Raw genomic sequence first — 144,179 nt, 5'->3', positions numbered from 1 at the left:
GGAGAGTTTCTGCCGAGAGATCTGCTGTGAGTCTGATGGGCTTCCCTTTGTGGGTAACCCGACCTTTCTCTCTGGCTGCCCTTAAGATTTTTTCCTCATTTCAACTTTGGTGAATCTGGCAATTATGTGTCTTGGAGTTGCTCTTCTCGAGGAGTATCTTTGTGGCGTTCTCTGTATTTCCTGGATTTGAATGTTGGCCTGCCCTACTAGGTTGGGGAAGTTCTCCTGGATGATGTCCTGAAGAGTGTTTTCCAACTTGGCTCCATTTTCCCCCTCACTTTCAGGCACCCCAATCAGACGTAGATTTGGTCTTTTTACATAATCCCATACTTCTTGCAGGCTTTGTTCATTTCTTTTTCTTCTTTTTTCTTTTGGTTTCTCTTCTCGCTTCATTTCATTCATTTGATCCTCAATCGCTGATACTCTTTCTTCCAGTTGATCGAGTCGGTTACTGAAGCTTGTGCATTTGTCACGTATTTCTCGTGTCATGGTTTTCATCTCTTTCATTTCGTTTATGACCTTCTCTGCATTAATTAGTCTAGCCGTCAATTCTTCCACTTTTTTTTCAAGATTTTTAGTTTCTTTGCGCTGGGTACGTAATTCCTCCTTTAGCTCTGAGAAATTTGATGGACTGAAGCCTTCTTCTCTCATCTCGTCGAAGTCATTTTCCGTCCAGCTTTGATCCGTTGCTGGCGATGAGCTGCGCTCCTTTGCCGGGGGAGATGTGCTCTTATTTTTTGAATTTCCAGCTTTTCTGCCCTGCTTTTTCCCCATCTTTGTGGTTTTATCTGCCTCTGGTCTTTGATGATGGTGATGTACTGATGGGGTTTTGGTGTAGGTGTCCTTCCTGTTTGATAGTTTTCCTTCTAACAGTCAGGACCCTCAGCTGTAGGTCTGTTGGAGATTGCTTGAGGTCCACTCCAGACCCTGTTTGCCTGGGTATCAGCAGCAGAGGCTGCAGAAGATAGAATATTTCTGAACAGCGAGTGTACCTGTCTGATTCTTGCTTTGGAAGCTTCCTCTCAGGGGTATACTCCACCCTGTGAGGTGTGGGGTGTCAGACTGCCCCTAGTGGGGGATGTCTCCCAGTTAGGCTACTCAGGGGTCAGGGACCCACTTGAGCAGGCAGTCTGTCCGTTCTCAGATCTCAGCCTCCGTGTTGGGAGATCCACTGCTCTCTTCAAAGCTGTCAGACAGAGTCGTTTGCGTCTGCAGAGGCTTCTGCTGCTTTGTTGTTGTTGTTGTTGTTGTTGTATAGCTGTGCCCTGTCCCCAGAGGTGGAGTCTACAGAGACAGGCAGGTTTCCTTGAGCTGCTGTGAGCTCCACCCAGTTGGAGCTTCCCAGCAGCTTTGTTTACCTACTTAAGCCTCAGCAATGGCGGGCGCCCCTCCCCCAGCCTGGCTGCTGCCTTGCTGGTAGATCACAGACTGCTGTGCTAGCAATGAGGGAGGCTCCGTGGGCGTGGGACCCTCCCGGCCAGGTGTGGGATATGATCTCCTGGTGTGCCTGTTTGCTTAAAGCGCAATATTGGGGTGGGAGTTACCCGATTTTCCAGGTGTTGTGTGTCTCAGTTCCCCTGGCTAGGAAAAGGGATTCCCTTCCCCCTTGCGCTTCCCAGGTGAGGCGATGCCTCGCCCTGCTTCAGCACTCGCTGGTCGGGCTGCAGCAGCTGACCAGCACCGATCGTCCGGCACTCCCCAGTGAGATGAACCCAGTACCTCAGTTGAAAATGCAGAAATCACCGGTCTTCTGTGTCGCTGGCGCTGGGAGTTGGAGACTGGAGCTGTTCCTATTCGGCCATCTTGCTCCGCCCCTCTTTCTCCATTCTTACTTTTAAAATCATTTCCTTTCTTCTCACCATGTTTCTGTACCCTCGTCCCTGCCCCCAAACTTTGTCTTTTCTTCTTTTCTCTCAGGTCAGCTGGTGGCTCATGTTTTCACTGCGCCTCCTAATTGGTGTTAGAACCAAAGAATAGCTGATTCCTCCTCTATTTTGACTTACATTAAGTGACATTAAAGTCCCCTGGGGAAAACAAGCTAACTTATTTAAGAGTAGAATATTTTCTTTTATTTGAAGTCAAATATTACAACAATAAATAATCACCTATAGTCACTTTTCTCTCCCATTTCGTTAGGCTGCTTCCCTAAAGGATAAGTGGGGTTTGAGTTACAAACCAAGTTATAGCCGATCAAAAACCATTTCTGCTTCTGGAAGACCACCTCTTAAGCGAATGGAAAGGGCAAGGTAATATATATTTCAGCCATTGAAACAAGCAATAAAATTGTTGACTCTGTTACCAAGGTCAGCTACTTTTTTATGTTCTAATTATAAAATTAAGATAATAAAAATTAATTTTATTAGTAAAATGCAATAATAGTGGATACTATCAAACTCAGAATTTTATTTAAGGAATCTCTCATCACATTTATAACCACAATGTGGGGTATGCTTTTTAGTAATGAAATACGCTATTTAGACAAGTTTCTTTTTTATTTACATAAAACTGTAGTTTAGAAGGATAGACAAGTTTTCTGTGTAAACTTATAGATTATCCAAAGAAATTAAAAAGTGCATACTAGTAGCTACTGCTCTAAATTTGTCAGTTTAGAAAAAGTATAGTCACGCAGACATTTAGCATATGAAAAAATGGAAATTTTACATTTTATTGAAGTGAAATACAGTTTTAATAGTAAATCAGCACTATAAAAAGTAAGAAGTATAAATTCTTTTTATATGATTTAGTTTTAGAAAAATCTTGAATTAACCAAAACATTGAGTCTTTTTTTATGGGATGCTAAAGGTTAAGAGAAAGTCCAATCCTTTGATTAGGTAAATACTTACAAATAAAATGTTATTGCCATTAATCAGACCTTTATAAAGTCCAGGAATATTTTTTTAATGAGAATATTAGTGTTTTATAACTTTGTATTTACTTGCAGTTCTCGAGTAGGAGAAACTGAAGAGCTCCCAGAAATCCGTGTGGATGCAGCATCTCCTGGACCTAGAGTAACTTTTAATATCCAGGATACAGTAAGAGATATATAATTTGTTAGAAATGCACATTGCTAAGTAGTTTTTACAAATTATAAAATTATGGTATTACACTATTTCAAAATACTGATTTCTGACTACAATCAAAGTATGGATTGTGATGATTGAACTGTCTGCGTATTACCAAGTAGTGGGCACTGCCCTCATAACATTATCTGAAAGCCATGAAGCAGGTGTTAGTAGTTTACGTTTTACAATAAAGGCTCCACAACTGCTTTCTCTTAAGTAGAAAGGTTTTTGTTGAATAAATTTTCTTTCCAGTGAGAATCCATATTAAACTACATCTTACACAAATGTAAATGTGGAATATTGATACTCATTTATGTATTTTATTTATAGATAGATAGCAGAAATTAGAGGGAAGATCAGCTTCAAAGTTGTATTCTAATTTCATAGCATATTAAACATTATATTAAAATGTTTATTTTGTTTTTTGTATATTTACTTTTAAGTCATTATTTTTCATGAGTTTTTTTGTTTTTGTTTTTTTTACTTTTCTTATTATTTTAATTAAGTCCAAAAATACAGTATGGGGAAGTACACCACAATCCAGCTGTCCTGGGGAAGGGTATTTTCAGGTACTTACTAAGAACAATATAAATTTTGCTTTAAAACTAATCAACCACACTGAAAATCTGCTTTCAAAATATCTTCCTCTCATTTCAAACTAAACTTAGACCTCAGAAATATTTTACATAATGGTTTAAGACTGTTTGAATTTTTTTTCATCATGTACATCTCATAACCTCTTGCATGCATTTGTCTTAGTTTTTACTTCTGTGTAGTTTAATACTATTAAAAACTAAAAGACTAAATCAGCTAATCAAATCAACCGAATCATAAATAAAAAACTACAATCTGTTATTTCCTAATCCCTAAGTGAAGCAGTTTTTCCTCATATTCAACTACAAAATGAATTTTTTCATAAACAAAGATCAGTTAATTAGTTCAAACAAGAATTAAATTTAATTCATAACAAACATTAATAATTGAGCATTCTTTTGAGTCACTGGTGTAAAAGACCATTTATAAAACTATCCATTTTTTAAATTATTCTTTTGTTCAAAACAATGTAGAAGAATGAATATCTAGATCTTTTTTGTCAAGGTACATTTAAAAATTAGCACTTACCCAAATATATTTTGTTTCCCTTTTGTCACTCTCTTCAAGCTTGAGTCTCAACATGTATCTCATAGTTATACTGAATTTAGTCAAACTGGATTTTTTTAAGAACTGTTTAATTGTAATAGAGTGAGCTTGACAAATATGTTCTTTTTTTATGAAGAAAACTTGGAAAGAAATAATTTACATGAATAGAATGGATTCTGCTAACCAGGTGATTCTCAAAGGGATTAATATTTGAAATGATTCAATTCAAGTCCCATTTTTAATTAGCCATGTACTGCTTGTAAAAAAAGTATATAAAAAATCATAAATTAATAGCTATGAGATTAAATATTAGATTTTTCTAATCATAAATTAGAGAATAGATAATTAAGGAATGGTTAACTATAAAATAAATATGAAACAAAGAAATATTTATTTACTGTCTCTTACCAAAGTTTTAAAAATTGGCTATTCTAACAATCTGATTTGTTAACTCAATAACATGTATACTATATAAAATGAAGAACACGTGGATTTGAAATTGTCAATGTAGGACTTAACTGTGTATCGAATAGCAGCATCCAGTAGTTTTAATAATAAATTGCACATAAATTAGTTTGCACATTAAACTTTATAAAGGCTTATTATTGCTCAAGTAACTCTGTGACTCTGTGAAGTTAGGCATCAAAATTAGGTCATGGGGGTGTTTTGTTTTTGTTTTGTTTTGTTTGACCTATTTAAATGGTCTCCTGGTGAAATCCTGAGTTAGTGACATGGTGTTTATACAAACTATAGTCATCTCTCAATATCTGTGGGGGATTGGTTCTAGGACCCCCATGCATACCAATATCCACAAATACTCGAGTCCCTTTTATAAAATGGTGCAGTATTTGCACATAACCTACGTACATCCTCCCATAAACACTAAATCATCTCTAGATTACTTATAATGCGTAGTACACATTAAATGCTATTATAAATAGTTGTTAAATATTTTGTGTATTATTTTATATTGTACTATTATTTTTATTTTTCCTCCAATATTTTCCATCTACACTGGATTGAATCTGTAGGTGTTTACAGAGAGCCAACTGTGTTTACCTTAAAATACAGCATTCTTCAGTTTGACTGATAGATGTTTTATTACTCAGCTATTTGCACATTTTTCTTTAACTCATGTGGGGCTCATTTTTAAAAGATGTATCCACAAAAAGCATCTACTAGCATGATGAGAAAATAATAAACTTTGTACTGACACTGCATGCTCTTCTATCACTAATTGCTCTTGCCATTCTGATTTACAGTTAATCATGTTTCTTTTGCTTCCACGTTTAACTTCTGCTGTAAAGAATTACAATGTTTACTTATTGATACAGTAATATATGTTTATATAAAGTAAAATCTCATTCTGATTTTTAGTATGTTAGTAGTGTAACTTTCTGTGGTTGGCCCTTTTGCTTCCTTCCTTGGTGTACTATTTCATATGTTCATGAATCTGACCTTTCTTTCATTTCAGAGTGAAGAAATTCAACTCTGAGATGATTTTTAAATGTTTAAATTTATATATTTTTTCTTTTTTTAATTGAAGTATGAATCTGATTCATGTTTTTTGTTTTTACAATCAGTTTCCAGAGGAGACAGAACTGGACCTTTTGTCAGTAACCATTGAAGGTCCATCCCATTACTCATCAAATAGTGAAGGATCATGTTCCGTGTTCAGTTCTCCCAAAACTCCAGGAGGCTTTTCACCAGGCATTCCTTTCCAAACTGAAGAGGGCCGACGGGATGACAGTTTGTCTTCTACCAGTGAAGATTCCGAGAAGGATGAAAAAGATGAAGACCATGAGAGGGAAAGGTTTTATATTTACAGGAAACCCTCGTGAGTAACCTTGTTTTCAGATCCTAATGTAGTATTTCAGAATCTAGAAATGACCACAAAATGTTACATATAACTCAACTTTTACAAAAAATAATTTTTAATGTGCCACACTTGAGTGAGACTTATTAAAAAAAATTTATTTTAATAAAATTTATCACATGGTTTATTGTGATGTAGCTCCATATAGCATTATTTTTTAAATTTAAGTGTTTTTCAAGTCATCTAAGTTTAATCATCTAAAATAAAATGGAAATAAAGATGTGGTTATGAGTAAATTAAAGGAGAGGGCTGTATTCCTGTGGCATTAAAGTAACAGATTGCAGCAAGGACATACGTAATAGTGAAGGCTAGTTAAGAAAAGTAGTAAAGGGAAGTGGTTAGCAATAGATGAAAGACTTAAGCAAATTCTTAGAAGAAAGAAATAAGATGAAATGGTGTTAATGACATAAATGACATATGTGAAACTTTGTTCTGAATATGCCCTCAAGAGGAGCTGCAAGGATCTTTGGAACTGATCTATTTAAACCACCCTCAAGTGAGGTTGTGACAGTAATAGTAAGAGTTTCTAATAATGGTAATATATAATGAGAAATTGCCTTAGCACAAGAGTATAACCGAAAGTTGATCTATAAGAAACTGTCTCTATCTTCAGTCTTCTGTATTTTGAGCTTTAGGGATTCTTTCCTCCCTTTCCTAGACTGAAGCCACTGACTCTTAAATCCCATACATCAGCATATTTGGTTTTATTCCTTCATTTTTCTGGAGTACATTCTCAAATAACTTTCTATGAAAAGTTATTATTGCAGATCTTCATTTTCTTCATGTCTAAAATAGCTTTACTGCTTTTGTGTTTATCATTGCTTTGGGAAAAGAATTCTAGTCTAATATTTATTTCTTCTCCTAAGTAAGAAAAACTGCTGTTATCTTCCAGCATCCATATTCAGCATATGCTGGTTATCTTTTTCAATTCTGTCAATGTGACCTAAGATTTTTTTGATATTTTAGATCTGTTTTCTTCCAGGAAATTTTTAGAATCTTGTCATTATATTTAATTTCATGGTGGTCCAGGTTTGAGTCTTTTCTAACAATTTTTCTAGGTATTTTGGTATTTCTTAAAACAATATAAATTTTGTCATAGGAAATATTACTTTATAGTTGTGTGGATAAATTCTTCCCTTTTTTTTTGTTTTGTCTTAACAGTAATCGGACATTTGCCTTCCTGAACAGATGATCTATATCTCCTTACTTTTTATGTTTTACATTGCCTTTTTGAAAACTATTTTGTCAGTTTTATTGAGATATAATTTATATTAGTGTAACCATATTTTTCAGATATACAATTGGATAAGTTCTTTAAATATTTTATTTTATTTTGGTAAGATCACTTAGCATGAGATCTACCCTCTTAACACCTTTTTAAGTGTGCAATACAATATCGTTATCTTTAGGCACAATCTCTAGAACTTATTAATCTTGCATAACTGAAACTTTATACACGATTGATTAGCAACTGCCAACCTCCCTGCGACCCCCAACCCCTGACAACCACCATTCTATTCTCTACTTCTATGAGTTGGGCAGTTTTAGATACCTCATATAAGTGGACTCCTGCAGTATTTGTCCTTCTGTATCTGGCTTATTTCATGTAGCATAATGTCCTCAAGTTCATACATGTTGTCACATAGTGCAGCATTTCCTTCTTTTTTTTTAAGGCTGATAATATTCCATTGTATGTATGCATCACATTTTTAAATTCATTTGTCTGTCAATGGACATTTTAGGTTGTTTCTACATCTTGGCTATTGTGAAAAATGCTGCAGTGAACATGGGAGTGCTAGTATCTCTTTGAGATCCCGATTTCAATTCTTTTGGATAAATACCCAGAAGTGGGATCTCTGGATCATGTTGTAGTTCTACTGTAATCTGTTGAGTAATCTCCATACTATTTTCCCTAGCAGCTGCACTATTTTGCATTCCTACCAAAATGTCCAAGGATTGTTTTCTCCATGTCCTTGCCAACACTTATTTTTTGTTTTTATTTAAATAATAGTCATCTTAACAGGTATGAAGTCATAATCTCATTGTGGTTTTGATTTGCATTTCCTTGATGACAGTAATATTAAGCATCTTTTCATATACCCGTTGGCTGATTCTTTGCAGAAATGTCTACTTAAGTTCTTAGCCAGCTTTTAAAATTGGATGTTTTTGCTTTCTGAATGCTAGGATTTTCTTACATACTTTGGGAATTACCCCCTTGTCAGATATATGGTTGCAAATATTTTCCCCCATTCCATGCTTTTCACCTACTGATTGTTTCCATTGCTTTTCAGAAGCTCTTTTAGTTTGATGTTGTCCCATTTGTCTGTTTTTACTTTTGTTGTCTGTGCTTTTGGTGTCAGGAAATCATTGCCAAGACCAGTGTTATGAAGCCTTTTCCCTATATTTTCTTCTAAGAGTTTAACAGTTTCAGGTGTTATGTTAAGTCTTTAATCCATTTTGAGTTGATATTTTTGTATGGTATAACGTAAGGGTTCAATTTCATTTTTTTGATGTAGATATCCAGTTTTTCCAGCACCATTTGTTAAAGAGCATATGGCATTACTTTTCTTTCCTTGTTCTGTCTTTAATAAAATCTGGAAAGTAACATTTAAATGTTATAATTTGAGAAAATGAAATATTTTCCAACATACACAGTATAGTTTATATACTGATATTCAGACTCCTTAAAAGTGGTGATTATGTCTGTGTCCTCATCACCTAGCACATAGCCTGGCATATAATAGTTATTCAGTACATAACAGCTGAGTAAAATGGCTCCATTAAACTCACTCAAGTTAATTTATAAAATAGTAAAATTTATTTACAGACTATTGCTCACATAACATGTTTAATAGTTCGTTAAAAAGACTCTTATTTTACTACAATGTAATGATCAGTTGTTCTTTCTGTAGACACACATCTCGTAAAAAAGCAACAGGCTTTGCTGCTGTTCATCAGCTATTTACAGAACGCTGGCCAACAACACCAGTCAATAGAAGTCTTAGTGGCACAGCTACAGAGAGAAATATTGACTTTGAACTTGATATACGGGTTGAAATTGATAGTGGGAAATGTGTACTCCACCCAACCACCCTTCTACAAGAACATGATGATATAAGTTTGAGAAGGTAAGAAATTGATTAAAAAAGATACATGTAACTTTATTAGAAATACTATTCATATATCACTGAATTATAACAAACTTCTCCATCCCAAAGTGCAGATTTGAAGTGTAAATGTAATTATAGTTATAATGGTCAAGTGGTTATTTCTTATACAATTTCTTATAAACAAGTGCATAATATTTTCTGGCAACTAGAAATGGATGTCTGATTTAGAGTCTGGCAAATTTTTTCATTAAAATAGTTATATCTTTGGAATTCTTTTAACATACATGAATTTCTCAGTGTCTGTCCCTGTATTATACATATTTCAGTTTTAAAGAACAACACAGTGCTCAGAAGTATCTTGGTTATTGAGAGTTTTGATGAGTTCATAAAGAAATAAGAAAGACTGGGAGACAGTTACACAGACCTCAGTAGACTGAAATTGTGTTCAGGATATAACTGCAGCTTTATTATTTGTTTACATCACTAACTAAATGATGATATAAACAGGATTAACATATTTTTTCTTTAAATTTTTTCTTTTCTAATCTAAAAATGAACTGTAAAAAAAAATAGTTATAATTGAGTGGATGGGTGGACATGTAGATAAAAAGAATGCTGACCATTATTGAAACTGGGTAGTGGGAACATGGAGGATCATTAATGATACTATTCTGATTACTTTTTATATGTTCAAAAATTTCCATAATAAAATATTTAATTGAGGCTTTTATAAAATAAGAGAAAATAAAAAGGTACTATAAACAGTTAAAATCTCTTACAAATGTAGTAGTGATGATAAAAAGAATGACTATTAGTTTATTTTTTATTGAACCATAACCCAGAATAAACTGCTAATATTTAGCTGTATTTTTACCTTTATAAAGGGCAGTTTCATTTGGTTCAACCTAGTATGTTCAAATGAAAGTCACGACCTTAGGAAAGAATAAAGGTAACTGCCCTGTATAGTTATGGAATATACAACATTTACATCATTCATGCAAGGCATTAACCAGTCTCACTAGAGATACTGATGAACTTTAGTTTTTTTCAACTTCCTAAATAAAGGATTATATTCTATTTACTGTAAAAATAAAAGTTAGCTTTTAAACAAAAAAAGAGATAAATGTGTCATTTTTTAGAATAACGTTTTTCTGTTCACAGGAGTTATGATCGAAGTTCCAGGAGCTTAGATCAAGATTCACCTTCAAAAAAGAAGAAGTTTCAAACTAATTATGCTTCTACCACCCATTTAATGACCGGCAAGAAAGTGCCATCATCTCTACAGACAAAGCCTAGTGACTTAGAAACAACAGTATTTTACATTCCTGGAGTTGATGTAAAGGTAAAAACCTAATTGCCTAGGGTAAGGGATTAGACTATTGGTAGCAATGTTTATTTTCTATCATATATGTTCATCTTTTTCTCATTATATTAAAATGAGACTTAGTAACTTTTTTGTCTAATATGGCCATATTCTGGACAGAAGAACATCAAAACTGCAGGTTCCCACTAATTTATATAGCATTTTCCATGGACGTTTGATGGAAAGAAGTTCAGTTTTTTAATAAATTGATATTCATAACAAACTTGCTAAACCTCACCTAGTACAACTTCATTAAACAATTTTTTATATTCTAGAATTATAGAATCATAGACTATTCAATTTGAAAGGACATTAAAGATTATCTGAAATGACCTTTTTATTTTAAAAAATGAATAAAAGCAAAGAAACTTGCCAGGATCACAAAGCTAACTTTTAAAAGTTAAAAGTCTTCTGACTTCCAGTGTTCTTTTCTACATTTTTCTATATTTCTTGATTTTCCTCATCTTCATAATTTTAATTTTAAAAGTTTATTTATTTCAATACAGTTGCATTACAATTCCAAGACGCTAAAGACTGAATCACCTAATGCCTCCAGGGGATCTTCCTTGCCAAGAACACTCTCCAAAGAGTCCAAGCTGTATGGTATGAAAGATAGTGCAACATCTCCTCCTTCTCCTCCTTTACCTTGCACTGTCCAGAGCAAGACTAACACCTTACTTCCTCCCCAGCCCCCACCTATTCCCGCAGGTATTTAAGGAGTATATAGTCTATTTTTTTTGTCATTTTTAAAATTTTTAGTTATTACCTACTTGCTCTTTTGAGACTTTCCAATGCACATGTTTAAGAAAAAAGGACATACACTTGTCAATAATGACTATACAGACTTCATATATGGAAGTGTGGGCCAACCATTTTCACCTGTTTTTGAAATTGACATTACTTTAGAATATGTTATAAAATAAACAATATACCAAATAGTTTACTTACTTAAATTTTTAGGTCTGTACATATAAAAAGAGTAGTTTTATATAGCTCAAATTTGGGAGCTTATGATCAGATGGAAATATCAAATGTGACAGTACATTGGGCTTAAACATTTATTACTTCTCTGTTGTATAACACATTACCCAGAATTTATGACTTATAACCTCAACTACAGGTTCTGTTGATCAGAAACGTAGGCACAGTTTGGCTCAGTGGATCTAACTCATGGTCTTTTACAAGATTGTAGTCATGACATTGGCTAGGGCTAGAGTCATCTGAATACCTGATTGGGGCTGAAAAATCTGCCTCCATCATGTCTCAATCATGTGACTGGCTAATTGGTACTTCAGTTCCTCTCATGTGGGCTTCTCTAATGGGCTTCTTGAGTGTTCTCCAAAAGAGACCTGTGTGATGAGTAAAACCTTGTGATAGAAGATCAGTATGGAAGTAAACTACACAAGGGTATGAATACCAGGAGGCAAGGATCATTGAACGTCATCTTGGAATCTGGCTACCATAGCACATGAATGATACCATACATACATGGCAGGATTTCCAAAAAATATCAGACTACACAAGAATTATTTGAAAAAGTTTCATTTGGGAGACAAAACCTGATATATAAACCTTTTAAAATGGTAATTATGCTGAGAATGCCTAATACCACTTTTCAGTTAACAAGGCACATCTGTGTCCATTAAGTGCATGGCAGATATTAACGCCTTTTACAAATGAGGAAAGTTAAGGCTCATAAAAGTTGGATGTCTTTCCTAGATTTGAACAACTAATAAATGTTAAGAGTTGGAAACCTTAGCCAAAGCTAGCTAAGTCTTAGATGTTTTACTCATTCTCCTGAAGCAGATATATTTAGTTAGGTAAAAGGAAAGAGAAATGGCATCCCATATAGGGAAGCATTATAAATATGTACAAGCTAAGCCTAGGAAAGCCTGAGAACAGTGACATTTTTCTTCACTTGCCACTAAATATTGTTAAAGTTCTCTATATCTTCTTAAATGGACAAAATGACTAATGCTAATGAGAGACTAAGCAAAATATAAAGCTGAAAAACTGGACCAAAACTTGTGATGTAGAGCAAGTAGGGATAACCACCTTATTATATGTCATTAATTGCCTCTGTATTCTAACATTAACATATCATTCCTATCAACCTGCTACTTTTATTATTTTCTTGTAAGGCCTTAAATGTGAGGTACTTCACCTGATTAAACTTTAATATAATTCAAATTTCTGTTTAATTGGAACTTTTTATAAAATCCATTAAATGGAATTTCTAAATGTTCTAGCCAAAGGAAAAGGAAGTGGAGGAGTAAAAACAGCCAAGTTATATGCCTGGGTAGCACTTCAGTCATTGCCAGAAGAAATGGTTATCAGTCCCTGCCTATTAGACTTTCTGGAAAAAGCTCTGGAAACTATCCCAATTACACCAATTGAAAGGAATTATACAGGTAAGCATCCTTCTTATATACCTCCCCATCACATATATTTTGGGATCTTATTATATAGAAGGTTTTCTTAATGCTATTATACATTATTACATAATATATGCAATTATAAATATTAAAGAATTATAAACTGTAAAAGAACTTGAGAGATCATCTAATTGTCATTTACAAATGAAGAAACTAAGTCCTGGTAAGGTTACAGAACTTTCCCATGGCCCCAGCTAGTTAATGACAAAATTTTAACATTTAGGTTCTGCATCCTTAGTGTGTCCCTTGGACTGGAATCTCTTTGAGGGCAAGGATGTAATCACTAGTTTCTCTGTACAGTGTTTGGTATAGCAGCAGGAAAATTTGAGTTTGGGGGAATGAGCAAGAGGTGTGAAAAGGGAAAAATGTATAGAATGAAGGGCTTCAGAAGCAAATGTTTCTGGGTGTTCATACCTCTCATCTCACTTTTATAAACAATAAGGATCTTTTAATAAATAGTTTGCCTTTGATCTAATAATAAAACTTAACCAGATATTTTAAACAGCTGTCAGCTCACAAGATGAAGATATGGGACATTTTGAAATACCAGATCCTATGGAAGAATCAACAACGTCACTAGTGTCATCTTCGACATCTGCTTACTCTTCCTTCCCTGTAGATGTTGTGGTTTATGTACGAGTTCAGGTGACATACTTCATTTCTTTCTTTTTGTTTTAAAGAGGAATGTTTTTCTTAAGTTTATTTGAACACTTCAACATTGTTACTGTTTAAAAGTTTTCTTAACCTCAGGTTCATGAATGTTTAGTATGTTTATGATGGCTTGGAGGTTGCTTGAGTATCTGTGAAGTATGTGTGAAATGTTATGTATATACGGATGCTCAAGTTATGATGCTGTTAAGTTCTGATTAACCCATCACAAACTGAATAGCATAAGTCAGTAATACATTTAATACACTTAACTTACTGAACATCATAGCTTAAACTAGCTTACCTTAAATGTGCTCAGAACACATTACTCTTCAGATGGGTAAAGTCATCTAACACAAAGCCTTTTTTATAATACAGTCTTGAATATCTCATGTAATTTATTGAATATTTACTGAAAGTGAAATGCAGAATGGTTGTGTGGGTCCTCAAAATACAGGTTCTACTGAATGTGTATCACTTTTGCCCATCATAAAGTAGAAAAATCCTAAATTGGAGATCATCTATATTCACTTTTCTACCAAGAAGTTTCATAGATCTTTGGGTTTTCAAAAATTAAAACTCATACTTCTGTGGCAAAAATAAAAATATTTAAGTTAAAACCCTTTTTAAAGCATTTTATGCCTTTATTTTGGCACCTTAATTTCTTGCCATTATAGTTCTTTTTGGGCAGATACAAAGTGTAATTGAGATGTAAAGTCACAATAGTACTTTTGTTAAAAATTTTGCTAAGCGTTACCTAGTTTTTATTTAGTATTTTATTCTAAAATGCTGTCCTACCAATAGGCCTTTGAGAGTATATATTAGCATATATACTATACCAAATATATTAGTATATATTATATATATTAGCATATATACTATACCAAATATAGTATATATTTAATTAAATCTGTTTATCAAGGATGATTTAAAACTACTTGTATCAAAACTTCAGGGTTTAGTTGATCCTCAATTAAAATCTAATAATCAATCTTAAGAGTAAAGGAAACACTAATGGTCATCTGTTCCAACTATCTTCTATAACGTTAATGTGGCCAAAGAGCTTCAGTCTTACATTGTAGAATTTTTAGCTAGCTTTTTTAAAGGCTTGATGAAAACAGAATGAATGAGGGCTTGAGGGTTATAAAACCTTTGGGCTGGGTGCAGTGGCTCACACCTGTAATCACAGCACTTTGGGAGGCTGAGGTGGGTAGATCACTTGAGCCCAGGAGTTGGAGACCAGCCTGGGCAACATATGGAGACCCCATCTCTACCAGGAAAAAAAAAAAAAAAAAAAAAAAATTAGCCAGGTGTGATGGTGTGCATCTGTGGTCCTAGCTACTTGGGAGGCTGAGATGGGAAAATTGCTTGAGACTGGTAGGTTCAAAGGCTGCCATGAGCCATAATTGTACCACTGCAGTCCAGCCTGGGCAATAGAGTGAGACCCTGTCTCTAAAAAAACAAAAACCAACCTTTGTTATTATGAACAAGTTTAATATGAGCATAAATATTTTTAAGGTTCTGAACTATAACCAACCTTTGTTATTATGAACAAGTTTAATATGAGCATAAATATTTTTAAGGTTCTGAACTATCTAAATATCTAAATACAGTCCCTCCATATACTTAGGAGATTGGCTCTAACACTACCCCTGCCCCCCACTATGTATACCAAAATCCACACATACTCAAGTCCCGCAGTCAGCCCTGAGGAATTACTAAAAAAGAAAAGAGACAGCCCTCTGTATATGCGGGTTTTTCATCCCAAATACTGTATTTTCAATCCATGTTTGGCTGAAAAAAAATCCATATGTTAATTGGACCAGTACAATTCAAACCTGTGGTGTTCAAGGGTCAACCGTCTTATTGTTCTGAGATGGCTCCTCAAATATTTAGGTGTTTTAAAATGATAGCATTTTGTTTATACATTTTGATTTTTATATCATGCTTCTGTTTAAAAAAGCTAGGACAATAAACACAAAATCTTAAGTATCAAATGAGTAAACATGATTAATATATGTAGACAGAAATGGAAATTAAATGTAACTTTTGAAATCCAAGGTGAAATTTCTTAACTTTCCTGTAGATGTTGTGGTTTATGTATGAGTTCAGGTGATATACTTCATTTCTTTCTGTTAAAAAAAAAGTTTCTTAAGTATTGAACATTTCAATATTATTTCCATTTAAAACTTTTCATTTATCGAGTTCCTAGAAAGCTTTTTCTTTCTGTTATTTTTAGCCCTCACAGATAAAATTTAGCTGTTTACCAGTATCAAGAGTAGAATGCATGTTAAAGCTGCCATCCCTGGATTTGGTGTTTTCTTCAAACCGAGGAGAACTGGAGACTTTAGGGACTACATATCCTGCAGAGACTTTATCCCCTGGAGGTAATGCTGCTCAGAGTGGAACAAAGACTTCTGCTAGCAAAACTGGAATACCAGGTATAGATAATGTCCTTTTATTCCTCTAGTATAAAACCAAATACTATTTTTAAATGAATATTTTAATAGTAATTAATACATATTTTTAAATATACTTGGAAAAGGGGAAATCTGCGGATTATTTATAGAAAGAAATCTATAGTAGACCAATGTTTTGAGTATATTTCATGTGTTACTTGAACTTGAGTACCCTTTGGTTTCTATTTTTAGCTGAATGGCAATTAGATAGTATTTTGAATTTGGTTTGAATGTACATACTACAAGTGCTATGACATAACTACTATATAATAATTCACACGTTCAAGTACTTTTGAATATCTTTTATCTTAAGCTATACTTGACATTCAGGAGTAATCAGTATTATAAATGGAAAATAAGAAACATAGTGTTACCTTACAGGGATTTTTTTTATCACACTGAGTGAAAACTGTATCAAGTAGCAGTAGCATATGTATTTTTAAAGGGCAAATTTGGTTATCTAACTCAAATATGTGTTTCATAAAGGTTTTGTTTTTAAAATATAATTGATTTCCTGAGATGATAGGCATTCCTCACTATGTTAAACTGGGTGCCATTTCTGCCCTAAAAATGAAACAGAGATCACACATGCAAATGGTAAAGATTTTATTGAATACCTCTGAAAAAAAGAGACTAGACTGAATGAAAACTGATAAGACTGGAATATAGTTAAAATAGTGGTTCTTAACCAGGAGCTATCTTGTTGGCAATATTAGGAGACAATTTTGATAGTCATAACTGAGGGTTTACAGCTGGCAGCTAGAAGGGAAGCCAGAGATGTCACTAAACATTCTATAGTATATATGACAACCCCCTCCACTCCCAAAGAATTATCTGGTTGAAAATGTCAATAATGGCAAGGCTGAGAAGGCTTGCATTAAGAGTGAAAAAAATAAAATCCCAAATTCCATTTTTGAGAGGCATGAAGACTGTGGAGGGCGAATTACCTTTCTGATTTGTAAGGAAATACAGCTTAGGTTTTGAGTCCTACTTGAGAGTCATCTTAGATTCAAATCTTTATTCTAATAATCTCATCAAGCATCAGTTGGAAAAATTATTACAAACTGGCTTGTGAGAAAGCATCCCAAAATTCCTCTTTGAAAAATTGAAATTATATCTTGAACACAGTATTTACTTGTACTAGTGGGGAAATTGTTATAGGAAATCATTTCTTTTGCTGTGTGAATCTTTGAAAGTTTTCACAAAATTGGAAAACAAAAAGGTTGATATCTTAGAAATAAAGATTTTGCTAATGTGGTCACCCATTATCTAGTACTTAGCTCCAAAATATTGCTGTTGGAGTTGTGTTGTCAACAAAATATTGTAAGTGGTAGTGTTGGTCTTTGAAAAACATTTTCTGATTATAAAATTTACACTCACTATTCATTATAGAAAATGAAAAGTACTAAAGATGAAATGAAAATGAGAATATCCCTTTATCCTAGATAACCAGTGTTATCTCTGATAACACTACAACATTTCTATAGTGATACAGTCTTTTTCCAAGGCAACAATTGAAATATGGCCTCTTCTATGTAACTTTTTAAACTTTAAAATATCATAGGTATTTTCCTAAATTATTAAATATTCATCTCTAAAAGTAATGGCTGTAAGATATTCCATCAGTTTGATCATATACTTGAGATTCCATGGACTATTTTGCTTTCAAAATAATACTAAAGTCAACATCTTTATATGTAAATATTTTTAAACAAAGATATATTCTTAGGAGAAATTCTTAAAAGTGGAATTTCTAGGTTAGGAAGTATGAACATTTTGAAAGTGTTTGATACATTCGCTTTCTGGTAAGACTGTAACATTTCTACACTCTCACCACAGTGTGTATGGACACCAGTTCACTGTATTCTTTCCAACACTGCTTTAAATTTAATTTTAATCATTGTCAATGTGATGGATTAAAATTAGATTTTATTAATCTGTACTCTATTACTTCATTAGCTATTTCTTGGGAGTGGTAAATATATGCCCATGCCCATTTCTCTTTTGGAATGTCAATCTTTTTCTTAATGACAAACTGTCCTAATGTCATAAATTATTAGCACTTAAATTATTATAGCAGTATATATGCACCATGCTAGGAATAGGTAGTGAAAGGAATATGAAATGAGAAACTTTTTATGCCCAAATTTTATTATTCCTTAGAAAACAACAGAAATGAATAGCACCCCTCATTTTATCATTATAAAATATTCAAGGAATGATGATGAGAATATATAGGTTGCGACAATATCCATTCTTTCAAAGGATCTTTGTGGTCTGGGTCAGTGCTAGGGCGTAGTAATAGTGAACTTAGCTAATAGACGTGGTTCATACTTACTAATGTGGAACCTAAACTGAATTTGGAGAAACAAATAATAGCCCAGCAGACAAGCTTATTTTAAATGGAAACATGAGGTGAGTATGAGTTAGCCAAGCAGAGAATTGGGGGAACGGACACTCCTGGGAGAGAATACAAAATCCACAAAGAAGAAACAGTTTGGCAACTCTGAATAACAAAAAGGAAAAAAAAAAAGCCATTGTTAAGTGTGGAGACTGGCATAAGAAGGGTTTAGAGAGATAGGAAAGAGTCAACTCATGTGGGAAAGCCACTGAAAGGTTAAGCAAGGGAGTGGATATGATTCACATACATACTTTTAGAATACCAGTCCAGCTGCAGTGCGGCAGTTGATTGGAGTAGGACGAGGCAAGGAGAACTGTTTCTGTAGTCCAGGCAGAGTTAATAATTGCTTAAGCTACAATGGCAGCAGTGAGCTGGAAGGAAACGGACAGACTTTATATGCCTGAGATATAGAAATGATGATAAACTGCATGACAGACAGTCAGGAGTAGGAAAGATGACAGATAACTCCCAGGTTTTGGTTGAGCTATCTTCTTTTTATTTATTTATTTATTTTTTTTGAGATGGAGTCTCGCTCTGTTGCCCAGGCTGGAGTGTAGTGGTGCCATCTCGACTCACTGAAGCCTCCACCTCCTGGGTTCAAAGAATTCTCCTGCCTCAGCCTCCTGAGTAGCTGGGATTACAGGCGCATGCCACCACGCCCGGCTAGTTTTTATATTTTTAGTAGAGATGGAGTTTCACCATATTGGTCAGGCTAGTCTCAAGCTCCTGATCTCATAATCTGCCTGCTTCAGCCTCCCAAAGTGCTGGGATTACAGGCATTAGCCACTGCGCCCAGCCTGGTTGAGCTATTTTCATGAAGTATTCATTTACTGGAGATGGGGCCCACTGGAAGAAAAGCAAATTCAAGGAAAAAGATCAAGAGTACAGTTCGGTTTAAATGCCTGTGAGCCATTCTAATAGGAGGTCAAGTAGGCAGTTGTAATATATAAATCCAAAGGAGGTCTGGTCTGGACATACATTTTGGAATCACCAGCAAAATCATTTAATAATCTATTCAAATGGTCTTTTTTAATGTTTTTGGAATTTACCTGTCCATCCCTAGTAAATGTTACCAACAAGGACACTTGGCTCTCCACACGAGATCTTTTTACTTTCTGCATTTGCATACCTTGCCCTGTTTCCACTGCATCTACTGCAATGTGGACTCCAAGTATATGATATAGATTTTTTACAGTATGTTCTCCTCCCCTTTTGCTTAAGCCCCAGCTATTTTGGGCCTCTTCCATTGCCTGCTTCTAGGAGTCAAGGAGAAAACAGGAAACCATGCAGTAGGCCAAACATATATATAAAAATAATTGTTTTAAGGATGAACACAGTATTCAACCCTGGTGTAAATTAATTGGAAAATACATCTAAGTCTTTATTTCAGTTTTAAGGATTTAAATCTATTGATCTGTTAAATCTATTGATATGTTTGAGTGTCTCCATTTTACTCTGAAGTCATGTTTGGTTCTTAAGAACATATTATTGACTGGCGTTTTTTTCTTGTGGCTTATATTTTCAATTTCCTGTGCTCACTGTAGGTTCATCAGGACTAGGCAGCCCTCTTGGCCGAAGTCGACATAGTAGTAGTCAGTCAGACCTGACCAGTTCCAGCAGTAGTTCATCTGGCTTGAGCTTCACTGCATGCATGTCTGACTTTTCCCTTTATGTATTTCATCCATATGGAGCAGGGAAACAAAAAACTGCTGTTTCTGGCCTTACACCTGGATCAGGAGGATTAGGTATACTTTGCATGTTCATGTCTTTTTCAGATTTACAGCATGTTTTCAAACTTCTAAGCTTTATTTTCATAAATCATAAGGGACATACCCAAGATCATTTTTATATTTTTCCTCTTTGATAATACCTATCTCATATTTACATAATAAGTATACATATACAATAAGTAATTCAGGTGAATTAATTATACAAGAATTTTAAAATTCAGAATATTTTCTAAGTGATATACACAGCACAGTAATCTCTGGATATCAGAGATTACTTATGTCACTGAAATGTTTAAATGTCTTAGCAAATCACTGTCCATTTACATAACAAATTGTATAGAAAGTAAAATTTTAAAGTGCATGGGTCACATTTGTTAATTTAAAAAGAGACTATAATTTAAGTCAGCCATTTAGTGAAATCAAATTTCATTGTCATTTTGAAGTGCAGATGAACCACTGCAAATGCATAAAAGCTTATTAGTAACTAACTCTTGACTTGTATTTAAATAAATGATGAAAACATATATTCCATGTCAATTCTAGTTGCTATTATTGGAGAAGGGCTGTAAAAATCACCAATTATGTTTATGGGTTTGAACCTCTTAAATTGTTGTTAGGAAAGCTAATGCTCATTAGATCACTCTGCTTAAATTTTTACTTCAAGTGATTTTAATTCATGGCATATTACAGTGTATTAGATAATTTTCACTTAACTAGACAACTGTGTGTACATATGTATACATAGATGTGGGGGTTGTGTTTGTTTGTTTTAAAGGGAATGTGGATGAGGAGCCCACTTCAGTCACTGGTCGAAAAGATTCACTCAGTATAAACCTTGAGTTTGTAAAAGTGAGTTTGTCACGGATCAGGCGTTCAGGAGGTGCCTCATTTTTTGAAAGTCAGTCTGTAAACAAGTCTACAAGCAAAATGGACACTACATTAATAAATATATCTGGTACTCAATTTTATAGTTTTTAAATTAAAATATTGTTTTCCAAAATTAAATAATGGCCTCTGTTTTAGTAGTGTTTAAATATTAAGTCACTTAATGTTAAGCTTTCAGTGATAAGTTGATATAAAGGAGAGGAATGCCCAGCCTATGGTACTGTCTCAATCCAAGTAATCAGTGTTAGGAATATAATTTCTAGATAAATAGACATATCACCCAAGGGCCAAATATGCCCAATTACATCAGTAAAAGTTGCTTCTTTTCTTCAGTTTTTATCCACCATGAATTGGTACAGTTTCTTTTTGTTTTTCTAATTATAAATGCTTAAAACACTAAAATGGGATGAGTGATGTTTAAAAATGTTTACTTGACGTCAGAAGACCTTGAATTGTGTGCATATATATTGCTGGTTTTATAAACAGCTATATAACTATGGGCAAATCATTCATTTCCTTTACATTGTGATTTGAATATTTAAAAATTAAATGCAAACAGACATTCTGAAGAATCCAGAATACTGAGTAAAAGCTCTCATAATTATGAATCAAATAAATACAGTATGTTCACTTAACCCAATATTCTGCAAATATATATTAAGCCTGTGTTTTAGGGTAAACTTTCACCTGAGATTGCTAGGTGATTGAGGGGAACAGGCATGAATAAGACAAGGTCTTATGTGTAGACAAATGAATGAGTCCAGGATAATGAATGCTATAATGGAGCTTTATATAAAGAGGAGGAAACAATTCTGTCTTGTATGAGAAATCAGAAAAGGCTTCACATTTTGAAAAATGAGTAGAAATATTCTTGGAGGTAGCAACATGGTATTCAATGGCACAGAAGCATCAAAATGTATGCTTCTGGATCATATACTTTGATTTGCTGTGGCTAAAGCATAGGGTATTAGTGAACATATAATTGGTTGTACAAAGTAGATGGAGCCAGAAAGAGAGAGGCTAGAGGCAAAGCTGATAAAATAGGACCTGATTGTGTAAGGACTCATATCATATGCCAAGCTAAAGAATTGGGTTCTGATTATTTCGGCATAAGCAGAATTGTTGTGTTAAAAGCCATTAGAGAAGCCATTACAGGTTAAGAAATGGGGTGATGCTTCAGAATGGTGTTTTAGAAAGAGAGTTGATGGTAGCCTGAAAGATAGGAAAGAAAAGATGCTTGAGGAGGCTGCTGAAATAGACCATGCAATAGCAGATGAGAGCATGAACTGTGGCAGTAAAAAAAGGAGAAAAGGGAATGAGGAGTGGGTTGAAGAGAGAGAGAGAAGAGAATCCATAAGCTTGAGTACACATTGTATTAGGGGCAATAAAGGAGACAAGAATGCCTCAAACTTTTGGCTTAGATGGCTGAAGGAGCAGTGAAACCATTAATTTAGAAAATAAAGAAGGAAATGTCTATAGGACATTTAGGTGGAAGGTTCTGGTAGACAATTGACTTAGGGGCTATGGCTATGTAGGTATGGGCTCAGACAAAAACAGAAGTTTTAGCTGTGGGAGTCATTGGCATGTAAACCCTATAGAAACTATGGTAGAAGAATAGAAGAGCACATACAACAGGAGTAGAAGAATGCTCCAGAGCAGAACTCTGGAAGAAGGCCATCAAAATGTTTTTTGTCTAAAGTCACTGCTATTAGTCTGATAAGAAAATAGTAGTCCCTGCCACACAGCTATTTGGTTTACAATTCCTTTTGAGAAAATTTGTATATCAGCTCATCCTGATTATTCATTTTCCATAATAGAAAAGACTGTTGTATTAAAATTGAAAGCTGGCTATCAGACTGATCTTTAGAACTTCTCTGAGGAGTTCATGATAAAGTGATAATAGAATTCCAATTTGCCATCACCTCAAAAAAGGGAAATGGTACTAACAATGTGAGAATGTGCTGTTTTTGTAAGTTGTGCAAGAACACGTCACTTATCATAATATGTAACTTAAGTATAATTCAGGTTTATAATAACCCTGTCTTATACCTAGCATGTGAAAACATTAAAGGTTTTAGAAATCTGTACTAACAAATGTTATTTATGTATCAGCTGTTTGTGATATAGGGTCTGCCTCGTTTAAATATGATATGCGCCGACTCAGTGAAATTCTGGCATTTCCAAGAGCATGGTATAGAAGAAGTATTGCAAGACGTCTATTCCTTGGAGACCAAACTATAAATTTGCCAAGTAAGCTTGTTATGTAATTTTAATTTTGGTTACAGTAGCAGCAAGACCTACAATTGATAACACAAACGTGATCTTACTTGGTAGGGTGTATCATGTGACGCATTCAGTCATTCAAGAAATGTCCATTGGGCCCCTCTAGTATGCCAACCACAAGGGATATATTAGCACTGAGGATATATCAGAGGACCAAACAGACAAAAAGTCTTGTCTTCTTTGAGATTACGTTCTAGCTGACTTTTTATTCTATAACTCTCCTAACAAATTAGTAAATTTGTAAGTACATTTATTCTATAATGATTACTTTGTAATCCTTTTAAATATCCAAGTTAATCATGGTTAATTAAGCATGGGAAACAGAAGATGCTGGGGACATGTTACTATCTTGCCTGCATTTGTCTGCTGGATTTAGATATTGTTGTAGGTAATGAAATCAAGAGATTCTTGGAAATGAAAAGTAGAGTCAGTTACATACTGAGGTAAATATGAGAAACCCTAAGTCTGAGTGTATTCCCTCACCTGTAAACTGGGACCAGAGCTCCTGTTTTGCTCTTTTCATGGAGTTTAAACAAAATACTGGAATGTTCTTTGCAACCTGTAAATTGCTGCACAGCTGCTAAATAGAGAACTAGAAGGAATATGTAATGTGATTAGAAATGATGGATGGGTGAATTATTTTATAACATAGGGATTTTACCCTGTTACTTTGGATTTTTTGTTTTGTTCGTTTTCTACTAGCATCTGGCCCAGGGACACCAGATTCCATTGAAGGTGTAAGCCAGCACCTTTCCCCTGAATCATCAAGAAAAGCTTACTGCAAGACCTGGGAGCAGCCAAGTCAGTCAGCCTCCTTCACCCACATGCCTCAGTCACCTAATGTGTTCAATGAGCATATGACAAACAGTACCATGTCACCAGGGACAGTAGGACAGAGCCTAAAATCCCCAGCTTCCATAAGATCAAGAAGTGTATCTGATTCTTCAGTTCCTCGAAGAGGTAACACTGCTCTTTTTGTTATCAGTAGCCCTACAGTGTTCTCAGGATAAATTCTTAGTTACTCTCAGATTTCAGCCCTAACTATAGGAAAATATACTCTTGAGGTTTTTATGACATGTCAAAAAAAAAATCCCCAAACACAGTAAAAACAACAAAACAAACATTTCAAAGGATTGCCATCAAGACAGCTAGATGGCCAGTACGTTTGCAAATAGATAAGGGGAGAGTAATTAGCATATTGTTTGTGTGCTCCATATGGGTTTGGCCTTGGGCTTGTACTTGTGCCTGACTGTATAAAAATGAATGATGTAGTTCTTGTCAAAAGATTAAAATATAATGAGCAAATGCAGGATTCAAGATACATACTAAGTCCATAAGAACACAAAACAGGCACCCCAACCGGCGTCTGCATTTCAGAGTGGTTTCTGCCTTTGAGTCCTGTATTTGGCACCTTAAGATTTTCTTCTTTGTTAAACAAAATCCTAGGGTGATGCATGATCTGTGCTGCTATATCCCATGCACACCAAAATTTCCTCATATAAAATGGGGGCCATACATAATTTTATGAGCTTTCAAGAGGTAAAGCTGCCAGCACTTATAAACATTTAGTAAATGGTAACTATTATTTTAGAGGCAATATAACTATTAAACATTAGATTCTAATACAAGAATATTATATTTTTACTTTATGGATTATAGTGATAAAAATAGTTTTTGCTTTGTGACTAGCTTGGCATTTATGTGAATGAACATGTATTTGATTTTTCTATTTTTAGATTCACTTTCAAAAACATCAACTCCTTTTAACAAATCAAACAAAGCAGCAAGCCAACAAGGGACCCCATGGGAAACACTTGTCGTGTTTGCTATCAACTTGAAGCAATTAAACGTTCAAATGAATATGAGTAATGTAATGGGAAATACAACGTAAGCTATTCAGATACAAAGGAAATGTATTTAATCATTTTTGTAATTTTTCTTCTATTGTAGTAAAGATATTCAGAAGCTTTTTTGAATGCTAAATATTTGAAAAAGATAGTAAACGATATAAAATGTTTTATCCTGAAAACGGCTTAATTCTAAGGATACTGCAATATAAAACAGCATGAAATATATGTTCTATAAAAAGGGAATCAATTATAAAGAGAACAGGGTAATTTTCTAGCGAGGAGTAAAGCTTCATTATCAATGTTAATATTCAGATATTTACCACATAGTTTTTATAAAAAGTATGTTGTTTCATTGTCAAACTTGACCTATTGAATAAACTGATTTAACTGCTTTTTAATTTAAATCCTGTTTTAATTCATGACACTGGAAACTATGTATCTAATAACCTTTTTTTCATTTTTTAGTTGGACAACTAGTGGTTTGAAGAGCCAGGGCCGTCTGTCAGTAGGAAGTAATCGTGATCGAGAGATTAGCATGTCTGTTGGTCTGGGAAGATCACAATTAGATTCTAAAGGAGGAGTAGTTGGAGGGACCATAGATGTCAATGCTTTGGAGATGGTTGGTATGTTGGAATTTTACAACTGATCTAACATAGCCTTAAGTTAGTTAGTTAGATAGATAGATAGATAGATAGATAGATAGATAGATAGATAGATAGATAGATATCAAAACGCTTTTGGAAATTGACTCTTACGAGTTTTTCCTGTGGACATGTCTGTGAAAATTATTGTTTCTATTTTAGCTCATATTTCTGAACATCCAAATCAGCAACCCAGTCACAAAATTCAGATTACTATGGGTTCTACTGAAGCTCGTGTTGATTACATGGGCTCAAGTATCCTCATGGGCATCTTCAGTAATGCTGATCTTAAGCTTCAGGATGAATGGAAAGTAAACTTGTATAATACATTGGATTCAAGCATAACTGATAAAAGGTATTTATTAAGGATTGCTTTTTGGACAATTTACATGACTGTTCTCAACATATTGTCTATCATCTGGTGAGAAAATAGCAATTTTTCTTATAAAACTCTTATTTATTATGCAATTAATACAAATTAAAAAGCTGGGTGGGGCAAGAAAATATTTCCTGTACTTTTTGAGCATCTTCTGTAAGACATATGACAAAGATTCTGTTTTATGCTCTAGTGAGATTTTCGTCCATGGAGATTTGAAGTGGGATATTTTCCAAGTAATGATATCAAGATCAACCACACCAGATCTGATAAAAATAGGAATGAAACTCCAGGAATTTTTCACACAACAATTTGATACCAGCAAACGAGCTCTGTCTACCTGGGGACCAGTTCCTTATCTTCCGCCAAAGACAATGACTAGCAACCTAGAAAAGAGTTCACAAGAACAATGTAAGAATTAGAATTAAGCTTTTATATATGCTTTATCTTTCACTAACTATGGTACATTCTTAATTTAAAATAATAATCTGTATGCCCTACTTAGAAAATAGCCCACAGGCTCTTTATCCCACTCAGTTAGCAAAGGGCCAGATTTTCTACCTGCCAATGGAATTAGAGGCCATTATTTAGGAAGACATCATTTGTTATCTCTTCCCTTTGCTGCAGTGCATCTGCATCCATACTCACTCCACACTCTTGAATACTGTTTATGACAATATCATGTTTTAGTTTAGAATGTCTATGGAGTCAGAATATCTCAATTTGGATTTACTAGGTGAGTGGTATTAAGCAGATCATTATTTTCACTTAGTAATTCAATTGGCAAATATTTATTAAGCTACAACCATGTGCTTAGGCACTATTCTAGGCACAGGAGATCTAGTGATGGACAGAATCACTACCCTCATGAAGCATAGATTCTAATGGGAGAGAGAGACCCTAACAAATTTACTAACTAAATATGTAAGATAATTTCAGTTAGAGAGAAGTGCTAATAAGCAAAAGAACAAAACAGGGGAAGAATATAGAGAATGATTAAATGTGAGGACAGCTATTTTAGAAAGTGTGATCATTTAGGCCTTTTCTGAAGTGACATTTTAGTGGAAATGTGAATGAAAGAACAAGGCTAAGATGTGGGGGAAGAGAGTTTCAGGCATAGGGGGATACTGAGTCCAAAGTTCCCCTAGTAGGAACAAACTTGGCTTGAGGATCATTAAGGTTGCCACTGTGGCTGGAACAGAAATGAGCAAGTACGAAAATGCTGGATATGAATTCACAGAGGTATACCCCAGATAAGATTTTTAATATGATGGTTAGCTAGCAGAGAGTTTTAAACATATCTGATATCTGATTTACCTTTTTAAAAAATACTCCCTTTTAAAGCTCACTCTGGCTACTGTGTGAAGAACAGACTATAGGCAGTTAAGAATGGAAGGAAACCACTGCAATAGTTACCATTACCATTGTTACATACATATTTACATCATTATTGTAAGGAAGCCATTGCAAGAGTCCAGGCAAGAAATGATGGCTTTCACTAGGATGACAGAGGTGTAAGTGGTGAGAAGCAGTCAGAATGAGGATAGCTTTTTAATAACTTTATTATCACAGAAGTAATATGTGTACATTGAAAAGAAACTAGAATACACAAGAGAAGCAAAAAATAAAACAATCATGTTCCACTCTGACATCACTGTGAACACCTTAGAGCATATACCTCCAGATATTTTTCTATGTATCTGTATATATGTGTACATTTTAAGAAAATATCAAAATTCATACCATTTTGTATGTCAACAATCTCCAACTTTCCATTTTGCTAATTATCTCCTTTAGCTTTCAAAACACATTGATTTCCATGATTGATCTAAAAATGTCCTCTATAATGGTTTTGTCCAAACCAGTTTATTCAATCCAAGATCACAGGTTAAATGTGGTTATGTTCCTTTGCCTTCTTTTAATTTAGCACAGTTCATTTTTTATATGAATTGACTTGCTGAGGAGATGTAGCTAACTGTCCTAAAGAATGCTCTACCTTCTAAATCTTTTTCAGTTACTTCCTGTGTTGTCATTTATGTTTTTCCTCTAGTCCATGTATTTCCTTTACACTAGAATTTATATTAGGCATATAAAAATTGAGGGATGTTCTGCAAAATGCCTGGATTCTTCAAAACAACTCCTCGTCACAAAAAAAACAAACATAAAGGCTTAGGAATTGTTCAAAGGAAAACATAATAGCTGAATGCAATTCATGATCTTTGGTTGGATTATGGGTGAGAGGTATGGAAAACAGCCAAAAGGAACATTATTGGAAAAAATGGAAAATATACCTTGTATGTTTGATTAGTGCTTCTCAAACTTTAACATGCATCTGAAACCCCTGGAGATGTTACTGAAATATAGATTTTGATATAGTAGGCACAGGTGGACTTAAGAGTTAGCATTTCTCACAAACTCCCAGGTGATGCTGATTCTGCTGGCCCTCTGACCTTGCTTTGAGTAGCAAAGGAATATAAGAGTTTAAAAGCAGTACTTAAAATAAGGGGGTATGCATTTGATTTCTAGGTCTTCCAGTTACTGGTTCACTTAACTTCTTTGTTCTTCTGCTTCTTCACTTGAAATCAGTCAAGATGAAATATCTAGTTTACACAGTTATAATAAGAAATTACATAAAATTTCATGCAAGTACTTTGTGACACATTAATCATTACAGACATATTAGGTTTTGTGTTTTTTTTCTTTCCTTTTTTTTTTTGGAGACAGGTTCTCACTCTGTCACCCAGTCTGGAGTGCAGTGGCATGATCTCAGCTCACTGCAACCTCGATCTCCTGGGTTCAAGCAATTCTCCTGCCTCAGCCTCCCAAGTAGCTGGGACTACAGGCGTGCACCACTGCACCCAGCTAATTTTGGTATTTTTAGTAGAGACAGGGTTTCACCATGTTGGTCAGGCTGGTCTTGAACTCCTGAGCTCAAGTGAACCACCTGCTACGGTTTCCAAAAGTGCTGGGATTACAGGCGTGAGCCACTGCACCCAGCCTCAGATATATTAGTTTAAATTATTTTTAGCAAGTTACTGCTTTCCTTAGCTATATTCATCCTCATGCAGCGTCTTTTCCTAGAATGTCTCTTTATTAGCTATTTACTTAAGGTTAAACAGGCACTGGACACTGTTTTCATCCCTTACCTGAGACTGTAGAAAGTAGCCACTTGCTGCCTCACTCTACCCTATTCAAGGGTACTCATTAGGCACTTCAGGTTATGTGTTTTGTGGTTTTCTTGCAGTGCTTGATGCAGCACATCATCGACACTGGCCTGGAGTATTGAAGGTGGTATCAGGATGCCACATATCCTTATTTCAGATTCCATTACCAGAAGATGGAATGCAATTTGGAGGATCAATGAGCTTACATGGAAATCATATGACACTGGCATGTTTTCATGGTCCAAATTTCCGTTCAAAATCTTGGGCCCTTTTTCATTTAGAAGAACCAAATATTGCTTTTTGGACTGAAGCTCAGAAAATCTGGGAAGATGGTAAACTGACGCATTTCTAGCTTTTACTTTCTCCTATCTTATGACTATAAATGACAATTATATTTCTGAAGTCCATCTCTGATTGTTCTCATGTATCTGACATGTTAAGGAGTTCACTGCCAGTGAGTCAATATTTATAATCTCTGGAACATGTTAATTTCTGAACTTGCCATCTTACTCCATGTTTCTTAGGCAATTAAAGTTTCTGCTGCTGTGGCTAAACATAGTCATGGTAATAGTTACTGTAATCTTATAAAAACATGAAGTGAAGGCAACATCGTGGTAGTGTGGAAATTATTTGCCAGTCAAGACTGTCTTATAAAATATATAGGCAAGGCTGTGCTTTTATCTCTACAGTGATAAACCCATTTCCTTTGAGCTTTACTTTTCCACTTGGTGGTTTCTACATTATGAGGGGAAAAATTGTTTGATGCTCTTCATCTAACTAGGGACAAATCCAGTTACCACTAATAGAAGAATTATTTGGTTTTAATCCTCATTTATTCTTCGTTTTTATAGCCTTCCTATATATGACAACTGAATTTATAGCTCTGAGGCCACAGTTATCATCTTGAATCTAAATATGGTTTATTACTTTAAAAAGTATTTTTATTTTGTTCTAGGCTCCAGTGATCATTCTACATATATTGTACAAACACTAGATTTTCATCTGGGTCATAATACTATGGTTACCAAACCATGTGGTGCTTTGGAAAGTCCTATGGCAACAATAACCAAGATAACAAGGCGTCGCCATGAAAATCCACCCCATGGAGTAGCAAGTGTGAAAGAATGGTTCAATTATGTTACAGCCACAAGGAATGAAGGTTAAAATTTTGAGTCTTTAGAGAGATTTATTTTGTTTTTTCCATTTTGGCTTCTGTTGACTGTGTTTAGAATTTAAATGGAGACGGTGTTTTCATTTCCTTAAACAATTTTCATTTTAATCTTGCTGGCTGACACAAGTAATAATTATTTAATACCACCCTGGTAATGCGGCATCTCATGGACTCAAATTATTTTAGATGTAATTGAAAACATTCTAAATAAAATTGGCTTTGAAATTAAGTTTATTACATTGAGAAATATTTTAGAAAATATTTAGGAAATGATTCTGGAAAAATATTTTCCTAGTAATGCTAAAAAATGGAGGTTTGGGGAGGTTGTTAAACAACTAAATAGTGGAATACCACAAACTTAAAGTTCAGATAGCTAGAACAGAATGAAACCAAATATTATGATTCTATCAAGCTGTAAGTTTAAAAGAAAGTGCTTTTGATAGTTGTTGTTGGTTTTTTTTTTTTTTTTTTTTTTTTTTTTTTCATTTGATTAGCTACAACAGTCTTGTGATAGTGTGGTCATGATAACTTATTTTGTGGTGCTTTTGGGATTTGGGTTTATAGTATTGCTTTTACCAATTATCTCTGTATTGGAAAGCTGACTAGAGTGAGACACCGGTGATGAGACTTTTCAGTGTGTTACATAAAAATGACCTTTTTTCTTTTTATTTGAGACGGAGTCTTGCTCTGTTGCCCAGGCTGGATCTTGGCTCACTGCAACCTCCATCTCCCAGGTTCAAGCGATTCTCCTGCCTCAGCCTCCTGAGTAGCTGGGATTACAGGTGTGTGCCACCCCACCTGGCTAATTTTTGTAGTTTTAGTAGAGACAGGGTTTCACCATGTTGGTCAGGCTGGTCTCAAACTCCTGACCTCGTGATACACCTGCCTCGGCCTCCCAAAGTGCTGGGATTACAGGCATGAGCCACCATGCCCAGCTAAAAATGACCTTTTTTCAAAACGGAAAAGATGATGATTAGGCCCCATGAGAACAGTTACCATGGAATAGGCCATCTCACAGATTGAATAGAGACTGTTAAAAATGTTCCTAGAACAAAGGAGAATAAGAAAGTGAATCAGAAGATTATGCCTGTATTGACTATTTTACCTTCCAAACAGGGATTTGGGGGAAGGGAGATCTTTATGGCTGGAGTGTTCTAAAGCATCTATTAGCATAATGAACTGCTGTCTGAAGAAAAATAATTATAATTCTAAGATCTATAAAAGATCTTTATAAAACTAAGATCTATAGTTTAATCATAGCACATATGTTGGGGAAAATCAGTACTTCTACCTGATTTCAAGACCAGGATCCTATTTAATCTCAAATTCTGTAAGAGTGAAGTGTTCAATCTATGGAGCCTTTTGGGATTAGTGAAATTCCAACTTCAGACATGAATTCAGTTAAGAATAATACTCATTTTAAAATTCCAGAAACCAAAGCTAGAATGTATTCGGTTTATACAAATCCCATTATAAAGCTTTGGTCTTGACAACCGTAAGATACTGATATTGATATACTACATATATCTATATACATATATATGTGTGTATATATACATATATATCTATGTATATATCTGTATACATATATATGTAGTGTATCTATATCTCTATATATAATGTGATTCTTTCCAACTTTTGAAATAATAGTTCTGTATATTATAGTGGCCTATGATTTTAATTTGACTCTCTATCATTATGCATGTAGAGCTAAATCTACTTCGTAATGTTGATGCTAACAACACTGAGAATAGCACTACTGTGAAGAATTCTAGTTTGTTGAGTGGATTCAGAGGAGGTTCTAGCTACAACCATGAAACAGAGACTATCTTTGCATTACCAAGGATGCAGCTTGACTTTAAATCCATTCATGTTCAAGAACCACAGGAGCCTTCATTACAGGGTATGTAGAAAAACAATTGAAAGTTAATAAGTATACATATGTAACAAACCTGCACGTTATGCACATGTACCCTACAACTTACAGTATAATAATAATAAATAAATTTAAAAAAAAAAATAAAAAAAATAAAAAGAGGATATTAGTTAAACAAATTATGATAATACCAGCATTAAAATAATATCATAGAAGAATATTTAATGACATGCTTCGTAATACTAAATGAAATAAGCAAGTTACAGAACAGTATAATCTACTTTTTGTGCATATAAAAAATTACTATAAGGACATAAACCCATACGTTATTATTGCTGATTATCTCTAAGTGTCAAAATTATGGAAGAAGCTTTTCTTTCTTGTTTTGTAGTTTTTCTAATCTATATTGTTTAAATTACCTGTACTATTCATGTGATTGCAAAGGAAACAGTAAAATGTATATATTTAAAAAAAAAAAAAAAAAAAAAAAAAAAAAGAAAATTCCAAAGGCACTTCAAACTACTGCTTTCTTCCCATGGATTTTTTAAAATATTAATATCTAATGAAATTGATTTTCTAGGCAAAGCTGATTTATTTTCTTATCAGCTATATGACCTCTGGAAAATTATTTAATGAACTTATACTTCTCTCTCAGTAAAATGAAGAATAATTGGACTTCATTTATAGGACTATTATGAGGAATAAATGGCATATATAGGTTGAGCACCCCAATCCAAAAATCTGAAATGCCCTAAAATCCAAAATATTTTGAACACTGACATGACACTCACAGGAAATGCTCATTGGAGGATTTCAGATTTCTGGATTGGAATTCTAAAACCAGTAAGTATAATGCAAATATTCCAGAATCCAAAATTTGAAAGGCATCTGATCCCAAGCATAATTGGATAAGGGATACTCAATCTGTACTAGGAAAGTACTTAACAAACTATCATCATCCTATGAATCACATACAGATATTACTCATTTCTTTACAGTTGCATTTCATGTGGATGCATTTATGCAGACCTATGTAAATCCTTATTAATGGGAAGAAGATGACTCATTTTATTAAATCTTTTACCATATTATTGCAGATGCCAACCTGAAGCCAAAAGTAGAATGTAGTGTGGTGACAGAGTTCACTGACCACATTTGTGTGACTATGGATGCTGAGCTCATCATGTTTCTTCATGATTTAGTGTCAGCTTATCTTAAAGAAAAAGAAAAAGGTGGGTGGAATACTCTTTCTTTCAGGCTGCAGGAATGGCAGCTGTCAGTGCCATTTACATGAATTGTTACGGTCTAATGAGAAAATGAGTGGAATATATCTCCTTCTGTGAGTTGAAGATATCAGTAAATAGCGTTAGTAACACTATCACAGACTTTCTGAGTACTTGCTATATATACAGCGCCAATGGTGTTTTATACTTTACAAAGTGTTTCTGTATACATTATCTTATGTACATTTTCAGTTAGACCTTATAGGAGATTCTTGAAAAATAGGAAAATGTGAGGAAATACTGCAAATCAAAGTGAAATGACTAAAGAAACAACTACATAATAAAGAAGTATGAGTTATTTACCTAATTGTGAAAACTGAATTAAGCTGATAAATGTTTGGAATGCAGAAAACCTTTTCTTTTTAATACATAAATTATTTAAATCTCAGTGGTGGTATTTGGGTTCATGAGCTTGCTAATACTGGTTTACACACTGGTAACTTAATGTTTACCCATGAAGAAATGTATGGTGACTGGGGGCAGTGGCTCATGTCTGTAATACCAGCACTTTGAGATGCCGAGGAGGATGGATTGCTTGAGCCCAGGGCTTTGAGACCAGCCTAGGCAACAAAATGAGACCCCATTTTTACAAAAAACACAAAAATTAGCCAGGTGTGGTGGCATACACCTGTAGTCCCCAGCTACTTGGGAGGCTGTGAGGTGGGAGGACCAATTGATCCTGGGAGTTCAAGGCTACAGTGAGCTGTGAGCCATAATCGTACCACCACACTCCAGCCTGAGTGACAGAGTAAGATCCTGTCTCAAAAAAAAAAAAAGTATGACAACCGTAATATATGGAATTAGCTAATATATTATAGTACTCTGTAACTGTTGAAAAGAATGAGGTAGTTTGAAATGTAATGATTTGGAATGCTTACAAAATATATAGTCATTTATTCATTCAATAAATATTTATTGCACCGTTATAAATATACAATGGTAAAATCACAGATGTGCTTCCTGATAAATAGCTTGGAATAAATGTAATTTGTTCAAGTCACACTGTAATACTGTTTCATTTTCTTCATGAGGAAAAAATATAGAATTTGTCCTGAAGATATTTTAAAAATAAAAATTATCAAACGACCATGTTGAAAGAGTACAAAGGTAGCATAGCATACATTGAAATGCTGTTTTATTAATATTCAATCAAGATGTGCCCAAAATTCAGTGAGAGAGTAAAATCAATAATGATGGCTGGTAGAAATCCATATGACCTCAGTAGAAACTTCAAGTAAAATGACAGAAATGACTGTATAATAGGCAATCTTATATATAAGTAGATAAAATCTTCACATACAGCCCCAACAGATACCAGTCACTGGTAATCCTTTCGTTTTTGTGCCTTAATATTTAAACTTAATGTAGAAAAAAATAGATTCAAGATAAACCTGTGAAGTTCAGAATTATTTTCTAGTCTACCTATATTTGAAAACCTGACAAATTTGTTTCTCTTGGGTATGATGTGAAACATTTGTCATTTTATGAAATAGTGTGTTGATCTTGGTCTGCCACAAACGATGTGTATTTCTAAAAAACAACAACAAAAAGACTGTTTTAATATAAACTGTTATAAAACATTTCAATGGGAAAAGGGGGTGGATTTTACAATAACAAAATATATCTGTGAGGATTTCAATTATAAATAAAGTTATTACAAACAACAAGCAATTCGTTTTGGCCAAATACTCAAAACATACTTGAGAAAATTCTTAACAGCATGTCAGACTATACCAGAATCAACATATTTAGAGAACATCAAAATAAACTGCAGCACTGTAACCAGCACCAGTAATAAAGACCCAGCAACTGAGCAGGCCTCAACTGAACAGGGCATCTGTGTTCTTATGTAGTGGGTTACTACAGCTTCATTTTGAGGCTTATTCCCAATCAAGTTATAACCAGAGCTACATAACATGTATTACCTAATCAATCAATTATTTTACATCCAGTTTGTGTACTGAAACTAATGCCCTAAGAGGAAAGCTGTATTCATTAAATAAGATCATATGAAAGTATTAATGGCAAAAACTGCAATTACTTTTGCACCACTCTAATACCTATGTCTCAGATTCCACTTTATATTTAATTATTATAGCCAATTAAAAGACTTGTCTTAAGGTGAAAAGCTTGCTTACATAAAAACCTCTTTAGTACCACTGTTCAAATATATATACATCTAGCCATTAACATGCAAAAACCATTAATTACACAGCTTAAATTAATGCATGGTATGGTGTATGAATTCTATCTCAAAGCTGTTAAAAAAAAAAAAAAACTGCCTACAGCCATTCTTTAGGAAACCTGCAGCTATCAATTTCAGTGCCATAGGCTTGCTATCAAGTCAATGATCTCAGCATTTTTTAATCATTAATGTTGACACTGTTTATCTCCAAGAAATATCAATAATCGGTACTTATGGCTTATTTTAAACTATTTTTTTTTAAGAAATGCAATTAAATGAGGCTTTGGCCAGGTCACAGATAAAATGAGAAATGAAACCAATTCTGATGTTCTAATTCTTATGGTGATTTAAGATAAATGTATAATACTAATCTAAATTTTCCTTATAGCCATCTTTCCACCTCGGATTTTATCTACTCGACCAGGACAGAAAAGTCCAATTATTATACATGATGACAATTCCTCTGATAAAGATAGAGAAGATAGCATCACTTACACTACTGTGGACTGGAGAGATTTTATGTGCAATACATGGCATCTAGAACCTACTCTTAGGTAAGTAATGAGTATATACATTTTACCCATATGCTAAGGGATTAGGATTACTACGAGAAAAGTTATGAATAATGTAAGTTACATATGATTATCAAAAAATGTATTCAGAAGTTAGTCTCCTGTAATGTCTATAGCTTCTGTGTGCTGTCTTTGCTGCTGCTTTCTGCTTTTGTGTTTCTAGGTAAGGTGAATGAAGTACAAACGCTGAGAATAGCTCAGCACTGATGAGTTGTCCAGTGGGTGACATTCTGTCAGTCACTAAAATATGAGAATAATTATCCTTCCACTCTTGCCATTAGTTTTTCACCTTCTCACCAAGATGTTATTTTCAGGGTTTGAGGTAGCTACTGTAAACTGTTTTGTTACTTAGTACGACAAGATGCAGTAGAAGTCATATTTAATTGTTAAGGAACTATTTTAATTTCTCGCTGGATATATGTTATAACACTGTAATAAAACCTGTAGGGTCACAGTGCCCCTCTGTTTGCATACTAAGCATTATAAAACCATGCCTAAAATCTCAAATTTAACACTATCAGATTAAGGCTCCCTTATTGAGTCATGGTCACCTTCCTGTTTTTTTTTCCTTTCATCTCATCTGCTTTGCTGTAACTGTCTGAATCCTGAAATAACAGTATTAAAAAAAATCCATTACATCCCAGCACAACATTCCGCAAAATGATATAGATTTTATTTAGATAAGGTTTTTATTCAGACATATTTATGTCACAAAATAATTCCAAAATAAAATCTCCATTATGCAGTGAGGACTCTTGTATAGGCAGAAAGTAGTGACTTTGTGTGTTAATAAATAATTGGTTGTAACTAAATAAGCAAAACACTTTGGTACTAATAGTGCATATACCCATGAGAAATATTAACTGTTAAAATACTGCAGAGGTCCTAATGCAGAAAACTGTTTGTAAAATCTGTTTTGTATTTGCAAATCTAAATAATAATATATTTAAATTGAATACAAAATGAATTGTTTCAAGTGAGCATAAAAATAGTTACTATATTCCTTTTTTTAGCAAACTATCAAGAGTAACTAGTTAAGTAATGTGGTGTAGTGGTAGCATGGTTTAAGAGCTCTGGCTGTAAGCCCAGCTCTTTTGCATAGTAGCTGACTGAGCTAGGCCAAAAGACCTGACCCCTCTGTTCTCTCTGCCTCAGTTGACTCACGAAAAATTTGGAAAATGGTATTACCCACCTTGTAGGATCATTACACTGGTTAAATGAGTTAATTATTGCAAAATGCTTATAACTATTTGAGTTTGAGGAGATAAATGCCTAATCACCCCCAACCCCCACCCTGAGTTCAGAACCAGTTGAAATAGTGGGAGAGATTAATATGGATAAAGCTGATAACAAAAAATGTGGTTTAGATATATGGCAACAATAGCTTTCTACAAAGTTCGGGTTTGGTCCTACCTGCAGGGCATCGATGCAGAACTTCAGGGAAGGGCGGGATAGGGAGTTGCAGGAGTTGTACAATCAGCAGTTCCATGTATGTACTCAGCCACAGACAACACAGAATATACTCTAGGGCTAATCTGTTTAGCGGCTTGCTCCTGAAAAATCTGTGGCATGAAGGAACAGACTAAAATGAAGGGCTCCCAACAGGGAGGAGGGTACTGAACTGTTACTTCCTCTGTTAACTCTGCCTATTGGATAAATCATCCATACAGGGGCAGAAGGTGGCCAGGAGTGTTTCAGTAATAGCTGTTTCTCCACGTATAAGGAAATAGCAAGAATAGGGAAAAAATGGTTCTCCCTTCAAATATGTTTAGCACATAGCATTCAGTAAATTTTAGCCTTTTTTTCCCATTATGCCACATGCTTATGAAATCTACTAAAATTAACCAGATGTCTTTTTATATGTTTAAGATAACTGTATAACAGGCCTAAAGTAAATTATTGAGGATGAAATATAGTAAACACTACTGCTGTGTTTAGGTTGTCAAAGATAATCATAGATATATTATTTTTTGAATACTATTATTATGGTGAATCCAGGAATTATGGGCTCAATTATACAAATGTACCTACTGAAAATATTTTGTCTTGAGTATATTACAGAGGCTTAGTGATGTTCTTTTCCTACCATTAGAACCATGCTCTAGGGCATTATTATACTCCTTAATAATAACTGTAATTTTTATTTTAGGTTAATTTCTTGGACTGGAAGAAAGATTGATCCAGTAGGTGTTGATTATATTCTTCAAAAATTGGGCTTTCATCATGCTAGGACTACTATTCCTAAATGGCTTCAAAGAGGAGTCATGGATCCACTGGACAAGGTTCTGTCAGTTCTTATCAAAAAGCTCGGTACTGCACTACAGGATGAAAAGGAAAAGAAAGGCAAAGACAAAGAAGAACACTAAAAAGTAATTTGATCTTTGAACAAATTATGATTGTGTCTGTTAAGTTTTATTACACTGGAGTGTTTTTTAGTATAATAATTTTAAATATAACTTTAAAATAATTCTAAATTTGTGGCTATTATAATTAAAAGTTTGTAAGTTAACCAGTTTATTCTAGTCTCATCATTCTGTGTACAGTAAAGTATTGCATGATAATGTAAATTTTGTGAAAAACTAGATTAAAATATATAAATCTTGTTATGGTTTATAATTATATAATGTGCAATACAATTCCTGCATCTTTAAAATGTTTGCAGAATAACTGTGAATTTTTTTGTAACTGGCCATAACTTTTAGAAAAAAATCTTGTTGCTAATGTGATTTTGGGGAGGTCATTAATTCCTTTTTCTTTTTTTTAATGTAGACTTGTATAAATACCTGTCTGTATATAGCTTGAGTAATTGTGATATGATTGTATACCACTAAAATATTGTTAACTATTGTAATAAAGTCACCATAATGGTTTAAGTCTGTAGTCGTTTTTGAATTTTTTTCTCCTTTTTATAATTAATAGATGCCCATCCCGTGTCACAGCTGATCAGATGCTTTCATAGAAGATAATTTATACCTATATTAGAATCGGGCCATAGGTTCTACCTCTGTGGATTCAATCAACTGTAGATCGAAAATATTCAGGAAAAAAAAAATTCCACCCAAATTCCAAAAAGCAAAACTTGTATTTACGAAGTACTACATTAAGTCCACATGAATGATGTGTAGGCATTGTATTAGGTATTGCAAATAATCTACAGATGATTTAAAGAGTATCCAGGAGAATGTACGTAGGTTATATTCAAATACTACACAATTTTATATGAGGAACTTCAGCATCTACAGATGTTCTGGAACCAATCCCCCATGAACACGGAAAGATGACCATGTTTATAAAAAATTAGCTCAGGAAGGATGCAATTAGGGACAGGCACACAAGAGGTATATTAATAATACCTAAGAGAAATATTAGGTATTGTTCTTCCTTAAGCTAATGGTAAATTCACAGCAAGTAATTTTTGTTATACTATATTCCTTACACGTTTGTATTTTTTGTGTGTATGAAGTTATATATAATGTATGTTATATATTACATATATATGTATTATGTACACACGTTAAGTATAAAAAAAATTAAAATAGCAAGATCTAAAATAATATTCAAAGGTAGCTATAATTACCTCAGGCTCAAAATCTAGCGAAGTCAGTATGGCCAGTTTAAAGATTGGGTAAACAGTAGAATTGAAGAGCTAAAGTTACAAAACACCTAAAGCAAGAGCTTTCATTTAGGTAGGTAACACAGTTTTATCTCTAACAGATTAAACAACCAAAAGCTCCAGAAGAGCTGAGGTACTTAGCCAAGGGTACAGATCTAGTAAATGTTAGTAGGGGAATTAAGACTTGCTGTCTAATGTCACACAGCAACTTAGTCACACAACCAAAACCCTAGTGTTAACATTCCTAATTTTGTATTCTTTCTGCTAGGCCATTGTAGCTGTCATCTGTCTGATCTCTGAATCCCACCCCCATATCTCTTAATTGGTGCCTATAAAATAACAAGTATAAACTTACCCTATTTCTGGCACTAACTGTGATAATGTTATAAAAAGCAAAAGGACAAATTAAATCTGTAACTACTTAAAATCTCTATGACTCTGTTGGACAAAGCTATGAGAAAACTAGCACATCTGTGCACTACTGATGAGAAACTAAATTGGTACAACTCCCATGAAGGACAATTAAGTAACAGCTATCAAAATAACAGGCATATAATTTTTACTGGACATACATACAGTACTTCTGTGTGTGAAATAATTATACAAGCATGTATATTTGCAGTATTCTGCAATAGTGCAGTATTGTGGGAGTATGTTGCAGTAATGTTGCAGTATTCTTTGTAATAAATGGTTGGAAACAATTCAAATGTTCATCAGTGTAAGACAGGTTAATTAAAAGTGACATCCATTCAGTAGCGTAGTATGCAACCATGAAAAAGGGAAAAAAGATGATCTTTAAGATTTATTCCTAAATAAAAAAGCGTGGTCAGCCACTTAGATTACAATGTTTCCAAGTGATCTATTATACTTATTTTTTGAGTATCACGTACCTTGTTCTATTCCAGTACATCACATGGTGCATCCAGATAACTTGTAAAATTTCAATAACATGTAAAAAAAAATGTATATAAAGGATTTTGCTTTCCTATCTGTAAACGTACTTTTAGGCTTACCAGAGATCTGTTATTTGCAAACTGTCTATAGTGAAGAACCCTTTTTTAAAAAAAGTTGAACATGATATAAATCAATAATCTTGTAAAATATAGTGACAATTATTCAAAATGAAAAAAATTAAAATACACAAAATAAAGCTCAAATTTTTAATTATTAGGTTTGATTTATTAGATTCAAATATTCCATCAATTGCTATAAGAATTTCTAGGGGATTTCTGGCAACGTGGCCCAATAGAAACAGCTCCAGTCTATGGCTCCCAGCGAGACTGATGCAGAAGAGGGTGATTTCTGCATTTCCAACTGAGGTACCTGGTTCATCTCATTGGGAATGGCTGGACAGTAGGTGCAGCCCACAGAGGGCAAGCTGAAGCAGGGCGGGGCATTGCCTCATCCAGGAAGCACAAGGGGTGAGGGGATTTCCCATTCCTAGCCTAGGGAAGCCGTGAGTGACCATACTTGGAGGTAACCTACACTCCTGCCCAAATACTGCACTTTGCCCACAGTCTTTGCAACTGGCAGACCAGGAAATTCCCTCTGGTGCCTGGCTCAGTGAGTCCCATGCCCACTGAGGCCAACAAGCTAAGATCCATTGGCTTGAAATTCTCGCTGCTAGCATAGTAGTCTGAGATCGACCTGAGATGCTAGAGCTTGGTTGGGGGAGGGGCGTCCACTATTGCTGAGGCTTGAGTAGGCAGTTTTATGCTCACAGTGTAAACAAAGCCTCCAGGAAGTTTGAACTGGGTGGAGCTAACCGCAGCTCAGCAAGGCCGACTGCCTCTCTAGATTCCACCTCTGTGGGCAGGGCATCTCTGAACAAAAGGCAGCAGCCCCAGTCAGGGACTTATAGATAAATCACCCATCTTCCTGGGACAGAGCACTCAGGGGAAGTGTACGTTATATTCAGTTGTGGGCACAGCTTCAACAGATTTAAACGACCCTGCCTGACAGCTCTGAAGAGAGTAGTGGTTCTCCCAGCACAGTGTTTGAGCTCTGATAACGGACAGACTGCCTCCTCGAGTGGGTCCCTGACCCCCATGTAGCCTGACTGGGAGACACCTCCCAGTCGGGGCTGACAGACACCTCATACAGGAGAGTTCCGGCTGGCATCTGGCGAGTGCCCCTCTGGGACGAACGTTCCAGAGGAAGGAACAGGCAGCAATATTTGCTGTTCTGCAGCCTCTGCTGGTGACACACAAGCAAACAGGATCTGGGTGGACCTCCAACAGACCTGCAGCTGAGAGGCCTGTTAGAAGGAAAACAAACAAAAATGACATCCACACCAAAACCCCATCCACAGGTCAACAACATCAAAGACAAAAGGTAGATAAAATCACAAAGATGGGGAGAAACCAGCACAGAAAGGCTGAAAATTCCAAAAACCAGAATGCCTCTTCTCCTCCAAAGGATCACAACTCCTTGCCAGCAAGGGAACAAAACTGGAGAGGGAATGAGTTTGACAAGTTGACAGAAGTAGGCTTCAGAAGGTGGGTTAATACCAAACTCCTCCGAGCTAAAGGAGTGTGTTCTAACCCAATGCAAGGAAGCTAAGAACCTTGAAAAAAGTTAGATGAATTGCTAACTAGAATAAACAGTGTAGAGAAAACATAAACGACCTGATGGAGCTGAAAAACACAGCATGAGAACTTTGTGAAGCACACAGAAGCTTCAATAGCTGAATGGGTCAAGTGGAAGAAAGAGTATCAATGACTGAAGATCAAATTAATGAAATAAACGGAGAAGACAAGATTAGAGAAAAAAGAGTGAAAAGAAATGAACAAAGCCTGCAAGAAATATGGGACTATGTGAAAAGACCAAATCTACGTTTGATTGGTATACCTGAAAGTGATGGGGAGAATGAAACCAAGTTGGAAAACACTCTGCAGGAAATTATCCAGGAGAACTTCCCCAACCTAACAGGGCAGGCCAGCATTCAGTTTCAGTAAATACAGAGAACACCACAAAGATACTCCTCAAGAAGAGCAACCCCAAGACACATAATCATCAGATTCATCAAGGTTGAAATGAAGGAAAAACTGTTAAGGGCAGCCAGAGAGAAAGATTGGGTTACCCACAAAGGGAAGCCCATCAGACTAACAGTGGATTTCTCAGCAGAAACCCTACAAGCCAGAAGAGAGTGGGGGCCAATATTCAACAAAGAAAAGAATTTACAACCCAGAATTTCATATCCAGCCAAACTAAGCTTTATAAGTGAGGGAGAAATAAAATCCTTTACAGACAAGAAAATGCTGAGAAATTTTGTCACCAACAGGCTTGCCTTACAAGCGTTCCTGAAGGAAGCACTAAACATGGAAAGGAACAACCAGTACCAGTCACTGCAAAAACATACCAAATTATAAAGGCCATCAACACTATAAAGAAACTGCATCAACTAACGGGCAAACTAACCAGCTAGCATCATAATGACAGGATCAAATTCACACATAACAATATTAACTTTAAATGTAAATGGGCTAAATGTACCAATTAAAAGACACAGACTGGCAAATTGGATAAAGAGTCAAGACCCACTGATGTGCTGTATTCAGGAGACCCATCTAATGTGCAAAGACACACATAGGCTCAAAATAAAGGGATGGAGAAACATCTACCAAGCAAATGGAAAACAAAAAAAAGCAGGGGTTGCAATCCTAGTCTCTGATAAAACAGACTTTAAACCAACAAAGATCAAAAAAGACAAAGAAAGGCACTACATAATGGTAAAGGGAGCAATGCAACAAGAAGAGCTAACTATCCAAAATATATACGCACCCAATACCGGAGGAGCACCCAGATTCATAAAGCAAGTTCTTAGAGACCTCCAAAGAGATTTAGATTCCCACACAATAATGGTGGGAGACTTTAACACACCACTGTCAATATTAGACAGATCAATGAGACAGAAGATTAACAAGGATATCCAGAACTTGAATTCAGCTCTGGACCAAGCCGACCTAATAGACATCTATAGAACTCTCCACCCCAAATCAACAGAATATACATTCTTCTCAGCACCACATCATACTTATTCTAAAACTGACCACATAATTGGAAGTAAAACATTCCTCAGCAGATGTAAAAGAGCAGAAATCACAATAAACTGTCTCTAAGACCACAGTGCAATCAAATTAGAACTCAGGATTAAGAAGCCCACTCAGAGGGGGCGGAGCAAGATGGCCGAATAGGAACAGCTCCAGTCTCCAACTCCCAGCGCGAGTGACACAGAAGACCGGTGATTTCTGCATTTACAACTGAGGTACTGGGTTCATCTCACTAGGGAGTGCCAGACAATCGGTGCTGGTCAGCTGCTGCAGCCCGACCAGCGAGAGCTGAAGCAGGGCAAGGCATCGCCTCACCTGGGAAGCGCAAGGGGAAAGGGAATCCCTTTTCCTAGCCTGGGGAACTGAGACACACAACACCTGGAAAATCGGGTAACTCCCACCCCAATACTGTGCTTTAAGCAAACAGGCACACCAGGAGATTATATCCCACACCTGGCCGGGAGGGTCCCATGCCCACGGAGCCTCCCTCATTGCTAGCACAGCAGTCTGCGATATCGCGGCAAGGCAGCAGCCAGGCTGGGGGAGCGGCGCCCGCCATTGCTGAGGCTTAAGTAGGTAAACAAAGCTGCTGGGAAGCTCGAACTGGGTGGAGCTCACAGCAGCTCAAGGAAACCTGCCTGTCTCTGTAGACCATCTCTGGGGACAGGGCACAGTGAACAACAAAAGCAGCAGAAACCTCTGGAGACGCAAACGACTCTGTCTGACAGCTCTGAAGAGTGCAGTGGATCTCCCAACATGGAGGTTGAGATCTGAGAAGGGACAGACTGCCTGCTCAAGTGGGTCCCTGACCCCTGAGTAGCCTAACTGGGAGACATCTCCCACTAGGGGCAGTCTGACACCCCACACCTCATAGGGTGGAGTACACCCCTGAGAGGAAGCCTCCAAAGCAAGAATCAGACAGGTACACTCGCTGTTCAGCAATATTCTATCTTCTGCAGCCTCTGCTGCTGATACCCAGGCAAACAGGGTCTGGAGTGGACCTCAAGCAATCTCCAACAGACCTACAGCTGAGGGTCCTGACTGTTAGAAGGAAAACTATCAAACAGGAAGGACACCTACACCAAAACCCCATCAGTACGTCACCATCATCATCAAAGACCAGCGGCAGAGATGGGGAAAAAGATGGGGAAAAAGCAGGGCAGAAAAGCTAGAAATTCAAAAAATAAGAGCACATCTCCCCCGGCAAAGGAGCGCAGCTCATCGCCAGCAACGGATCACAGCTGGACGGAGATTGACTTTGATGAGATGAGAGAAGAAGCCTTCAGTCCATCAAACTTCTCAGAGCTAAAGGAGGAATTACGTACCCAGCGCAAAGAAACTAAAAATCTTGAAAAAAAAGTGGAAGAATTGATGGCTAGAGTAATTAATGCAGAGAAGGTCATAAACGAAATAAAAGAGATGAAAACCATGACACGAGAAATACCTGACAAATGCACAAGCTTCAGTAACCGACTCGATCAACTGGAAGAAAGAGTATCAGCGATTGAGGATCAAATGAACGAAATGAAGCGAGAAGAGAAACCAAAAGAAGAAAGAAGAAAAAGAAATGAACAAAGCCTGCAAGAAGTATGGGATTATGTAAAAAGACCAAATCTACGTCTGATTGGGGTGCCTGAAAGTGAGGGGGAAAATGGAGCCAAGTTGGAAAACACTCTTCAGGACATCATCCAGGAGAACTTCCCCAACCTAGTAGGGCAGGCCAACATTCAAATCCAGGAAATACAGAGAACGCCACAAAGATACTCCTCGAGAAGAGCAACTCCAAGACACATAATTGCCAGATTCACCAAAGTTGAAATGAGGAAAAAATCTTAAGGGCAGCCAGAGAGAAAGGTCGGGTTACCCACAAAGGGAAGCCCATCAGACTCACAGCAGATCTCTCGGCAGAAACTCTACAAGCCAGAAGAGAGTGGGGGCCAATATTCAACATTCTTAAAGAAAAGAATTTTAAACCCAGAATTTCATATCCAGCCAAACTAAGTTTCATAAGTGAAGGAGAAATAAAATCCTTTACAGATAAGCAAATGCTTAGAGATTTTGTCACCACTAGGCCTGCCTTACAAGAGACCCTGAAGGAAGTACTAAACATGGAAAGGAACAACCGGTACCAGCCATCTCAAAAACATGCCAAAATGTAAAGACCATCGAGGCTAGGAAGAAACTATATCAACTAATGAGCAAAATAACCAGTTAATATCATAATGGCAGGATCAAGTTCACACATAACAATCTTAACCTTAAATGTAAATGGACTAAATGCTCCAATTAAGAGACACAGACTGGCAAACTGGATAAAGAGTCAAGACCCATCAGTCTGCTGTATTCAGGAGACCCATCTCACACGCAGAGACATACATAGGCTCAAAATAAAGGGATGGAGGAAGATTTACCAAGCAAATGGAGAACAAAAAAAAGCGGGGGTTGCAATACTAGTCTCTGATAAAACAGACTTTAAACCATCAAAAATCAAAAGAGACAAAGAAGGCCATTACATAATGGTAAAGGGATCAATTCAACAGGAAGAGCTAACTATCCTAAATATATATGCACCCAATACAGGAGCACCCAGATTCATAAAGCAAGTCCTTAGAGACTTACAAAGAGACTTAGACTCCCATACAATAATAATGGGAGACTTCAACACTCCACTGTCAACATTAGACAGATCAACGAGACAGAAAGTTAACAAGGATATCCAGGAATTGAACTCATCTCTGCAGCAAGCAGACCTAATAGACATCTATAGAACTCTCCACCCCAAATCAACAGAATATACATTCTTCTCAGCACCACATCGTACTTACTCCAAAATTGACCATATAATTGGAAGTAAAGCACTCCTCAGCAAATGTACAAGAACAGAAATTATAACAAACTGTCTCTCAGACCACAGTGCAATCAAACTAGAACTCAGGACTAAGAAACTCAATCAAAACCGCTCAACTACATGGAAACTGAACAACCTGCTCCTGAATGACTACTGGGTACATAACGAAATGAAGGCAGAAATAAAGATGTTCTTTGAAACCAATGAGAACAAAGATACAACATACCAGAATCTCTGGGACACATTTAAAGCAGTGTGTAGAGGGAAATTTATAGCACTAAATGCCCACAAGAGAAAGCAGGAAAGATCTAAAATTGACACTCTAACATCGCAATTAAAAGAACTAGAGAAGCAAGAGCAAACACATTCCAAAGCTAGCAGAAGGCAAGAAATAACTAAGATCAGAGCAGAACTGAAGGAGATAGAGACACAAAAAACCCTCCAAAAAATCAATGAATCCAGGAGTTGGTTTTTTGAAAAGATCAACAAAATTGACAGACCACTAGCAAGACTAATAAAGAAGAAAAGAGAGAAGAATCAAATCGATGCAATTAAAAATGATAAAGGGGATATCACCACCGACCCCACAGAAATACAAACTACCATCAGAGAATACTATAAACACCTCTACGCAAATAAACTGGAAAACCTAGAAGAAATGGATAATTTCCTGGACACTTACACTCTTCCAAGACTAAACCAGGAAGAAGTTGAATCCCTGAATAGACCAATAGTAGGCTCTGAAATTGAGGCAATAATTAATAGCCTACCAACCAAAAAAAGTCCAGGACCAGATGGATTCACAGCTGAATTCTACCAGAGGTATAAGGAGGAGTTGGTACCATTCCTTCTGAAACTATTCCAATCAATAGAAAAAGAGGGAATCCTCCCTAACTCATTTTATGAGGCCAACATCATCCTGATACCAAAGCCTGGCAGAGACACAACAAAAAAAGAGAATTTTAGACCAATATCCCTGATGAACATCGATGCAAAAATCCTCAATAAAATACTGGCAAACCGGATTCAACAACACATCAAAAAGCTTATCCACCATGATCAAGTGGGCTTCATCCCTGGGATGCAAGGCTGGTTCAACATTCGCAAATCAATAAACATAATCCAGCATATAAACAGAACCAAAGACAAGAACCACATGATTATCTCAATAGACGCAGAAAAGGCTTTTGACAAATTCAACAGCCCTTCATGCTAAAAACGCTCAATAAATTTGGTATTGATGGAACGTACCTCAAAATAATAAGAGCTATTTATGACAAACCCACAGCCAATATCATACTGAATGGCCAAAAACTGGAAAAATTCCCTTTGAAAACTGGCACAAGACAGGGATGCCCTCTCTCACCACTCCTATTCAACATAGTGTTGGAAGTTCTGGCTAGGGCAATCAGGCAAGAGAAAGAAATCAAGGGTATTCAGTTAGGAAAAGAAGAAGTCAAATTGTCCCTCTTTGCAGATGACATGATTGTATATTTAGAAAATCCCATTGTCTCAGCCCAAAATCTCCTTAAGCTGATAAGCAACTTCAGCAAAGTCTCAGGATACAAAATAAACGTGCAAAAATCACAAGCATTCGTATACACCAGTAACAGACAAACAGAGAGCCAAATCATGAATGAACTTCCATTCACAATTGCTTCAAAGAGAATAAAATACTTAGGAATCCAACTTACAAGGGATGTAAAGGACCTCTTCAAGGAGAACTACAAACCACTGCTCAGTGAAATCAAAGAGGACACAAACAAATGGAAGAACATACCATGCTCATGGATAGGAAGAATCAATATCGTGAAAATGGCCATACTGCCCAAGGTAATTTATAGATTCAATGCCATCCCCATCAAGCTACCAATGAGTTTCTTCACAGAATTGGAAAAAACTGCTTTAAAGTTCATATGGAACCAAAAAAGAGCCCGCATCTCCAAGACAATCCTAAGTCAAAAGAACAAAGCTGGAGGCATCACGCTACCTGACTTCAAACTATACTACAAGGCTACAGTAACCAAAACAGCATGGTACTGGTACCAAAACAGAGATATAGACCAATGGAACAGAACAGAGTCCTCAGAAATAATACCACACATCTACAGCCATCTGATCTTTGACAAACCTGAGAGAAACAAGAAATGGGGAAAGGATTCCCTATTTAATAAATGGTGCTGGGAAAATTGGCTAGCCATAAGTAGAAAGCTGAAACTGGATCCTTTCCTTACTCCTTATATGAAAATTAATTCAAGATGGATTAGAGACTTAAATGTTAGACCTAATACCATAAAAACCCTAGAGGAAAACCTAGGTAGTACCATTCAGGACATAGGCATGGGCAAAGACTTCATGTCTAAAACACCAAAAGCAATGGCAACAAAAGCCAAAATTGACAAATGGGATCTCATTAAACTAAAGAGCTTCTGCACAGCAAAAGAAACTACCATCAGAGTGAACAGGCAACCTACAGAATGGGAGAAAATTTTTGCAATCTACTCATCTGACAAAGGGCTAATATCCAGAACCTACAAAGAACTCAAACAAATTTACAAGAAAAAAACAAACAGCCCCATCAAAAAGTGGGCAAAGGATATGAACAGACATTTCTCAAAAGAAGACATTCATACAGCCAACAGACACATGAAAAAATGCTCATCATCACTGGCCATCAGAGAAATGAAAATCAAAACCACAATGAGATACCATCTCACACCAGTTAGAATGGCGATCATTAAAAAGTCAGGAAACAACAGGTGCTGGAGAGGATGTGGAGAAATAGGAACACTTTTACACTGTTGGTGGGATTGTAAACTAGTTCAACCATTATGGAAAACAGTATGGTGATTCCTCAAGGATCTAGAACTAGATGTACCATGTGACCCAGCCATCCCATTACTGGGTATATACCCAAAGGATTATAAATCATGCTGCTATAAAGACACATGCATACCTATGTTTATTGCGGCACTATTCACAATAGCAAAGACTTGGAATCAACCCAAATGTCCATCAGTGACAGACTGGATTAAGAAAATGTGGCACATATACACCATGGAATACTATGCAGCCATAAAAAAGGATGAGTTTGTGTCCTTTGTAGGGACATGGATGCAGCTGGAAACCATCATTCTTAGCAAACTATCACAAGAACAGAAAACCAAACACCGCATGTTCTCACTCATAGGTGGGAACTGAACAATGAGATCACTTGGACTCGGGAAGGGGAACATCACACACCGGGGCCTATCATGGGGAGGGGGGAGGAGGGAGGGGGGAGGGATTGCATTGGGAGTTATATCTGATGTAAATGACAAGTTGATGGGTGCTGATGAGTTGATGGGTGCAGCACAGCAACATGGCACAAGTATAAATATGTAACAAACCTGCACGTTATGCACATGTACCCTAGAACTTAAAGTATAATAATAATAAAATAAATAAATAAATAAATAAATAAATTAAAAAAAAAAAAAAAGAAGCCCACTCAAAACCACACAACTACATGGAAACTGAACAACCTGGTCCTGAATGCCTACTGGGTAAATAACGAACTGAAGGCAGAAATAAAGATGTCTTTGAAACCAGTGAGAACTAAGACACAACATACAAGTATCTCTGGGACACATTTAAAGCACTGTGTAGAGGGAAATTTATAGCACTAAATGCCCACAAGAGAAAGCAGGCAAGATAAAAAATCGACACCCTAACATCACAATTGAAAGAACTAGAGAAGCAAGAGCAAACAAATTCAAAAGCTAGCAGAAGACAAGAAATAACTAAGATCAGAGCAGAACTGAAGGAGATAGAGACATAAAAAGCCCTTCAAAAAATCATTGAATCCAGGAGCTGGTTTTTTGAAAAGATCAACAAAATAGATAGATCACTAGCCAGACTAATAAAGAAGAAAAGAGAGAAGAATCAAATAGATGCAATAAAAAAAAATGATAAAGGGGATATCACCACTGATCCCACAGAAATACAAACTACCATTAGAAAATACTATAAACACCTCTATGCAAATAAACTAGAAAATCTAGAAGAAACAGATAAATTCCTGGACACATACACCCTCCCAAGATTAAACCAGGAAGAATTTGAATCTCTGAATAGACCAATAACAGGTTCTGAAATTGAGGCAATAATTAATAGCCTATCAACAAGTCCAGGACCAGAAGGATTCACAGCCGACTTCTACCAGAAGTAAAAACAGGAGTTGGTACCATTCTTTCTGAAACTATTCCAATGAATAGAAAAAAGAAGGAATCCTCCCTAACTCATTTTTTGAGGCCAGCATCATCCTGATAGCAAAACCAGGAAGAGACAAAACAAAAAAGGAAAATTTTAGGCCAATATCCCTGATGAACATCGCTATGAAAATACTCAATAAAATACTCGCAAACCAAATACAGCAGCACATCAAAAAGCTTATGCACCATGATCAAGTCAACTTCATCCTGGGATGCAACACTGGTTCAACATATGCAAATCAATAAATGTAATCCATCGCATACACAGAACCAATGACAAAAATCACATGATTATCTCAATATATGCAGAAAAGGCCTTTGACAAAATTCAACAGCTCTTCATGCTAAAAAAAAAACCTCTCAATAAACTAGGTATTGATGGAACATATCTCAAAATAATAAGAGCTATTTATGACAAACCCACAGTCAATATCATACTGAATGGGCAAAAACTGGAAGCATTCCCTTTAAAAACTGGCACAAGACAAGATGCCCTCTCTCACCACTCCTGTTCAACACAGTATTGGAAGTTCTGGCCAGGGAAATCAGGCAAGTGAAAGAAATATTAGGAAAAAAGGAAGTCAAATTGTCTCTATTTGCAGATGACATGATTGTATATTTAGAAAACCCCACCATCTCAGCCCAAAATCTCCTTAAGCTGATAAGCAACTTCAGCAAAGTCTCAGGATACAAAATCAATGTGCAAAAATCACAAGCATTCCTATACACCAATAACAGACAAGCAGAGAGCCAAATCATAAGTGAACTCCCATTCACAATTGCTACAAAGTAAACAAAATACCTAGGAATCCAACTTACAAAGGATGTGAAGGACATCTTCAGGCAGAACCACAAACCACTGCTCAAGGAAATAAAATGAGGACACAAACAAATGGAAGAACATTCCATACTCTTGGATAGGAAGAATCAATATTGTGAAAATGGCCATACCGCCCAAAGTAATTTAGAGGTTCAATGTTATCCCCATCAAGCTACCACTGACTTTCTTCACAGAATTGGAAAATACTACTTCAAATTTCATACAGAACCAAAAAAGAGCCCGCATAGCCAAGACAATCCTAAGCAAAAGGAACAAAGCTGTAGGCATCACGTTACCTGACTTCAAACTATACTACAAGGTTACAGTAACCAAAACAGCATGGTACTGGTACCAAAACTGATATATAGAACAAAGGAACAGAACAGAGGCCTCAGAAATAACACCATACATCTACAGCCATCTGATCTTTGACAAACCTGACAAAAACAAGAAATGGGGAAAGGATTCCCTACTTAAAAAATGGTGCTGGGAAAACTGGCTAGCCATATGCAGATAGCTGAAGCTGGACCCCTTCCTTACACCTTATATAAAATTAACTCAAGATGGATTAAAGACTTAAATGTAAAACCCAAAACCATAAAAACCCTAGATGAAAACCTAGGCAATACCATTCAGGACATAAGCATGAACAAAGACTTCATGACTAAAACACCAAAAGCAGTGGCAACAAAAGCCAAAATGGACAAATTGAATCTAATTAAACTAAAGAGCTTCTGTACAGCAAAAGAAACTATCAGCAGAGTGAACAGGCAACATACAGAATGGGAGAAAATTCTTGCAATCTATCCATCTGACAAAGGGCTAACATCCAGAACCTACAAAGAACTTAAACAAATTTACAAGAAAAAAACCCCATCAAAAAGTGGGCAAAGGATATGAATAGGCACTTCTCAAAAGAAGACATTTATGCCGCCAACGAACTTATGAAAAAATGCTCAACATCACTGGTCATTAGAGAAATGTAAATCAAAACCACAATGAGATACCATCTTATGCCAGTTAGAATGGTGATAATTAAAAAGACAAGAAACAACAGATGCTGGAAAGCATGTGGAGAAATAGGACTGTTTTTACACTGTCAGTGGGAGTGAAATTAGTTCAACCATTGTGGAAGACAGTGTGGTGACTCCTCAAGGAACTAGAACTAGAAATACCATTTGACCCAGCAATCCCATTACTGGGTATATACCCAAAGGATTATAAATCATTCTACTATAAAGACACATGCACACGTATATTTATTGTGGCACTGTTCACAATAGCAAAGTCTTGGAACCAACCTAAATGCCCATCAATGACAGACTGGATAAAGAAAATGTGGCACATATACACCATGGAATACTATGCAGCCATAAAAAAGGATGAGTTCATGTCCTTTGCAGGGATATGGATGAAACTGGAAACCACAATTTTCAGCAAAGTAACACAAGAAGAGACAACCAAACACTAAGTGTTCTAACTCATAAGTAGGAGTTGAAGAATGAGAACACATGGACACAGGGAGGGGAACATCACACAACGGGGCCTGTCGGGAGTGGGGGTGTTGGGGGAGGGACAGCATTAGGAGAAATAACTAAAGTAAAATAAAAATAAAGAATTTCTAAACACGTACTCTCAATTTCCGTAGTTGTCACAGAACAGTAACAATTTATGGGGTATCCTCAGTCCATGCACTATACTTTAAGTAGAATTGCTTTGGCATGTTCTCCATTTTCACTACAGAGTGATATCTTTTAAATTTTAATAGGAAACCTTATTATCTGTGTAGACTGGCAAATTTCTATGCCAATTAATAGTGCCATACATAAAATGCTTGTGTATTCTGCACACAGAGCTAGATACCCACTAGCACATATTCTGTGTTACTAGCACATATTCTAAAATCTGTGTCACTAGCACATATTCTAAAATCAGTCAAGGCAGACCTCTATTTTTTTCTCATTTGGGACCTCAGGCATAGAGTATATTTAGCCAAAATTGTCTGATAGATGGCTACATGAGCACTAAGCTATACTCAGTACACTCTGGTTTTGTGAGTTCTGTCTGCTTCACATGTTTAGGTCAAAGAGTCATGCAACTCAAAGTCAGAAAAGGTTTGCACTCAAATTCAAACAACTTGTTCAGTCAATGATACGTAATAAACCCTTAGGAAAACGCTCATAGAACTATCAGACGTTGGGAAGCATTTCTGGAGTAAAGTACTGTTAAAGAACCTAAAAGAGAAAATGCTTCCAGTTGTAACAGCAAAAAGACCTGCGTTGTTAGGTGTATACCTAGTGGTCTACATGAGGAGAGTGGTGATAAGTGGTAATAACAACAAAGTTGGGCTCTCAGAATGAATACAGCTTGACTGGTCAGATTACCAAGTCATGCACCAAGTGAAATGGTACAGGATAGACAAAAGTTGCTAAATCAATCCTCCCTGATAAGCACCTTCACCCCCCTTCCCCCCCCCCCCCCCCCCACCACCCATCTCATGTTTCCATTTAGAGGGATTTCCACCAAAATAACATTGTAATTTTTCTCCTAATCCCTTACTCACTTTCCCCAAAAGTGACTTAATCTAGTTATCTGGGACAAGAAAATGAGCTCCGCCTCTTCCACTTCTTACCTTTTGAAACAAGCCTCCTTAAGAGGAGGATGCCTGCAAGGAGGATACAACTCTGATTTCCCTTCTTGTAATGGTGTAAGGAGCAACAGGATTTCTCTAGCTGGCAATGAAAATTATCTATTTAGAAAGCATCAGCAATCCCATTTGGCTACACATCTGAGCCATATCTTCCAATTTAGATTCTTTAAGCAATAAAGCTGTTTTTGTTTGTTTGTTTGTTTGTTTTGCATCCATCATCTCTGATAACCTTAGTCTCTCAGTTAGTTTCAACCTATGGAGAAGAAGCAGGTGCTATTTATTGACCCCTTAAGCATCAAATATGACTTTTCTTTACTAATACTGGTTCCTGTTAATAGTTTTATTCTTTGTTTAACAGAATGAAAACTTACCTACCTTACAGTGAAAGAAAGCTGATGCCCATGGGTTTTACTAGTTTTATCATTATCCAGACGCAGCTGGACTTACAGAGTGAGTAATAGCCTACTGAAGATTCAGCGGTTCCTCAAACTGGGAAACATATAGCTCAGATCTTGCCCTATAGGATGTAGATGTTCTAAACTAGTGATCAATATCTCATATCGTTTTCCCCATAAACAGAAAAGATGGGTCCAGTAACTGTGGGTCGAAAAAAAATACCACCTCTCACTATTATACCTAATTAACTCCTTCAAAATGTATGCTTTCTGTCCAATTATGGAACACAACAAACATTACATTAAATCAGAATCCGAGGTTGCCACCTAGTAATTCGAGTTTACAGGTGTCAACTAATTAAACTGTTAAAAAGGTGGCTACAGTGACAGGTTTTAATCATCGGAGGAGATGATTTAATCATCGGAGGAGGGTTAGTGCTGTAAGACATAGGCATGCAGGTCTGTGGATGCCTCAAAGGTGATCCCTGAAGAAATCTCTTTGTGTTCCTAAATTAGTGGCTGAGTATGTATGGCAATCATATGCATGTCCAGTAATGTTCAGAGCTCTCAAAAACAAAGAGAGTATGCTGGAAGATAATCTCCACGGGTTCATCACATTTCTGTCTTGCAAGTGACACACCATCTGCTCTTTGTTCAGAAATTTTTTTGAGGCTATTTGCATAGTGAACAATCTTAGAAAACAGAGATAGTATCTCCTCCCAGAGCAAAGGAAGATTTCCCTACATCCTTGGAAGATACAGTGTCTCTCTCTGTATTGTAAAAGATTAGGGTTCCCTAAGTACACAGTTCTCCTGTAATGCAATCCACTGTGTGTGTGGCATTCATCTGGAATCACACGTTTTCTCCATGTAATTTGGTAACAAGGGGAACCATACAAACATGTGGATGGGTTTCACTAGTTGTATCATTACCCAGATACAGCTGGACTTACAGAAAGGTGTAATAGCCTACTGAAGATTCAGTGGTTCCCCAAACTGGGAAATATATAGCTCAGATCCTGCCCTACTACATCCTGTATATAGCTCAGATCCTGTAGTAGGATGTAGTAGGGCAGGATCTGAGCTATATCTTGGACTATAGATTCCTCGTCTCTGACACAGGAGTCTCATGTCTTCTGCCAGCAATCATGAAACTAAGGCAAACTTTAAAGCTTTTAAATAGAGTAAAATCTCCAACCTTCACAATTATTGATAGATTATTTCACTAGATAAGATGCTTTAATCATCTGAGACACTGAGGGCAAACTAGTATGAAACGGGTAGTGCAGGAAGTAAATCATAAATTCTAACCTCAGAAATTAGTGTTCTACCATTTATTCAAATTTTCTTCAACTTCAGTCATAGAAGTTTTATTTGTTAAATTCTGTGACAAACACTTAGCAATTACCTTTAAAAGTTAAGCAGTACTTATTCATATGTGAAAGAAAATACTAAGCATTTACTGAGTAACAGGTACTGCTACACTGTTTATAACTATCAGTATATTCCTCCCAGTGATGTTCTGAAGCGGGTAATATTGTGCTCATTCTGCAGATGAAGAAATTGAGGCTAAGAGAGCCAGGCAATTTGAGCAACTTTAATTTTTTTCAATCCTTTGGCAGTGGCCTTCTCAGTCAGGCATTCCTTAAGTATCCTATCTAAAATGTAAGCCCTCTTCCCTAAATATTATATATACCCCTGCTCTGCTTTATCATTTCTTTTTTAGCACTTTTCACTAACATACTGCATAATTTTACTTATGTTTTGCATTGTCTGCATCTCACTAGGTTGTAAGTTCCATGAAGGAAAGGATTTTTTTTCCATTTTGTTCACTGTTGTATCCCTAGTGTCTAGAACATTGGCACATGGTAGATAATGCATTTGTGGATAAATTAGTGAATGAATAAATGAATATCTAAGCCTGAATTAAAACACTACACTAATTCTAAAAATCCAATTACTTAACTACTATCTAACATTGCCTCTCAAATATATTTCTATCTGTGCCCACTTCTTTCTCAGATATAATTATTTTTAATAAATGTGATATAGCATATAAACAGAATTAAGGACAAAAAACATATGGTCATCTCAATAGATGCAGAAAAAGCATTTGATAAAATTCAGCATCGTTCATGCTAAACAAACTAGGCACTGAAGGAAAATACCTTGAAATAATACAGGATATAATATGAAAAATCCATAGTCAACATCATGCTGAATGGAGAAAAGTTGAAAGCATTCCCCCTAAGAACTGGAGTAAGACAAAGACGCCCATTCTCCCCACTCCTATTTAACATAGTACTTGAAGTCCTAGCCAGAGTAATCAGGCAAGAGAAAGAAAGAAAGGGCATCCATACTGGAAAACTGGAAGTCAAATAATCCCTGTTCACTGATGATATGATTTTATATCTAGAAAATACTAAAGATTCCACCAAAAATTCTCTTAGATTTGATGAATTAATTCAGTAAAGATCCAGGATACAAAATCAATGTACAAATATCAGTAGCATTTTTATACACCAATAATTATCACATTATACCAATAATTATCAGGGACCAAATCAAGAAAGCATTCCTATTTACAATAGCTAAGAAAACAATAAAATGCTCAAGAATATATTTAACCAAGGAGGTGAAAGGCCTCTACAAGCAAAACCACAAAACACTGTTGAAAGAAATTGTAGACGACCCAAACAAATGGAAAAACATCTCATGCTCACGGATCGGAAGAATTAATATCACAATGACCAATTGCCCAAAGCAATCTACAGATTCAACACAATCCCTAACAAAATACCAAAGTCATTCTTAACAGAATCAGAAAAAAACAAAAATCCTAAATTCATACGGAACCAAAAAGGCCCAAAGAGCCAAAACAATCTTAAGCAAAAAGAACAAAGTTGGAGATATAGCATTGCCTGACTTCAAATTATACTACAAGGCTATAGTAACCAAAACAGCATGATGCTGGCATAAAAACATATACACAGATCAATGGAACAGAATACAGAACCTAGAAATAAAGCCATGTATATATGAACAACTGATCTCTGACAAAGTTGAAAAGAATATATACTGTGAAAAGATATACTGTTTTCAGTAAATGGTTCTGGGAAAACTGGATTGTCATATGCATAGGAATGAAGTTGGAGCCCTATCTCTCACCATACACAAACTCATAAAGATTTAAAATGTAAGACCTCAAACTATAAAAATAATGCTAGAAGAAAAGCTAGGGGAAACTCTTCTGAACATTGGTCTAGGTGAAGAATTCATAACTAAGACCACACAAGCCAAGACAATAAGAATAAAAATGGGACATAACTAGGCTGAGCATGGTGGCTCATGCCCGTAATTCCAATACTTTGGGAGGCCAAAGTGGAAGGATCGCTTGAGCTCAGGAGTTTGAGACCAGCCTGGGCAACGTGGTGAAACCCCATCTCTACAAAAACATACAAAAATTAGCCAGGTATGATTGTGTGTGCCTATCGGCCCAGCTACTCAAGAGGCTGAGGTGGGAGGATTGCTTAAACCCAGGAGGTAGAGGTTGCAGTGAGCCAAGATTGCATCACTGTACTCCAGCCTGGGTGACAGAGTGAGACCCTGTCTCAAAAAAAAAAAAAAAAAAAAAAGACGTAAAAAATCTTCTGTACAGCCAAAAGAAATAACCAACAGAGTGAACAACCTGCAGAACGGAAGAAAATATCTGCAAACTATCCATCTGACAGGAGAGTAATAGCCATAATTTACAAGGAACTCAATTCAACAACAACAAAAAGCCTACAAATAACCCCGTTAAAAAAAACAGGCAAAAGACATGAATAGACATTAAAAAAAAAAAAAAAAAACTATAAAATGGCCAATGAGCATATGAAAAAAATGCTCAATATCACTAATCATCAGGGAAATGCAAATTAAAACCACAATGAGGCTGGGTACTTTGGCTCATCCAGCCGAGGCGGGCGGATTACCTGAGGTCAGGAGTCCGAGACCATCCTTGCCAACACGGTGAAACCTCATCTCTACTAAGAATACAAAAAATTAGCTGGGTGTGATGGCACACACCTATAATCCCAGCTACTCAGGAAGCTGAGGCATAAGAATCACTTTAACTGGGAGGTAGATGTTGTGGTGAGCCAAGATCATGCCACTGGACTCCAGAGTAAGACTCTGTCTCAAAAACAAACAAACAAACAAACAAACAAACAACAACAACAAAAACACCACACAGTGAGATACCATCTTTACACCAGTTACAATGGCTCTTTATTACAAAGACAGTAACAAATGTTGGCAAGGATTCAGAGAAGAGAACACCGTTTCACTGCTAGTGGGAATGTAAATTAGTACAAGCTCTATGGAAAACAGTGTGGAAATTTCTCAAAGAACTAAAAATAGAACTATCATTCGATCCAGGAATCCTACTACTGGGTAGTAGAGGATTTCTTTTCCTCTTTCCAAAGGAAAAGAAATTATTATGCCAAAAAGGTATCACATCACTATTCACAATAGCAAAGATATGGAATCAACCTAAGCACCCAACAATGGATAATTGGATAAAGAAAATGTGGTATATATACACAATGGAACACTACTCAGCCATAAAAATGAATGGAATCCTATTCTGCAGCAATATGGATGGAATTGGAGGCCATTATTTTAAGTGAAACAACTCAGAAACACGAAGACAAATACTGCATCTTCTCACTTATAAGCAGGAGCTAAATAATGTATACATATGGACATAGAGTGTGGAATGGATAGACAATGGAGACTCAAGGGTAGGGGACTGGGGAGAATGATATTTCCCAATTGCTTAAAGGATACAATGTACGTTATTTGGGTGATGGATACACTGAAAGCCCTAACTACATCACTGTGCAATATATCCATGTAACAATATTACACTTGTCTTCTAAGAGTAAAATGGGGAACATTTACTGGATGGTTAAGAGGGGCAAGAGTGGGAAGCAGGAAGACCTGTTTGTAAGCTATCACAGAAATCCCAGGAAAAGGTAACAGCTGTTTCGACTAGGATGGCAGCAGTGGAAGTAGTAAGAAGTGTTTTCATTCCGCAATGTTGTGGAGACAGCCAACAGAACTAACATATAACGGGAGTTGGGGGAAAGAAAAGAGTCAAGGATAATTCTTGGGCATGGTCAGATAACTTATATTAATTAGATTAGAAATTAGGAAGCCCATCCATTCCTCAAGCCAAAGCAGCCCCAAACCGAGGTGTATGTATTGCTTAGCAGAGTAAAGCTGCACTTCATCCCCACTCACTCCCTTGGCTTGGTGTTCTCGTTCACAACCTTATACTTTGGCCTTGCTTCTGAGGTTCTAGCTTTAGCAACTGAGTTAATGAGCAACTGAGTATCATGTACTGAGATGAACAATTCACTATTATGCCCAATTGCCCACTTCCTTGCCAAATCTTAAGAGTCACATCATAAAAAGATGAGAGTAATATAGTTCAGCAGTTGCCAAAACATCCTGCAACTCATTGGGCCATTTGATGCCAAGTTAAATTTATAACAGTATTCAGAAATATGTGAAAGGAAGTATCTAAAATCTGGTATGTTTTCATGTATCCAACAGACAATCAATCATTTGTTAATAGATAATATATGGTATCAAATCTGAGACAGTTTACTAAAACCAATGCAGAAACAACATTCAGTGTGGTCTTGAAATATGAAACATATTTAAATTACACTGAAACATCTTAAACACTAAACCACTAAACATGTCATTTTACAACATAACTCATTAGGAATTGTTATGCAAATTATGTGGATTATCTGCCCCATAGCCTAAATTGGGTAAACCTCAACCAAAATTATCAGGTTATGACTGTATGAAAATTTTAATATTTTAAAAATAAGAACCAAAACATCATACATATCTCTCCAGTCTTCACATGCTAAACTGAACACGCTGTGGCTGAAACAAAATGGAATAGGCCAATACGTATTTAATAAACCTGACAGGGCTCAGCCAGAATGTATGAGCTGATAAACATTTTGGCCCAATCAAAGGGCTGGCCATTTTCTAAGCATGTTATTTATTCTTTATTTTACTGTAAGCTCCAAGATCAGGGCTGTGTTTTAACCTGCCTTGTGATATGGTTTGACTCTGTGTCCCCACCCAAATCTCATGTTGAATTATAATCCCGAATGTCAGGGGAGAGTCCTGGTGGAAGGTCACTGGATCATGGGGGCAGATTTCTCCCTTGCTGTTCTTGTAATAATGAGTGAGTTTTCACGAGATGTGGGTTTTTTTTCAAGTGTGTAGCACTTCCCCCTTCTCTGTCTCTCCTGACACCACGTAAAGACAGACGTGCTTGCTTCCCCTTCAACATTCTCCCATGAGTGTAACTTGCTTTGGCTAGAGTAAGGAAAAGAGAGTTTAGAGGAGAGAGCAGAGGGATGGGAGCAAATAGTGAAACAGGAAACCAGTTAGGAGGCTCCTGAGTAATCAACTCAAGAGAAGATAGTTGTTTACATTAGAGTTGTAACACTTAGGTTAGTAAGGTCAGATTTTAATATTATAAAGTATAATATCAAAGATTATGAAAGATTTTTCTAAAGGAGTTTCTAACACCAAAGATTCATTCTTATTCCTACGCCAAACAACATTTTATAATGCACTTAATTTTATTATCATATATTGACTTTTCTGTTGTATTTCTTTTTTTTTTTTATTTTCGAGACAGCATCTTGCTCTGTTGCCCAGGCTGGAGTACAGCGGCATGATCTCGGCTCACTACAACCTCCACCTCCCGGGTTCAAGCAATTCTTCTGCCTCAGCCTCCTGAGTGGCGGGGATTACAGAAGCATGATACCATGCCCAGCTAATTTTTGTATTTTTAGTAGAGATGGGGTTTCACCATACTGGCCAGGCTGGTCTTGAACTCCTGACCTCAAGTGATCCACCTGCCTCGGCCTCCCAAAGTACTAGGATTACAAGTGTGAGCCACTGCACCCGGCCTTCTGTCATATTCTTGATGTGATTTGCATTATTAGTGTCATCAATGTTATGGGTTACTTAATTACAGCTACCATATGTGTATATCTCTAGCATCTAGCAAAGCAGCATGGGCAATAATCCCTACTTAAAATGTTTGGTGATGTTGAACATGTTTTATCTTCTACAAATCTTTTAGGAGTTCCCTTGCACCATAAGGGCTTATCTCCAAAGGCTCACCACCATTCTACACATTTGCTTTGATGAAAGAGTTTGGTTTTGATGGTAGACCTGAATTTGAATACCTGCTCCAATATATGCTGAGCAAGACTTTGAAAATAAATAGTTAAAATATACTTCACAAAGCAGATGTATAGTTTCCATAAAGTAATAGCTAAAAAAAAAAAAAAAAAAATGGTAGTTCCCTTTCCTCATCCTATCTTGCAGCAGTGCCAGAATTAGGGTGAAGAGATTAGGGTGTTATATCATTCTTTGTAAATGTGTCCATTGAGAATATTGTAGGGATTTGAGATCCAACATCATTCATTTAAAAACCTATGGACAAAAGACCTAAAGTTTCAGCTTGGAATTAGGACAAGTGCAGGGTTAAATGATATCTTCATTTGAAATTTTGACTTATTGTTAATCAAACTTTTGGCAATAATTTTGACTTTTTAAAATACTGCAATAAAGTATTTGTCTAAATTACTAAGTTTTTTGATGCACCGTTCAAGTTTGAGCATGAAGTGAATGTCTCAGTCCTCCACCCCAGTAAGTGACTCTGACTTAAAGGGTGATGCCAGCAGGAATGTATTCCTATAGAACAAACAGCCCAGTGGATGAAATAGGGTCAGAAAAAGTGAGTAATGTCCTACCTTTCTCCCAATCTAATTAAAAACTGGTCTTCAAACATGTCCCTCATTTTCTAATTTTGAAAAACTATTCATAACATTTTACATATTTTAAAGTTAACGTATTTTTTCCAGCATAAGTTTAATTAGTTGCAAAGGATGCAATTTCTGGCATACTGGAAGTATTGACAATTAAGTACATCTTGATTTATCTTCATTTTAATGTATCCAGTTGAATCTAAGTATCCTAGAGATGTGAAGCACACCATCACTCATTTAAAGACACATGAACAACTTGAAAATGTAGAGACAGTAAAAGCACTGTACTTACCCTTAGAACAATTTTAAAAGCTGGACAAACTGTAACATTTTTTCTTGAACCCATCAGTAAACAAGGGTCATAGTACAAAAAACTAACTTGAAATCTGGAGAGAGATAGGCATAGGAACACCTGGGCCAGATGTTCAGCTGTTGCCCTTCCGTCTGCAGATTAAGGTTTTTATTCCTTGGAAGACATAAAGGACATGGGTGCTCACAGGGTAGATAAAGATGAATCCAGAGAAAACTTTCTCCCATGGCACTGGCTGAACAGGGAAGAACACCTAGCAATGAAATTCTGCCCAGACCCTTGTGAGAAAGCAAAAATGATACAATCACTTTGGAAAAGTTTGGAAGTTTATAAAGTTAAACATACACTTATCATATGACCCAGCAATCCCATTTCTAGGTATTTGCCCAAATGAATTGAAAATTTATGTACACAAATGTTTATAGCAGTTGTATTCATAATTGCCTCAAAACCGAAACAACCAAGATATCTTTCAACGGATGAACATATAAACAGTGGTACAATGGAATATTATTCTGCAATAAAAAGGAAGAAGCTATTGATTCATCCAACAACGTGGATGAATCTTAAATGTGTTTTTCTAAGTGAAAGAAGCCAGATTCAAAATGTTACATATTTTATTATGCAATTTATATGGCATTATGGAAAAGGAAAAACTATAGGAACAGAAAACAGATCAATGGTTACCAGGAGTTAGGAGAGAGAAGAAGGGTCAACTACAAAGTGAACACACAAGGGAAATTTGGGGGTGATGAAACTGTTCTGTACACAGTACTGTAGTGGTGGATACATGACCGTGTATTTGTCAAAACCCATAGAACTGTAAACAAATAACCAACCTGAGTAACTCTGGGAAACTGTTTTGACTAGATAATGTAAGATTAAAGAAAAAAATGAAAGAAATAGCCTGGTCAATAAAGTTAAAGAAATAAAAATGAAATAAATAAATGCTAAACTCTTCTTGGTGGCAAATTTGTTTCTCACAAATGTAAAAGTTAACCAATATGCATCTACTATACACTGAAAAATAAAATACATTTTAGATATTGCCAGATTTCTCATTATCAGAGAAAGAAATCACAAATAAAGGGAAGCAGGAATGACTGCCCGGGTGTCAGATTACAGTCAAAGGTGTAAGTATACATTTGTTTTTATATATAAATATAGATATGTCTGTATACAGGAGTTAGTACATATAAATATATTTCCTAGCTTTGTCTGTCCTCTGTGCAGGCATAGAAGCAATGACACCCCAGCAGCAATAAGCACTCCTAATGCTCAGAGCTTAGTTTCTAAATACCATTCTTCTGTAAAAGTAACCACAGCTTTTTGTTAGATATAGGGCAGGAAAAACACCTTAAAAAAAAAAAAAAAGGTGAAGACATGTCAAGAGGACACAAGAGCCAACCTGAAAGAGTTCCCAATGACCAAAGCTGGAATAATTTGAACAACAAAATCAATAATGGTAGTGCCAATCCCAGTGGCTCATGCCTGTAATCCCAGCACTTTGGGGGGCCCAGACGTGTGGACTGCTTGAGTCCAGGAGTTTGTGACCAGCCTGGGTGATATGGAGAAGGCCTGTCTCTAAAAAAAAAAAAAAAAAAAAAAAAAAAAAAAAAAAAAAAATTAGCTGGGTGTGGTTACACATGCCTGTAGTCCCAGCTACTCAGGAGGCTGAGGTGAAAGGATCACCTGAGCCCAAGAGATGGAGGCTGCAGTAAGCCACGATCACACTACTGCACTCCAGCCTGGGTGACAAAGCAAGACCTTGTCTCAAAAAAAAAAAAAAAAATTACAACGAAATTTAAAAAAATACGTAGTATTGGATTATATTCAAATGACAGAATAAATACCTATGCCTCCATACTGATATAATCAAATAAATGAATAAATATAACGGAAAGGGGCAAGGCTTTCTTACAGAATTCCAAATAATAAATGTAGAAAGAATGAGGGATATTGAAAAGAATCATTAGAACACCGTAGTAATAACTGCTTTGGGTAAGACTACAAAGATGAATGCTAAAATTAGTGGGTGAAACTCTAGGGTGAAACAGTGCATATACATAACCTTAAAATATTACCACCCTCAAATATTTATTAATATGTGGTTTGAATAAATGTCCACAAATTCTGTGATACTCGTCTAAGAGGTGAACCTTCTAACAAACAGAGACTAGAAAAGGAAAAACAGAAATTGTGCAGTGGAGAAAACTGGCAGACACAACCTTAACCAAGTCAGCAAAGTTAACATCACCAGTTATACTCATTATGTTACTCCCTAATATGCCCTGAGAAGTGAACTTCATCTATGTAGTATTCTTCCCAAATACCATAACTCTGTAGTCATGAGAAAATACCTGACAGACCCAAATTGAGGGCGATTCTAGAAAACACCTGACCAGCACTCTTCAAAATTATCTAGGTCATGAAAAATAAAGAAGAACTGAAAATCTATCACAGACCATGGGATACTTAGGAGATATGACCAATAAATGCATTATGACAACCTGAATCCTGGAACAGAAAATGGACATTGGTTGAAAAACTGGTGAAATCCAAATAAAGTGTTGTATAGTCAGTAGTGCTGTACTAATGTTAATTTATTAGTTTCCATCAATGTGCCACAGTTACATGAGACAAAGTAGCAAACATCTGCCTCTGGCCAGCCAGAGTCCACACTTGCTGTGACGAAGCCATGTTTGCTCACTCTGCTTGTGAGCGTAACTTCACAACCCCCTGACTCAGAGACTGAGTGCAGCCAGAAGGAATGCCCTGGAGATCATAAGCAGGATAGTGAACAGGTTCCCATGTCTCTTGCCTGAATCACTGCATTTCTAGAAAAGAAGTTCAAAGATCCTAGCCTTTGTCTTTTCCTGTACATGAGATAATGTCTGACAGGAATAATTATTATGACTCTGTAATCTATAACGAATGTACTCCTCTCCCACCCAAACTTTGATGAGATGTTGCTCTACTGTAACTTCTGAGCACATGCTGAACATCCACATCACCTGAAATATAAGCTATGGGCTGAAACACTGCTTTGGTGCAGTGAAACAGAAACCCTCTGAAAGACTCTCCTGGGTTGCAATCCTAAGACTCTGAATGAAACTAACTTTAATTCTTTAAAAGCCTGATTTGTTTTTAGTTGACAGTTATATAAGATAATATTAGGGGAAAGTGGCTGGAAGGAATGGAAAGATTGTACTATCTTTGCAATTCCTTTGTAAATCTAAAATTACTTCAAAATAAAACATAATTTATATATTTTCATATGCAGTAGGGAAATTCTGTACCTCATTCCTTTCACTCCTTGAGCTTTTATTTCCATTCCATGCCTCCTCTCAAATTTGATCCTAATGTACTTAGAAGTTGTATTATCATCCTTTTACATCTTGACATTTGAATTTTTTAATTTCCTGTAACCAGAAGTCTCTAAACGTTAATTTTAAAGTTCCAGATTGAGTTATCATTGGGATCATTAATGGGCACTTGATCGAAGCAACATAATCAACACACATTTTAATAACCACTAAAGAAAAATACTTTTATTGAAAATGCACTGCTTGGCCGGGCGCGGTGGCTCAAGCCTGTAATCCCAGCACTTTGGGAGGCCGAGATGGGTGGATCACGAGGTCAGGAGATCGAGACCATCCTGGCTAACATGGTGAAACCCCGTCTCTACTAAAAAATACAAAAAACTAGCTGGGCGAGGTAGCCCGCGCCTGTAGTCCCAACTACTCGGGAGGCTGAGGCAGGAGAATGGCGTAAACCCGGGAGGTGGAGCTTGCAGTGAGCTGAGATCCGGCCACTGCACTCCAGCCCGGGCAACAGAGCGAGACTCCGTCTCAAAAAAAAAAAAAAGAAAATGCACTGCTTAACGAGGGGGATGGGACTATTTTTTCCAATAAGCCCAACTACTTCCGGATGCATATTACGTCTACTTGTTCTTTTTTCCTTTTTTTTTTTTCTTTTTTAAAGAGATGGCAGTCTCATTAATGTTGCCCAGGCTGGACTTGAACTCCTGGGCTCAATTGGTCCTTCTGCCTCAGCCTCTCTAGTATCTGGGACCACCGGTGCCCACCACCATGCCTGGCTTCCTTCTTTTTTAAAAAAAGAGATTTACATTTGATTTAATTACTGAGAAAACTTATCCCTATAAAAAGGCAGATAGGCACTGAAATTTTGTTATAACAAAGTTACTCAATTCTTTGGATTACTTTTTGTTTACATGCTGAAATCTCTTGGGTGACTTGGTATTCTTATTTTCCACGAACGACCACCTAACACCTCGAGTAGGGCCTCCTTCAACCTTTAGGAGAGCAAAGAATTGAAAACATCCACACTGCATTTGTCATCCGGATAGCAGAGCCATTTGCTCTCAAAGACCCCATCTGTTTTCATGATTGTTCGCTCACTGGCCAAGCTTCGGGACGTGTGAGGTAGTTTTTCTGTAAACAGGAAGGCCACCATGGAGGTCAAGCTTCCCCATGGGCACCTTCTCAGATTGCAATTGGGGATGAAATGAGGGGTTTTCTTGAAACCCTCACGCAGGTACCCCTTGGGCAGCCTTCAACTGCTCGGGGGAAGGAGGCCCCAGGCACAGACAACTGCAGTATAAACAATCATCCCTACAGTGCTCTGTCAGGGCTACTGCGGGGCACGGGATGGTAGGGAGGAGGCCGAACTGCGCGATTTTACCTGGCTTCTCCAGAAGGGGAAGGCGGCCAGTTGGACCTGGTCCTTGTGTTCGGAGAACAGAGTCGACGTCACGCAAGCCTCGAACGCGTGCGAAGGTCGGCGTCTCTTCCCTGGGTGACGCAGGACGCGGAGGGCAGCGGCAAGACGCTGGCGCAAGCGCGGCCCAGGAGCGCCGGCCTCCAAGACGGTTAGTGATTGGACGAAGCAGGGCGCGGGGGCGCAGGCCCGGGTCCTGCAGGGGCACCGCGAGGGCTCTTTTGAAAGATGCGGCCCTGACCCTGTGGAGCTCGCGCGGAGCGGCCTGAAGCGAGAAGTTGAGGCTGGGAGGTGGGAGCAACGGCGGCGGTAGCCGCCTGCGAGCCCCCGGCCTGAGGCGCAGCAGCAGCTTCCCGTCTGCCCACATAGAGGGCAGGAAGGACAACTTTGGTGGGTAGAGGTTGGTCTGGGACTAAGGAGGCCACCGACGAGCTGATTTTTTTTTTTTTTCTTTTCTTCTTTTTTCCTGACCTTGCTGATATCTTCCCTAACTCCCGAGTAGTTTTAAGGTATTTTACACGGACCTCTCTATGTTCCTTCTTTCCTCCTTTGTAGCAGAGGTTTAGGGAAGGGATTCAGGAGAGAAGAGGTCCGTGTCTATGAAAACTCAAAAAGCAGTCCTGAGATCAGTTCAAGAGGGATTTGACTCTAGTCATCCGAATATGTGCCAAGGCCATTGATGGAAATAACGGGGGGGTGTGGTTTGAAGAAAACATTTTCAGTTTATATAGTGTTTTGTCTTGTTTTCTGCCAATTTTATCGTGACGTCTAGGTGAGAAAATGGCTACCAACAATCATTGGTTTCAGAGTTCGCAGGTCCCCAGCTTTGCCCAGATGCTGAAAAAGAACCTGCCAGTTCAACCAGCGACACAGACGGTAACTACACCCACAGGATGTTCCTCAGAAAGTTACAGCCTGTCCAAGATGGCATCCAAGGTTACGCAAGTAACGGGTACGACTTTTTTCATTTGTAACAATGAATCAGTTCTTTAAGATTCTGGGATGGCCAGTAAGTTCTGTCGAGCCTCTGGTTTAAAGGTTTCCTGGTTGTATAGACATTTACCCATGGCCCTGTTCCACCTGGAGCTGGCATCTGACTCAACACTTGGAGGAGGCCTGTAGAGCTCTTTACCTGTGCCGCTCGTTTAACCATCTGTTACCACCTTGACTGTTCACCCCGCTTCAAGTGTGGCTTGCCTTTCTGAGGTGAGGCGTAAGGGAAGACACTGGACTTACACTGTTCTGTATTCCACATAGCACTTACTGTAGTATTAGGTATAAAGCAGGGGCAAACATACTTTAAAATTCGATTGAATCCAGTGAGAAAAATAGTGGATGGGAGCCAGAAGCCACGTTTTAGTCCCAGATCTGTGTCTTTCTGTATTCTAGGCCTTAGTGACATTATCTGTAAAAATGGCTTGGTTTCTGAAGGACCCTGACGTCAGTAAAATTCCATGACCCTTGATACCACTTAACAATACATGTCGATGTTGCTTTTTTGCAAAATAGTCTTAGTACTCGATAGATGCATTAACATGTGCTTGTCATGTGTGCCAAAACTGTTTAATAGAAACTTAAGAAAAACGTATGACGAAGTGTATCTGGGATAACCTTCCATTTCAGGGAGGATTTAGTGCTTTTGCTCATTTTTTTAAAAACCAAATTGACAAGTATAACATTTGTTTTTAGGTAATTTTCCGGAACCATTGCTTTCCAAAAATCTTTCATCTATTTCAAATCCTGTGCTTCCTCCAAAAAAAATACCTAAGGAATTTATAATGAAATACAAACGTGGAGAGATAAATCCTGTGTCAGCCTTGCACCAGTTTGCACAAATGCAACGAGTTCAGCTTGACCTTAAGGAAACTGTGACAACAGGCAAGTGTAAAATTGTATTTGTCTTAAAAACCAAAACCAAAAGTATAGCACAGTAATGGTGCTAAATTTAGTTCTTTCATCTAATACTGGGGTTAGGTAACTGATTGTATGTTTTCACAAGAATACTTAAATGTTTGTGTTCACACGTTTTTAGCCATTGCTGCCTCTACAAATAACTCACATATACCAAAGTTTTATAATCATTGAACTGTAATATTTTTATGTGTGGCTAGCTGAATGGAAATTAGTCTCATGGACTATTTTGGGGTGTAATTACTTCTTGTATCATAAACATGCTTTTGTAAAGATGTTAAATATTTGGACTATGATTATTTAATGAGAAGGATTCTGTGAGGATGATGCCTAAGAAAAGTTAAGGTCAAATTTGGCTTCTGAAACTCAAGCATTCGATTACATGATTAGTACTTTGTCTGCAGACTAGTCTGTTACAGTTTTCTCAATTCTCCATTAAACTCCCCAATCAGAATAATCTGTAACCATGCTGTGTTTGTGAAAGGCTACAGGAGTACAGATAAGGAAAATGTAGAAAGTAGTTTCTGATCTCTTCACATTATAGCCAATGATTAGGAAGATTTTAGGAAAGTGGAGGAATAAGTGCTCTTAAGAGGCCTTGACAGCTTAAAATTTTAAATTTTAAAAACTCTGTGTATACGTATGTGTATGTGTTTGTACACACACATGAGTAGTTAGATTTTTTCTTTAATTTTCCTGGTGCTAACTTGCCAGTATGGATGTCAAAGCTAACATCTTTGCTAAATAATTTTAACATGTCAAGATTTTAGTAAAGATAGTCACAGCGACATCAAGTTTCAGTCTGTTGTTTTGGATGAAATACCCATAAACTAACAGGTGACAGAAATAATATCTTAACATAGATGGTGGTGGTAATGTAGGAGGTGGACTTAATTTCCATGTAACTAGTTAGCTTTCCTCCAGTAATCTCAGACTGCTCTTGGAAAATGTAAGCTATTGGTCATTGTAAGAAAAAATAAATGATCAGCACAAATCTTCACTGCTCTGAGAAAAAACTACTAAAAAACATGACCTGTTGGTTAATGGTGTACATTTTATGCTCAAAGTATAGTTCTATAATCCAGTGGGTTTGGTAGTGAAACCACAGTGTCAGAATTTTTAAATAGCTCTACATGTGATTTAAATTTACACTAAAGTTTGAGAACCCGAGGTATAAACAGGCTAAAGCTTAAAGGCCCCGCATTCTGACACAGGAGACTTACTAATAAATTTTAGGTGAAATATCTTTTTTTCTTTAGATAGAGGCTCTCACTCTGTTTTCCAGGCTGGAGTGCAATGGTGATCCTCCCACCCCAGCCTCCCAAATAGCTAAGACTGCTGCAGGTATCCACCACCAGGCCTGGCTAATTTTCAAAATGTTCTGTAGAGAAGGTGTCTCACTATATTGCCTAGGCTGACCTCGAACTCCTGGCATCAAGAGATCCTCCAACCTCAGCCTCCCAAAGTGATGGGATTATGGGTGTGAGCCAGTGCACCCAGCCAAGATGTGTGATATACATAAGAATCATCTGGGCCACTTGTTAATTATACAAAATGCTCTCTGATTTAGTAAACCTGGATTGGAACCCAGGTGATCAGGAAGGAAGGCACTTGGGAAACTGAAGTCTGAGATGTTATAGGGAAAGCAGTTTACCCAGAAGCAGTCAGGAGTTGCTTGTAAAACGTTGATGTACATATTAAAGAGTTAATGTAACATACTTGTGAGTATGTGAGGAAATAAGATAGTGGGGTTTATGTGTGGCAGCATTGTATGTAGCCATCCGTAACCAAAGAATGGACAGTCAGATTCCTAAAGGCCTGCTAAAGTCTAAATAATAACAAGCAAAACTTCAAACAGAGGAACCTTTGACCTGTAAATAACACGAGACAAGACAATACCATTTCATTTTTCATCCAAATATAAAAGCTAGGTAAAGAAATTGTGATGACTGGACATTCTGTTTAATTCTTTAGTTTATCATTATGTTTTGGTTTTCTCTTCCTCTCTCTCCCCCTCCCCGCCTCCCCTCCCACTCCCCAACCTCTACAGCTGTAATGGGTTGAGTTGCTTCTCATAATGCCCTGATAGGTACACAGGGTTTCTTCAAAGGGATCTCTTATATTCTGGAGCTTGAAAGTGTATTAGGGCAATCCAAGGGGTAGGAGAATTTCAGCTTTCTTTGTATTAAAGTTTTAAAGACATTTGTATTTAAGTTTTAAAGACGTGAGATGTTACCTGAAATCTCCACATTTTATCTCTCACTGGCCGTTTGACAGGTAGTGGAGTGTTTACCATTGCCAGGAATTATACTAGACACTCCACATGTGATCAGTACTCTATTACTGGCCCTATTACTCATACTGAATCTGGAGCCAGCCTAGCTGCTTAAATCCTCAGAGTTAGTTCAGACACCCATTAGGCTTTAGCTTTAACCCCTATTGGTCCTACAAAAAGACTTGTAAAGTTGATGTTTAGAAGGTAGTTTTTGAGAATTTTTGTACTGGAATGTTTTCCCATGTAGAGACATTGTTTGCAAGAATACAGTAAAAATTATTGTAGCATTCATTCTGAGTTCTTTTTCAAGGTAATGTTATGGGACCGTATTTTGCCTTTTGTGCTGTGGTGGATGGTATTCAGTACAAGACTGGACTGGGACAGAATAAAAAGGAGTCTAGATCCAATGCAGCAAAATTAGCTCTTGATGAGCTTCTACAACTGGATGAACCTGAACCACGAATTTTGGAAACATCAGGTAAATACTCTTGATTATAAAGTATTTATAAAAGGTATAATTTTTCAAAAGGAATCACCTGAAAGATTTATGTTAATGAGAGTTACTTGGCAACTACAAGACAGACGTTGCAGGATTTGAATAATTTATTTCAGTTGCTGTCCACTGATGTATTTAATAGTAGTTAAAATGCTCTTGCATATTTCAGCACTGGCAGGTATAATCATGTTGCTAAACTGTCTGGTAACTTGTCAGATTGTTAATGGGTTTGAGTCCTAAAATATAGTTTTCTTTGTGATTTGTTAGATTCTTATTATGAATGTAATATTGTACATTTAATACTTAGAGATTTTAAATGCAGCATTTGTGAAGTTTGTGTTAAATTCAGTAAATGGTAGAATTACTTGAGAAAATGACCTAAGGTAGCATAGCAAATAGATTGTGTGTAAACTCCAGAATTAGATTGCTTAGGTTGGAATATTGACCCTATGCTTTCAAGTTGTTTGCCCTCTAAATCTGTTTCATTTGGAGAGGGGGGACAGTGATAGTTGCTACCTTCTATGGTTATCACTAGGATTGAACAGTGCATGCAAAGTCCTTAACCAGTGCATACTGAAGAATACACAATCAAATTACAAAATATTTAAAATACTTTGTTGAACTCAAGTTAAAACATACCTATAGAATTTCCTAAGCATCCAATTGAATTATCAGAAAATATATTGATGATTAGTTTTTCATACCTTTTCCTTAATAGCTTTCAAAATGTTTATGTACGACTAGCAAATGTTTGGCCCAGTGGTCTGCAAACTTTAGTTTCTAAACATTTATTTTTTTTCCTCCGTAAAAATTAAGGTAGCATTTAACCATGTCTACTGCCACTACTTTGAAAATTAAGGCAGCTTTTACCTATCTCTGCTGTCGGCACTTCTGTATTCATTATTGTTTTCTCCAAAAAGTGCCAATAGTGCCTTAATGACAACGAAAAGTTCTTTAACAATATATTCTATCTTGGGCTAGAGCCTGAAAAAATAATAAGGTCATCTTTTTCCCTATAGTGAGCTACAGTTTCTGTTATAGGAAGTCAGGGACCCCGAACGGAGGGACTGGCTGAAGCCATGGTGGAAGAACATAAATTGTGAAGATTTCATGGATATGTATTAGTTCCCCAAATTAATAGTTTTATAATTTCTTACGCCTGTCTTTACTGCAGTCTCTGAACATAAATTGTTAAGATTTCATGGACACTTATCACTTCCCCAATCAATACTCTCGTGATTTCCTATGCCTGTCTTTAATCTCTTAATCCCGTCATCTTTGTAAGCTGAGAATGAATGTCGCCTCAGGACCCTGTGATAATTCCGTTAACTGCACAAATTGTTTGTGTAGCATGTGTATTTGAACAGTATGAAATCTGGGCACCTTAAGAACAGGATAACAGCAATTTTCAGGGAACGAGGGAGATAACCTTAAAGTCTAGCTGCCTGTGGGCTAGGCGGAACAGAGCCATATTTCTCTTCTTTCAAAAGCAAATAGGAGAAATATTGCTGAATTCTTTTTCTCAGCAAGGAACATCCCTGAGAAAGAGAATGCATTCCCAAGGGAAGGTCTCTAAAATGCCTGCTTTAGGAACGTCTGTGTTTTACGATTGTAGATAAGGGATGAAATAAGCCCCAGTCTCATGTAGTGCTCCCAGGCTTATCAGGACGAGGAAATTCCTGCCTAATACATTTTGGTCAGAGCGGTTGTCTGCTCTCAAGCCCTGTCTCCTAATAAGATGTTATCAATGATAATATGTGCCCAAAGCTTTATTAGCAATTTTAATGTTGCCCTAGTCCTGTGATCTCGCCCTGCCTCCATTTGCCTTGTGATATTTTATTACCTTGTGAAGCATGTGATCTCTGTGACCACACCCTATTTGTACACTCCCTCCCCTTTTGAAAATCACTAATAAAACCTTGCTGGTTTTGTGCCTTGGGGGACATCACAGAACCTGCTGACATGTGATGTCTTCCCCTGGGGCACCCAGCTTTAAAATTTCTCCTTTTGTACTCTTTACCTTTATTTCTGAGACCAGCCAACACTTAGGGAAATAGAAAAGAACTTACGTGAAATAATGTTGAATTATCGGGGGCTGGTTTTCCCCCCGATAAGTTTCTTCTTTAATTTGTCTACTCTAGACAACTGAGTTTAAAACATCTATTTGTCTTATGAAAGGATGTAGAAGATAAGAGTTCAGTATTCATTTCTTTGCTTTTCTCTATTGACAGTTTTTCTGGTCTTCTCCTTATTCACAACATAAAACTTTTAAAACTTTAGTTTTTTTCAAAATTTTGAGCTCATCACTGTTTTAAAATTATTTTTCATGTATGTCTTCATTAATATTTTGCACATGGTTTTTTTATGTAGTGTTTTTTGTTTTGTTTTGTTTGAGACAGAGTCTCACTCTGTCACCCAGGCTGGAGTGCAGTGGTGCCATCTCTGCTCACTGCAACCTCCGCCTCCCAGATTCAAGTGATTCTCATGCCTCAACCTCCCTAGTAGCTGGGATTATAGGTGCCTGCCACCACACCCAGCTAATTTTTGTATTTTTAGTAGAGACAGGTTTCACCATGTTGGCCAGGCTGGTTTGAACTCCTAATGATCCTCCCACCTCAGCCTCCCAAAGTGCTAGGATTATAGGCATGAGCCACTGTGCCTGACCTGATATAGTTTTTTTTTTTTTTTTGAATTAAAAAAGGATACATGGGCAGAACATACCAGTTTGTTGTACATAGATATACATGTGCCATGGTGGTTTGCTTTACCTATTAACCCATCCTCTGTTCCCTCCCCTAACTCTCACCCCCTAAAAGGCTCTGGTGTGTGTTGTTCCCCTCTCTCTGTCCATGTGTTCTCAATGTTTAACTCCCACTTATGAGTGAGAACTACAGTATTTGGTTTTCTGTTCCTGTGTTAGTTTGCTGAGGTTGATGGCTTCTGGCTTCATCCATGTCCCTGCAGAGGACATGATCTCATTCCTTTTTATGGCCACATAGTATTCTATGTACCACATTTTCTTTATCCAGTCTATCGTTGATGGCCATTTGGGTTGGTTCCATGTCTTTGCTATTGTAAATAGTGCTGCACTAAACATACATGTGCATGTGTCTTTATAGTAGAATGATTTATATTCCTTTGGGTATATACCCAGTAATGGTATTGCTGGGTCAAATGGTATTTCTGGTTCTGATCCTTGAAGAATCACCATACTGTCCTCCACAGTGGTTAAACTAATTTACATTCCCACCAACAATATAAAAGCATTCCTATTTCTTCACAGCCTCACCAGCATCTATTGTTTCCTGACTTTTTAGTAGTAGCCATTCTGACTGGCATGAGTTGGTATCTCATTGTGGTTTTGATTTGCATTTTTCTGATGATCAGTGATGTTGGTCTTGCTTTTTTTCATATGTTTTTTGGCCACTTAAATTCTTCTTTTGAGAAGTGTCTGTTCATATCTGTTGCCCACCTTTTGATGGGATTGTTTTTTCTTGTAAATATGTTTAAGTTCCTTGTAAATTCTGGATATTAGACCTTTGTCAGATGTGTAGATTGCAAAAATTTTCTCCCGATTTGTAGGTTGCCTGTTTACTCTGGTCATAGTTTCTTTTGCTGTGCAGTTGCTCTTCCATTTGATTAGATCACATTTGTCAATTTTGGCTTTTGTTGCAATTGATTTTGGCATTTTTATCATGAAGTCTTTGCCCATGCCTGTGTCCTGAATGGTATTGCCTAGGTTTTCTTCTAGGGTTTTTATGGTTTTGGGCTTTACATTTAAGTCTTTAATTCATCTTGAGTTAATTTTTGTATAACATGTAAGGAAAGGGTAGAGTTTCGGTTTTCTGCATATGACCAGCCAGTTTTCCCAGCACCATTTACTGAATAGGAGATCCTTTCCCCTTTGCTTGTTTTTGTCCAGTTTGTCGTAGATCAGATGGTTGTAGATGTGTGGAGTTATTTCTGAGGTATCTGTTCTGCTCCAATGGTCTATATATCCATTTTAGTACCAGTACCATGCTGTTTTGGTTACTGTAGCCTTGTAGTATAGTTTGAAGTCAGGTAGCATGGTGCCTCCAGCTTTGTTCTTTTTGCTTAGGATTGTCTTGGCTATATGGGGTCTTCTTTGATTTCATATGAAATTTGAAATAGTTTTCTAATTCTGTGAAGAATGTCAGTGGTAGTTTAGGAAAGTAGCATTGAATCTATAAATTACTTTGGGCAGTATGACCATTTTCACAATATTGATTCTTCTACCCATGAGGATGGAATGTTTTTCCATTTGTTTGTGTGCCTTCTTATTTCCCTGAGGAGTGGTTTGTAGTTCTTCTTGAAGAGGTCCTTCACATTCCTTGTTAGCTGTATTCCTAGGTATTTTATTCTCTTTGTAGTGATTGTGAATGGGAGTTTATTCATGCTTTGGCTTTCTGCTTGCTTACTGTTGGTGTAAAGGAATGCTTGTGATTTTTGCACATTGATTTTGTATCCTGAGACTTTGCTGAAGTTACTTCTCAGTTCAGGAAGTTTTGGAGCTGAAAAGATGGGGTTTTCTAAATACAAAATCATGTCTACAAGCAGAGACAACTTGACTTCCTCTCTTCCTATTTGAATACCTTTTCTTTCTTTCTCTTCCCTGATTGCCCTGGCCAGAACTTCCAAAACTATGTTGAATAGGAGTAGTGAGAGAAGGCATCCTTGTCTTGTGCTAGTTTTCAAAGGGAATGTTTCCAGCTTTTGCCCATTCAATATATTGGCTTTGGTTTGTAATAAATAGCTCTTATTATTTTGAGCCATGTTCCATCAATACCTTGTATATTGAGAGTTTTTAACATGAACGGATGTTGAATTTTATCAAAGGCCTTTTCTGCATTTATTAAGATAGTCATGTGGTTTTTGTCTTTGGTTCTGTTTATATGATGGATTACATTTATTGATTTGTGTATGTTGAACCAGCCTTGCATTCCAGGGATGAAGCCAACTTGATTGTGGTGAATAAGTTTTTTGATGTGCTGCTGGATTTCATTTGCCAGTATTTTATTGCAGATTTTTCCATTGATGTTCATTAGGTGTATTGGCCTGAAGTTTTCCTTTTTTGTTGTGTCTCTTCCTGGGTTTAGTATCAGGATGATGCTGGCTTCATAAAATGAGTTAGGGAGGAGTCCTTCCTTTTCCATTATTTGGAATAGTTTCAGAAGGAATGGTGCCAGCTCCTCTTTGTATTTCTGGTAGAATTCAGCTGTGAATCCATCTGGTCCTCAACTTTTTTTTGGTTGGTAGGCTATTAATTACTGCCTCAATTTCAGAACTTGTTAGTGGTCTATTCAGGGATTTGACTTCTTCCTCGTTTAGTCTTAGGAGGGTGTATGCATCCAGGAATTTATCCATTTCTTCCAGATTTTCTAGTTTATTTTTGTAGAGGTGTTTGTAGCATTCTCTGATGATAGTTTGTATTTCTGTGGGGTCAGTGGTGATATCCCCTTTATCATTTTTTATTGTATCTGTTTGATTCTTCTCCCTTCTTCTTTATTAGTCTAGCTAGCAGTCTATTTTGTTAATTTGTTAAAAAAAAAAAAAAAAAAAAAAAAACCAGTTCCTGTATTCGATTTTTTTGGATGGCTTCTCATGTCTCTGTCTCCTTCAGTTCTGCTCTGATCTTAGTTATTTCTTTAGTTTTTGGATTAGTTTACTCTTGCCTCCCAAGCTCTTTTAATTGATGTTTGGCTATCAATATCAGATCTTTCTAGCTTTCTGATGTGGGCATTTAGTGCTATAAATTTCCCTCTTAACACTACTTTAGCTGTGTCCCAGAGATTCTGGTACATTGTCTCTTTGTTCTCATTGGTTTCAAAGAACTTCTTGATTTCTGCCTTAATTTCATTATTTACCCAGGAATCATTCAGAAACAGGTTGTTCAATTTCCAATAAATCATGTGGTCTTGAGTGAGTTTCTTAACCCTGAGTTCTAATTTTATTGTACTGTGGTCTGACAGTCTGTTTGTTAGGATTTCAGTTCTTTTGCATTTGCTGAGGAGTGTTTTACTTCCAATTATGTGGTTGATTTTAGAATTAAGTGCCATGTGGCACTGAGAAGAATGTATATTCTGTTGATTTGGGGTGGAGAATTCTGTAGATATCTGCCAGGTCCACTTGATCCAGAGCTGAGTTCAAATCCTCAATATGCTTGTTAATTTTCTGTCTCATTGATCTGTCTAATACTGAGAGTATGGTGTTCAAGTCTCCCACTATTATTGTGTGGGACTCTAAGTCTCTTTGTAGGTTTCTAAGAATTTGTTTTATGAATCTGGGTGCTCCTATATTAGGTGCATATATATTTAGAATAGCTCTTCTTGTTGAATTGTTCCCTTTACCATTATGTAATGCCCTCCTTTGTCTTTTTTGATCTTTGTTGGTTTAAAGTCTGTTTTGTCAGAGACTAGGATTGCAACCTCTGCTTTTTTCGCTTTCCATTTACTTGGTAGATTTTTCCTCCATCCCTTTATTTTGAGCCTGTTTGTGTCTTTGCACATAAGATGGATCTCCTGAATACAGCACACCAATGAGTCTTGACTCCTTACCCAGTTTGCCAGTCTGTGTGCTTTAATTGGGGCATTTAGCCCATTTACATTTAAGGTTAGTGTTGTTACATGTGAATTTGATCCTGTCATCATGATGCTATTTGGCTATTTTGCACACTACTTGATGCACTAGTTTATTCATAGTGTCATTGGTCTTTATATTTTGGTGTGTTTTTGCAGTGGCTGGTTCCAGTTTTTCATTTCCGTATTTAGTGCTTCTTTCAGGAGTTCTTGCAGGGCACATCTGGTGGTAATGAAATCCCTCAGCATTTGCTTCTCTGGAAAGGATTTTATTTCTTCTTCACTGATGAAGCTTAGTTTGGCTGGATATGAAATTCTGGGTTGATAATTCTTTTCTTTAAGAATGTTGAACGTTGGCCCTCAATCTCTTCTGGCTTGTAGAGTTTCTGCTGAGAGGTCCACTGTTAGTCTGATGAGTTTCCCTTTGTAGGTGACCTGGCCTTTCTCTCTGGCTGCCCTTAACAGGTTTTCCTTCATTTCAGCCTTGGAGAATCTGATGATTATGTGTCTTGGGGTTGATCTTCTTGTGGAGTATCTTAATGGTGTTCTCTGTATTTCCTGAATTTGCATGTTGTCCTGTCTTGTTAGGTTGTGGAAGTTCTCCTGGATACCATCCTGAAGTGTGTTTTCCAGCTTGTTTCCATTCTCCCTGTCTCCTTCTGGTACTCCAATCAATCACAGGTTCGGTCTTTTTATGAAGTCCCATATTTATTAGAGTCTTTGTTCATTCCTTTTCTTTTCTTTTTTTTTTTTTTTTTTTTTGGTCTATTCTTGTTTGCACGTCTTATTTCAGTGAGGTGGTCTTCAAATTCTGATACCCTTTTTTCTGCTTGGTCGATTCAGCTGTTGATACTTGTATATGCTTCACAAAGTTCTCAGGCTGTGTTTTTCAGCTCCATCAGGTAGTTTATCTGAACTGGTTATTCTAGTTAGCAATTCCTCTATCCTTTTATAAAGGTTCTTAGCTTGCTTCTTTGCATTGGGTTAGAACATGCTCCTTTTAGCTCAGCGTAGTTTTTTATTACCCATCTTCTGAATCATACTTCTGTCAGTTTGTCCATCTGATCCTCCATTCAGTTATGTGCCCTTGATGGAGAGACATTGTGATCATTTGTAGGAAAAGAGGCACTCTGGCCTTTTGGATTTTCAGTGTTTTTTCATTGATTCTTTATCATCTTCATGAGATTGTCTAGTTTCAGTCTTTGAGCCTGCTGACCCTTGGATAGGGTTTTGGGGGAGCTTTTTTGTTCTTGTTGATGCTGTTGTTGCTTTCTGCTTGTTAGTTTTTCTTTCAGTAGTCAGGTCCCTCTTCTATAAGGCTGCTGCAGTTTGCTGGGGGTTCACTTCAGGCCCTATTCATCTGATTCTCTCCCGTGCCTGGAGATGTCACTCAGGGAGGCTGGAGAACAGCAAAGATGGGTGCCTGCTCCTCCCTCTGGGGCCTCTGACTTTGAGTGGCACCAACCTGATGCCGGTAGGATCACTCCTGTATAATGTGCGTGACAACCCCTATTTGAATGTCTCACCCAGTTGAGTGGCACGGGGAGCAGGACTTGCTTAACAGAGCACTTTGTCCTTTGTTGGAGAGGGTGTGCTTCGCTGGGGAGAAACCCACTTCTCTGTGCTGCCCGGATTCCTCAGAACTACCAGGAGGAGAGGCTAAGTCTGCTGGTCCACAGAGATTGCCGCCACCCTTCCCACTTAGGGGCTCAGGCCCAGGGAGATCCAAATTCTGTCCGTGAGCCTCTAGCTGCAGTTATTGGAGATCCTGCAGGGAAACCCCCCACCCAATGAGGAAGGATGGGTCAGGTTTAGGCCTGAAGACGTCCTCCGGCCACAGACTGCCACAGCCAGTATGTTGGGCTGTGGGGGCAAGTCTTGGTACTTGTTTCTTTTGTTTGTTTTTTGTTTTGAGACAGTCTCTCTGTCACTCATACTGGAGGGCAATGGCACAGTCTCAGCTCACTGCAACCTCCGTCTTCCAGGTTCAAGTGATTCTCGTACTTCAGCTTCCTGAGTAGCTGGGATTGCAGATGCACGCCACCATGCCCAGCTAATCTTTGTATTTTGAGTAAAGATGGGGTTTCGCCATGTTGCCTAGGCTGGTCTCAAACTCTCGGCCTTAAGTGATCTGCCCAACTAAGCCTCCCAAAGTGCTGGGATTACAAGCGTGAGCCAACGTGCCTGGCCTTGTACTTGGTGTTTTAAAACGCAAAACATCTTGTACAGTCTTTCTTTCTTTGTTGAAATTATTTATGCCTAATAAACAGGATTTAGTATCTTTAATTTTCATTCCATGGAATTAAATCTATCTTTCTCTGAGTTTTAAAGTTCTGCTTATCTAAAATCCAGAATTTCAACAACTCTATTACTGCTGGGTTTATAACCAAAAGAAAATAAATTATTCTATCAAAAAGACACGTGCACTCTTATGTTCATCTCTACACTATTCACAACAACAAAGACATTGAATCAACCCAGGTGCCCATCAGTGGTAGATTGGATAAAGAAAGTGTGGTATATATACAACTGTGGACTACTATGCAGCCATTAAAAAAAATAAAGTCATGTCCTTTGCAGCAACATGGATGGAACTGGAGGCCATAATCCTAAGCAAATGAACGCAGGAACAGAAAACTAAATACCTCAAGTTCTCACTTGTTAATGTTAGGAGCTATGCATTAAGCATATGTAGCCATAAATATTGGAACAGTAGACACTGTGGACTACTAAAGTGTGGGGGGAGGTGGGGGTAAAAGAAAAACTACCTTTGGATACTATGCTTACAATCAGGGTGATGGAATCCATATTCCAAACCTCAGCATCATGCAGTATTCCCAGTTAACAAACCTACACATGTACCTCTTCTATCTAAAAAGTTGAAAATTTTTGAAAACAAAAAATATTTTTGCTTTATAAATAATGTTACTGTATGGTATGGGGGATGTAGTGCTCTAAATAAATAAAACTGGAATTTCTTATCAGATTAAAAAAAAAAAGTCCAGAGTGTATGTATCTAAGCCATACTTAGTATTTTTTTCTTTTACTGGTATGAGCTCTAAGGTGACATTGTCATCTTTGTTCATTTCTGTCTTCCTCAAAATTAATTCCAACGAAGCAGTTCTGTTTGCTTTCTTCGACTTTATGAATGATTCTTAAGAGAAACTGACTATTTTAATTGATACCTTGGCTTCTGGAGCTTCTTCCTTAAGTTTTCCTGATTATTATTATTATTATTATTATTTTGTCCGCAGGTTTAGTGGTTTTTAAACTTTTTTCTGTACTCCCTAACTTTGGAGACTAAGTTGAAAAGCAGTTGTAAAGAGTAGGACTAAAAGCATTGAAAACTGTGAATGTAGCATTCCCTTAGAAAAATGTCCTGGTAAAATAGTGTTATTTATAAAATGATATACTTTACTCATTAATTTTTAATAGAACATTAATTTAAAATGTTTTTCAGAGTATTGTAAATAGAAAGTTGTTTACATGTATCTAAACTAGGACTTCATTTTAGCAGCTTTTCAGGATGTTTCATCTATTACAAAGCAAGCAATATTGTAGTATGAGATTAGGAAACTCAGAAATTTGTTTGCATAAACAATTTCAAAATAGGAAAGACATTTATCAGGGCTGAGCTAATGAGTATTTGATGGCCCAGAGTTGGCAAAAATACAGAAAAAAATAATTTTTGGATTGCTGTTTTATTACAGAACAAAAAAGAAATACCAGCTCTTTGGAATGTTGAAGTTTCATGTTTCCTTATGTTTTTGTTTTGTTTACAGGTCCTCCTCCTTTCCCTGCAGAACCTGTTGTTTTACCTGAACCAGCATATGTTTCAAAAGTACATTATGGTAGGAAAGTTTTTGTGATGTTCTTCTTTAGAAGAGTAGCCCAATTAAAAATAGTAACAACATAATTAAAATAAGCATAGGTGTGAAAATGTACATTAACACTTTATCATCCAAACCTTTCACACTTCTACAGAAAGGAGAATTTTTTCCTATACTATGCTAAAAATGAAAGAAATAAGGAATGGAGAGGAAAGGCTGAAGAAAAGGTTTTTGTTTTTTTTTTTTTTCCTATAAGGAGATGTTTTATCAATTTCATACATCTTTTTTAGAATTCTTTGTTTTGGTGGGCTTGTCATAAATGAAAACCAATAGCTTTCTGGTACTTGGAGGTCATTTGAAACATTCATTTCAAATAATTTGTTTATTTAGTTTTAATGGCCATTATTTGTCACTCAAGCCTGAGAAAGCTGCAGCTTCAATTGAAGTTACTAGTTGTGTGACATAGTGTGGCCTAGTTGTGTGACCTGTTACTTCTCTGTGTACCTTTTTTACTCATCTGTAAAATAGTTATTACAGTAATTATCTCATAGGGTTATTATGAGGATTAAATGAATTCATAAATGTAAAATTCTTACATCAGTGCCTAGCACACCATAGATGCTCACTAAATAGTAACTAATATTATTTTATTATAACAATCACATTTCACATTGTATGATAGTTATTATATACTTTGCCTGTTAGATTATGAATATCCTGAAAGCTAAACAATTATTCTTAATTTTTACATTTACTACCTAGTGAGCACACTTCAGACTTTAACGAGTATTTGTAAGAGGAAAAAGAAAAGGAACCTTTATTTTCCATTTTCCTCACCTGCAGGCTAGGATTTGAAAAGTTCTATGCCTATTCAGCATTCACTGTCTTTCTAAGACAGAGTAAAAGGCCTTGCACATTTATGTGCTTGCTTGAAAGAAAAGGACCAGACCAGGGAAAATAGGCCCTTTCAAAAGACAAAATCCACCAATAGTTAGATGTAGTGTCTGGCCTAACAGTTGTAAGAATTGATGAAGTGAGGGCAATGAGGGATCAGTCCTACAGCAGTGATCTCCTAATATGGGAAGAGGCTCTTGTCTTTCCTTTCAACTTCTGTGGACATTTTTAGTGAATAAGAGGATAGAATCCTAAGTTAAGGATGGCAAATAATATAGATTGCTATTACTTCAGGAAAACAGTGATAATCTGTGAGAAAGAATATGTAGTTTTTAAAAATACCAGGTTTGGTAGGCTCACGTCAGGAGACATATATTTGTCAGAAAAGGGAAAGCAAATTCTTTAAATTTATGGGTAAAAACAAGTTTTGAATGTTATAACTTTTGAAGAAGAACGATTTGAGACCCACAAACTATTGGGCCAGTTACAGAGGTAGTCAGTATTTCCCAGCCTGTCTGGTTTGCTATATGTATATACATTTGTGTGTGTGTGTGTGTGTATGTGTTTATTTTTTTATTTGAGATGGAGTTTTGCTCTTGTCACCCAGGCTGGAGTGCGGTGGCACAATCTCAGCTCACTGCAACCTCTGCCTCCCAGTTTCAAGCAATTCTCCTGCCTCAGGCTCCCAAGTAGCTGGAATTACAGACACCCACCACCAAACCCTGTCTCTACCTCTATTTTTAGTAGAGACAGGGTTTCACCATGTGGACCAGTCCCGACCTCAAGCGATCTGCCTACCTCAGCCTCCCAAAGTACTGAGATTACAGGCGTAAGCCACCACGTCCAGCCTACTTTGCTAACTGGACCATATCTTCATTAAAAATAATGAGGCCAGGCATGGTGGCTCATGCCTATAATCCCAGCACTTTGTGAGGCCAAGGTGAGTGGATCATGAGGTTGGGAGTTCAAGACCAGCCTGGCCAATATGGTGAAACCCTGTCTCTACTAAAAATACAAAAATTAGCCAGGCGTGGTGGTGCATGCCTGTAGACCCAACTACTCGGGAGGCTGAGGCGGAAGAATCGCTTGAACCCGGGAGTCAGAGGTTGCAGTGAGCCAAAATTACGCTATTGCACTCCAGTCTGGGTGACAGAGCGAGACTCCATCTAAAAAAAAGAAAAATCCATAGATAACTTTTGATGTATATTCTTGGTTATAAACTGTTCTATGGTAATCCTAGGTTACTTAGAACTATCTTCCTCCTCTTTCAAAATTTTCTAGCTTTTTTAGTGAGAACATGGAACTGTATTAAGAATCTAAATGCTGGCCGGGCGCGGTGGCTCCAGCCTGTAATCCCAGCACTTTGGGAGGCCGAGACGGGCAGATCATGAGGTCAGGAGATCGAGACCATCTTGGCTAACATAGTGAAACCCCGTCTCTACTAAAAAATACAAAAAACTAGCCGGGCGAGGTGGTGGGCGCCTGTAGTCCCAGCTACTCGGGAGGCTGAGGCAGGAGAATGGCGCAAACCCGGGAGGCGGAGCTTGCAGTGAGCTGAGATCCGGCCACTGCACTCCAGCCCGGGCGACAGCGCGAGACTCCGTCTCAAAAAAAAAAAAAAAAAAAGAATCTAAATGCTTAGTGGTTTGTAGTGGTTCTCAATGGGACAAATAATAAGAGAATGTATTTTGGTTGTCACAATGATTAGGGCATTCAGTGGGGTGCTGGTCATCTTGCAAAGTGTGTGGCACATACCTGTACAACAAAGAATTGTCTTGTGTCCAGTATGACTTTTGAATATATCATCAGACAAACTCTACAGATATAAATCAGTAGTCTGCTGGTATATAATACTGACATATCTTTTTATAAGTTATCCAAAAAGCTCAATAACTCATATTTTTTTAGAATTGAAAACTTTGAAATCTCAGTCATGACCTAAATTATAAATTTGCTTACAGATATCTATAAATTATTAAATAATTTGATTATAAGGTTATGATAAGAATAATAAGACAGCTCTGGGAGGAGGACAATGTTCTTGAAATTTATGTTTTGATTTTTTTCTAGAAGGGAGAAATATTCAGTATGCAAAGATTTCACAGATCGTTAAAGAAACATTTAATCAACTAATTTCTAATCATTCAGAATACCTGAAATATAGCAGTTCATTGGCTGCTTTTATAATTGAAAGAGGTAAGTCCAAATATTTGGGAAAAAGTAATATTGTAATAATCTAATAGTAATATTTTAGTTAACTGTCTTTGCCCCTGTACACAATGGTGTTGCATTGATCTGAAGTGACTTTTTCTGGTAAGTGTGGGTCATTAAACACAAAGCTTCTCCAGAGCAGAAATAAAGCACACTGACCAGGACCCAACAGAGAACTGCAAAATGGTAAAAGTCCTAACATTTTAAACCTTAGCCCTGCTGGCACCACTACCCTCCTGAAATCTAGTCCTCAGTAACATTAAGAATAGCATCTTTTCTTCTTTTTCAAGTAAGAAAAGATTGATATATGGAATCTTATTCTTGTGGACATGTAAAGTTGTGATTCTAACTATGTTTTTATCTTTTGTTAACCCTTTAATGTTCTGAGTTCATCATTAATTGAAACCATTTGAGTCTTACATTCATCTCTGAATTAGATATTATAAATTACATAGAAACAATTTGAGATTTGATTCCTATTCTTAAGGAGTTGTTATGATCTAAGTAGGCACGGTAGATAAATATACTAGTTGAAAGTCTAAGATGATAAAAGTTAAAACTTGTTTTCCATAATGCAAAAAGTGTGTAAGAATTCTTAGAAAAGAAATGATAGAGTTTAAAATCTTTTGGAATAGGCATGACTTAAGCTGTAACTTTAAGGGTTGATAAAATTTGGATAAATAGAAGAAAGGAAGACATTTTTGCATAGAGAAAGGAATGAGGGAAGCAGCAGTGAGAAAACTGCAGGAAAATGAGGTAAATTTATTGCTAGTACAGATTAGTCTATGTACAGGAGTAATACAAAATGCAATTAGATTGATAAAATAGTGCCAGATTATGGAGTGGTTTAAAAACAGGTCAAAAGTTAAATTTAACAAGATCAATTAAAGCTGTAATTTCAAACAGTGATAGACTGTGGACTGTAATTGTTGGGAGCATTAATCAGACTCAGTTCCGCTATTTAAATTACTTTGGGCAAATTATATACTTAACATCTCTATGCTTTAATTTTTTCTTATTTCTTAAAAGTAGAGATAATAGAAACAATAACAATCCAACTTCATGGAGTTGTTAGGATTAGATATAATAATGTCACTACAGTATTTAGCATAGTACTTGGCATTTAGTAAAAGTCTAATTTCATTTGTAATGGTTAAGATAAATGAGTATTTAAACAATAATTGACAAATAATTTTTTTAAAGATTTCTGGGGTTAAACCTGAATTATAGAATCACAATTTATGTGGTTGTGATGGAGTGCCTACATTAGAGTTGAGATGGACATAAATGGGAAGGGAAAAATACAGTTTTAAAAAAAATTGATAAGGTAAAAGTGGACAATAAATGATAGATGAAGTGACATGAATAAAAAGTAATACCAACATTTAAAGTTGACATAGGATAATCATATTTCCTCATCCATAGGGAATCTAGAAGCTAGTATGAAGCTGATTGGAGAAGAGCATGGATAAGAATAATAAATGTAGTTTTAGATAATATGAGTATGAATATAAGCAGGGAAAGCCTGAGTGAAATCAGATGAACATTCATGGAGTCACTCACACAATCAGTACATATTTAAGATGTATTATTAGAAACTGCCTCATCAGTTTTAAAAAAATTTCAGTAGTTTTGGGGGAATGGGTGGCGTTTGGTTACAGAGATAAGTTCTTTAGTGGCGATTTCTGAGTTTTGATGCACCCATGACCCAAGCAGTCTATGCTGTACCCAATGTTATCCCTCATCCCCTCTACTACCCTTCCCCCGGGGCCCCAGAGTCCATTATATCATTCTTATGCCTTCATGTCTTCCTGGCTTAGCTCCCACTTGTAAGTGAGAACATACAATGTTTGATTTTTCCATTCCTCATTACTTCCCTTGGAATAATGGTCTCCAACTCTGTCCAGGCTGAGTACTATTCCAGGGTGTGTGTGTGTGTGTGTGTGTGTGTGTGTGTGTGTGTATGCCACAATTTCTTTATTCACTCATTATTGATGGGCATTTGGGCTGGTTCCATATTTTTGCAATTGCAAATTGTGCTGCTATAAACATGTGTATGCAGGTGTCTTTTTCATATAGTGACTTTTTTTCTTCTGGGTAGATACCCAGTAGTGGGATTGCGGGATTAAATGATAATTCTACCTTTAGTTCTTTAAGGAATCTCTTTACTGTTTTCCATAGAAATTGTACTAGTTTACATTCCTACCAACATTGTAAAAGTATTCCTTTTATACCACATACACATCAACATCCATTATTATTTTAATTTTTAAATTATAGCCAGTCTTGCAGGAGTAAGGTGGCATTGCATTGTGGTTTTGATTTGCATTTCCTAAATAATTAGTGATGTTGAGCCCTTTTTCATATAATTTTTGGCCATTTTATATCTTCTTTTGAGAATTGTCTATTCGTGTCCTTAGCCCATTTTTTTTTGATGGGATTATTTGTTTTTTTCTTGCTGATTTGAGTTCCTTGTAGACTCTGGATATTAGTCCTTTGTCAGATGCATAGTTTGCAAAGATTTTCTCCCACTCTGTGTGTTGTCTGATTACTCTGCTGATTATTTCTTTTGCTGTGCAGAAGTGTTTTAGTTTAAGCCTCATCTATTTATCTTTGTTTTTGTTGCATTTACTTTTGGGTTCTTGGTCATGAACTCTTTGCCTAAGCCAAAATGTAGAAGAGTTTTTCCAATGTTATCTTCTAGAATTTTTATGGCTTAATGTCTTAGATTTAAGTCTTTGATCCATCTTGATTTGATTTTTGTATGAGGTGAGAGATGAGGGACCCAGTTTTATTGTTCTACATATGGCTTGCCAATTATCCCAGAGTCATTTGTTGAATAGGGTGTCCTCTCCCCACTTTATGTATTTGTTTGCTGTATCAAAGTTCAGTTGACTGTAAGTATTTTGTTGTATTTCTGGGTTCTCTATTCTGTTCCATTATTCTGAGTGCCTAGTTGTATATCAATACCAATACCATGTTGTTTTGGTAACTGTAGCTTTGTAGTATATAGTTTGAAGTTTGGTAATGTGATGCCTCCAGATTTGTTATTTTTGATTAGTCTTACTTAGGCTATGCAGGTTGTTTTTTGGTTCTATGTGAATTTTAGGATTTTTTCTAGTTCTGTGAAGAACAATCATGGTATTTCGATGGGAATTGCTTTGAATCTGTAGATTGCTTCTGGCAGTATGGTGATTTTCACAATATTGATTCTACCCATCCTTCAGCATGGGATGTGTTTCCATTTGTTTCTGTCATCTGATTTCTTTCAGCAGTGTATTGTGGTTTCCCTTGAGATCTTTCACTTCCTTGGTTAGGTATATTCCTATTTTTTTTTTTTTTTTTTTTTTCTGGCTGTTGTAAAGGGGGTTTAGTTCTTGATTTGATTCTCAGCTTGGTCACTGTTGGTGCATAGCAGAGATACTGATTTTTGTACATTGATTTTGTATCCTGAAACTTTATTGAATTCATTTATCAGCTCTGGGAGGTTTTTGGATGAGTCTTTAGGGTTTTCTAGGTATATGATCATATCATCAGTGAACAGTGACAGTTTGACTCCCTCTTTACTGATTTGGATGTTCTTTATTTCTGTCTCTTGTCAGGTCGCTCTGGCTAGGACTTCCAGTACTATGTTGAATAGAAATGATGAGAGTGGGCATCCTTGTCTTGTTCCAGTTCTTTCTCGGGGGAATACTTTGAACATTTCCCTGTTCAGTAATGCTGACTGTGTGTTAGTCATAGATGGCTTTTATTACCTTAAGTTATGTCCCTCCTATGCCAATTTTACTGAGGGTTTTAATCTTAAAGGGATGCTGGATTTTGTCAAATGCTTTTTCTGTATCTATTGAGATGATCACATAATTTTTGTTTTTAATTCTGTTTATGTGGTGTATCACATTTATTGACTTGCATATGTTAAACCATCCCTACGTCCCTGGTATGAAACCCACTTGATTATGGTGTGTAATCTTTTTATGCTCTTGGATTCAGTTAGCTAGTATTTTTGTTGAGGATTTTTGCTTCTATGTTCATCAGGGATATTGGTCTTTAGTTTTTCTTTTATTTAATGTCTTTTGCTGGTTTTGGTATTAGGGTGATACTGGCTTCATAGAATGTTTTAGGGAGCATTCCCTCTTTCTCCATTTTTGGAATAGTTTCAGTAAGATTGGTAGCAATTCTTCTTTGAATGTCTGATAGAATTCAGCTGTGAATCTGTCCAGTTGTTAACTTTTTTGTTGGCATTTTTAAAATTATGGTTTCACTCTTACTGCTTTTTATTGGTTTGTTCAGAGTTTCTATTTCTTCCTCACTTAATCTAGGAGGGTGTCTGTTTTCAGGAATTTATCCATCTCTTCCAGGTTCTCTAGTTTGTGCATGTGAAGGTGTTCATAGTAACGTTGAATGATCTTTTGTATTTTGGTGTCATCACCTATAATATCTCCTGTCTCGTTTCTGATTGAGCTTATTTGGATCTTCTCTCTTCTTTTCTTGGTTAATCTCACTACTGGTCTATCAATTTTGTGTGTCTTTTCAAAGAACCAGCTTTTCGTTTCATTTATCTTTTGTTTTTGGTGTTTTTTGTTTCAGTTTTATCTGTTTCTGCCCTGATCTTTATTATATCTTTTCTTCTGCTGGGTTTGGATTTGTTCTTGTTTTTCTAGTTCCTTGAGGTGTCACTTTAGATTAGTCTGTTTGTGCCCTTTCAGACTTTTTTATAGGCATTTAATGCTGTGAACTTCCCTCTTAGCACCACTTTTGCTGTATCCCAGAGGTTTTGATTGATTGTGTCACAATTATTGTTTAGTTCAAATAATTTTTTAATTTCCATGTTGATTTCATTGTTGATACAAAGATCATTCAAGAGCAGATTATTTAATTTCCATATATTTGTATAGTTTTGAGGGTTTGTTTTGGAGTTAATTTCCAAATTTATTCCACTGTAGTCTGAGAGAGTACTTGATATAATTTCAGTTTTCTTAAATTTACTGAGACTTGTGACCTCTCATATGGTCTATCTGGTAGAATATTCCATGTGCTAATGAATAGAATGTATATTCTGGAGTTGTTGGGTAGAATGTTCTGTAAATATCTGCTAAGTTCATTTGTTGTAGGGTATAGTTTAAGTTCATTGTTTCTTTGTTGACTTTCTATCTTGATGACCAGTGTAGTGTTGTTAGTGGAGTATTAAAGTTCCCCACTATTATTGTGTTGCCATCTATCTTTTTTCTTAAGTAGTAGTAATTATTTTATAAATTTGTGAGCTCCAATATTAAGTGCATATATATTTAGGATTATGATGTTTTCCTGTTGGACTAATCCTTTTATCATCATATGATGTCCCTCTATGTCTTTTTTAACTGCTACTGCTTTAAAGTTTGTTTTGTCTGGTATAAGAATAGCTACTCCTGCTTGCTTTTGGTTTCCATTTCGTGGAGTGTCTTTTTCCACCCCTTTACCTTATGTGAGTCGTTATGTGTTAGGTGAGCCTCTTGAAGACAGCAGAAACTTGGTTGGTAAGTTCTTATCCATTCTGCAATTCTGTATTTTTTAAGTAGAACATTTAGGCAATTTACATACAATATTAGTCTTGAGATATGGAGTACTGTTCTATTAATCATGCTAGTTGTTGCCTGAATACTTTGGGTGGTTTTTTAAAAATTGTATTATGGTTTTATAGTCCCTGTGAAATTTATGCTTTTAGTAGGTTCTATTTTGGTGTATTTTGATAATTTTGTTTCAAGATCCATAATTCCTTTTAGCATTTATTTAATACTGGCTTTGTAGTGGTGAATTCTCTTAGCATTTGTTTGTCTGAAAAAGACTTTATCTTTCCTTCATTCATGAAACTCAGTTTTGCTGGATGCAATATTCTTGGCTGATAATTATTGTTTACAGAGTCTAAAGATAAGACCCCAATCCCTTCTGACTTGTAGGGTTTCTGCTGAGAAATCTGTTAATCTGATAGATTTTCCTTTATAGGTTACCTGATGCTTTTTTCTCATAGCTCTTAAGATTCTTTGCTTCATCTTGACTTTAGATAGCCTGATGACTTTGTGCCTGGGTGGTGATCTTTTTGTGATGAATTTCCCAGGTGTTCTTTGAGCTGCTTATATTTGGATGTCTACATCTCTAGCAAGGCCAGTGAAGTTTTCCTCAATTTTTCCCTCAAATACGTTTTCCAAACTTTTAGATTTCTCTTGTTCCTCAAGAACACCATAGTTATTATGTTTGGTCATTTAACATAATCCCCAATTTCTTGGAGGCTTTGTTCATTTTTTTAAGTTCTGTTTTCTTTGTCTTTGTCAGATTGGGCTAATTCAAAAGCCTTGTCTTTGAGCTCTGAAGTTATTTCTTCTACTTGTTCTAGTCTTGCTAAAACTTTCCAGTGCATTTTGTATTTCTCTAAGTGTGTCTTTTCCAGAAGTTGTGATTTTATTTTCGTTATAATAGCTTTTTCTCTGGAGACTTTTTCATCCATACCCTATATATATATTTTTAATTTCTTTAAGTTGGTTTTCACATTTTTCTGGCACCTCTTTGAGGAGCTTAATAATCAAGCTTCTGAATTCTTTATCTGGCAGTTCAGTGATTTATTCTTGGTTTGGATGCATTGCTGGAGAGCTAATGTGATCTTTTGGGGATGTTATAGAATCTTGTTTTATCATATTACCAGATTTACTTCTCTGGTTCCTTCTCATTTGGGGAGACTGTTTCAGTGGAAATATCTGGAACTCAAGGCCTGCTCTTCACATTCTTTTTTTCCATTGGGTGAGCCCTTAATGTGGTGCTCTTCCCTTCCCCTAAGGATGAGTCTTCCTGAGAACCAGACTGCAGTGATTGTTATTGCCCTTCTGGGTGTAGCCACCCAGCCGGGTTATCAGGCTCCGGACTGGTACTGGAGAATGTCTGCAAAGAGTCCTGTGATGTGATCCATCTTCAGATCTCCCAGCCATGAATACCAGAACCTGCTCTAGTGGAGGTGGCAGGGTAGTGAAGTGGACTCTGTGGGAATCCTTGGTTATAGTTTTGTTTAGTGTGCTGGTTTTCTCAAATGCTGGCTATGCTAGCAGTGAAGTTGTCACATGGACAGACTCAGGACCTCTGGTTAGCCAGCACATTGCAGGAGGTGAAATTAGCTGTTGTTTTCTCCTTCTTTGGAGCAGGGTGGTTCTGTTATGAGTTGCTGTAATGACTTGAGTTGGTTGGCCTCCAGCCAGGAGGTGGCACTTTCAAGGGAGCACCAGCTGTCATCAGAGAACGGGGGGCGGGGGGGGGGGGTGGGGATAAGCTTGCCCTACCTTAGCCAGGATAAGTATTCAGGTTTCTCTGGCAACTGATGGGGCTGTAGAGCTCCCAAGAGTGCCTTTTGTCTTCGGCTACCAGGGCAGGTAGAGGAAAACCATCAGGTAGGAGCAGGGTTAGGCGGGTCTGAGCTCAGACTCTCCTTGTGCTGTGGCCACTGTGGGAGATGGCAGGATGGTTCTCAGGCCAATGGAGTTATGTTTTAGGGGGATTATGGCTGCCTCTACTGTGTCATACATGTCACCAGGGTAGTTGGGGAAAGCTAACAGTGACAGGCCTCACCCAGCCCCCACACAGCCAACAAGGCCAGTCTCACTCCTGCAGTGTCCCACCAACAGAGCTCAGTTTATATTCAGGCAGCAGCAGGCAGGGCTGAGATCTGGCCCGAGGCTATAATCCTCCCCACTGAGAAAGCAAGCAGGGCTTTCAGGCCTGCAGCCTGTCATAGGATATGGCTTCTGCACTCCTATCTGCACTTCCCATTCGCCCCCGTGGATTTTGCTCAGGAAAATTTGCACTCAGTCAAAATTATTACAAACTTCAGCTAGAAGCTTCCTTTAACCTGTGGCCCCTTCCCAGTCCCACTGGCTGCCTTATCCAAGGACCCCTATGAGATAAAGCCAGGGATGACTTCAATGGGCTGGGGACTGGGATCTCCTACAGGGCTCTTCGTGCTGTTTGTCTTCTATTTTGCTTGGCTCCCTAAATATATTTCATCTCTAGGTAAAGTTAAATCCTTCACCTGTGATCTGGATTTTTATGTTCCCCAATGTGTGTTCAGAGGTAGACTTTTCCCCACCTCACACTTTGGGAACTCACAGTTTTTCAGCTGTCTCACAGAGTTTGCAATGGCAAGCTACTTCTTTCAAAGGGTCTGTGAATTCCTTTGGTTTTCCTGATATGTTCCTGCAGTGGTTCTTGGAGCAAAAGTTCATTATATGAGTCTCCACACACTATTCCGTTCGTCCAAGTGGAAGCTGCATGTTAGTCCTGTGTCCTATCTGCCATTTTCCCCCATCAAAAATCACCTTATTATTTTTAATTGGGTCTATAAGAAGGTATCAAATCTAAATGTCCTTCCCTCCAGTGCCACCAAATCTATATACTTTCCTGCACTTGTATCCATCTTCTCTACTGTGACAGTAGAGGAAGCATCACCACTCCTATAGGCTAATTCTTCTACTTGAATTCTGATTCCATTCCTTCTCACATCTTGATAAATTCCTTCTTTTGGTTAACTCTTCTTTTACTGGCAATAACAAACTTGGGTATCGCCCTGAAGCATTGCAAGTTGAGTTACAGAGCTGAGAAAGAAGCTGAGTTATTTGCTACATTATTACCCTTTACAACTCAGAGCTTATATCACCATTCTGGAACTTATACTGACACTATATAATTCTATTTAAGGGAAGGTTTACAGACCTGGTTATTGAGTCAGATTCAGCATTCATAGCGTGACATCCCTATCCTAGGAATGAAAGTAGAGTCTGTGCCCAGGTGTCCCTGAATAATATATCTTTGCTTTCATCTCTTCAGTATTCTGGAAAGCCTGGCTTCCCAAATTTCCATCCTAAAAATAAAACAAACCCTCCTTTAAACCCATGACACCTTTCTACTTAATCCAGTCATTATTTATTTGACTTTGTAGCCAGACTTCATCAAGAAGCTCCTGACAGCCACCGTGTCTACTTTTTGCTTCAACTTAGTTTTTTCTTTTTCTCCACTACTTCTTGGAAATTAGCCTTGCCAAGGTACCCACTGCCTGCATGTTGCACAATCCAGTGGATTTTGTTACCTATTCACTTGACTTTCCAGAAACATGTAACACCGTTTACCACTCTTTGTTTTTTCTACCACAATACCCTCCTGGTCTACCTGGTCTCCACCCTACCACCCACAATATTGACAATAAATTTCAAATATACAATGCATTACTATTAACTGTAGTCTCCATGCTCTACATTAGGTCTCCAGAAGTTATTAGTTTTACAACTCCACGTTTGTACCCTTTGATCAATGTCTCTCCTTTTCCCCTTCTTTCTAACCACTAGTAACCACCGTTCTCCTTTGTTTTTATGAGTTCAACCTTTTTAGATTCCACATATGAGTGAGATTATGCAGTGTTTTGTCTTTCTGTGTCTGGCTTACTTCACTTAACATAATGTCTTCCAGATTCATTCATATTGTTGAAAATGGCAGAATTTTCTTCTTTTTTGGGGGGGCTGAAAAACATTCTATTATATATATGTCATAGTTTCTTTATCTGTTCCTTTATTGAGACATTTAGGTTCTTTCTGTATCTTGGCTGCTGTGAATAATGCTACAGTGAACATGGGAGTGTAGATACCTCTTCAGATCTTAATTTCACTTCCTTTGGATATATACACAGAAGTGGGGTTGCTGGATTATATGGCAAGTTGTATTTTTATTTTGTTGAGGAATCTCCATAGTTTTCCACAATGCCTATAAAAATGTACATTTCTGCCAACAACGTATAAGGGTTTTTATCTACATCCTCGTGAAAACTTACATTTTGACTTTTTTATAATAGACCTCCTAACGGGTGAGAATATCTCATTGTGATTTTGACTTGCACTTCTCTGGTGATTAGTAATGTTGAGCACCTTTTCATATACCTCTTTGTATGTCTTCTGTCAAATAAAATGTCTGTTCAGGTTCTGTTCCCATTTTTAAATCAAGTGACTTGCTTTTTACTATTGAGTTGTGGGAGTTATATATATACTTTGGCTATTAACCCCTTATTGGAGATATGCTTTGTAAATATTTTCTTCTGATCCGTAAGTTGTCTTTTTATTTTGTCAATTATTTTGTTTGCTTTGTAGGAAGGAAATGTAATCCAGGTTGGTTTTTACTTCAGTAGCTTCCCCATAGCTCTTTGGTAAAAATCCATAAACTTCTCAGCATAGTGTACTATATAACACCTCTTTCTCCAACTTCATCTTACACCATTCCCTTCACCCTACTTATTAGATTAGCTATACTTCTCTCTTTGCCCAGGAGAGAAATAGTCTTCTGTCTTTGCCCAGGGTGGTGTGCATGTGTTATTTCTTTTGACTAGAATACCCTTTGTCTCGCTGGTGCTGAAGCTTAAATTTCAGCTCGTTAGGGAAGAATTCTGCAACTAGTCTGCATAAAATAAGCTTTTCTCTCATTATCTTCACATAAGCCTCATAATTGTTTCCCTCAAAGCACTTATCACACTTTGGGGTTTGTTTAGTGTTTTTTCTGTCTCTTCTGCTGTAAGCCTAATGGAGGTATGTCTTGCTCAACATTTTATTCCTAACATCTACTTTAGTGCCCGGTACTTGGTAACACCTCAGCAATTGTTGCTGAATTATTAGGTTGGTGCCAAAAAAAAAAAAAAAGAACTGCAATTACTTTTGCACCAGCCTAATAGTAAAAATCCATTAGGTAGTTGTGAATGTAGAATTGAACTTTGTTTGAAAAACGAAAACTCAAGATTTTCTGAAGTAAGAGAAAGAATGAGGAGGATATTCAAAGGGGAATATGGGGGGAAAAGGAGTGATCTAGTCACTGGGCAATGGAAAGGCCTAATTAGAATGTGAGAGGAAAAAAGACTGCCAATTTGAATTGTGTATTTTTGGAGCATAGAATTTCCAGAAGATTTCAAGCAGGGCACAGCAAAATGTGAATGGAACAAAGCTACTGGAAAAAGCATAGGGTTTTTTTTTGTTTGTTTGTTTTTAAGAAAGCAGCTTCAGTAGAACAAAGAAAGAAACTAATTTGTTTTATAGGGTTTGAGTGGATTAAGAAAAATTAGAGGCATTAAATATAGATAAATTAGAGGCATTAAATACAGATAATTTAAGACAGAAGCAGAATGGCAAATGAAGTGTCTTAGAAGATCAAATACATCTAGATGTAGAAGAGATAGAAAGCCATATTTGAAAGCCAAGGACATTTGGTAATTCTGTTGATTGTGGTAAAAGTTTAGATGAAGTATTATAAAACATCTACCTTTTTCATTGAGATACTACTTTTTAATTTTGCTTCTTAGAAGACTCTAAGACTCTTATTTTAAATTGTGGAATTATTTTTTCATCTTTTCAGTTAATATATTCTACTAAATTAAAAATGGTGAGATAGAGGTAAGAGTTGAACGTAGAGAAGAGAGAGGTTAAATTAACCTTCTACTGTCTGCCTTTTTCTTTCAGCTGGACAGCATGAGGTTGTAGCTATAGGCACAGGTGAATATAATTACAGCCAGGACATTAAGCCAAATGGAAGAGTATTACATGACACTCATGCTGTTGTTACAGCAAGAAGGTCTCTTCTTAGGTAAGATAATACATGTATTAATGTTATTAAATATGAATGCCCTCAGCCCAAAGTAACTTCATATAAATGCCTTCATATACAAATAGAATTTTATTGATCATAGAGCCAAGGATGTCACATATTCTTATCTAAGTCATCAGAATAATTCCATGTCATCTTTGGAACATTTATCATAGTAACTCCAATGTCTACCCTGTGGATTTTAGTGGCTTCTATTATTAAGACCTGAACTCAGTTTTTATTGTTTTGTTTTGTTTTGAAATGGAGTTTTGCTTTTGTTGCCCAGGCTGGAGTGCAGTGGCACAGTCTCTGCTTACTGCAATCTCTGGCTCCCAGGTCCAAGCTATTCTACTGTCTCAACTTCCCAAGTAGCTGGGATCACAGGCATGCGCCAACATGCCTGGCTAATTTTTTGTGTTTTAATAGAGACAGTTTCACCAGGTTGGTCAGGCTGGTCTCAAACTCATGATCTTAGGTGACCACCTGCCTTGGCCTCCCGAAGTACTGGGATTACAGGCGTGAGCCACCGCACCTGGCCAAACTCAGTTTTAAGAATCCTGCAGTCAACTAGGCACAGTAGCTCTCACCTGTAATGCCAACACGTTGGGAAGCTAAGTTGGGAGGATTGCTGGAGTACAGGAGTTCGAGACCAGCCTGGGTAACATTGTGGGACCTAGCCTCTACAAAAGTAAAATTAGCCAGGTATGGTGGCACGCAACTGTAGTCCCAGCTACTTTGGAGGATGAGGTGGGAGGATTGCTTAAGCCCAGAAGATCGAGGTTGCAGTGAGCCAAGACTGCTCCACTGCACTCCAGCATGGGCAATAGACTAATACCTTGTCTCAAAAAAAAAAAAAAAAAATCCTACAATATATTTTTTTGAAAGATAAAAATAACACTTTTTTATGACTAAAGTTGCTGAAAAGTATAGCTTTTGATCCACACTCAGTAGGTTTGGTCTTATTTCACCCCTGAATAGCCATACTTATCCAAGGACAGCACCAGAAACCAACAGGTTTTCATTCATGAGGATTATGCAAAGTTTACCATAAAGCAGAGTATAGATAAGGGATTCTTGAGGCTGGCGTATCTTGAAGAGAGAGAGAGAAAAGGGCTTAGGTGAGCATGCCTAGTTTCTTTTTCCAGACTCAGTCACTCTGTTCTTTACAAGAGGAATGAATAGCAAGTGGGAAAGAAAGGAATTTGCAAGTCACTTCATATGAAAACATATAACATGGGAAATGAGTGCTATTTCTCATAATATCCACCAGCTTTTGGTTATTTTTTGTTTTTAATTCCTCTTTATTCCTACTAAATTAGGAATTCTTTTTTAAATTTTATAATTTCTTGTTTTTAATTTTTGTGGGTATATAGTGTATATGTTTATAGTGTGCATAAGCTATTTTGATACAGTGCACAATAATCACTTTAGGGTAAATGGAGTATGTATCAACTCAAGCATTTGTCTTGTGTTACAAAGATTTCAATTATACTCGTTTAGTTATTTTAAAATGTACAATTATTGACTATTGTCATCCTGTTGTGCCATGAAATACTAGATCTTATTCATTTTAGTTCTTTAAACCATTAAAATGACTTTTTATTTAACTTATGGATGTTTTGGGCGTTTTTTTGTGTTTTTTGTTTCTTTGTTTCTTTGTTTTTGAGACGGAGTCTCGCACTGTTGCCCAGGCTGGAGTGCAGTGGTGCTATCTCCACTTACTGCAACCTCTGCCTCCCAGGTTCAAGCAATTCTCCTGCCTCAGCCTCTCAAGTAGCTGGGATTACAGGCACCTGCCACCACGCCCGGCTATTTTTTTGTATTTTTAGTAGAGACGAGGTTTCACTATGTTGGCCAGGCTGGTCTTGATCCACCCCCCTAGGCCTCCCAAAATGCTGGGATTACAGGGGTGAGCCACTGCACCCAGCCTCTTATGGATGTGTTCAAAGACACTCACGTGAGAACAGGATAGCAAATTCTCATTCACCTTCAACAGTTATTAGCATTCTGCTGTCCTTGTTAAATCTCTGCATTCTCACTTTTTGTGTTGGTGTTTTCTTCAGTAGAGTATTTTAAAATAAATGTAGATACGTGTACCTGAAAAAATATAAAAATATAAATTTGTATCTCTAGTAATGAGGAATCCTATAATCCTAAAAGTTATTCAGCAAGACTATGAGGGTAATGCGTCTCATTGCCCTCCACCCCCCGTCAGTGCTTATGGAATTATTTGACCTCTTTAAAAGCTACCTCTTTTGTGTTATTCCTACTTATTCCTGTGCTTGGCATTTTTACATACTGTTGCTTAATTTTTACTGTATATTTTTGATGATGGGATTCAAGGGAGTATATCTTGATTATTGTGAATATATAATAGTTATGCATATTTATAAGGTAAATGTGATATTTTGATACAACCGTTAAATGTGTAATGATCAAGTCAGGGTAATTGGGATATCCCTCTCCTCAATCATTTTTCATTTCTTTGTGTTTGGAGCATTCCAGTTCCACTCATTTAGTTATTTTGAAACATGCAATAAATTATCGGTAACTATATCTGCTTCATTTCTTAATACAACTTATGGTGTTCATTGTATTGTTCCTATGCTCTTGTATTTTTTCTTTAAAACTATTAAGGAGCAGGGACCACAATTTTTGTCATTTTTGTAGTAATTTGTTTGGGTAGGGAAGGGGAAATAGAAGTAAGGCAAAAAGTTGGCACTTCATCTGGGAGACTGGGAGCAGAACTGTCTGAGGAAGAAGGGAGAAATCAGTAGAGAAATGAGTCTTTTGCAGAAGATGATAGTTGGAAGACTAATGTGAAACAGAAGTGGAGTAGTCGAGAAAGAATGGTGTTTTAGGTTAGGTTACAGGGCAGACTGGGCTCCAGTTAAGAACTTTCAAGAACCTTAATTTTTCATTAAATAAAGCTAAGATTAATTTAGGAGTTCTTACCTGTGTCAAAACTTTTGACACGCAGGACATTGCTTGTGACACATATGGACACGATGCTCATTGAGATCCATCTTTTATAAAATTCATTACTTGACAAAATTATAACATTTATTTTAGGTACTTTTACAGACAACTTCTGCTCTTCTACAGCAAAAATCCTGCTATGATGGAAAAATCAATATTTTGTACAGAACCAACTTCTAATCTACTCACTCTTAAGCAGAATATCAACATTTGCCTTTACATGAACCAGTTGCCTAAAGGATCAGCCCAGATTAAGTCACAGTTGTAAGTATTATAGAAGTTGTTTTTAAAAGCAAGTAGGATGGCCATGCCACACATCTGACTTTCTACAGCAAATAGAACATGTAAATTCTAATTACCCATATTTTCTCTTCAGCTTTGAGTTGTTATTTGTGGCCTGCAGGAGACCCCAAATCCTTTTCCCCTCAATCTAATCTATTACTTCTACAGGTTGAGCTTCCCAAATCCAAAAGTCTGAGATTCAAAATGCTCCAAAATCAGAAACTTTTTGAGCACTGACATAACGCTCAAAGGAAATTCTCATTGGAGCATTTCATATTTCAGATTTTTGAATTTCTGTTCAACTGGTATGTATAAAGCAAATATTCCAGTGTGAAGAAACCAAAATCTGAAACACTTCTAGTTCCAAGCATTTTAGATAAGCAACACTCAACCTGTACCTAAAAGTTGCATGTACTTCACCACTTTTTTTGCTATGCTAGTAAAAAATATCTTCTGCTCCTTTCTACTTTGAAGACCTCATAAACTTTAGGAAGTGTGGATTTGTGCACTACTCACATACAAATACGAGAGTTAAGAAAAACTTTAACCTATGGCCAAAATATTATTGCTTTGATGAATGAATATCAGGTAGCATAACATTTAAACAGTACAAACAAGAACAAAGAAGACGGTAAAAGTCACCTTAAGTCTGACCATCTAATGGTAAGTAACCATGGGTAATATTTTAAAAAATATCCCTCTAGTAACACCTTTGAAAATGAGGTCAGGGTTCTCTAGAAAGAAACTTAAAGAAAAATAATTTTGCATTTTTAATGAAGATGACAAAGAAAAATAGTTTTCCTTTTTTTCATTCTTTCATTTTGTAGTTTTAAAAAAATTTCATACAGAGGAAGGAACTAATTCACAAACTATGATAGGGATAAAAATTAGTGTTTCTTTGAATTTTAAGGGACATAAAATGGTAATAATATGAAAAATATCTCTATTGGAGGCTCTAAATGTGGTTCATCTCTGTTTTATATTACTATTGTGGAATGAAGGCACTCCATTCCTGCCTTGCTTTCTTGCATCTGTTTCTGTTACTGGAATTAAATGTACACTGGGAAGTTAAACATGTTAGAGAACAGTTCTTAGGTACAGGTAGATTTTGTTCTGTCACCTTTGTTTTTTAAAGGAAGAAACTTTCTTTTCTTTCTCTAGACGTCTTAATCCACATTCTATATCTGCATTTGAAGCCAATGAAGAACTCTGTCTCCACGTGGCTGTTGAAGGCAAAATTTATCTGACTGTTTACTGTCCTAAAGATGGTGTTAATAGAATAAGCAGTATGTCCTCAAGTGACAAATTGACCAGATGGGAAGTGCTTGGTGTACAGGGAGCATTGCTGAGTCATTTTATACAGCCAGTTTACATCAGCAGTATACTAGTTGGTGAGTGAGATTTCATAACCTCCTGGGCCTCTCGCTCACTAAGCAAATCCTCTGTACTTATCAGTATAAAATTAGTTTTTGCATATATGAAACTTTAAGGTCAAAACACATATCTGCTGTTTTGTAGAGCTATTGGTTTCATGATAAATTATCAGGGAGAATGAATGAATCTCAAAGGTGGGAGGCAGAGATTGTGGAATAAAGATACCGTTTAAGTTGTAGTGACCATCCAGCTGGATAAGGAAATTCCAGAGAGAGCGCCTTCTGGTGCTTTGGGAAAGATCAGTGACACAGGGAGATGAGGGAAAGATCAGAGAAAAACCTTGGCTGTGAAGCTTATTTCTGAGGCCTTTCAATTTTCGAAGCACTCAGCATGCTGAAGTTTCATATTTTGAGGAGTTTTCTGTACCCCAACATTATTTTAAAGCGTTATTTTACTTTTCAAAAAGTTTGCAGAAACAAATTTTATGCTGTGGATATTCTGTAGATACTCATTTTGTCATTTTATGGTGGTGGAATTTTTAAATTTAAAACATGGGATCTAGGCTTGCATTAAAAGGGCATTTACTATATTTAAATAGAAAATTATCCAGAGTAATCTGGAAAAAAATTCTCTTTCTTGACTATTAAGAAATAGCTAGATTTGTATTCATTCTCAAGCTTTTTACAATATATCTTGCAAATTTGGTAACCCCTATTACAATAAATTTTTCTGCCTAAGTACTTCAAAAATGTTTGTCCAGAAGTTATTTCCATCCAGAGGTCCTTTTCATGTACTAATTTGATTTGTATAATTGAAGTGTAGAGAATCCTTCCTAGTGAAGAAATCCATTTTAAATACAGTTTGTGGACTTTTAAGAAGCAGCTGATAACCTTAGGGAATCTCTTATTCAGTCCTTTCCTTTTTTCTTTTCTTTTTCTGATCACATTCACAATGTTAATAAAATACTTGCCTAAAGTCTGTCAGTTTGCTTAGTGGTAGAGCCTGAATTCCACCCCAGTTTTCATAACTTTTCATGCTGCTGCTTTTGATAGATTTTGGATATATATATATATATGAATTATTGTCAGGTCAGGTCTTCTATAGTGTTTGATTAGATTTAACCTTTGACTTTAACGTTGGAGTTTCATGTTATTTCAGATCCTTTTGAATGAATCAAATCAAAATTTTTCAATTATATTGCATACTTTTAGAGATTTATTTTCTAGGAACAAGATTGAGCCTCAAGATATATTAAAATCATACCTCAGATATAGTAAATTATTAGTGCACACATATATGAAAGGAAAAGTAAAATTTATAATAAAATATTTGTAAACTTTTTTTCTATTATATTAGGTTTTATACTTCCCATTAAAGCATCTAGGTAAACAATTTGATGTTTAAAGCATTTCATGAGGAGTTTGACTTACAGGTGTTTTTTTTTCTTCCTTTTTCCAAATGTCTTTTTTTTTTTTTTTTTTTTTGGTACGTCACTGTCATTATTTCATTGCAGAGTGTAATAAATACATTAGGCTTTTTAAAAATCCTTATTATCTACTGTTCATTGTAGATACATTAAATATTTCTCACACCTTATATTTTCCAACTTTTATTCTGTGCCCAAGTGTATTTTTTATTTGATTAGTTTTCTTTTGTCACTCTTCATTTGTCTTGATCATTTGTCACTCTTGATAAACACTTAAGGAAGTGTTTAGAAAAAGGATGCCAAAAGCAGTACGTGTCCTTTTTACATCATTTTCTAGTGCCCAGATAGTCATAATGCAGCCCTAGTAACCATCTCAACAATTTTAATGATAAGGACACAAAACTTCATTTGTGAAATATGTCCAGTGGTTTACAAAGATTCTGTTGCAAGAACTTCTGACCTTCTGAGAAAGAAAGAGATATGCTTTAGAATAACTGTTTTTTAAATAAGAATGACTGCTTCCTAACTTCCGTTTTAAGTTTGATGCAGCTTACTGTTTTTTAGTTGTAACGTTGCATCTTTTTGAGATTTCTCCTTCAATAATTATTATGACTGAGAATTCAAAGCTTTTGGTATTGGCACAATTTTAACCAGAAATGGTCATTCTTTAAATTATTTTGTGTTGTGAAATTGAAGCATTGTGGTATTGGAGAAGTTAAAATTTGTGGCCCTTAGATGTTTGAAAATGACTCCCTTTCACCAATTGTTTCTCATCCAGATTTGTCAACTGCACTTGCAAGAAATCAGGATATAATGCAGTCGACAAATCTGGACGTACCAGATTTCTTTCAGAGTCAGTACAAAAGTACCAGTTTCTGAGCAGCTGTGGCTCTTTGCTAATGCTCCATAGAGGGACTTTTCATTATTTTCTGTATCAGAGTCTTTTTTAAAATGGAAAATCTGTTATTACCTTGTTCTGGTTCTAGTTAAGAATATGGAGTAGATGCTAAGAGAATAGAACTAGGAAAGGGAAGGTTGAAAGATAAAGGATAGAGAAATGGGCTTTGGATGATTTCCAATCATTTCATTTATTTTTAAATTTTGGAATGGTCTTTTAATATTAAACTTGAGTGTTTTCTTTTTGCTTTCTAGGTGATGGGAATTGCAGTGATACCAGAGGCTTAGAAATCGCTATAAAGCAACGTGTTGATGATGCACTCACTTCAAAACTTCCAATGTTTTACTTAGTCAACAGACCTCATATTAGTTTAGTACCCTCTGCATATCCACTTCAGATGAACTTGGAATACAAATTTCTGAGTCTGAATTGGGCACAAGGAGATGTTTCTTTGGAGATTGTGGATGGCCTGAGTGGGAAGATCACTGAAAGGTTAAAATTACTAATTTCTTTAAACCATATATTACTTAAGCAAAAGAAGACATTTATTGCAGTTTTTATTCTAACTCTTTTGGATACCATTTATTGAAGTCTGAACAATAATTATTATCATTAGTCGAGTGTGACTATGTTGCAGGTGTTGTACTAATTTTAAAAATTTTAATATTTTAATTTTTTTTTCTGATGAGAAGACAGACGTGGAGAAGTTATATAGCTTACTGAAATACATACTAAATGGCAGAGTCACCATTCAAACCCAAAGAATCTGGCACCATAACCTATGTTTCTCCAACTGTAATTTAATACCTTTAGTATTAGAATGATGTAAATTTTTTAGAAATTCAATTTCTTCTACTGAATCTGACTTTGAATATGGGGCTCAGGAATTTTATATATATATATTTTTGAGACGGAGTCTCGCTCTGTCGCACAGGCTGGAGTGCAGTGGCCAGATCTCAGCTCACTGCAAGCTCCGCCTCCCGGGTTCCCGCCATTTTCCTGCCTCAGCCTCCCGAGTAGCTGGGACCACAGGCACCGCCACCTCGCCCGGCTAATTTTTTGTGTTTTTAGTAGAGACAGGGTTTCGCCATGTTAGCCAGGATGGTCTCGATCTCCTGACCTTGTGATCCGCCCGTCTTGGCCTCCCAAAGTGCTGGGATTACAGGCTTGAGCCACCGCGCCCGGCCAGGAATTATATTTTTTATATACTCTTCCAAATATTACTTAGGTACTCTTACGTGTAAGAACTATGGTGCTGTGTTATACTGTCTTCTTATAATAACCCTGTAGGTTGAGTGATTTTATTTATTTATTTATTTATTTATTTATTTATTTATTTATTTATTCTTTACAGTTTCTGAGACAAAAGCTAGATTAAATATCTTGCCTAAGGTTACCCAAGTAGTTAATGACACAGCTTGGATTCTGACCCAGACATTTTATTTTCAAAGCCCTTGTTCTTAACTATGATGCTCTGTGCCTTCTAGACATTTCTTCATAATGTCTCTGCCATTGATTATTCAGTAAAACTCTTCTTTTAGTGTGAACATACATTTGTAATGAGGCAGTGAATAATGTTAAAAATTTAAATGCTTAAAATTGCTTTCTTTGTGAAGGACAAATTTAAGTGAAGACCACATACAAGTGTTTCTTAGCAGTCAAGAAGGCTCATACTTGTAATCCTAGCAGTTTGGGAGGCTGAGGCAGGAGCATGGCTTGAAACCAAGAGTTCAAGACCAATCTGGGAAACATAGTGAGACACCCAGTCTTTTATATAAAAAATAAAAAGTATTAACCAGGAGTTCCAGCTACTTAGGAGGCTGAGACAGGAGGATCACTTGAACCTAGGAGTTTGAGGCTGCAGTGAGCTATGACTACATCACTGCACTCCAGCCTGGGCAACAGAGCGAGACCCTATCCCAAAAAGGAAAAAGAAAAAAGGAAAAAAAAAAACAGACAAACCCATAAACATTTCTTAGTAGGAACTCAGTTAAGCATAATACTGATGTTTTAACTAGGATGAATTACACTTTTATCAAATGACTTAGGCCAGCATAAACAAGTGCTTTACTATTAATAACAGACTCAACTAAACATACAAACAGGTCTTCTATGAAAGACATTAAAAAATTACTTACTGAAAACATAAAATAATGGCATAACAAAGATGAAACTGTGTAAAATGAGCTTAACATTTTTTACGGCCAAATACTTGCCAAGTAATTACAAATGAAAGCAGAGGCCGGGTGCAGTGGCTCACGCCTATAACCCCAAGACTTTGGGAGGCCAAGGCGGGCAGATCACCTGAGGTCAGGAGTTTGAGACCAGCCTGACCAATATGGCAAAACTCCATCTCTACTAAAAATACAAAAGATTAGCTGGGCATGGTGGCAGGTGCCTGTAATCCCAGCTATTTGGGAGGCTGAGACAGGGAGAATCACTTGAAACCAGGAGGCAGAGGTTTCAGTGAGCTGAGATCGCACCATTGCACTCCAGCCTGAGCAACAAAGCGAGACTCCATCTTAAAAAAAAAAAAAAAATGCCAGAATGTGTAGTCTAAATATTAGACAAGGTATAATTCAGTCTGAAAGCATTACAGTAAGACCAAAAAAAAAATAAATAAAACCTTAGCAATATAAACAGTATAATTCATACGGAGGACAGAAGAATGTTTAGCCGAAAGTGACATAGCCACATTCACAAAGCAGAAATTATAGAAGACAAGGAAAGGAAACATAGAAACACACTACTAGTAGAGACAACAATTCACCTCTTTCAGTTCATGTTAGATCAGGTGGACAAAACAGTAAACAAGTAAACAAGAATATAGCCATTTTAAATAACAGTAAGGTAGATTTCATTACTTTAAACTCTGCATCTTAAAAATAGAAAATGTACCTAGTCCTCAAGAAACTATAGAGCACTAACAAAAAGCTTGTTTGTGTGTTAAACCACAAAGAAAATAACAAATTCCGAAAAGTAGAAGCAATGTAGACATATTCTCTGATTATGATGAGATAAAACTGTGAATAACAAACTCGGAATACTAGGAACTGCTTTTACTGGAAAAATTCTGACTCCTAGCTCAAAGGGGAAATATAAACTGAGATTGCAGAATATTTAGAAAATAGGGATATTGAAAATATTACACATCAGAATTTGTAGGTTATACAGTTTAAACAAAGCTGAATAGAAAAGTCAGAGCCTTAAATGCATATAACAATAAGTGATAGAAATAATTTAGAAATATAAAGAAAAGAGCTTTAAAAAAACAGAAAAAAGGCAAAATTACTTATAAAAAGCTGATAAGAAAAATCACCAATCTCATATAAAAACAAGAAGATCATAAGCTATTTTGGGTAACCACACAAATATATTTTAAAACCTGAATGAAATGGGCAAATTTCTAGGAAAACATTACTTGCAAAACTTATATATAGAAGGAGGAAAAATATAAATGTTATTTTCATGAGAAAGTTACCAAGAAGGCACCTTAACTGTTCCTCAAAGTACCATTCTGAGGTAGTTCAGAGGTTTTTTTTCTAAACCTTTAAAAAGCAGATAATTCCAGTGCTATCCAAAAAGATGGAAAGCATCCAAATACTTTTATGAAACAAGTATATGATTGACACTTAAATCTGATTTTTAAAAATTGCTAATCAAAGCCACAATGAGATACTGTCTCACACTAATCAGAATGGCTATTATCAAAAAGTCAAAAAACAGATGCTGGTGAGGTTGTGGAGACAAAGGAACACATATACACTGTTGGTGGAAGTGTAAATTAGTTCAACTGTTGTGGAAAACAGTGTGGCAATTCCTCAGAGACCTAAGGATGGAAATACCATTTGACCTAGCAATCCCATTACTGGGTATATACCCAAAGGAATATAAATCATTCTGGTATAAAGACACATGCATGCGTATGCTCATTGCAGCGCTATTCACAGTAGCAAAGACATGGAATAATTCCAAATGTCCATCAATGATAGACTGAATATAGAAAATGTGGTACATATACATCATGGAATACTATGCAGACATAAAAGAGAATGAGCAAATGTCCTCTGTGGGGCCATGGATGGAGCTGGAGGCCACTATCCTTAGCAAACGAACACAGGAACAGAATACCAAATCCCGCGTGTTCTATTATAAGTAGGAGCTAGACGAGAACACATGGACACATAGAGGGGAACAACACACACTGAGGCCTTTCAGATGGTGGAGAGTGGGAGGAGGGAGACGGTCAGGAAAAATAACTAATGCGTACTATGCTTAATATCTGGGTGACTGTACAACAAACCCCTATGACACACATTTATCTATATAAAAAAACCTGCACATGTATCCCTGAACTTAAAAGTTTACAAAAAAAAATTGTTGCTCCTCCTCTCTACCACACAAAATTGCAGACCAAACTCATTTATATCCAAGAAAAACTGCTATATAAAAGATCAGGGAGCAGAATTTAGCAGCACATTGCAATAATATATTTTATACAGTAACACCAATTGGCATTTTTTCTAGGAATTCAAAGATAGTAACATAATAGAAATAACACTAGACTAGAAACTCTTATTAATATGTTATATTAATTAATCTAGGGAAAATACCAGATGTTTATCTCTATAAATTCTAAGAAAGTGTATAAATAATTTAGCTCTTCAACTATTCTAGATGAAGATACTCAATAAAAAGGAATAGCTAGGTAGTGTCTTTTTACAGGATAAAGTATATCTTTATTAGTCCAAAAATATTATCATGATTGATAAAATGTCAGAAGCATTCCCACTAACATTCAGAGTAAGGCATTATCTACTGTTACTGCTGTTACTCAACATTTTGCTGGAGGCATTAATACATTTGGACAAGGGAAATGAGAGAGAAAATATTGGAAAGAAGGAGTTATGTAACAATTATCACTCTTTGAAGATGGTATTTATATCCAAAAATCAAGAAATTATCAAAACCACTGCAACAAAAGTATCATGGTGGGAAATTAATATGTAGAAATCAAATGGATTTTGTACACATGAGTGTATGTTAGCTGTTGCTATGTATAAACCACCTCAAAACTTAGTTATTTAAAACAACTATTTATTATTACTACTTGGAAGTTCTTGAGTCAGCTGAATGGTTTTTCTGGATTTTCTTGGGCTCTCCCACACATCTGGGGTCAACTGTTGGTCAACTAAAGGTCAGGTGAGCTGATCTTACCTTGTGTTCACTTACCCTCTAATAGGCTAGTCCTAGCAGGGTCACATGGGAGAGGCAGCAGTGCCAAGAAAATAAGAACCAAGGCATCTCCAGGCCTAGCTTCAGAATTATCACACTATCTATTCTGTTTGCTGAAACAAATCACAAGACTAGTAAAATTCAAGGGAAGCAAAAATCAGCCATGGCTATTGATGTGAGGATCTGAAAAGTCACATTGCAAATAACTGGAAACTAGGAGGAATGAAGGATTTTGACTGTTTTTGTTATCTATCCTAAGAACAACTAATGAGAAGATACAATGAAGGGGAAAAGTTACAGTAGCAAAAAGGTTCATAATCTGTGGACCCACTTTCATTAGAAACCCAAATTACACGTCTACATGCACATAATATACACACACACAAAGGGTTGTGAAATAGGTTATGTGTATATGTTACGCTTTTATTGAGCCAAAACTTCTTGCAGTGAAATACAAAATAGATTGTACGATTTCATTAATTTTGGTATATTCATATACCTATGTAACCATCATTTTAGTCAAAATGCAGAAAGTATTTCGATGCCCACTTCCAGTCAATCCCTTATAGAACCACTGTTTAATCTGTATCATCATAGATTAATTTTGTTTCATACAATAGAAATGTTCCAAGGTCTATCTTCTGCATTAATTTTTGATACAATACTAAATAATTTAAAACGTAATGTAAGAAATTTACTTCAGAAAGTAAATATTAAGAATGCCTCTTATGTAAAACACAGTTCACTATGTATATTGCAAATAATCAAGAAATATTTTGTAGATACATGTTGATTTTAATCCGTACAATTGCCGACATAAATTACTGAAAAAGAAATTTAAAAAAATTTTATTTCTCTCTGCTTAGTTCCCCATTTAAAAGTGGTATGTCAATGGCAAGTCGGCTTTGTAAGGCTGCAATGTTAAGTCGGTTTAACCTGCTTGCCAAAGAAGCTAAAAAAGAATTACTTGAAGCTGGTACATATCATGCAGCCAAGGTAAGTCCTTAAAGGAATAAAGTTATCATAGGAATAAAATTTAAGACATTAATGTGGTCATTTTAAAATGAATCTCCTTAACAAAAGTTTATTGAATACTTCCTGAATATAAGATATTACCATGTAACGGTAAAACTGGTTTTTAAATGAACATGTCAGAAATTAGATATGTAAATAAGTATTGCCATTTAAAGTAGCCATTTTAGTATGGTATATACTTATTCTGACAGTGTAAGTTACATAGCACTCAAAACCTGCTATGTCATACCAGAGAAACAAAATGTTAATAAAATTTATTCTGCATTTGGTATTAATTGTATTAACTATAGAATGTTAAGTATTCTAAAATAACACATTTTTAAGATATATGAATTTTTCTATTTTAAAGTTGTGAAAAAACTTTAATTTCAGCATCTGATTTGAATCTGATTTAGTAGGCAATGTACACAGCCTTTTTCTCTCTTCCAAAATATTTTTTACATAAACATAATGTAAGTTTAAGTCAAAAATTTGAAAAAGTTTTAAAAATACAGAAAAAAATATTATTGATACTTGTAATCCCACTTACTATTCGAAGTTAATACTCAGTCTTTTAATGTGAGCATGTTATTTCAGTTCCTTCTCATATATACGTATTTGTATATGTGTCTGTTTAAAAATAAGACCATATTGGGTATGGTATGTTTTAATCTACTTTTTCTTTCTATGTGATAATGACATGAACATCTCTCTCTCTTTTTTTTTTTTTTTTTTGTTATGGAGTCTCACTCTGTTGTCCAGGCTAGAGTACAATGGCACAATCTTGGCTCACTGCAACCTCTGCCTCCCAGGTTCAAGCAATTCTCCCGCCTCAGCCTCCTGAGTAGCTGAGATTACAGGTGCACACCACCATGCCGGGCTAATTTTTGTACTTTCAGTAGAGATGGGGTTTTGCCATGTTGGCCAGGCTGGTCTCGAACTCCTCACCTCAGGTGATCCACCTGCCTCGGCCTCCCAAAGTTCTGGGATTACAGGCTTGAGCCACCATGCCTGGCCAACATGAACATAATTCCAGGTTACCATTATTAAATATTAAATGTAAATTGCTTTGCTATCCTAATGCCAATAATGAGATAGCATTATATGAAAGTCATTTAATTTTACCAACCTAATGCTCAACCTGTATAGTCACAGCCTGTAAGGCAGTTACATTAATTACAGGTGTGTGTATATATAATCACACATTTTTAAGTATAAAAGCTTATCTAGACTGTTTCTGGTTTTGTGGCATAAAAAAGTTGTAAATTGCTATAAAAACAAGTAGAAAACCAGACAAAATTGTGAAACACAACCTTTCACAACTCTGGACATTGACAGAAGACAGAAAAAACATTCAAAGGTGTGTATTCCTCACAAACTGTTATTATTAGCTGACATGGTGGCCCACAGCTCTAGTCCTAGCTATTTGGGAGGCAGAGGTAGGAGGATCACTTGAGCCCAAGAGTTCAAGGCTGCTGTGAGCTATAATCACACCACTGCACTTCAGCCTGGGGGACAAAGCAAGACCCTATCTCTCTTTAAAAAGAAAAAAAAAAGAAAGAAAAAGAAAAAAGAAAAACTGCTATTTTTTTTTTTTTTTTTTTTTTTTTAGCAAGAATTACAGGAGTATGTGGCCTTCTTGCCCAGGGCTCTTGTCATTCATTTTCTCATTCTTTTCTCATTCTCATTTTCTTCCTTTCTGCTGGTTTGAATGGCAAGAACTGTAATTTTTTGACCCAGTGAGGCTGCCACCAAAAGCAGAAGCTTTGCTTTCAGAGGAGGTATACTTGATTTGGGAGAGGGGAATGAAAGTTTGCAGTTTTGTTGGCTTAAATGCCAAACTTGGTAGGAAATAAATGGGGAAAACTGGTAACTTTGCTGGCCCAAGGTTGCCATCCTGGTTGGAGGCAAGTGGTAGGCTAACTAGTAAGTTAACAAGGAGATCTGGAAAATGAGAGAGCCCTGAAAGGGCTGAGGTAGATTCTTCATATTTCCCTGGCTGACTGAAAAACTATGCTCATGTGCAGGGAATACCCAAGAGAGCCCATCAAAGAGTACAAGCCAAGGGATACTTGATAGCTGACTGTAACATTCAGTACATTCCCTTCCACATACAAGTTGATCAGAAGATGGCAGAAGTTTTACAAAGGCTTAATGCATTGATTTCTTATTAGCAACAGTGGAGGCCAACCCAAAATAGCCAAAAAAAAAAAAAAAAATTGAAAAAGAAAAAGTTGAAAGATACATAGTTCTTAATTTCTTTTTTTTTTTTTCTTTTTTTTTTTTTTTTGAGACGGAGTCTCACTCTGTCGCCCAGGCTGGAGTACAGTGGCCGGATCTCAGCTCACTGCAAGCTCCGCCTCCCGGGTTTATGCCATTCTCCTGCCTCAGCCTCCCGAGTAGCTAGGACTACAGGCGCCTGCCACCTTGCCCGGCTAGTTTTTTGTATTTTTTAGTAGAGACGGGGTTTCACCGTGTCAGCCAGGATGGTCTTGATCTCCTGACCTCATGATCCGCCCGTCTCGGCCTCCCAAAGTGCTGGGATTACAGGCTTGAGCCACCGCACCCGGCCCATAGTTCTTAATTTCAAAACTTTCTATGAAACTACAGTAATCAAGACAGTGTGGTACTGGCATATAGACAATGAAATATAAGTGAGAGCCCAGATACAATAAGATATTATGTCAAGTGAAAGAATGCGTAGGCCCCATATCTTGTGGTTTGATTTATATTAAATGTCTATTATAGACAAATTCATAGAGACAGAAATTAGTGGTTTTCAGGCGCTAGAGGAGGAAGAATCAGGAGTGACTGCTAATAGATACAAAGTTCTTTCTGGGTTGATGGAGAAGTTCTAAAATTAATGGTGATGGCTGCACAAATTAGTGAATACATTGAAAGCTGAATTGTACACTTTAAAAGGGTAAATTTTGTGACTTGTGAATTATATCTTAACAAAGTTGTTATAAAAGAAACAGTGGAGGCCCAAAGGGCAGTATAATGGCAGGTTCAGGGTGCTGAAGGAAAACTCCTGATAACCAAGAATTCTGTATCCAGGAAAATAATCCTTCAGAAATACAAGCAAAATAAGAGCATTCACAGGTTAAACTAATGTTAAGAAAATGTGTTGTTAGCAGTACTTCCCTAAATGGAATTCCAAAGAAAGTCCTTGAGGCTTGGAAAAAATTGTACCAGATGATAGCAAATCCACAGGAAGGAATAGTAAATGCTGAAAATGATAATTGTGTGGATAAACATGAGACCTATGAGTATGTATATGTGCATGTCTATATATTTGCTCTTATTTTCTTTTTAAAAAGTTGTTTAAAACAACACTGTGTTGTTGAGTTTATAACATAGATTCAATATATATGACAATATAACAAAGAATTTGGTAAGAAATGGCTCTATATTGAAATAAAGTTGCTGTTTTACCATAAGCCAGTATGAATCTGAAATCAAATATATAAGGTAAAGAGGTATATTGTAATTCCTAATGTAACCATGAAGAAAATAAATGAAAAATTATTGATAAAATACCAACAGAAGGATTAAAATAGTTCAGTAAAACATTTTTCTTAAACTATAGGACAGTAAGGTAAAAGCAGAGAAATTGTAAAAAGACATAAGATGTGAGAAATAAATAGTAAAATGGCAGATATAAATTCACCATATCAATAATTACAATAAAGTAGACTAATTGCTCCAGTCAAATGACAGATTGTCAGACTGGGTTTAAAAAAAGCCTGGTTCAAATATATGCTGTCTGCAACAGACAGATTTTAAATTCAGTCTCAAATAAATTGCAAGTTATAAGGATGAAAGAAGACCTATCATATAAATAATAAGACAGCTGGAATATTTATATTAATATTAAATATACATGAAGAGGAGAAATATTGCTGGAGACAAAGAGCAACATCTTACAGTGGTAAAAAGGTCAATACATTAGAAAGATATGTGTACGTTGGTGTAACGACAAAGCCCTAAAATATACAAGCAAAATCTGACAGAGTTGTGAAGTAAAATAGACAATTCAGCAACTGTAGTTGGTTTTAATTCTCCTTTGTCAGTAATTGGTAGAACAACTCCACAGAAAATCGGTAAAAATATAGGATAAACACTACCAACTAATCAAAACTCACTGACCTGTAGAAAACACTCTATACAATAGTAGAATATATGTTCTTTCCAAGCCCACATGGAGCATTCTTCAGCATAGGGTCATAAAGCAAGTCTCAGTAATCTTAAAAGGATTAAAATCATGCCAAGTATGTTCTAACCACTATGGAATTAAATTAGAAATCAAGAACAGAATGAAATATAAGAAACTTCTATATATTTGGAAGTTAACTTGCCTCCGAATAACTCATGGTTCAAGGAAAATATTGTTAGGAAAACTAAGAAATATCTTGAACTAAGTGAAAGTGAAATGTTATATATTAAAATTTATGGAATACAGGTGGCCATTTGTAGCCATAAGTTATGCATCCTCAGATTCAGCCAACTATGGATCGAAAATATTTGGGGTAGGGAGGAAGGAAAAGTTTAAAAAAAAATACAAAAATAAAAATAATACAAATAAAATACAGTAGAACAACTATTTACATTGAATTTATATTGTATTAGATATTATAAATAATCTAGGGATGATTTAATGAATATGAGAGAACGTCCCTAGGTTATATGCAAATACCGTGCCATTTTATATAAGGGACTTGAGCATCTGCAGATTTTGATATTTCTAGAGGGTCCTGGAACCAATTCCCCATGGACACCAAGGAATGACTATATAAATAAGTACTTAGACATGTATAGCTTTAAATGCTTATATTAGAAAAGAATCTTAAAATCAGTTATTTGAGCTTCCAGCTCAAGAAGCCAGAATAAGAAGAGCAAATCAGAACCAAAGTAAGTAGAAGGAAGGAAATAATAAAATGTGATGAATCAGAATAGAAATCAGTGAAATTGAAAATAGAAAAAAAAATAGGAAAAAATCTAAATCTGGTTCATTAAAAAATTAAACTTGGTAATCCTTTAGCTAGATTAACCAAGAAAAAATAACAGGTAACAGACATTATCAAAATTTGGAATTTAAAAAAAAATGGCCATCACTACAGACCTTAAGAAGCTTAAAATTATTATAAGGGATTATGAACAACTGTTTGTCAACAAACAAGTTAGATGAAATGGACATATTCCTAGAAAGACACAACTCATAAAAACTGACTCAAAAATAGAATATCCAAATAAAACTTAAGAGATCGAATTACCAATTAAATTATTTTCCTAAAGAAAATCTCAGACATGTGTATGACTTCACTGGTGAATTCTGTCAAACATATAAGCAAACTATAATACAAATCCTACAAAAGCTCTTTCAGAAAATGGAGGAGAAAATGCTTCTCTACTCATTTTACAAGTCCAGTGTTACCCTGATACCAAAAGTGGGCCAGAAAACATTACAAGAAATGAAAACTACAAACCAGTCTCTCTCATGAAAATAAATGTGAAAATCCTTAGCAAGATATTGACAAACCAAATCCAGCAATATACAAAAAGGATTATACTCCACAACCAAGAAGGTTTATACCAGTAATGCAAGGTTGATTTGAGATCGCAAAATTACTTTATGTAACACACCATATGAATAAATTCAAGTTTAAAATTTGTATAATCTCAAAAGACATACAAAATGCATTTGACAAAGTCCAGCACCCATTCACAATAAAAACACTGAACAAACAAGGAATAGAAGTGAACTTCCTCACGTTCATAAAGGGCATCAATGAAGAGCCTACCATTGACATTCTGCTTAATAGTTAAAAGACTGAGTAACTCCTTTCCCTACTCAAGATTGGGGAAGAAGGCGAGAATGTGTGCTCTCAGCACGTATTCAGCACTGTTCTGTAGGTCCTAGCCAGTGTAGCAAGGCAAGAAAAAGAGGTAAAAAGGTACCTATACTGTAAAGGATGAAGAAATTTTTTTTTTCCTAAATTGTATCTTGTAGGTAAAATATTGTTTGGCAACTACCAAAAACAAACAACTGGATCATATGTGACTTTAGCAAGGTCACAAGATATAAGAGCAATGTAGAAAAATAAATTGTTTCTATACAAGGAATGAATGCTCAAAAAATTGAGAAAGCAGCTTCATCCACAGTAGCACCAAATGTGTACTTTTGTGTGTGTGTGTGTTCGTGTGTAAACACAGAGGAATAAATTTAAAAGAAATGCAAGACCTGTACACTGGAAATGATGAAACATAGATGAGAGAAATTGAAGGAGACCTAAGTAAATGGAGAGATGTACCATCATAATGCACTGGAAAACAGTATTGTTAGGATGTCACTTCTCTCCAAATTAATTTATAGCTTCAAAGCAAAATTAAAGTTCCAGCAGGCTTTTGTGTAGAAATTGACAAGCTGATTGTGAAATTGATATGGAAATCCAAAGGCCTTTTTTTAATTTTTTTGAGGCAGAGTCTTGCTCTGTCACCCAGGCTGGAGTGTGACAGCATGATCTTGGCTCACTGCAACCTCCGCCTTCCGGGTTCAAGTGATTCTCCTGCCTCCCGAGTAGCTGGCATTACAGGTGCCCGCCACCACGCCAAGCTAATTTTTTGTATTTTTAGTAGAGATGGGGTTTCACCATGTTGGCCAGGCTGGTCTCGAACTTCTGACCCCAAGTACTGTACCCACCAAAGTGCTGGGATTACAGGCATGAGCCACCGTGCCCAGCGCAATCCAAAGGACATTTAAGAGCCAAAAGAATTTTGAAAAAGAACCAAGTTAGAAAACTTACAATAAGGCTATAGTAATTAAGACAATGTATTGATATAATAATAGACATATAGATCAGTGGAACAGAAATAAACCTATACACATATGATCAATTGTTTTTGTACAAAAGTGCCAATTCTATGGGAGAATCATTTTTCAACAAATAATGCTAAAATGGTGGGATATATGTGGGTAAAACCAAAAATTAACTTAGATCTTTATGTCAATCATACACAAAAATTAACTCAAAGTGGACTTTAGATCTAACTCTTAAGAGCTAAAACTATAAAACTTTCAAATAAAATATGAGAAAATATTTACATTATTAAATATAAATTAGAAAATATTTACATTGTTAGGGAAAGATTTCTTAGATATGATACCAAAAGTATAACCCATAAAAGAAGAAAATTGATCATTTGACTCCAAAATAGAATACTTGCTTTTCAAAATTCATCGTTAAGAAAATGAAAATACAAACTACAGACTATGAGAAAATGCCACTTTGGAAAACGGTTTGGCATTTTCTTAAGATGGTAAATGTGTAATCAGCAATTCCACTGGTATTTACGTGCATGTTTATAACAGCATTATTCAGAAAAGCCAAAAACTGGAAGCAATTCAAATGTTAATCAGCTGGTGCATACATAAACAAAATGTGTTATATCCCTGCAATGAAATATTATACCCCTACAATGGAATATTGGTCAGCAATAAAAAAGAACAAGCTACTGATACATGAAACAAACTAAATGAACTGGAAAACTTTATGCTAACTGAAAGAAGCCTGACACAACGGGATCCTTATTGTGTTAATTTATATGAATTTTTTAGAAAAAGGAAAACTCTAGAGACAGCAAGTAGATTCGTGTTTGTCTGGGTTTAGGGCTGGTCCTGGCACCAGGACTGCAGGTGAGTACAGTGGAACTTTTTAGAGGTGAGAGATTTGTTTCACAACTGGACTCTGCTGATATTTACATACCTCTATGAATTCATTAAAAAACACCAAACAATATACTTAACAATGAATTAATTTCATGGTATGTAAATTATATCTCAGTAAAACCAGCTTGTTAAAAATTCATTTATGTTTTCATTTACAAAAAATGAAAATTCGCCAAAATATTAATGGTGGCTATCTACCACCATTAGTTTTATCTACCACCATGGAGTTTTGTGATTACTGATAATTTTTCTTTCTTTATATTTTGTCTGTTTTTCAAATTTTCTTCAATGAGATTGATTAATCTTTTAATTTAAAATGTTAAAAAAAAAAAAAAAAAGAAGAAGAAGAAGAAAAACTGGCCAGGTGTGGTGGCTCATGCCTATACTACCAGAGGTTTGGGAGGCCAAGGTGGAGGACCACTTGAGGCCCGGAGTTCAAGACCAACCTGGGCAACATGCAAGACCCTGTCTCTACAAAAGATAAAAAAAAAATAGTGGGGCATGGTGGTGCATGCCTGTAGTCCTAGCTACTCAGGAGGCTGAGGCTGGAAGATGGCTTGAGCCCAGGAATTCAGTGATCATGCCACCATACTCCAGCCTGTATGACAGAGTCAGACCTTGGCTCTGAGAGGAAAAAAAAAAAAAAAAGAATAATTGCTTTTTAGGAGTGTTGGGAAGGAAATTTTTTAGCTTCAAAAATATTAAAATATAGGAATTAAAAAAGACTTTCATTAACTTTTTAAAATTTCAAGCTAAAGAAGCAGTATTGGGGCTACTTTTCAGAAGTTAAATGCTGCCTGTTTTCTATAATTCATTTTTTTTTCTTCTCTAGTGTATGTCTGCCTCCTATCAAGAAGCTAAATGTAAGTTGAAATCCTACTTACAACAACATGGCTATGGATCCTGGATTGTGAAATCTCCCTGCATAGAGCAATTTAACATGTGAAATAGGCAATCCATTGTCACATTAAAAATCTTGTATTGTTTGGTATGTTTTGACTAGTAAAAATGTTTTTAAAATATTGGTGGTTTTCAACTTTCAGAATCAGAGTCTTAGCAATAGCAATGTGCAGTGATTGCTGAAAATTTCTAAATATTCCTGCCAAATTACATTGAAACAGTAGAGTTTTTTACTTTTTCATTTTCTTGGAAAAGGACTTACCTATTTGAATATGTAGCCATTTTGTATTTATTTTGACAGATATTGTAAAGCCATTTTCCTTTTTGTAGTTTAATAGAGATTTCCTTTTCTTTTAAGTTTTTGCTTTAAAGCTGTCCATATGGCTACCATATTCAATGTTGTATCCTGGCATCTCACTCAGTTTTTTAAAAATTAAATATTAGAAGTTGAGAATAAAAATAATGATTCATACTCATTGATGAATTCAACAGACATTTGACTGCCTAATATTTGCCAGTCACCATGCTAGGTGTTAGTAAAGAAACAATACCTAAAACATCAGCTGTCATGTTAAAGGAGTTCATGAATGCAAACTGCACATATAAATGTAGAAAAATATTAACCATGTTAAGGAATAGTTTGATAAAGTAGTTATTCTATTAATAGAGGATTGTCATATGTACATTAAATATGATTGCCCATTTTCAGCTGTTCTACAAGATCTATCTGTACCAAATGTGATTTAATTATTTATAATTTAGATTAACAGAGATTTCTAATTTATAAGTCAGTAAAAGACTGTTTAGCATTTTACCTGTATGTGTTTATACAGTGATTAGAAAGAAAAAAAGGGAAAGTTTACTTACTTTTGAGTTAGGAGAAGTATCTTTAGTGAAATTGTTTGTCTCATACTTTAGCTTCTACATCTTATTCCTTGATTTGCAATCACAGATATATTAAACATGATTGGTTCTCAGAGTTTGTCCCCCTTACCTTAGATCTTTACTAAACTTATCAATCTCACACCTACCCCACATGAACTGTTATAATCACAAATGAGGTGTATATAAATAGTTTTGGGTTTTTTGTCTGTTCTAAAAGTATGGTAGAATTTAGTTGATGAACAGTGAAGTCATGCTGGAAAGACATCTTTCAGTAATCTAAACTCTACTGATACTAGGTTGAATCATGTGAAGTTGCCTTTTTGGTGGATTAAAAGGGATCAAAATATGGGCAGTTTCATGTGGATTAAAATAAACACAATATTAACAAATTCCATTTCAGTTAGTTACATAGTATTTATTGCTTATTTCTGCAACTGCTATTTCCCTGTTCAATATTTTTATTTTCTTTGCAGGGCTGTTTCTTTTCATAGCAAATGTTCAGCCTTCTATTATTTCACTTCTCCTTGATAGTAAACTTGCCTTTGAAAATACAAGATCTTTCACCTTCTCTTGGCTCTTCCATTCATAACTATTTTGCTTTTAGCTGGCACTTACAAAATGTGGGAAAGCACCAAGTACTTTTATTTGTGTCTGAAAGTTCTGCCTCATTATTAAAAGGCCCAGAATTAGGCACTGCCATGAGGATCAGTAAAAAACAATTTATTTCCTCACGAAATTTGCAGTTTTAAGGGGAAGATAAAAATGCCCAACTGTTTTACAGACAAAATCTACTAAGTACCACTCATTTATTCAACATGTAGTTGCCGCCTCTGTATACTATGTACATTCAATTATATGTGGTGTTTTGGTTTCAAGAAAGGAAATATTTTGTCTAGATAAGGGATATCAAGAGAGACTTCATAAAGGATAAAGGAGATGGCATGGAGTAGAAGGCAGTCATTTAGTAGAAAGGTCAGGAAATGGACGTGAAGCCCAACATTTGCTTTTATGGCTGAGACTACTGTGAATCATTTAATCTCTCTTCAGTTCTTTATCTTTGCAAGGATGAAGTTTAGACTAATGATTTTCATTCTTTGTTCAGGGATAAAGGTGTTGTGGGAAGGGCTCCAGGCTGCCCTTCATCAAAAACAGCTGTGCTTTTCATCTCTCACATGTTATGTATTGAAGTTCTGCAAGATAGTTTGCTTGAAGAAAACCAAACTTCTAAATTCAGACTTCTAAACTTCCACTTTTAAAATTGTTCAAAAACCACTAAATTGCTTGTATCTAAGTTTAAGCCCCCTTTTAGCTCTAAGGTGATCTGAGGCAAGCATTGAAGGATGAGTAAAATTTGGTAAGCTGAAATGGGAGAGAAAATGCGTTGTATCTGGAAATAATAAAGATTAGAGAGGAATTGTATTCGAGATTAGAGAAGAGAAGACTGGAAATTTAGGAGGCCATGATAACAGCCTACGTAAGAGATAATGATGACCCAAACCAGGATTGTTACCATTTGTAAAGAAGATAAATTCAAGTAATGATGGGATGCTAGGCAATGAAAACAGAATATATGAAATAAAGGAGATGGACAAGACAAAGGTGACTCCATGACTTTGAGCTGGGTGACTGGAGGTACCATTACTACTACAAGTAGAGAAGTCAAGAATGGAATATGATTTGGCTGAAAAGATTTGAAGTTTTGACATTTTAAAGATGGTAATAAGATGGCTAATTGGAGATATATAACAATAAGAAATATGGTAACGGAGACCTTAAGAAAGTTTTGGACCTTTGGTAAAAGATTGGGAATCAGTCGTTTGCAAAGATTGTGCAGATAGTTAATGGTGATTATTGAAGTTGTGAGAAGAGATGTTTGCCTCTTCAGGGAGAATACAAAGAGGATTAGGGCTAGAACCTCAAGGAACACTCATATATTGGATTCAGAAAAATAAGGAAACATGGAGTTCTTTGACAGGTAAGTGGAGAGTAAGGCTAGCACAAAGAGAAATTTCAAGAATAAAATCAGCATTCTCAAGTGCTGCAGAGGGGTCAAGGAGAATGAGAACTACAAAAAAAACTTTGGATTTGGCAACCATGAGTTCACTGGTGTCTAAAACAGCAGTTCCCAAACCTGGCTGCTCGGGAGAAGCAACCAGATAGTCTGAGCAAATCTAGGGAAAGGTCGCAAATCTTCATTTTGACAAGTTATTACAGGTGGTTTGATACAGGTGATACAGGTGATACTTAGTCCACACTTTGAAAAATACCACCCTACAGAATAATAATGAAAAGGTGTATTAGAATTGAGATTGGCCATCATTGAGGAATGGAAGATGAGAAGTTGTAGGCAGTGTCTGCATTCTATTTTTTCTAGCAGTTTGGTGACAAGAATAATATGGTTAGGATGTTTTAAATGTTTAAAGATTATGGAGATTTCGGCCAGGCGCGGTGGCTCACGCCTGTAATCCCAGCACTTTGGGAGGCCGAGGTGGGCAGATCACCTGAGGTCAGGAGTTCAAGACGAGCCTGGCTAACATGGTGAAACCCCGTTTCTACTAAAAATGCCAAAAGTTAGCCAGGCTGGTGACACGCGCCTGTAATCCCAGCTACTTGGGAGGCTGAGGCAGGAGAATTGCTTGAACCTGGGAGGCAGAGGTTGCAGTGAGCCGAGATTACATCATTGCACTACAGCTTGGTCAACAAGAGCGAAACTCAGTCTAAAAAAAAAAAGAAAAAAGATTACGGAGATTTCGTGTACATGCATGATTTTATAGTGGAGCCACCTAATGTGATTTTTACAACTTGTTTTGGGTCATAGTAGATGTTAGCCAGGTCGGAGAATTGACCCAGCTGTAATTGGGTCAGTGGGGTTATAGAGAATATAGTGTAATATGAATATATTACTGAAATGGCTGAAGCTAAAATGAGGGAAATAAGAGTAAAGAGAAGAATTGAGTGGAAGTAAAACAGTTTCACTGAGTAATGGGTAGATTATGTTCAGGGTATTTTCAGTGAGAGTTCATAGAAATTTAACCCTGGCCTACATTTTGTCATACTCTCTTCCACCTTATCCCCCGTTGAACTCAAATTATTAGCAGAAATAGTACAATAGTTAAAATAGGCATGAATGATGGCTTATGAATGGAGATTGATAGTGGGTTTTTTAGCTTTTGATAGGTGTGTATGGGCCCTGAGACAGCTAGAGCCCTGGACAGTTAACTCTGGCCTCAGGCAGCCTGTTATTTACTCTACACTGTGCAATGCCATTTTCTTATCTGTGCTATGGCATACGTAAGTATGGTTAGAAAGTATTGCTCTAAACTTTTAAATGAAAAAAATGATGATCTTAATCATGTAATGAGGTAGTGCCTATAAAAGATAGAACAGGCATTTAGTTATATCTGTTTTACAATGTTTTAAGCAGAAGGTATTTTTAGATATATACATGCAGTCATCCCCCAGTATACCAGCGGTATTGTTTGATTCCAGCACACACTCACACTTCTGCATATAGCAGAATTCACGCAGTCTCAAATCCTGCAGTCAGCCCTGTGGAACCCACGTGAGTTGGCTCTCTCTATAGGTAGGTTTTGTATCTCCAAAATACTGTGTTTTTCATTCGTATTTGGTTGGAAAAATGTGTTAAGTGGACCAGCTTAGTTCAAACCCATGTTGTTCAAGGGTCAACTGTATTTTATTTTGCACATGAGGTGAAGTGATATGACAGAAGTATTCCAAGGGGCATGAGATGGAACTTGTAAAAAATAACGAGTATAATATGCACATGAGATAGGTATAAATACTTTGAAAATATTAATGATCCCCATCAATCAACCTTAATGTGACCATCTTCAAGCTTTAAAACAATAGTGAAAGAACACTGTGACTTCCAAATGCAACTTTGTCTTTGACAATGAGCTGAAATTGATGGTTCCTAGATAAAGGTAATTGTTCTTTGATGTGAGAAAGAAGAAAGAATATTGTTAAGTAAAACAGGAAGCATTCAAATTTCCTTTTCAGAACCTTTTGATCCTCATAGCATCCTATAAATTAAGTTAAAGTAAAACTATTCTGTTACTTTTTGTATTACAATAGATGTCAGAAATATTTAGTTTTATTTAGCTTAACAGTTACACTGTTCAGGAGCATCCTGGTTACCAAAACATTATTAGTTCCTGTAAATAATATACATGTTTCTAGTGTTAAAATTTCTGCTGAGCCTGAGTTGCCTTTCTCTATGGTATTCTAAGTCTGGATTACTTTCTGTTTTCATGGAAACTGTAATTTTCATTTGTTATATGATGGTAGAAGTGAAAAGGTGTACTACTCATAGGTTGGCATTGGCATTTAAAATTTTAAAATGAATTATTTCCTGAGAATGAAGTTTTAATTTTTCTACATGCGTTAATATACTTGTCAGAGTCTTGCTTTGCACGTTGACTGTAATGTAAAGGGAATTCATTATTGTAGAAACATTCTAATATGTAACTTGTTTGGACAGATGACTTTATAAATTTTTAAGCTATATCTTTGGGTACTTGTTCAAAATGTTAATGCTTTGTAACTTTTTTTCATCAACTGTTCATCGAATTGTTTCATTAGTAGAAAGATATTTTAGAGTACAGTTTGATAGTACTTCAAGTCAGACTTTGAATATTTTAGCCCTGAAGCTGTCAAAGTTTACTAGAATTTGAGAATTGAAAAAATTTCATGGCATCTGCAGTGTTCTGCACAATAGGAAATTCCATTATTATTATTTATTTTTTGGACTCTACACAAGCAGTCTATTTACTACTTCCTACTTCTTTAACAATACTATATTCTTCAACCAATTTAGATAATTCTGTGTTTCTTGAATATATCATGGATTTCCTCTGTATTCTCTTTACTTATGTTCTCCCCTTAGCTTAGCAAGACCAAACATTTCCACTTCATCTTTATCCAATTTCTCTCCTTTCTAGGGCAGCTGAAATAGAATTTCTTCATGAAATTGTCTTTGAAATCTCATGCTCTTAAATCTCTTTTGCCTCTGAACTCTCATATACTATGTCACGCTATGCTATATTCTCTTATCACATTCATTTTTACATGTCTTAGCACTGTTAACAAAATTGTAAATTTGTTTACTTATTTATTGCCTCCCAGGCAATGACTTTCCTATAAAAATTAGTTAACATTTACATATTGAAAACTTTATAAATTTTTATTTTCCTCAAGAGTGAAAGTACAAGCCAGGTGTGGTGGCTCATGCCTGTAATCCTAGCGTTTTGACAGGTCTGGATGGAAGAATCCCTTGAGCTCAAGAGTTCGAGACTAACTGAAGCAACATGGTGCGACCACATCTCTACCAAAAAATATTTTTTAATTACCTGCACGTGGTGGTGCATGCTTGTAGTCTCAGCTACTCAGTTGGCTGAGGAGAGAGGATCACTTGAGCCCAGGAGGTCAAGGCTGCAGTGGACCACGATCTGGCCACTGTACTCCAGCCTGGGTGACAAAGTGAGACCCTGTCTCAAAACAAAAACAAAACCAGCTATTTTTCATGTCTAGAAACATCTAAATTTACTGCTACAGAAATGCAGAGCATTTCTGGGTTCTTTAGATATATTCTCTTACAAACGAGTTGTCTTCTTTGATCATTTACTGCTAAATTTTTAATGAGTGCTCATCCTGTATAACTGTGCACTAAGATGAATTGTATATTTCTTCCTTTTTTAAATTTTTTTTTTTATTATTTTTTGAGACAGAGTCTCACTCTGTCACCCACACTGGAGTGTAATGGCACGATCTTGGCTCACTGCAACCTCTGCCTCCTGGGTTCAAGTAATTCTCCCTGCCTCAGCCTCCCGAGTAGCTGGGATTATAGGTGCCCGTCATCATGCCTAATTTTTGTATTTTTAGTAGAGATGGGGTTTCGCCATGTTGGCTAGACTGATCTTGAACTCGTGACCTCAGGGGATCCACCCACCTCGGCCTCCCAAAGTGCTGGGATTACAGGCATGAGCCACTGCATGCAGCCGACTTGTTTTTTGCAAAATCAAAAACTTCCTGGAATATTAAGAATGTATATGATACCAATTTTAATGTGTGCTTTTTTAAGTAAAGGAATTATTTTTATCTCAGAATTTTAAAAAATGTTTTATTCTGAAATAGAGGCTCATAAGAAGTTGCAGAGAGGTCCTATGTACCCACCACTCAGCTTCCTTCAAAGGTGCTACATAATTATATTATCAAAACCAATAAATTGACATAACACAGTATTACTCACAAGACCACAGACCCTACTCAGGTTTCACCAGTTTTTCCATTCATTCGTTTTTTATGTGTATAGTTTTATGAAATATTTTCCTATATGTAGATTTGAAAAATTACCACCACAAAGTACAGAATTGTTTCATCAGCACAAACTAACTCTGTCATGCTGCTCCTTTATAGTCAAATTCTGTCCCCTAACCCACTGATCTGTTCTCTCAATATATTTTTGTTGCTGAGATTCCATATTATATAAATTAAATCATATAACCTTTGGAAATTGGCTTTGACTCATCTGGAGCTCATTCCAAGTTGTATGTATCATAGTTGCCCCTTTTCATTACTGAATAGTATTCTGTTATATATATTACTGCAGTTTGTTTCTCCTTTCACCCATGTAGGGACATTTGAGTTGTTTTCAGTTTATTATAAATACAACTACATGAACATTCATGCATTTTATATTGTGGTAAAATATGTGTGACATAAAATTTACTATTTTAACCATGTTTGTGTACAATTCTGTACTATTAAGTAAATTCACAATGTTCTACTGCACTGCATTCTCCATTTCCAGAAGTTTTTCATCATCCCAAAAAGAAACTTTGTACCCATTGAAGTAACTCCCCATTCCTTATTTCCCCAGGCCCCTTGGACGTTCCAGTCTATTGAATGTTTTATAGATTTGCTTGTTCTACATAACTCGCTTAAGTGGAATCATATAATATTTGTCCTTTTGTGTGTCTGGCTTATTTTACCTAGCATGATGTTTTCAAGGTTCATCCATGTTTGTAGCATGTGTCAGAACTTTCATCCTCTTTTAAAGCTGAATAATATTTTATTGTATCTATACACTGTACTTTTGTTGTTTAAAAGTTCATCTGTTGGACATTTGGTTTGTTTCTACCCCTTGGTTATTGGCAGTCTTGCTGCTATGAACATGAGTGTGCAAGTATCTCTTTAAGTCTCTCATTTCTTTTGGCCATATACCTAGGAGTAGAATTGCTGAATCATATGGTAATTCTGTTTAACTTTTTGAGGAACTGCCAAACTGATATCCACAGTGGCTGCACCATAATTGTATTCCTACAAGCGATGCACAAGGATTCTAATTTTCTACATCCTCACCAACACTTATTATTTTTCGTTTTTTGACATAATGTTCAAGAACTTTTGAAAGTATGGCCAATTGACATAAAGGCATTTATTGAAAACACCATCATTTTTCCACTGGATTGGAGTTGTACATCTGATATAACCTTATATAAGTAGGTATTTTTTCCAGTGTCAAGTCTTTATACCAATACCACACTGTCTTAATTACTATATAACTTATAACATCTTGATATTTGGTAATATGAGTGTTCCAGTTTGTTTTTCAAGTATGTCTTTGCTATTTTAGAGTCTTCGTATTGTCATAAAAATGTAAGATTCACTTTGTTGGTTTCATGGTCTCCCCTTTGCCACTCACACCCATATAAAAATCTGAAATTTTGAATGAGATTGCGTTCACTCTGTAGATCAGGGAGGATTAAGAAAAGTGAGAATTACAAATCAGAAACATAACCGTTTATTTAGGTCTTAATTTCAGTAATGTTTTGTAGAGGCATATATTTCATTATATTCTCAGTTATTTGAATTTTTTGTGCTGTTACAAATGGCACTGTTTTTAAGTATATTTGATGATGACATATAAAAATAAATGGACTTTTATGTATATTAACTTTGATAACTGTTAATCTTAACTAAATTCACTCATTCTAATAATTTGTAATTACAGATTCTTTTGGATATCCTGTTAATACAATAACGTCATCTATGACTAGTGATAATTATTTTACTTCTTACTTTCTAATCTCTTACTTTTTTTCTTATTACAGTCAATAAAACCTACACTACACCATTGAATAGAAATGGTGATGGACCTTCTTATCTTAGTCTTACTCCCAAACTGGGGGAAAATGTTCCATATTTTATCATTATATTAGTTATGGTATTTGGTTTCATTTTTTGTAGATACCTTTTGTCAGATTAAGAAAATTCTGTTTTTCTCGGTGCCACTAATTATCATTTTCTCCTCTTACCTTTTTTTTTTTTTTTTTTTTTTTTGAGATAGAGTCTCACTCTGTCACCCAGGCTGGAGTGCAGTGGTGCAATCTCGGCTCACTGCAACCTCCGCCTCCCAGGTTCAAGCGATTCTCCTGCCTCAGCCTCCGGAGCAACTGGGACTACAGGCGTGCCACCACACACAGCTAATTTTTGTATTTTTAGTAGAGACAGGGTGTCAACATTTTGGCCAGGCTGGTCTCAAACTCCTGACCTCGTGATCGACCTGCCTCGGCCTCCCAGTAATTTTTATTTTCTTAAGTGAATTTTATGCACTAATTGAGTTGATTCATGTAGGTTATATCATTGTTTTGTTGTTAATATAGAGAGTTACATTTTTTAAAAACATTTAATCCATCTTGCATTCCTGGATAGATTCCACTTTGGTCACATATGTTACCTTTTACAGATAGCAAATTTTTAATTTACTAATATTTTAATAGTAAAAGTTTTGCATTCTGTTTATGAGAGATGTTGGCCTATATAGTTGTTCTTTCTTGTAATGTTAGTTTGGTGTCAAGGTTATGCTGACCTAAAAGAATGACTTTTGAAGCATCCACTCTTTTTCTGTCCTTTGAAATTGTGTAAGATTGCTAGTAGTCAGTCTTTATTTCTTCAATGTCTAAACTCCTATTATGCCCATATAGTCAATTTTTCATTTCATGTAATTTTCACTGCTAGAATTTCTGTTCTGGCACAGTGGTTAATTTTTATAGATTTTTTTTTATAGTTTCAGTTTTTATGGTTTCCCTTTTTCTGTTGAATTCAGTATTTGTCCCCTCATTGTGTTCAGATTTTGCTTTAAATCTTGAACATGTTTGTAATAATTAATTCCTTCATCTTTGTTGTATTTTTATTTTTATTTTTTATTATACTTTAAGTTCTGGGGTACATGTGCAAAACGTGCAGGTTTCTTACATAGGTATGCATGCGCCATGGTGGTTTGCTGCACCCATCAACCCATTATCTATATTGAGTATTTCTCCTAATGCTCTCCCTCCCCTAGTCCCCCACACCCCAACAGTCCCTGTTGCATGATGTTCCCCTCCCTGTGTCTATGTGTTCTCATTCTTCAGCTCCCACTTATGAGTGAGAACATGTGGTGTTTGGTTTTCTGTTCTTGTGTTAGTTTGCTGAGAATGATGGTTTCTAGCTTCATCCATGTCCCTGCAAAGGACATAAACTCATCTTTTTTATGGCTACATAGTATTCCATGGTGTATATTTGCTACATTTTCTTTATCTAGTCTATCATTGATGGGCATTTAGGTTGGTTCCAAGTCTTTGCTATTGTGGACAGTGCTGCAATAAACATACATGTGCATGTGTCTTTATAGTATAATGATTTATAATCCTTTGGGTATATACCCAGTAATGGGATTGCTGGGTCAGATGGTATTTCTGATACTAGATCATTGAGGAATTGCCACACTGTCTTCCACAAAGGTTGAACTAATTTACACTCCTACCAACAGTGTAAAAGCTTTCCTATTTCTCCACATCCTCTTCAGCATCTGTTGTTTCCTGACTTTTTAATAATCACCATTCTAACTGTTGTGAGATGATATCTCATTGTGGTTTTGATTTATATTTCTCTAATGATCATTAGATTACATTTCTCTAATGACAATTGATGATGAGCTTTTTTTCAGATGTTTGTTGGCTGCATAAATGTCTTCTTTTGAGAAGTGTCTGTTCATATCCTTTGCCCACTTTTTGGTGGGGTTGTTTGGTTTTTTCTTGTATATTTGTTTAAGTTCTTTGTAGATTCTGGATATTAGCCCTTTGTCAGATGGATAGATTGCAAAAATTTTCTCCCATTCTGTAGGTTGCCTGTTCACTCTGCTGATAGTTTCTGCTATGCAGAAGCTCTTTAGTTTAATTTGATCCCATTTGTCTATTTTGGCTTTTGTTGCCATTGCTTTCGGTGTTTTAGTCATGAAGTCTTTGCCCATGCCTATGTCCTGAATGGTATTGCCTAGATTTTCTTCTAGGGTTTTTATGGTTTTAGGTCTTAAGTCTCTAATCCATCTTAAGTTCATGTTTTTATAAGGTGTAAGGAAGGGGTCCAGTTTCAGCTTTCTGCATGTGGCTAGCCAGTTTTCCCAACACCATTTATTAAATAGGGAATGTTTTCCCCATTGCTTTTGTCAGGTTTGTCAAAGATCAGATGGCTGTAGATGTGTGGTGTTATTTCTGAAGCCTCTGTTCTGTTACATTGATCTATATATCTGTTTTGGTACCAGTACCATGCTGTTTTGGTTACTGTAGCCTTGTAGTATAGTTTAAAGTCAGGTAGTGTGATGCCTCCAGCTTTGTTCTTTTTGCTTAGGATTGTCTTCGCTATGTGGCCTCTTTTTTTGTTCCATATGAAATTTAAAGTAGTTTTTTCTAATTATGTGAAGAAAGTCAATGGTAGCTTGATGAGGATAGCATTGAATCTCTAAATTACTTTGAGCAGTATGACCATTTTCACGATACTGATTCTTCCTATCCATGAGCATGGAATGTTTGTGGATTTTTAAATTCTTTTTATTATACTTTAGGTTCTGGGATACATGTACAGAATGTGCAGGTTTGTTACATAGGTATACGTGTGCCAACAGTTTGCTGCACCCATCAACCCATCATCTACTTTAGGTATTTTTCCTAGTGCTATCCCTCCCCTAGCCCCCCATCCCCCAACAGACCCTGGTGTGTGGTGTTCCCCTCCCTGAGTCCATGTGTTCTCATTGTTCAACTTGCACTTATGAGTGAGAGCAGAGCATGAAATGTTTTTCCATTTGTTTGTGTCCTCTCTTGTTTCCTTGAGCAGTGGTTTGTAATTCTCCTTGAAGAGGTCCTTCACATCCCTTGTAAGTTGGATTCCTAGGTATTTTATTCTCTTTGCAGCAATTGTGAATGTGAGTTCACTCATGATTTGGCTGTTTGTCTATTATTGGTGTATAGGAATGCTTGTGATTTTTGCATATTGATTTTTGTAACCTGAGACTTTGCTGAAGTTGCTTGTCAGGTTAAGAAGATTTTGGGCTGAGAAAATGGGGTTTTCTAAATATACAATCATGTCATCTGCAAACAGAGACAATTTGACTTCCTCTCTTCCTATTTGAATAACCTTTATTTCTTTCTCTTGTCTGATTATCCTGTCCAGAACCTCCAGTACTATGTTGAATTAGAGTGATGAGGGAGGGCATCCTTGTCTTGTGCTGGTTTTTAGAGGGAATTTTTGCTTGTTCCGTATGATATTGGCTGTGGGTTTGTCATAAATAGCGTATTTTGAGACATGGTCCATCAATACCTAGTTTATTGAGAGGTTTTAGCATGAAGGGGTGTTGAATTTTGTCAAAGGCCTTTTCTGCATCTTTTGAGATAATAATGTGGTTTTTGTCATTGGTTCTGTTTATGTGATGGATTATGTTTATTGCTTTGCTTATGTTGAACCAGTCTTGCATCCTAGGAATGAAGTCCACTTGATCATGGTGGATAAGCTTTTTGATGTGCTGCTGGATTCGGTTTGCCAGTATTTTATTGAGGTTTTTCACATCAATGTTCATCAGGGCTATTGACCTGAAATTTTCTCTTTTTGTTGTGTCTCTGCCAGGTTTTGGTATCAGGATGATACTGGCTTTATAAAATGAGTGAGGGCAAGTATACATATGTAACAAACCTGCACATTATGCACATGTACCCTAGAACTTAAAGTATAATAATAAAAAAAATAAAAATGAAATAAAATAAAATAAAATGAGTGAGGGAGGATTTTCTCTTTTTCTGTTGTTTGGAATAGTTTCAGAAGGAATGGTACCAGCTCCTCTTTGTACCTCTGGTAGAGTTTGGCTGTGAATCCATCTGGTCCTAGACTTTATTTTGTTGGTAGGATATTAATTGCTGCCTAAATTTCAGAACTTGTTATTGGTCTATTCAGGGATTTGACTTCTTCCTGGTTTAGACTTGGGAGGGTGTATGTGTCCAGGAATTTATCCGTATCCTCTCGATTTTCTAGTTTATTTGCATAGAGGTGTTTATAGTATTCTCTGATGGCAGTTTGTATTTCTGTGGGATCAATGGTGATACTCCGTTTATCATTTTTTATTGTGTCTATTTAATTCTTCTCTCTTTTCTTCTTTATTAGTCTGGCTAGTGGTCTATCTATTTTGTTGATCTTTTCAAAAAACAAGCTCCTGGATTCATTGATTTTTTTGAAGGGCTTTTTGTGTCTCCATGTCCTTCATTTCTGCTCTGATCTTAGTTATTTCTTGTCTTCTGCTAGCTTTTGAATTTGTTTGCTCATGCTTCTATAGCTCTTTTAATTGTAATGTTAGGGTGTCGATTTTAGATGTTTCCTGCCTTCTGTTATGGGTATTTAGTGCTATAAATTTTCCTCTATACACTGCTTTAAATGTGTCCCAGAGATTCTGGTATGTTGTGTCTTTTTTCTCATTGGTTTCAAAGAAGATACTTATTTCTGCTTTAATTTTGTTATTTACCCAGTAGTCCTTCAGGAGCAGGTTGTTCAGTTTCCATGTAGTTGTGAGGTTTTGAGTGAGTTTCTTAATCCTGAGTTCTAATTTGATTGCACTGTGGTCTGAAAGACTGTTTGTTATGCTTTCCATTCTTTCGCATTTGCTCAGGAGTGTTTTTCTTCCAATTACGTGGTCAATTTTAGAATAACTGCAATGTGGTCCTGAGAAGAACGTGTATTCTGTTGATTTGTGGTGGAGAGTTCTATAGATGTCTATTAGGTCCACTTGGTCCACAGCTGAGTTCAAGCCCGGAATATCCTTGTTAATTTTCTGTCTTGTTGATCTGTCTACTATTGACAGTGGGGTGTTAAAATCTCCCACTATTTTTGTATGGGAGTCTAAGTCTCTTTGTAGGTCTCTGAGAACTTGCTTTATGAATCTGGATGCTCTTGTATTGGGCGCATAGATATTTAGAATAGTTAGCTCTTCTTGTTGCATTAATCCCTTTACCATTATGTAATGTCATTCATTGTCTCTTTTGATCCTTGTTGGTTTAAAGTCTGTTTTATCAGAGACTAGGATTGGATTGTAACCCCTGGTTTTTTTTGTTTTTGTTTTTTGTTTTTGCTTTTTTTTTGCTTTCCATTTGCTTGGTAAATATTCCTCCATCCCTTTATTTTAAGCCTATGTGTGTCTTTGCACGTGAGATTGGTCTCTTGAACACAGCACACCAGTGGGTCTTGACTCTTTATCCAGTTTGCCAGTCTGTCTTTTAACTAGTGTATTTAGCCCATTTACATTTAAGGTTAATATTGTTACGTATGAATTTGATTCTGTCATTTTGATGCTAGCTGGTTATTTTACCTGTTAGTTGATGCAGTTTCTTCATAGTGTCGATGATGGTCTTTACAATTTGATATGTTTTTGCAGTGGCTGGTACCTGTTATTCCTTTCTATGTTTAGTGCTTCCTTCAGGAGCTTTTTTAAGGCAGGCCTGGTGGGGACAAAATCTCTCAGCATTTGCTTGTCTGTAAAAGATTTTGTTTGTCTTTCACTTCTGAAGCTTAGTTTGGCTTGATACAAAATTCTGGGTTGAAAATTCTTTTCTTTAAGAATGTTGAATCTTGGCCCGCACTCTCTTCTGGCTTGTAGGGTTTCTGCCAAGAGAACTGCTATTAGTCTGATGGGCTTCCCTTTGTAAGTAACCCAATCTCTTTTTTTTTTTTTTTAAGTTCTAGGGTACATGTGCACAACATGCAGGTTTGTTACATATGTATACATGTGCCATGTTGGTGTGCTGCACCCATTAACTCGTAATTTACATTAGATATATCTCCTAATGCTATCCCTCCCCCATGTCCCCTCCCCACAATAGGACCCAGTGTGTGATGTTCCCCTTCCTGTGTCCAAGTGATCTCATTGCTCAATTCCCACCTATGAGTGAGAAGATGCAGTGTTTGGTTTTCTGTTCTTGTGACAGTTTGCTGAGAATAATGGTTTCCAGCTGCATCCATATCCCTACAAAGGACATGAACTCATCCTTTTTTATGGCTGCATGGTATTCTATGGTGTATATGTGCCACATTTTCTTCAGTCTGTCACTGATGAACATTTGGGTTGATTCCACGTCTTTGCTATTGCAAATAGTGCCACAATAAACATACGTGTGCATGTGTCTTTATAGCAGCATGACTTATAATCCTTTGGGTATATCCCTAGTAATGGGATGGCTGGGTCGAATGGTATTTCTAGTTCTAGATCCTTGAGGAATCACCACACTGTTTTCCACAATGGTTGAAGTAGTTTACAGTCCCACCAACAGTGTAAAAGTGTTCCTATTTCTCTACATCCTCTCCAGCACCTGTTGTTTCCTGATTTTTTAATGATTGCCATTCCAACTGGTGTGAGATGGTATCTCATTGTGGTTTTGATTTGCATTTCTCTGATGGCAAGTGATGATGAGCATTTTTTCATGTGTCTGTTGGCTGTATGAATGTCTTCTTTTGAGAAATGTCTGTTCATATCCTTTGCCCATTTTTTGATGGGGTTGTTTGGTTTTTTCTTGTAAATTTGATTGAGTTCTTTATAGGTTCTGGATATTAGCCCTTTGTCAGATGAGTAGATTGCAAAAATTTTCTCCCATTCTGTAGGTTGCCTGTTCACTCTGATGGTAGTTTCTTTTGCATAGCAAAAGATTAGCTCTTTAGTTTAATTAGATCCCATTTGTCAATTTTGGCTTTTGTTGCCATTGCTTTTGGTGTTTTAGACATGAAGTCCTTGACCATGCCTATGTCCTGAATGGTATTCCCTAGGTTTTCTTCTAGGGTTTTTATGGTTTTAGGTCTAACATTTCAGTCTGTAATCCATCTTGAATTAATTTTCGTATAAGGAGTAAGGAAAGGGTCCAGTTTCAGCTTTCTACTTATGGCTAGCCAATTTTCCCAGCACCATTTATTAAATAGGGAATCCTTTCCCCATTTCTTGTTTTTGTCAGGTTTGTCAAAGATCAGATGGCTGTAGATGTGTGGTATTATTTCTGAGGGCTCTATTCTGTTCCATTGGTCTATATCTCTGTTTTGGTACCAGTACCATGCTGTTTTGGGTACTGTAGCCTTGTAGTATAGTTTGAAGTCAGGTAGCACGATGCCTCCAGCTTTGTTCTTTTGGCTTAAGATTGTCTTGGCAATGCGGGGTCTTTTTGGTTCCATATGAACTTTAAAGCAGTTTTTTCCAATTCTGTGAAGAAAGTCATTGGTAGCTTAATGGGGATGGCATTGAATCTATAAATTACCTTGGGCAGTATGGCCATTTTCACGATATTGATTCTCCCTATCCATGAGCATGATATGTTCTTCCATTTGTTTGTGTCCTCTTTTATTTCACTGAGCAGTGGTTTGTAGTTCTCCTTGAAGAGGTCTTTTACATCCCTTGTAAGTTAGATTCCTAGGTATTTTATTCTCTTTGAAGCAATTGTGAATGGGAGTTCTTCTGTGATTTGGCTCTCTGTCTGTTACTGGTGTGTATGAGAATGCTTGTGATTTTTGCACATTGATTTTGTATCCTGAGACTTTGCTGAAGTTGCTTATCAGCTTAAGGAGATTTTGGGATGAGACAGTGGGGTTTTCTAAATATACAATCATGTCATCTGCAAACAGGGACAATTTGACTTCTTCTTTTCCTAACTGAATGCCCTTGATTTCTTTCTCTTGCCTGATTGTCCTAGCCAGAACTTCCAACACTATGTTGAATAGGAGTGGTGAGAGAGGGCATCCCTGTCTTGTGCCAGTTTTCAAAGGGAATGCTTCCAGTTTTTGCCCATTCAGTATGATATTGGCTGTGGGTTTGTCATAAATAGCTCTTATTATTTTGAGATACGTTCCATCAATACTGAATTTATAGAGAGTTTTTAGCATGAAGGGCTGTTGAATTTTGTCAAAGGCCTTTTCTGCATCTTTTGAGATAATCATGTGGTTTTTGTCTTTGGTTCTGTTTATATGCTGGATTACGTTTATTGATGTGCGTATTGAACCAGCCTTGCATCCCAGGGATGAAGCCCACTTGATGATGGTGGATAAGCTTTTTGATGTGCTGCTGGATTGGGTTTGCCAGTATTTTATTAAGGATTTTTGCATCGATGTTCATCAGGGATATTGGTCTAAAATTCTCTTTTTTTGTTGTATCTCTGTCAGGCTTTGGTATCAGGATGATGTTGGCCTCATAAAATGAATTAGGGAGGATTCCCACTTTTTCTATTGGTTGAAATATTTTCGGAAGGAATGGTACCAACTCCTCCTTGTACCTCTGGTAGAATTCGGCTGTGAATCTGTCTGGTCCTGGACTTTTTTTGGTTGGTAGGCTATTAATTATTGCCTCAATTTCAGAGCCTGCTATTGGTCTATTCAGGGATTCAACTTCTTCCTGATTTAGTCTTGGGAGAGTGTAAGTGTCCAGGAAATTATCCATTTCTCCTAGGTTTTCTAGTTTATTTGCATAGAGGTGTTTATAGTATTCTCTGATGGTAGTTTGTATTTCTGTGGGGTCGGCGGTGATATCCCCTATATCATTTTTTATTGCATCTATTTGATTCTTCTCTCTTTTCTTCTTTATTAGTCTTGCTAGTGGTCTATTTTGTTGATCTTTTCAAAAAACCAACTCCTGGATTCATTGATTTTTTGGAGGGTGTTTTGTGTCTCTATCTCCTTCAGTTCTACTCTTAGTTATTTCTTGCCTTCTGCTAGCTTTCGAATGTATTTGCTCTTGCTTCTCTAGTTCTTTTAATTGTGTTGCTAGGGTGTCAGTTTTAGATCTTTCCATCTTTCTCTTGTGGGCATTTAGTGCTATAAATTTCCCTCTACACACTGCTTTAAATGTGTCCCAGAGATTCTGGTATGTTGTATCTTTGTTCTCATTGGTTTCAAAGAACATCTTTATTTCTGCCTTCATTTTGTTATGTACCCAGTAGTCATTCAGGAGCAGGTTGTTCAGTTTCCATGTAGTTGAGCGGTTTTGATTGAGTTTCTTAGTCCTGAGTTCTAATTTGATTGCACTGTGGTCTGAGAGACAGTTTGTTATAATTTCTGTTCTTGTACATTTGCTGAGGAGTACTTTACTTCCAACTATGTGGTCAATTTTGGAATAAGTGCGATATGGTGCTGAGAAGAATGTATATTCTGTTGATTTGGGATGGAGAGTTCTGTAGATGTCTATTAGGTCCACTTGGTGCAGAATTGAGTTCAATTCCTGGATATCCTTGTTAACCTTCTGTCTCGTTGATCTGTCTAATGTTGACAATGGGGTGTTAAAGTCTCCCATTGTTATTGTATGGGAGTCTAAGTCTCTTTGTAAGTCTCTAAGGACTTGCTTTATGAATCTGGGTGCTCCTATATTGGGTGCATATATATTTAGGATAGTTAGCTCTTCCTGATGAATTGATCCCTTTACCATTATGTAATGGCCTTCTTTGTCTCTTTTGATCTTTGATGGTTTAAAATCTGTTTTATCAGAGACTAGGATTGCAACCACTGCTTTTTTTTGTTCTCCATTTGCTTGATAGATCTTCCTCCATCCCTTTATTTTGAGCCTATGTGTGTCTCTGCGTGCGAGATGGGTCTCCTGAATACAGCAAACTGATGGGTCTGGACTCTTTATCCAATTTGCCAGTCTGTGTCTTTTAATTGGACCATTTAGTCCATTTTCATTTAAGGTTAATATTGTTATGTGTGAACTTGATCCTGTCATTATGATATTAGCTGGTTATTTTGCTCGCTAGTTGATGCAGTTTCTTCCTAGCATTGATGGACTTTACATTTTGACATGTTTTTGCAATGACTGGTACTGGTTGTTCCTTTCCATGTTTAGTGCTTCCTTCAGGATCTCTTGTAGGGCAGGCCTAGTGGTGACAACATCTCTAAGCATTTGCTTGTCTATAAAGGATTTTATTTCTCCTTCACTTATGAAACTTAGTTTGGCTGGGTATGAAATTCTGGGTTGAAAATTCTTTTTTTAAGACTGTTGAATATTGGCCCCCACTCTCTTCTGGCTTGTAGAGTTTCTGCTGAGAGATCTGCTGTGAGTCTGATGGTCTTCCCTTTGTGTATAACCTGACCTTTCACTCTGGCTGCCCTTAACATTTTTTCCTTAATTTCAACTTTGGTGAATCTGACAATTATGTGTCTTGGAGTTGCTCTTCTGGAGGAGTATCTTTGTGGCGTTCTCTGTATTTCCTGAATTTGAATGTTGGCCTGCCTTACTAGGTTGGGGAAGTTCTCCTGGATGATATTGTGCAGAGTGTTTTCCAACTTGGTTTCATTTTCCCCCTCACTTTCAGGCACACCAATCAGACATAGATTTGGTCTTTTCACACAATCCCAAATTTCTTTGAGGCTTTGTTCATTTCTTTTTCCTCTTTTTTCTCTACACTTCTCTTCTCGCTTCATTTCATTCATTTGCTCTTCAATTGCTGATACTCTTTCTTCTATCTTTCTCTCTGGCTGCCCTTAACATTTTTTCCTTCATTTCAACCTTGATGAATCTGATGATTATGTGTCTTGGGGTTGCTCTTCTCGAGGAGTATCTTTGTGGTGGTCGCTGTATTTCCTGAATTTGAATGTTGGCCTGCCTTACTAGGTTGGGGAAGTTCTCCTAGATAATATCCTGCAGAGTGTTTTCCAACTTGGTTCCATTTTGCCTGTTGCTTTCAGGTACACCAATAAAATGTAGGTTTGATCTTTTCATGTAGTCCCATATTTCTTGGAGGCTTTGTTCATCCTTTTTTTTCCCTCTAATCTGTCTTCACACCTTATTTCATTAAGTTATCTTAATCTCTGATATCCTTTCTTCCACTCAGTTGATTCAGCTATTAATACTTGTGTGTGCTTCACAAAGTTCTCATGCTGTGTTTTCCCGCTCCATCAGGTCATATGTTCTTCTCTAAACTGGTTATTCTAGTTAGAAATTCCTCTAACCATATTTCAAGGTTCTTAGCTTCCTTGCATTGGGTTGGAATATGCTCCTTTAGCTTGGAGGAATTTATTACCCACCTTCTGAAGCCTACTTCTGTCAATTCGTCAAACTCATTCTCCATCCAGTTTTGTTCCCTTGCTGGCAAGGAATTGTGATTTTCTGGAGAAGAGACGTTCTGATTTTTGGAATTGTCAGCCTTTCTGCGCTGGTTTCTCCCCATCTTCGTGGATTTATCTACCTTTGGTCTTTGATGTTGGTGACTTTCAGATGGGGTTTCTGAGGGGACATCCTTTTTGTTCATGTTGATGCTATCCTTTTCTGTTTGTTAGTTCTCCTTCTAACAGGCCCCTCTGCTGCAGGTCCGCTGGAGTTTGCTGGAGGTCCACTCCAGACCCTGTTTGCCTGGGTATCACCAGCGGAGACTGCAGAACAGCAAAGATTCCTGCCTTTTCCTTCCTCTGTAAGCTTTGTCCCATAGGGGCACCCACCAGATTATATTCCCTTTTCTTTTTTGTTTTAGTCCTTTGTCCTTTTATTTAAAATATGTTTTTTGTAAACAGTGTGTAATTGGGTTTGATTTTTATTTTATCTTACAATCTTTTTTAAATTGGAGTTTATAGTTCATTTGTATTTAATGACAATGACATAGAGTTTGGTTTAAGTCTGCCTTCTTGCTATTTGTTTTCTGTTTGTCTCATTGTGGATATTTTTCTTTTTTTACCTTTATTCCTCTCTTCATTCTTTCTTGCCTTATTTTTAGGATTGTTAGTATTATAATACATTTTCTTCTTTATTGCTTTTCATTTATACAGGTTGAACATCCTTAATCCAAAAATTCAAAATCCAAAATGCTCCAAAATCCAAAACATTTTGAGCCCTGACATGATGCTCAAAGATCATGCCCAAAGAAAATACTCATCTGAGCATTTTGGATTTCAGTTTAGGAATGCTTAAGTAGTAAATATAATGCAAGTATTCAAAAATCCAAAATAATCCAAAATTTAAAACACCTCTGGTCCCAAGATTTCAGATAAGGGATTCTCAACATGTATTATTTTAGGAGTTACCTTAGATTATAACATGAAGCTTTGACTTATTGCCGTCTTTCTTAAATTCATTAGTTTAACACTTCCCCAGTAATGCAAGGATACTGCAACATTTTAATGCCATTTATCATCTTTTGCCCTTATTTATTTTGTTAGATATTTTACTTGTGCATATGTTAAAATGCCCCAAGACCTATTGTCTCCTTAACTAGTAACTTTCTGTCTACACTGTATGGTACTCTTTGTTTCATTTTTACACTCCTGTGCTTCAATTTGGATTTTTTTCTTCAGCTTAAAATTATTTAATTATTTCTGTAGTACTTCTTATGGTTCCAGTCTGCTTTTGCTCAGTTGTCTCAGCTTTTGTTGCCTGAAGTGTCTGTTTTACCTTGTCTAAGGAATTATGGTGCAGAATTCTAGTTTGCCAAGTTTTTTTTTTTTTTTAATTAAGTATGTCATTCTATTGTTTTCCCAACTTTCATAGATTTTGCTGAAATATTTGCTGACACATATATTGTTGCTTTGTGAAGGCAGTGCCTTTTTTCAGTTAGCTGCCTTTTTTCTTTACTTTTCAGCAGTTTAATTGTGATTTGCCTATGTATGGATTTGAGGGTTGTCTGTGAATGTGCTTTGCTATTGCTGTTTTGTATTTATTCTGCTTGGGTTTTACCGACCTTTAATATGTAGGTAGATGTCTTTTCATTTGGTTACGAAAATTACCAGCCGTTACATCTTTCACCATTCCTTCTTTCCTCTCCTCTTGTTTTTTCTTTTTTTAATGACTCTGATTACCTATGTGTTACTGTGTTCTTTTTTTATATACCTTTTTTTCCTTTTGGATATTTTTTATTGTCTTATCTATAGATCACTAATACAGTCTTTTTCCACATCCAGTATGCCATTAAGCACACCTAGTGATTTCTTGATTTCACAGGTGGTATTTTTTAGTTCTGGAATGTTCCTTTGATTTTTTAAAATATAATTCAATTTTCTGCAAAAGTTTATCTTTTCATCTATTATCTAGATACGATGCTTTGTTTTCTTGTACATATTGTATCAGTTAAAGTCTGTATCTTATAAATACACTTGAATCCTATGTTGGAGATGTTTATTGTTTCCCCCTGCCACCCAACTTAATTTTGAGAGAGAGCGAGCGAGAGAGAGAGAGAGAGAGAGAGAGTGCGTGCGTGTTAGCAGGTCTCATAATTTTTGTTTGTTTGTTTTTTGAGACAGAGTCTTGCTCTGTCACCCAGGCTGGAGTGCAGTGGCACAATCTCGGCTCACTGCAAACTCCGCCTACCAGGTTCACACCCTTCTCCTGCCTCAGCCTTCCGAAAAGCTGGGACTGCAGGCTCCCGCCACCACGTCCAACTAATTTTTTTTTTTTTTTTTTTTTTTTTGGTATTTTTAGTAGTGACAGGGTTTCACTGTGTTAGCCAGCAGGTTTCATAATTTTTAAACTGATGCTACATGTGTCTGAAATAGTGTGGAGGCTCTGGATGATGTTATTTTTATCTAAATTAGAATAAACTGTCTTCAGAAGACAAATAGAATCTAGAATATTCATTTGATCTTATCGAAGCTTGTTTTTAGGCTTTGTTAGGGCATATTTCAGATTTGTCCTTATTCCAAGACATGTTCACCTAGAGCCTTGGCTTTTTTTTTTTTTTTTTTCTCTTAAATCCTGACATGTTTACTAGACCCTTTCTCCATGGCAGGGCTTTGGCTCCAACCTGTGGCTTCTCAGCACCATACAGCTTATTTGCCTCCTACCTGCTGTTTTCTGCCATTTCTTTTAGTGGTTGGGAAGTGTCTTATATTCCATAAGCAACTGATGGATCAGCCAGTGAACTGAGGGAAATTTGTATGTAGATACATGGGTTCCTTCCCTGCAGGTCACTCCTTTATGGGGTTTTGTCTCTCAAATTCCATCTACTTTGACAACCCTGAACTACTCCTGCCTCTTAACTCCTCATAGGACTGCCACTGCATTCCTTCATTCTTGGGTTCCATTTTCTTGTGTCACAATTTGGAAAATTCCCTCAGGAAAAAAGCAAGGATGTCTGTTGTGCACATTCTTTCTCTTGAGGACTGAAACCTGCAAGACCTGCCTGTATTGGTTGCTTTCATCACACAGGGAAACAGCTACTGCATCTAGGCCTGAAGAGAAGTATAGAGGAGTAAGTACTAGAATCTTGAAAGGTCATAAAAGGCAACTTTGAGAGGAGTTTCATCTTTGGTCAAGTGATACAGCTATTCCAAGGTGATCTTACATTCACCTCTTACCAGGAATCCCCTGTGGTCAAACTCAGCTAGAAACCAGAAGGCAAGAAAATACATTAATGTATTCCACACAATTTGACTTAGCAGGATGACGATCAGGATGGAAAAGGATATAGAGTTGTTTTTGAGGGAAAAGTGGAAGATACACAGGTCACACCTTCATTCCTCAGCATGTGCTCTCTTCCTTCCTTTGGGAAGGTTTATACTCCTAGCAAAGGAGACACATGAAATCTCATCAGTTATTGTATCATTATAGGGTAATGTCAATTCAGCAATATTTTTCCTGTAATCTAAAATGTTAGGTATCACCAGTGTTCTTCACATAAAGAATAAGAGATGATGTCAAGTCCAACTTGTACTTTTAGTAAAGTACAAAAATGGAGAAAAGCAAAACTGCTCAAGTCTCTTTTCTGCCTCAGTAGCTAGTCATGAAAGTTGGTTAGTACAGCTGCATTCTTCCACTACCCTTTGCATGTTCCCTTTTACCCTCTGCTATTACTTTGGTTGGGTGGCATTATTTACCTGGTAGTATACTCCATATCTCACTTCTGTGAAATCTGAGTCTTTGATATTCTTGAATTTTAAAGATTGTTACAGTTTTCCATTGACCAATACTACTAAGGATAGAAAGCTAAGAGATGCCCCACTGAATTTCCTGAGTTCCAAATATAGTGTTACCTATTGTGTAGTCATTGACTGGTTCTATAGAAGGCACTGAATTTCCCCCTTTTCATCAAAATCAGTCACCCTGCTCAATACGGTCCTTTACATGCTTGTTGGTTCAGCTATATGAAGAACCCCTAAATGGCCAAAAGGTAATCTCAGCCATTTCATCAGTTTTCTGGTAGAAGTCAAGGCACCTGGTAGAAGAATGCCTCATTGAGCACTAAGGCCTTAAAACTGCCCAAGATAAGATTTAATGGATGAGATGTGAAAAAAAAAAAAAAAAATCTTCCAAGTGAGGT

The 144,179-nt window shown here is 36.4% G+C and overlaps 2 protein-coding genes across 16 annotated transcripts in view; both read left to right on the top strand.

Annotated features, from left to right (window-relative positions):
- Positions 1–39,383, top strand: part of KIAA1109 (KIAA1109 ortholog) — a 215,935-nt gene extending 176,552 nt beyond the window's left edge. For 8 of the 14 annotated variants that reach the window (XM_021938761.2, XM_021938762.2, XM_021938766.2 and 5 more), the window contains 24 exons: positions 2,137–2,246; positions 2,942–3,032; positions 3,569–3,631; positions 5,786–6,039; positions 8,991–9,206; positions 10,350–10,530; positions 11,058–11,259; positions 12,801–12,962; positions 13,492–13,631; positions 15,874–16,075; positions 20,039–20,239; positions 21,000–21,179; positions 23,222–23,359; positions 24,095–24,352; positions 25,129–25,279; positions 25,708–25,865; positions 26,046–26,238; positions 26,453–26,670; positions 29,504–29,755; positions 30,379–30,582; positions 32,303–32,497; positions 33,568–33,702; positions 36,327–36,492; positions 38,660–39,383. In XM_021938761.2, coding sequence (XP_021794453.1) covers positions 2,137–2,246; positions 2,942–3,032; positions 3,569–3,631; positions 5,786–6,039; positions 8,991–9,206; positions 10,350–10,530; positions 11,058–11,259; positions 12,801–12,962; positions 13,492–13,631; positions 15,874–16,075; positions 20,039–20,239; positions 21,000–21,179; positions 23,222–23,359; positions 24,095–24,352; positions 25,129–25,279; positions 25,708–25,865; positions 26,046–26,238; positions 26,453–26,670; positions 29,504–29,755; positions 30,379–30,582; positions 32,303–32,497; positions 33,568–33,702; positions 36,327–36,492; positions 38,660–38,876 — 4,287 coding nt within the window. In that variant the 3' untranslated portion in view covers positions 38,877–39,383. The other 6 variants (XM_021938768.2, XM_021938763.2, XM_021938764.2 and 3 more) reach the window with 5 other exon arrangements.
- Positions 39,384–67,778: 28,395 nt separating this feature from the next.
- On the top strand, positions 67,779–119,840 carry ADAD1 (adenosine deaminase domain containing 1). 2 transcript variants are annotated; one of them, XM_031664305.1, is made up of 12 exons: positions 67,779–68,200; positions 68,822–69,001; positions 69,739–69,927; positions 72,546–72,713; positions 83,110–83,178; positions 86,122–86,247; positions 97,761–97,884; positions 100,957–101,127; positions 102,307–102,536; positions 105,098–105,335; positions 110,945–111,074; positions 119,651–119,809. In XM_031664305.1, the coding sequence occupies exons 2-12, from the start codon at positions 68,830–68,832 to the stop codon at positions 119,762–119,764; spliced, it is 1,731 nt and encodes a 576-aa protein (XP_031520165.1). In that variant the 5' UTR covers positions 67,779–68,200; positions 68,822–68,829; the 3' UTR covers positions 119,765–119,809. The 2 variants fall into 2 exon arrangements, with proteins under 2 accessions (XP_031520165.1, XP_031520164.1); XM_031664304.1 differs by having other exon boundaries at positions 68,196–68,439; positions 119,651–119,840.
- Positions 119,841–144,179: the final 24,339 nt, after the last annotated feature.

This window comes from Papio anubis, chromosome 3, assembly GCF_008728515.1.
Source record: "Papio anubis isolate 15944 chromosome 3, Panubis1.0, whole genome shotgun sequence".
NCBI classification, from domain to species: Eukaryota; Metazoa; Chordata; class Mammalia; order Primates; family Cercopithecidae; genus Papio; species Papio anubis.
Note: the sequence above shows the minus strand (reverse complement) of the source record. Positions and strands in the feature narration are given on the sequence as shown.

What these genes read in the sequence shown, in the direction of transcription:
- ADAD1 (XM_031664304.1), top strand. Translation starts at nt 68,830, where the DNA reads ATGGCTACCAACAATCATTGGTTTCAGAGTTCGCAGGTCCCCAGCTTT. An exon ending in TAAGGAAACTGTGACAACAG is followed by an intron (nt 69,928 to 72,545) that starts GCAAGTGTAAAA and finishes TTCTTTTTCAAG; the next exon opens with GTAATGTTATGGGACCGTAT. An exon ending in GCAAGAAGGTCTCTTCTTAG is followed by an intron (nt 97,885 to 100,956) that starts GTAAGATAATAC and finishes CATTTATTTTAG; the next exon opens with GTACTTTTACAGACAACTTC.